The sequence below is a fragment of the Jaculus jaculus genome, chromosome 9 (assembly GCF_020740685.1).
Source record: "Jaculus jaculus isolate mJacJac1 chromosome 9, mJacJac1.mat.Y.cur, whole genome shotgun sequence".
Lineage (NCBI taxonomy): Eukaryota > Metazoa > Chordata > Mammalia > Rodentia > Dipodidae > Jaculus > Jaculus jaculus.
Genome location: NC_059110.1, coordinates 122,914,410 through 123,053,568, shown reverse-complemented (window position 1 = coordinate 123,053,568; position 139,159 = coordinate 122,914,410). Strand labels below are relative to the sequence as shown.

The window sequence follows — 139,159 nt, the reverse complement described above, 5'->3', positions numbered from 1 at the left end:
CTTGTGTAGGTCATGGGAACAGAGGCAGAGGGGCCTCCTGACTGTAGTTGGGATCACCTTCAAAGTGAGTCACAGCTGGCCATGGACATATACCTGTGTTCTGCATGGAGCTAATATCTGAAGCTAGAAGGGTTTCAAGAAATGCTTCTCACACTTTAATGGACAAACTGCCATGGACTTTGTTTAAATTTATATTTATTTATTTATTTATTTATTTTGAAGTAGTGTCTCGTTCTAGCCCAGGCTGGCCTGGAAATTCACTATGGAGTCTCAGGGTGGCCTCGAACTCACAGAGATCCTCCTACCTTTGCCTCCCGAGTGTTGGGATTAAAGGTGTGCACCACCACATCCAGCTAGATTGTTTTACTTAAGAGAGAGAAAGGCAGAGAGAGAGAATGGGTACATCAGGGCCTCTCTAGCCACTGCAAACAAACTCCAGATGCATGTGGCACCTTGTGCATCTGGCTTTACGTGGGAACTGGGGAACTAAACCCAGGTCCTTAAGGGCTGCAGGCAAACACCTTAACCACTGAGCCATCTCTCCAGCCCAAGACTGCATGTATGTGCTTCTAAGGAGTGACTGTGCTGTTGGTCACAGAACACACTGCCTATAGCAAGGCCTTAGAGAATATTCAATCCAGCCCCTATTTCCATGAGCCACAACATATACTGAGCCCTCACCAGAGATGGCATTACTATCTCAGTGGGCTGTGTCCTTTAATCCCCCCAACAACTGGGTGACAGAGAGGTACTTAAAGTTGAGGAAACTCTGGGACGTCAGTTCTGGGATGGCTGGGGTTTAAATCAGGCTATCTGGATTTCAGGCATGTATGCCATAAGCATCACTACATTTGCCTCTGTGGGCTGCAGATGTAGCTCAGAGGCAGCGCCCTGGCCTAGCATGCATCTGCCTGGGATTTGATCCCCAGCAGGACAGACAACAAAAATAACAGCAGGGCTGAAGAGATGGCTTAGCAGTTAAGGCGTGCCCTCCCTCTTTCAAATAAATTAATTTTTTAAAACCAAAAGAAATGGTATGGAGAGATGGCTTAAAGGTTATGCGCTTGCCTGCAAAGCCTAAGGACTCCAGTTTGAGGCTCAATTCTCCAGGACCCACATTAGCCAGATGCACAAGGGGGTGCACGCATCTGTAGTTCGTTTGCAGTGGCTGGAGGCCTTGGTGCGCCCATTCTCTCTCTCTCTGCTGCTCTCAAATAAATAAAAACAACAACAACAACAAAACAACTAAACAGCAACAACAAAAAATTGCCTCAGCCAGGTGTGCATTCAGGAGGCAGAGGTAGGAGGATCACCGTGAGTTCGAGGCCACCCTGAGACTACATAGTGAATTCCAGGTCAGTCCCGGCTAGAGTAAGACACTACCTCAAACCCTCCCCCCACCCAAAAAAGCCTCAGAGCTGAGTAGATGACTCAGTGGGTTGGAAATAAGCTGGTGGTACAAGTGTGAGGACCAGGGTTAGGATCCCCAGCACTCACCCTGTTGAGTGTGCATGGAGGAGACAGGGATTAGCGAGACTAGCTAAATGGATGGGCCTTGGGTTCAAGTGAGATCCTGCCTCAGAAAACAGAGAAGCGCTATCAAGGAAGACACTCAATATCAATCTCTGGCCTCCATATGCACAAACATGTGGACGTACACCTACACACGTGTGCCCACATGCATACACATACCACATGCAAAACAAAAAGCACACACGACCTCTACGAAGGCTTTTCAAGGGTTGGAGAGATGGCTTAGCGGTTAAGCGCTTGCCTGTGAAGCCTAAGGACCCCGGTTCGAGGCTCAATTCCCCAGGACCCATGTTAGCCAGATGCACAAGGGGGCACAAGTGTTTGGAGTTCGTTTCCAGTGGCTGGAGGCCCTGGAGCGCCCATCCTCTCTCTCTCTCTCTGCCTCTTTCTCTCTCTGTTTGTTGCTATCAAATAAATACATAAAAATAAAAAAAATTTTTTTTAAATAAAAAAAAAGGCTTTCCAAAAGGCTGTATGTTGGCCTGCTGAATGCCTGTAATCCGGGCACTCAGGAAGCTGAGGTAGGGAGGCAAGTTTGAGGTCTGGGCTACATAACAAGGCACTACCCCCTGCCCCACAAAAAATAAAAGAAATAAGAATAGGGGTACAAGCAGGGTGTGGTGGCGCACGCCTTTAATCCCAGCACTTGGGAGGCACAGGTATGAGGATCGTTGTAAATTCAAGCCTCCAGCCTGTGGAGACTGCATAGTGAATTCCAGGTCAGGATATAGTAAGGATATAGTAAGACCCTTCCTTGAAAAACCAAAACAGGGGCTGGAGAGATGGCTTGGCGGTTATGGCACTTGCCTGCGAAGCCTAAAGACGCAGGTTGGATTCCCCAGTACTCACAATAAGCTGGATGCTTAAGGTGACGTATGCGTCTAGAGTTCATCTGCAGTGGGCAGAACTGGCGCGCCCATTCTCTTCCTCCTTGCCCCCTTCTCTCTGTATATATGCCTCTCTCTTAACTCAAATAAACAAGTAAAATATTTTTAAAAAGAGCAAGGGTACGTTTCTTAACTCTGGCTCCCTGGATTGTCCTGCGAAGGCTTTTAATTTCTTTTAGTAAATGACTGCCAGGCACAGCACAGGTGCAAGGATCCAGTGAAGAGCAACACAGCAGGGTCCCTGTCCTCAGGGCACTTACTATCTGTGGGGAGGCTGGAAGACAGGCCAGTGTGGCCAGGGCTGCATGCAGAATATTTTAGGGGTACAGAGAGGCTCTCAGGTAAGGGTTTCAGCGGTAGTCATTTTAGGAGGAGGAAACCAAAAGATGTGAAACATCCTGATGGGACTGGACGGCAAGGGCGTGGGCAGGCCCTCGGGTCCCCGGGTCTGGGGGATGGACAGGTCAGCAGGTCTCTCCTCCCACAGCCCCTGGCACCTGTCTTCTGCGTGAAGTATTCCCGGTACGTGCGCCACCAGTGCGGGGCCCGCTCCTCCTGCTCCGCTCGTTGCCGGTAGCGGTCGAAGCTCCGGTACTTCTCCAGCCGCTCCAGGTTGCTCACGTCGATGTCCTGGTTGGGGAGGGGTCCCAGCGGCGGCGTCCGGCGGCTGAGGGCGGCTGCGGGCAGAGCAGGGGGCGTCACGCCGGCTCTAGCCAGGCCTCCCTCCCCCACCCCAGGAGCCCAAGAGCTCCTCGACTCCGCACCACACACCCGAGGTGCTGAAGCCCCGCCACGGCCGACTCGCGTACAGCGCGGCCCGCCACCCGGACGCCGCCATCTTGGCTCGGGTCGCCAGAGACACCGCTAGGACCCGGATGGAGTTGGCCAGAGCGATGCCTGGAGCGCCTTGCGTCACGCCCCGCCCCCGACACAGACCCCGCCCCCGGAAGTGCCCAATGGACGGCCGCGCAGGGCTGCGAGCTGCCACCAGGGGGAGACACCTACCCCCAGCGCCCGAGAACTGCTTATGGCGCAGGGATGGGAGGAAAGGGTTGTGCGCCCAGATTCTGGAGTCAGTGTCAATTTAAGTTCCAGTCTGTAATCATACCATTGCCCTTGTTCCCTCACTTGGGAATAAAGCAGGTAATAATAGTCCTTATGTGTTCAAAGGAGGGATCTGGGCTGCGGAGATGGCTCAGTGGTTAAAAGCATTTGCTTGCAAAGCCTAAGACCGAGGTAGGATCTTCCAGTAGCCACGGAAAGCCAGACTTACAAAGTGGTATATGGTTCTGCAGTTCATTTGCAGTAACAGGAGGCCCTAGCACGCTCTTACTCTAATAATTTTTTTAACTCTCTCTCAAAAAAAAAATAAATAAAAATTTACAAAATAAGGAGCCGAGAGCTGGGGGAATGGCTTAGCAAATGATTGAGATGGGGAGGGAATATGATGGAGAATCGAACTTTAAAGGGGAAAGTGGGGGGAGGAGGGAGGGCATTACCATGGGATTTTTTTATAATCATGGAAAATATTAATAAAAATTGAGAAAAAAAATGAAAAAAAAATTAAATTAAAAAAAAGGAGCCGGTTGTGGTGGTGCATGCTTTTAATCCCAGCACTTGGGAGGCAGAGGTAGGTAGATCGCGGTGGGTTCGAGACCACCCTGAGACTACATAGTGAATTCCAGGTCAGCCTGGACCTACTTCGAGAAATCGAAAACCAAAAATAAAATAAATATTAAAAAAAAAAAAGGCTGGAGAGATGGCTTAGCGGTTAAGGCATTTGCTTGCAAAGCTAAAGGACCCAGATTCAATTCCCTAGGTCCCACGTAAGCCACAGATGCACAAGGGGTCACATGCATCTGGAGTTTGCAGTGGCTGGAGGCCCTGGTGTGCCCATTCTTTCCCTCTCTCTCTCTGCCTCTTTCCTTCTCTCTCTCAAATAAATAAATAAAAATAAAAATAAAAAAAAATATTGTTTTAAAAGCAGGCTCGCCACACGTGGTGGTGCATGCCTTTACTCTCAGCACTCGGGAGGCAGAGGTAGGATGGCCATGAGTTCTAGGCCACCCTGAGACTACAGAGTGAATTCCAGGTCAGCCTGGGCTAGAATGAGACCCTATCTCCAAAAAAATAAAATAAAATAAAATAAAATAAAATAAAATAAAATAAAATAAAATAAAATAAAATAAAATAAAATAAAATAAAATAAAATAAAATAAAATAAAATAAAATAAAATAAAATAAAATAAAAAGCAGGCTTTGAGTTAGCATAAGGGATCAGGTTGAGACACACACAAGAGCTATCTCTATCAGGACTCAACACTATTCTTGTAACCCAATTCTAACAAAGTAAAACTTGCCAGCGCCCATGATCTGGACCCTCTTCTGCCCCAGCCTCAGCTCTTCTGCGTGGAACCAGGCTTCTAGCCACCAAAGCTTCTCTCCCTTCTTCCCCAGGTCACAGGGCCTTTGCCATGTCTTACTTATGCCTTTTCCTCCTCACTCATCTCTGTGGCCTGGCTGCTTCCCCCAACCAGCAGAGCGGTCCCTCCAGGAAGTCTTTCCTGACATCCCAAGCCAGAGCAGATGACAACTGCATCACCAACAGAAGGTTGACCCCTAGGGTCACACTGAAATGGAATGAGCTCTCTATATCCATCATGAAATGGCCACCCCTTCATTTTCATAGACAGCATCTAAACTGCTAAGGCTGTCAGCTATCTCTTCTAATTCACCCATCAGTCAGCGCCTGCTGTCAAAGTGTCAAGGTCACAGCCCAGTCTGCCCTGAAAGAGTGCTTATTGTATTAATTCCAGCTGCGCTCATAGGAATGGAAGGCTGTCCACAGATCATGGGTTTTTATGGTAGTCTCACCCGCTGGGTTTTCCTTTCTTTTCCTTTTCCCCCCCTTTTGTTTCTGAATGTCTCAAACCCTTGACCTTCTCCTTTATTGCTGAAGACACACAGGGCCTCCAGGCATCTGTGCAGAGGGTTGCCGGTCAAGCAGGGTGCTTTTTTTCATTATCCTTCTCTCTCTCTCTCTCTCTCTCTCTCTCTCTCTCTCTCTCTCTCTCTCTGGGATACCCTTCAGAGTAAGGTTTAGAGATGAAGCATTCCTTTAATCCCCATACTTGGGAGGCATAGGAAGGAGGATTGCCTTGAGTTCGAGGCCACTCTGAGACTATGTAGTGAATTTCAGGTCAGCCTGGTCTAGAGTGAGACGCTACATCAAAAAAAAAAAGGGGGGGGGGGACTGGAGAGATGGCTTAGCAGTTAAGGCGTTTTCCTGCAAAGCCAATAGATCCCAGTTCAATTCTCCAAGACCCACGTAAGCCAGATGAACAAGGGGGCGCATGCATCTGGAGTTCATTTGCAGTGGCTGGATGCCCTGGCACGTCCATTCTCTCTCTCTCTGCCTGTTTCTCTCTCTCAAATAAACAAATAAATATATTTAAAAACAAACAATTATGGTTCTTAACCTGGATCAGCTTGAGATGCCGACATACCTAATAGGCATCTCAAGGCCTAGGCAGCAGGGAGGGCAGGGCTTGAGGGAAGGGGGGAAACGCAAAACTGAACCCAAATGGAACTGGGACCATAGAATTCTATATCCTGGAAGAGAGACTAAAAGGTTAAAACCACAACAGGACCTTAGGGGGAGCATCTGAATCGAAGGGTCCTGGAAAGGGTGAGATGAAGCCTAACGTTAAATTTCTCCTGTTTCCTTTTTTTCTTTTCTTTTTCTATTTTCTTCCTTTTTCTTCTTTCTTCTCCCTTGGCACTGACCTGTAACTCCCAGTACCAGGATGCAGTTAACACCCAATATGAGCTATTGACCAGAGATACCTACAAGGTTTCCCAAAACAAGACAGACTTCTGTCAGAGTACTTGATTACCCACCAGAGTCTAATGTCAGATCCTATTGCTGAAGATACTATGTGCTGTCAGTATGAACATGGAGAGACCTGGCTGGAATCTGGAAGACAGCCAGTCCCAACAGATAGCCTGTCTAGTGCCAGAAGATGCTACCTGAGCTACTGGGGGAAAGTGGTCAACATCTGTCTGAGCAACTCGAGGCCTAAGCTGCTCAGAAGCAAACAACCTGACATGATGCTCACACAAGTGCAATAGTGGCACACAGCTATGGTGGGTAACCAACTGCTCTTGGATTGGCTAACAGATCCACTCAGTGGAAAGGAACCCATATGTGGAACTGGGAAACAAGTTAGAATCATATCCAGGTAATGATTTTGCCAAGCTCCCACTAGTGTTGGGCCACAAGAGGGTCCATACCCATTAAATTCTCTCTAAACTAGTAATGATTATCCCATCTAACCTGTGCTGACTTCATTCTCTGTTGGAGAATCTGCTTCTTTTTCAGACGGGAGTGGAATCTGAGGAGAGAAATGACCCAACGCACTTCCGCCCAGCCCCAGCTGAAACCACAGAGAAATGAGCAAGAGTGCTAATTTCTCAGTGAACCTAACATCAGCACAAGGGTGAAGGAGATAGACACTAATGACACTCAACTACCAAACCAGAGATCTTGAAGCTCCTAAAAGCCCATCATTGGAAATAGACTTAAAACGAACCCAACATGGCTCAGGAGATTTTTGCGGAAGAGAGAGCAGAACTATTGTTAGAGCTACAAGTTGGGACACCACGCAGAGACATTTCCTCTTCCCCATAATTGCCAGCTGCCCCCACAATCCCTATGGGGAATGACCTGCATCCCCAATGAGGAGGGGCCCTTTGGAAAAGGGGAAGAGATGAAAGGATGGTACCAACATGTGCTATTTACATATTAAGTATGTCCATAACTAATAAAAACAAACAAAAAGAGTAAGGCTTGGACTGGGGAGATGGTTCAGTGGCTAAAGGCACTTGCTTGCAAAGCCTGCCAGCCCAGGTTCACTTCTCCTAGACTCACGTAAAGCCAGGTGCAGGCTTGGCTCCACAGAAGCCTGGTCCTGGACACTTTGGGATGTTTGTGTTGTGTGTGGTGTCTGTACATGTGTGTGGAAGCCTAGAATGTTACCTCAGGCAGAGTGTCCACCTGTGTTATTGAGGCAGGGCCTTACTTTTGTCCAGACTGACTTGGAACTTACTCTGTGTGGCTTTGAACTCATAGCAATCCTCTTACCTCTGCCTCCCAACTACTGAGATTAAAGGTGTGTGTCACTGCGCCTGGCTGGCCTGTCTCTTTTTAAGACAGAGCATGCACCATTTTGTGCTTCTAGCTTTATGTGGGCATTGGGGAATTGAACCCAAGCCAACAGGATATGCAAGCCAGCATCCTTTAACTGTTGAGCCATTGCCCCAGCTGTTTTGTTTTGAGACAGGGTTTCATTCTATATTCAATGCCTGCCTGGCCTGGCCTGGCCTGGAACACATACTGTAGCCCCGGCTGGTCTCAAACTCATAGCAACTCTTTCTCAAGGTTTCTAAGTGCAGGGATTACACCACAGGTGTGAGCCACCACGCCTGGCCAGAGCAAATGTTTTCTAACAAATAAAGACAAACTCCAATGGACACTGGCAGCTTCTAAGGACCCGACCATTAGGAACGCAGCAGTTTACGGGTTGTGAGAGCAACCTGATGAAAGAACATTTGCCCCATGTATGTGAGGCCTTAACTTTGATCCCCAGAACCAAAAAAGAACAAACTCCAAAGAGTGTAGCAGTTTAATGAGTCCAAGATCAGAGCCGAAAATTGTTGGCAAATAAGTTAGATTCCTCTGAGAGCTGTTCTGAGAAGCAGAGACAGAATCTGTGTCATGTCTACCCCATGTGACACTTTCCTCTGCCACCTGCTGTGGGTGGGATCTTCTGCTGATGGAAGGTAAGGACTTGTTCCTGGACAGACTTCATGAGGAGCAACCACAATTCATTAGTAAGTCCTTCTGTCCTGGGTCACTTCTCCTGATGCCCTGCCAGAGGGCCATGACACACTGCCTACATATGGAGAATGGCAAAGACACAGGGAGCAGTAACAGCCTGGGCATAAGGTCTTCCACGGCTCACTGATGCTACCTTCCTCCCCTCAGGGGCAGAGGCTCTGGCTGTCTTTCCTGTCCCACCATAACCCACACACAGCTCCCTACTTCTGCCTCTGGTGGGGAATTAGATGGGAAGGAAGACATTGGAAAGACCAGTGTCCACAATAATAGCTGATTGCCGGGCAGTGCTGAGAATGAGGAGGGGGTGTGTAAACCAGTTCTGAGGGTGGGGCTGAGGCACTGGCTGAATCTCAGAGCACATCAAGGGAAAGACTGTGGCTCACATGACAAATTCTCTTGCCAGACCTCCCACTCACTCAGCTAGGAGGCACTTCTCCATGTCCCCATGTGAGAGGGGACTTCTCAAGCAGGGAACATAGAAGGCTGCTCATGGCCTCCCAACCACCTCCCACACTAAGATAAACCCCTGCCTCAGAAGTCCAGGCACAAAGATCCCGAGGGGCTGCCTGCAGACGGATGGGGACATGGGCTGGAGGGCTCATGATGGGATCAGAAATGGGTCGTCAGTGGTGAGAGGCCCTTGGCATCATCACTCCCTGAGGAAGAACACCTGCTGCCTCTCAGCTGCAGGCCATAGCGACTGGGAAGAATACGCTGGTATTCTGCCCACATGAAGAGCTGTAGTCAGGCCTCAGGCAGTGGCCACCTTCCCATGCACCCCCTCCATGATGCTGGCAGCTAGGGCAATGGGGAGTGCTCCAGGGCCTGGATACTTCTCTGAGGAGGCGGTAGGCCTTCTAGGCAGAATGGGATGGCATATTGTAGGAAGCTTTCTTCAGGGTCTCCAGGAAGTACTGTTCATTCTCCAAGAAGTCCCGGTCCTGTGAGGCAAATTCATGAGCGCTCGTGCTTCTGTAGACTGACAGGCGCTCTGGGTACTGATGGGCTAGCCTTCACTAGTGGAGCCCTCCCCCCTTACTCCCTGGCAGAGGAGGACATGGTAGCACAGCCATGGAGTGAGATAGTTCATGAGAGGATTTGATAGCTTTGGATCCATTATTTTATTTTATTTTTTAAATATTTTTTGTTCATTTTTTATTTATTTATTTGAGAGTGAGAGACACAGAGAGAAAGACAGATAAGAGGGAGAGAGAGAGAATGGGCGCATCAGGGCCTCCAGCCACTGCAAACAAACTCCAGACGCATGCGCCCCCTTGTGCATCTGGCTAATGTGGGACCTGGGGAACCGAGCCTTGAACCGGGGTCCTTAGGCTTCACAGGCAAGCGCTTAACCGCTAAACCATCTCTCCAGCCCTTTATTTTTTTTAATTAAAAAAAATTCACCCGGGCATGGTGGCGTACGCCTTTAACCCCAGTACTCAGGAGGCAGAGGTAGGAGAATTGCCATGAGTTCAAGGCCACCCTGAGTCTACGTAGTGAATTTCAGGTCAGCTTGGGTTACAGTGAGACCCTACCTCGAAAAAAACAAACAAACAAACAAACAAACTAGTGGTTCATGCTTTTAACTCCAGCACTTGGGAGGTAGAGGTAGGAGGATTGATGTGAGTGCAAGGCTAGCTTGAGACTACAGCATGAATTCCAGGTCAGCCTGAGATAGGGCAAGATCATATCTCAAAAAACAAAGTTGTAGGGGCAAGCAGTCTTCATTCTTATTTTTATTCTTTTCTTTTTTTAAATGTTTTTTTTTCTTTTATTGTTTGTTTTTTAATACTTATTTGAAAGGAGAGAGAGTGAGAGGAAGAGACAGAGAGAGAATGGGTGCACCAGGGCTTCTTGCCACCACAAATGAACTCCAGATGCATCTGCCACTTTGTATATCTGGCTTTTATGTGGGTACTAGGAAATCAAACCCAGGCTTTCAGGCTTTGCAAGCAAGTGCCTTTAGCTGCTGAATGATCTCTGCAGCCCCCCGCCCTTTTTTGGAGGCAGGGTCTCACTCTACCCCAGGCTGACCTTGAAATTCATTCTGTAGCACCTGACTGGCCTTGAACTCAAGGCGATCCTCCTACCTCTGCATTCCAAGTGCTAAGATTAAAGGCATGTGCTACTAGATCTGTTCTCTTTTTTCAGAGATAGAGTCTCACTCTAGCTCAGGCTGACCTGGAATGCACTATGGAGTCTCAGGGTGGCCAAACTCATGGCGATCTTCCTACCTCTGCCTCCTGAGTGCTGGGATTAAAGGTGTGTGCCACCACACCTGGATGGCCTCTTTTTTTTTTTTTAATATTTATTTTATTTTATTTGTCTTTATTTGAGAGAGAGAAAGACGGGAGAGAGACAGAGAGAGAGTATGGGCACGTCAGGGCCTCTATCCACTACAATCAAACTCCAGATGTAGACGCCAACTTGTGCATCTGTCTTATGCAGGTCCTGGGGAATCAAACTGAGGTCTTTTGGCTTTGTAGGCAAATGCCTTAACTGCTAAGCCATCTCTCCAGCCCATGGCCTCTTCTTTTTTAATTCTAACTTCATCTTGAAATTTCAAAACAAGTGTTTTTTACTTTTTATTTTTATTTATTTTTTTTTTTGAGGTAGGGTCTCACTCCAGCTCAGGCTGACCTGGAATTCACTATGTACTTTCAGAATGGCCTTGATCTCAGGGCAATCCTCTGCCTCTGCTTTCCCTGCTGGGATTAAAGGTGTACACCACCATGCCTGGCTCCAAAACCAATGACTTTTTTTGTTTGTTTGTTTTTGTTTTTCGAGGTAAGGTCTTGCTCTAGCCCAGGCTGACCTGGAATTCACTATGTAGTCTCAGGGTGGCCTTAAACTCACGGAGATCCTCCTATCCATGCCTCCCGAGTGCTGGGATTACAGGCATGCACCACCATGCCCAGCTCAATGATTATTTTTTTTTAAGTATTTTACTACAGGGCATTGTGGTGTATACCTTTAATCCCAGCACTTGGGAGGCAGAGGTAGGAGGATCGCTGAGAGTTCAAGGCCACCTCAAGAATGGGGGAGTGGGAGAGAGGTAGAGGTAGATAGAGAGAGAATGGGAATGGGCATGCCAGGGCCTCCAGTCATTGCAAACGAACTCCAGACCCATGCATCACCTTCTGTATCTGGCTTATGTGGGTACTGGGAATTGAACCTGGATCCTTAGGCTTTGCTAGCAAGTGCCTTTACCACTAAGCCATCTCTCCAGCCCCCAAGAATTTGTGTGTGTGTGTAACTGAGAATTGAACCCATGGCTCTGTACATGCTGGACAAGTGCTCTACCACTGAACTACATCCCCTCCCGAGTAGGGGCCTGCCTTCCCTGGGGCCAGCTGCGTGCTGCGTCTGGCCTGAGCACCAGGGAGGACTGGGCAGCGCGAGTCTCACGGACACTCACCTGCTGGGCCGTGTGCTTCAGCAGCAGCAGCTTGGCGAGGAAGGGCGCAGAGATGGAGGCAGCCTCTGTCTTGCTACACTGAGGAGGGCTGGTGGTGGGCACATGGAGGCCTGAGGAAAAAGCCAGGGTCTAAACTGTCAATGGGAAAACGGAGTGTCACAGCTTTTAAAGCCCCAGGATCTGTATCTGCCCCACCCATGGAGGGGTCTGGCCAAATGACCTATGGGCTCAGGCTCCTACTCTCGAGAACTTCTTGGGAGACACTCATGGGCAAGGGAACCTAACAAGCCCATTTCTAGGAATCTCTTCAAGGGAAACAGGCAAAGATGCCAAGATACAGGGATGACGGTGTCCACTTAGGTGCTGACAACAAACCCCACAGTATCTAACAGGCTAATGTTAATTACGGGTTAGAGTCATGAAATATTCAATCACTGACAAAAGCAGCTCCCTAACGTGTACAACCTAGTGAACAAAGATGCCTCCTCTATTTCTTACTGATTTCCCTGAAACTAACATGTATTATGTATGTTAAAAACAAATAAGAAGCCGAGTGTGGTGGCTCAGGCTTTTAATCCCAGTATTTGGAGGCAGAGGTAGGAGGATCATTGTGAGCTCAAGGCCACCTTGAGACTACATAGTGAATTCCAGGTCAGCCTGGGCTAGAGGGAGACACTACCCTGAAAAACCAAAAAGAAAAAAAAAATAATAATAAAATAAGAAAGGAAGGGGGCTGGAGGGATTGCTCAGAGGTTAAGGCACTTGCCTACAAAGCCTAAGGACTCAGGTTTGATTCCCCAGCACCCACATAAGCCAGGGTGGTGCATGTGTCTGGAGTTTGTTTGCAATGGCTAGAGGCCCTGGAGTACCTATTCTCTCTCTATCTGCTTTTTTCTCTCAAATAAATAAATAATTAAAAAAATAAACAATAACAGCAAAAAATAAGGGTTGGCACAGTGGTGCATGCCTTTAAATCCCAGGACTTGGGAGACAGAGGTAGGAGGATTGCCATGAGTTCGAGGCCACCCTGAGACTATACAGTGAATTCCAGGTCAACCTGGGCTAGAGCGAAACCCTACCTCGAAAAATCAAAACAAACAAAAAACGACAACAACAACAAAAATAAAGGCTGGAGTGATGGCTCAGTGGTTAAGGTGCTTGCCTGCAAAGTCTAACAACCCAAGTTCAATTTCCCAGTACCCACATAAAGCTAAATACACAAAGTGTGCATGCATCTGGAGCTCTTCTGCAATGGCTGGAGGTCCTGGCGTACCCATTCTCTCTTGCTCTCTCTCTCTCTCTTCTTGTAAATAAATAAAATATTAAAAAAAAGAATAAGATAGCCAGGTATGGTGGTGCAAGCGTTTTATCCCAGCACTCGGGAGGCAGAGCTGGGACGATCACTGTGAGATGGAGGCTAGCCTAGGACTACAGAGTGAGTTCTAGGTCAGCCTGGGCTGGAGGGAGACCCTGTTTTGAATTTTTATTTATTTATTTATTTATTTACTTGAGAGTGACAGACACAGAGAGAAAGACAGATAGAGGGAGAGAGAGAATGGGCGCGCCAGGGCCTCCAGCCTCTGCAAACGAACTCCAGATGCGTGCGCCCCCTCGTGCATCTGGCTAACGTGGGACCTGGGGAACCGAGCCTCGAACCGGGGTCCTTAGGCTTCACAGGAAAGCGCTTAACCGCTAAGCCATCTCTCCAGCCCTTCTTTGAATTTTTATTTATTTGAGAGTGACAGACACAGATAGAAAGACAGATAGAGGGAGAGAGAATGGGCAGAGACCCTGTTTTGAAACGAACAACGACAACAAACAAATAAGATGACAGGAAACCCCCTTTCACTGGATACGGTGGCCTGTGCCTGTAGTCCCGGTAGTCAGGAAGCTGAGGCAGGGGGATCTGAGTTTGATGCCAGCCTGGGCTACACAGCAAAACCCTGTCAGAAAACAATACAAAACAAACCCAAACCAACAGCTGGACCCAGCCCCTAACTGTAGCAGCTGGGAGCGTTCTGCTGGCTGGTGCTCCTACTCCAGCCTGGCTCAGGTGTGTCCCACTCTCCTGCAGCTGCTTACCATCCATGTTGGAGGCTGTCAGGCCCTGAGCTTTGAAGAGCTTCCCTGGAAAGGTAGAAGGCAAGTCCTGCCGCACCCGGTCCAGTTCCAGTCTCTGCTGAGCCAGGCTCAGGTGCTCCTGTCCCCAAGCCCGAGAGAGGGACTCATTAGGGACGGCAGGTTGCTGGGCTGGGGTCCAGGAGAGTGGGGAGCGAGAGCCTTGCCTGGTGCATGTGCTGCTCCTGCTGCCGCAGCCACTCCTGCTGCCGCTGCACCGCCTGCAGCCGGTCCTGCTGCTTGGCCTGCAGCTGCTGGGCCTCCCGCAGCGCCTGCTCACCTTCCTCGTACTTCTCGGAGGCCACCTGCAGGACAAGCTGCTGGGTCAGGGCTGGCTACAGTCTAATGGCAGCCCAAACTGCACACCTGTTCAAACTCACCTTGCTCATGTGTTCTACCTCCTGGACACGGGTCTGGAGGCGCATGGCAGCGTTGTGGACCCTGTCCTTCTCCAGCCGCAGTTCCCGCCACTCCCGCTCCACAGCCTCCTTCTCAGCAGCCAACTTCTCTTCTCTGTTCCGGAGTTCACGGGCTCTGACTGTCAGCTCCGCCTGCTCCTGGAGAAAGCAGGACCTTTGCTGCAGTCACCTCGAGAGCTACACCAGACTGTGTGCATCCTGAGGACTCCTCTGTCCACTTGGCTCTGGAAGGGGGCAGTAGAGGCAGGAGCTTCTAGGAAGGGCCAGAGAGGCCTGGAGCCAAGCTTGGGTTGCTCCCACACAAAACTGTAGCAGGTACCTTTCCTCATTTCTGAAATATGTCACAGGGACCCAAGAGCAAATAAGAAAAATATACATAATATGCCTGAAAATGCAATGAATGGTCTGGAGAGATGGCTCAGCAGTAAAGGGCACTTGATCTCAAAGCCTGGAAGCCTGATTCCCCAGTGCCCATGTAGAGCCAGATGCACAAAGTGGCGTATGCATCTGGGGTTCGCTTGCATGCAGTGGCAGGAGGCCCTGGTGCACCCATACTCACTCTCTCTCTCTTCTGTCTCTTTCTCTCGGTTTCTCTCAAATAAGTAAACACATAAACAAACATTGTCTTAAAAAATGCAAGGAAGCCCAGTGTGGTGGCCATGCCTTTAATCCCAGCACTTGGGAGCTAGAGGTAAGGATTACCATGAGTTCGAGGCCACCCTGAGACTGCATAGTTAATTCTAGGTCAGCCCGGGACAGAGTGAGACCCTACCTTGAAAAACCAAAAAAAAAAAAAAAAAAAAAAAAAGCAAGGAAACTATTGTGACGAGGTGACTGCTTTAATTCCTGCAGACTTGCTAATGTCAGTGCATGACAAGGAGGGACGGGCCCACTCTGGCCCTGTGCTGTTCCAGAGGTTCTGCCACCTACCTTGGCCAGGCTGAGGAGGGTGCCCTCTCGCTGTGCGTCTGCCTGCAGCGCCCGCTCCACCTCGCGCTCAGCCCGCTCCTTACTCAGCTTCTGCTGCGTGAAATACTCCGCCCACTCGGCTGCCAGGCGCCGCCGCTCTTCCCCACACTTGTGCATGACCGACTTCTGCTCCTCCAGCAAGGCACTCTGTGTGGGGAAGTGACCCACGCTGTGAGTGTCCCTGGGCATAATGGTGGCGTCGGCAGCTGCAAGTGGTGCTGGACTCACCTTGGCCCTCTCCAGCTCCTCCCGCTCCATGGAGATTTGCTGGACCATGACCTTCCTCTGCTCCTCCAGACTGTTCTGTGCAGACTCAGCCTTCGCCTTCTCAGCAATCACTCGCCAGCGTTCCTGCAGGGCCCGGAGCAGGGCTGAAGGCTTGCTCACCCCCGAGCAGGCCAGGTTGCTCTCGAGGAACTGAAAACCTATTGGTATCTCCCATGCCAAGGCACAAATGCCTCCTGCCCAAAGAGGTGCAAAGTGACGGGTGCCTGGAAGGCACTGCCCAGTTTTATGCAGTGCTAGGATCAGAACTTGGACTTTGTGCACGCTAGGCAAGGGTTCTACCAAGCGAGCTACATTTCCAAGCCCTCAATCCCTCAGTGAATATGCTGTTGTAATGCAGTACAAAAGAAATAGTCTAGGCTGGCCTTGAACGTGTAATCTTCCTGTCTCAGCCTCCTAAATGCAGGGATTATAAGTATATATCACCACACTTGGAAAATTTATTTTTCTTCAAAAACTAAAGCTTGCTCTTATCTATATGAATGACGTGTAGGAAGCCCAAACATATTTGTCACAGCTTGTGAAAATGACTTTCAGTAGGCAACAGTATGTATCCCAATGCCACAGATATCAGCTGATGTGACAGACCTGAGCGACAGGAGGAAAGAAGGAAGGCTCTCTGATAGCAGGGGTTAGACTGCAGAGGGTGGCTCTGGGGCTGGTATCTGAAGACAGAGCAGGAAGAGGCAGCAGAACCCTGCAGAGCCCTGGGGACTGGCCGGGTGAGGGAGGCCTGATCTCACACAGGCAGTGCCCTCGGGGACAGAGGCCCTGTACAGACTCACCTGTTCCAGGAGCCGGCTCTGCTCATTCAGGCGCATCTCCATCTTCCCGATGACCTCCTGGAGCCGGCCACGCTCCTCCTCCATGTCCCGCTGTTGCCGGACTAGGCGGTCCTGCAATGCTAGGAGCAACCCACCCAGTCCTCACGGTTTGTCCTCCTTCTCACCAAGGGGCCCAGGTTACAGAGGGGACTACCTCGCAACTGCTCATCTTGCTGCCGGATCCCCAGCTCCCGCTCCTGTGTGGTGGTGAGGTGCGAGGCCTCTACTCGGGAGGACAGCGCGCTCAGGCTGCTGGAGAACTTCTCCATCTGCTCAATAATGCCGTTCAGTGACCTGCAGGGTGACCAGGACATTTAGTTCTGGGGACACTGAGGCCCAGACGCTTTGGCGGGCAAGTGCTGGGCAGCACACGTACCGAGTGTGGGACGTGGCACTGGTGACAGCATTGATCTCTTGGTCCTTCAGCAACTTCAGCCTCTGTAGCTGCTCCTCATGGTCCTTGCGCATCTCCAGGATGGATGCCCTGAGGAGGTGGCAGCAGAGACAAGGAAGGCCAAGGGCAAAATGAACAGGACCATACAGGCAGACGGCACTGGAGATATATTTTATTTTTTCGAAGTGAGGTCTCATTCTAGCCCAGGCTGACCTGGAATGTACTACATAGTCTCAGGCTGGTCTCCAACTCACAGCAATCCTCCTACCTCTGCCTCTTGAGTGTTGTGTGTGCCACCATTCCCCCCGCCTTCTAAGTTTTCGAGACAGGGTCTCTTGCTGGGATTATAAGGTGTTGCTGCTGCCTCCATGCCTGCCTTTTTTCTTCTTCTTCTTTCTTTTTTTAAAAAAATATTTTCATTTTGGGCTGGAGAGATGGCGTAGCGGTTAAGCGCTTGCCTGTGAAGCCTAAGGACCCCGGTTCGAGGCTCGGTTCCCCAGGTCCCAAGTTAGCCAGATACACAAGGGGGCGCACGCGTCTGGAGTTCGTTTGCAGAGGCTGGAAGCCCTGGCGCGCCCATTCTCTCTCTCTCCCTCTATCTGTCTTTCTCTCTGTGTCTGTCGCTCTCAAATAAATAAATTTAAAAAAAATTAAAAAAAAATTTTCATTTATCTAATTATTTGACAGAGAAAGAGGCAGATAGAGAGACAGAGAAAATGGGCACACCAGGGCCTCCAGCCACTGCAAATGAACTCCAGACGCATATGCCCCCTTGTGCATTTGGCTTACGTGGGTTCTGGGGAATTGATCCTGGGTCCTTTGGCTTTGCAGACAAATGCTTTAACTGCTAAGCCATCCCTCCAGCCCCATTCTTCTTCTTCTTTTTTTTTTTTTTTTCCCGAGGTAGGGTTTCATTCTAGGCCAGGCTGACCTGGAACTCACTCTGTAGTTCTAGGCTGGCTTTGAACTCATAATGATCCTACTACCACTGACTCCGCGTGCTAAGATTAAAGGCATGCTCTACTACGTCTGGAAAAAATGAATTTGTGGGCTAGAGAGGTGGTTAAGATGCTTGCCTGAGAAGCCTAAGGATCCAGGTTTGACTCACCAGAACCCACATAAGCCAGATGCACATGGTGGTTCATGTATCTGGAGTTTGTTTGCAGTGGCTAGAGGCCCTGGCATGCCCATTCTCTCTCTCTTTCAAATAAATAAAAATAAAATATTAAAAAAATAAACTTGCCAGGCATGGTGGTGCATGTCTTTAATTCCAGCACTTGGGAGGCAGAGGTAAGAGGATCACCATGAGTTTGAGGCCACCCTGAGACTACATAGTGAATTCCAGGTCAGTCTGAACTACAGTGAAACCCCACCTCGAAAAACCAACCAACCAACCAAACAAACAAACAAAAACCTTGATGCACCCATTCTCTATCTGCCTCCCTCCTCAAATAAATAAATTAAATATTTGAGCCAGATATGGTGGTGCACACCTTTAATCCCAGTACTTGGGAGGCAGGGGTAGGAGGATCGCCATGAGTTCAATGCCACCCTGAGACTACACAGTGAATTCCAGGTCAGCCTGGGCTTGAGCGAGACTCTACCTTGAAAAACCAAATAAATTAAAAAAAAAATTAAATTAAAAAAAATAATAATAAACTTAAAAATGAATTTGTATTTTTTTATTGCTATTTGTTAAAGGCTGACATGGAACTCATTCTGTAGTCCTAGGCTGGCCTTGAATTCATTGCAATCCTTCTACCTCTGCCTCCCTAGTGCTGGCTAGTGCTGGGATTAAAGGCCTATGCCACCATGTTCAGCACATGCCTGGCTTTGTAACATGGGTGCTGGGGATCCAAACTCAGGACTTCATGCTTGCACGACAATTATGCACTGAGCCATCTCTCCAGCCCTTATAGCTCTTGAGTCTTCTCCTCCCTCTCCTCTTCTCTGCCCCATCGGTGATTCCATGCCACATGTAATCAACATTCCTCCTATGATTCAGGACAGGACTCTTTTTGTTGTTTGTTTTTGAGGGAGTTTTTCACTGTAGCAAAAACTTACATGGAATTCACTATGTGGTCTCAGGTTTGCATCAAACTCACAGAGATCCTCCTACCTCTGCCTCCCCAGTGCTGGGATTAAAGTGTGTGCCACCATGCCCGGATATGATTCAGCAAAGGATTCTTTACACAGAACAGAAAACTGTGCATAACCTTTTGTACTGGCCCATGTGGGCAGTCTTAGCCAGGCTGTTCTGCCCTTGCAACTTGTAAATCCCTTAGGTACCTTTTCTTAATTTTACTCTCATCTAGAAAGACAACCAAGCTGGGTGTGGTGGTGCACACCTTTAATCCCAGCATCCAGGAGGCAGAGGTAGGAGGATCTCTGTGAGTTCGAGGCCACCCTGAGACTACATAGTGAATTCCAGGTCAGCCTGGACTAGAATGAACCCCTACCTTGAAAACCTAAAAACAACCAGATCAGCCCAGTAGGTCCAGCGAACACTGGCTAGCAGGTGAGTGAGTACATTAGCCTGCACAGAGATAGGCCCTTCATGCCACTATGCCTTGCCTGAACAGCAAGAGTCACCTAGGGTCTTATGCATGACTCCTCCAACCCCCTGTCTCAGCAGAGTGCATGGTACAACACCTATTGGAAGGGGTGGGTCTCACCTAGGTGGGCTGAAGGAAAGTGAGAGTCCCTAGGCAACGACTACAGACCACATTGCCCTCTAGCCAGTTCTCATAAACAAACTCACTCCCCATCCCTCTCTCCCTGCTCTTTTTTCTTTTAATATTTAAAAATTTTATTTATTTGAGAGAGAGTGGGAGAGAAAGAGGCAGATAGAGGAAGAATGGGTGTTCTAAGGCCTCCTGCAACTGCAAACAAACGCCAGATGCATGCACCACCTTGTGCCTCTGGCTTTACACAGGTACTAGGGAATTGAACCTGGGCCCTTTGGCTGTGCCAGCAAGTGCATTAACTGCTGAGCCATCTTTTTCCCTGCTTATTTGGTTTTTAAAAATATTTTATTAATTCATTTATGTATTTTGAGAGAAAGAAAAGGAGACAGAGAGTCCAAGGCCTCTAGCCACTGCAGACAGCATGCACCACCTTGTGCATCTGGGTTATGTGAGTTCTGGGGAATTGAACCTGGGTACTTAGGCTTCACAGGCAAGTGCCTTAATGGCTAAGCCATCTCTCTAGCCCTCCAGCCCTCTTTTAATATTTTATTTATTTACAAGCAGAGAAAGAGACAGAATGGGTACACTAAGGTCACTTGCCAATGCAAATGAACTCCAGATGTAAGTGCCACTTTGTGCATATGGCTTTAATGGGTACTAGGGAATTGAATGCAGGAGAGCAGGCTTTGCAAGCAAGTACCTTAACCACTGAGCCATCTCTCTAGCCCCGCCCCTGCTTCTTGTCCTTACTGCTGCAACTCCTGAAGCCGTGCCACCTCCTGGTCCTTCTCCTGTGCAGCCATTGCCAGGCGCCGCTGGTGCTGGGCTATGAGCTCCACTCGGGCCTGCTCAGCCTCGCGGCAGTGTGACAGGTACTGAGCGGACAGCGCCTCCTTCTCTTTCTGGAGCTGTTCCTCTCGCTGTTGGTATGAAGTTTCTAGCACTTTCATGCTGTTTCTGCCAACAGAATGCCCATTTAATGGGCCCCACTGGGCACACCGGCATGCTCTTCGGGTTCAGTGAGGAGATCAAGCCAGAGCTGAGACTGGACCCAAGGTGGTGGGCTGTGGGCAGGAGGAGCCAGTGGGTACCTGTGTGCATTTTCAATGAGCTCCAGGTCTGCCTGGTGCCGCTGCTGTAAACTCTCCAGCAGCAGCTTGTGCTGGGTCCGCTCTAGATCCAGCTTCCGCACCTAGGAACCAGCACAACCAGGACAGCAGGGTGCCTCAGTATCCGTGCTTCACACTGCTTTGTGCCTCCTGCCCCTCCTCCCTCCAGGCAGAGCCTCCCATCTCCACTTGCCCTGCATTCCTCACCTGGGCCTCCAGCTCCGATAGCCTCATCTGGCTCCGCAGCAGCTCAGCCTGGAGCTGGGCGTTGCTACTTTGAAGCTGTTCCTGGGTTACCTGGAGCTGCTTCTGGTATCCTGCCCCTGGCAGTGCACTTGGCATCAGGTCCTCGGGGCGCAGGGGCTGTGGGTGAAGATGAGAGCTGTTGTTCTGAGAGGGCCAGGCTCCAGCTGAGATCTGTCACCTCCTAGCCCTCTGTTTACTGGGTCTCCTGGCTGTGTCCATCGCCTGTGGTTAGAGGAGGGACAAGACCAGAACAGCAGCAGCAGAACAAGGCCCTGGAGAGTCTTGGGAACTGAACAAAGAAGGCAGCAGCATTCCCTTCAACTCTCTAGGCCAGGGAGCGCCCTCCCTTCCCCAGACATCATCTGCCCTAGCTGGGAGACATCTCAGCTTCTGAGATCCCTTCAACTGTGACAAAGCTTCCAACACTGACCCTTTATGTACGCTGGAGGCCCACATGTTGACAGTGATGTGTTTCCAATGAGCTGTCCCTCCACCCGGTTTCTTCCCAGGGACATGCTCTGGCCACCTCCATGGCCCAAGTGTTAAGATGCAATTGTCCCAGCTGGTGTGGTGGGAGGCAAGGACAGAGGAAGTTTTCTATGTGGCATCAATGCCACTGTTTTCTTTGCAACTTTTTTCTTTATTTTTCCTACTCTTTTTTAAAAAAATATTTATTTATTTGGCAGAGAAAGAGAGAGAAAGAGAGAATGGGCACATGCCAGGGCCTTCAGCCACTGCAAACAAACTCCAGACACATGCGTCCCCTTGTGCATCTGGCTAACATGGTTCCTGGGGAATTGAACCTGGGTCCTTTGGCTTTGCAGGCAATGCCTTAACCCCTAAGCCATCCCTCCAGCCCTTTCCTACCCTTTTTGAGACAGATTCTCACTCTGTAGCTCTGTAGCCCAGGCTGGCCTTGTCCCTCAGCTACTGAGGGCTGGAATCACAGACAAGAGCCACTAGCGCCTAGCTGTTCTGTTGTCTGTTTCTGACAAGGTCACATTCTTGCTTTTGTTTTTTGTTTTTTGTTTTTTTTTCTTTGTTTCACCCTTTTCTTGCTTTGGCAGTACTGGGGATTAAATCAAGGGCCAGGCAAGCTCTCTACTACTGAGCCACATCCTTCACATTCCCTCTTTAGCCCAGGTTAGCCTGGAACTCACTATGCATCCCAGGCTAGCCTTAACTTGGTGGCAATCTTCCTGCCCCACTTCCCAAATACTAGGAGTGCAGGCATGTGCCACCACTGTGCCAGGTTGGACTGAGGCTTTGTCAATGCAGTATCTGCTGTCCTGTCTGGCTACCACCTCCAGATCGCTGTTGCTGCTGGCAGCCACACCAACTCCACCTGGAGTAATGAGGCTGAATGTTCAGGGAGGTGCCGACAGTGGACACCCGCATGAGTGGGTGATGTCACACTGGATATGTCTAATAAAATCTTCTCAGAGCCAGGCGTGGTGGTGCACACCTTTAATCCCAGCACTCCGGGAGGCAGAGGTAGGAGGATCACCATGAGTTCAAGGCCACCCTGAGACTACATGGTGAGTTCCAGGTCAGCCTGGGCTAGAGTGAAACCCTACCTCAAAAAATCAGAGGGGGAGGAGAATCTTCTCAGTATGCTATCAGGACCAGCTCCTGGAGCTGTCTCTGAGCAGGGGAGAATCGCTCTCTAGGTCCAAGATCTAAGCCTGTTTGCCTACTGTCCCTACCTGGACAGGCGCACAGAGACCCATGGATTCCTGGGCACGTGAGACACAAATCGCAGGCTCTGAAAAGTTGACAGCAGCGACATGAGTATGAGTAGGTGGCCCAGAGGAGCACAGTGCCCTGGGCCTGGGTGTGTCTTGAAGAGTTGCTTGTCTCTCATTTTCCAGGAGCCCCAGAGGAGCTCACAGGAACTGCTCCTCACCCAAGGTTAAACCCGAAACAAAACAGAAAACGAACCAACGCTGGAGAAGTCACCAGAGGCTATTCCCCTCTTTGGGTCACCTGCAGGGAGAGCAGAAGAGGCCTGACTCCAACTCATGGGCAACCTGGGGACACAGGGAGGGAGCAAGTTGAGTGGCCTTCTGTGCAGGTCAAAGAAGAGAAGGAGAGGCATGGCATTGGAAGTAAAGGAAAACGTGGGGTCCCGATAACTGGGTGGAAAGGACGGGGGCCCGTAGTTAACCAGGAGCGAAGGACCTGGCTGTGCTGGCGGCTGGGAGAGGAGATGAGATGTAGCCTCTGACATCAGTGAATCGGGCACTGAAAATACCAAAGAGCCAGTTGGCTAACTGGGGTCCAAACATGGATGTCTACTGGTTGTCCTTGTCTAGGGAAGGAGGCCCAGGTCAGCCCTACCGCCTCTCCCACCCTCAGTCCTGATTTGGGACGTACCCTGTGGTGCCCTTCCTGGTAGCTGGTATCTCTCGTGTGGGTGCTCTCCAGGCTTCGCCAGCAGTGGCCTGCTCAAGGACGTGAGTGCTAGCAGCGGGCTGGCTGAGGAAAGGCCACGTGAACGGTGACGGTACAGCAGGCCCATGGTAAGCAGGGCAAAGGGTCCCCGACAAGCTCCCAGCATGAAGAGGGTGGCATTCCTCGGCCCTTCCCCTGCTCCTGTCCCCATCTGAGGACTCTCCTCCCCAGGCCAGGCTCGGAGAGCTGCTTTTCACCTTGGCGTTCTCTAGTAGTGTTCAGTAACGGCACGGGGCGCAAGCTCAGCCTTACATTACAGGACTTCTCAGCGCCCCTCCCGCTCTAGGATGGCCGCCCTGGCACCGTCTCTTGTCTGGTACGGCCCTTCCTCTTTGGAGTTAGTGAGGAAGTAGTGTTTTTCTCTATTTGGGCCTCGCCTTTCCCTTTGGCCTCATGTCAGTCGAAACTGAAAACTGTCCTATCACATCAACTCCAGGACGTGGGGTGTCCCTGGGTTCTTACCAAATGCCCCCATTTGGCTCTGTCTTCAGGGCATCTTACCACTTACTCTGGCTTGGCCTTACCAACCCTTTTGCCTTCATGCCTTGCTATCCAGTCCCACTGGACTGCCTCCCTGTTTTCTCAAATAACCAAGAGGACACAGGAAATTCAAAGCAAACATACTTTAGCCAAGATAGCTAGGGCCAAATAATGTGCACAGTGGGTTTCTGTACCAGTCTGATGGTGCTATGGGCAAGGCCTCTGCTCAGAGGCAGAGGACAGAGGATCCCACCAGCTCAGGCACCCCCTGTTTTCTCCTGCCCCAGCCAGTCAGCACCTGGCCATGGCATTTAGGGCGAGTGTCAACAGCTCCAAGGTTCTCATATTTGACCCGGGCAGAGCCAGTAGCTCTCTGTGTTGTGCCCAGGAGAAAGAGAAGCAAAGCTGACAGTCAGTATTAGTGCCCCAGCAGCAACCCCAACAGAAGGGAGACAGGTAAGACAAGCAAAGCTGGCCCCTGAGGCTCTGTCCAGTCCTCCCTACCAAACATGACAGCCCACACCCATACCTGCCAGGAGACGGACGGTCCAATGTCCCCACTGAGTTTGGGCCCAAAGAGGGTACCGCACGTTCCTCTCTGGCCAGACCCTGGGACTTCTTCTGAGACAAGACATGGCTCAGCCAATCACCTTCTTCTCCTTTTGTCTCCTCAGATGTGGTCAGCATGGGGGCCTGGCTGGCTTTGGCAGGGGGGCCTGCATCCTTGGCTGGAGGCTTTGCTGCTGAGGTAGAGTGTGGGCCTGGGGCAGAGTGCTGGCTCGCAGGAGGAGGCAGGGAGGGTGTAGTGATGGCTGAGCCTTCCTGTTGGACCTCTTTCTTGGGAGAGGGAGGCAGCAGGTCCAGGTCATCATCCTTGAGGCCCAACCAGTCAGCTCCTCCTTTCTTGGGATTGATGGGGCTGGAAGATACTGGAGGGTTCTGTTTGGAGCTGAGTTCTCCTTTGGGGTCAGGACCACCTTCTCCCAAGAACCTGCTTCAAGACAGCGTTGGGCAAGAAAGGCATCTCATTTCAACAGTGTCTCACCAACCTTTCCCTCTGCTTCTGGGGGGAATATAAGGCCCATAGCAAGCTGGGCACGGGGGCCTGTGCCTCTAATCCCAGCATTTGGAAAGTAAGGTAGCAGGACAGTCCACAGTAGTGTTCCAGGAAGTGGGACGAAGCCACGAACGCTGCTGTGGGATGGGAGGGTCACGCTAGGCCCCAGTTGCTGCTCCTCAGGGAGGCCAAGTGACTGATCTCAGCCTTTCCTGACTTTGCTGGGCTTCAGTGGAGGTGGGCCCACCTTCTCCTCCTGAGGAGTGTAGGGGGTCAGGAGTAAAGTCTATCCCTTTGCCTAGACTGCTGGGAGCCTGCAGTCCGGGGTGTCCCTACCTCCAGGTGAGCTGGGAAGGGGAGCGGGGACAAGGCTGTCCCAGAAGCTGAGTTCCCTGCAGGTCCTGCTTACCTGACTGACTGCCGGCGGGACTGCCGGCCCTCAGAGGAAGCCATGGTGGGCTGGTACGCCCCAAAGGTGAGGATCTCATCATCCCAGGAATCCTCTTTGTCTGTAAGTGAAGGAGCTGTGTCCATGATCCACAGCAAGAGGAACCAAACTTTATTTTTTTCAAGGTAGGGTCTTGCTCTAGCCCCGACTGACATTAAATTCACTATGTAGTCTCAGGGTGGCCTTGAACACACAGTGATCTTCCTACCTCTGCCTCCTGAGTATTGGAATCAAAGGCGTGTGCCACCACGCCTGGCTTCAAACTCCTTTTTTTTTTTTAATCTTTTTTAAAAAATTATTTATTTGAGAGCGACAGAGAGAGAGAGAGAGAGAGAGAGAGAGAGAGAGAGAGAGAGGCAGATAGACAGATAGAGAATGGGCGTGCCAGGGCCACTAGCTACTGCAAAGGAACTCCAGACGCATGAGCACCCTGTGCATCTGGCTAATGTGTGTTCTGGGGAATCGAGCCTCGAACTGGGGTCCTTAAGGCAAGCACTTAAATGCTAAGCAATCTCTCCAGCCCCAAACTCTTTAAAAAAATTAAATTTATTTATTTATTTGCAAGCTGAGAGAGAGAATGGGTGCTTCAGGGCTTCTAGCCACTGCAAACAAACCCCAGATGCATGTGCTCCTTTGTACATCTGGCTTATGTGGGTATTGGGGAATTGAACTTGGGTCCTTTGGCTTTGCAGGCAAGTGCCTTAACCGCTAAGCCATCTCTCCAGCCCAATTGTTGTTTTTTTTTTTTTTACAGTGCTAGGTGTGGAACTCAGGACCTGGCACAGACAAGTGTTCTAGCACTCAGTTACACTGCCAGCCACAGAGCAGCTTTTTCAGCCTGTGAGCTGCTGCTTATCAGAGGGTGGGGAAGCCAATTTGTTGAGTGGCAACCATAAATCAAACAGCAGCTACATAAATCTGCAGGGTGCTGGACTGGCTATGTATGAGTTAGTTACCTTGTGAACTTGTCTTAGTTTCTGATGTGCTTAAGTAAGCCAGCTGAGGCGTTCATGCCTTTAATCTCAGCACTTGGGAGGAATGACATGAATTCAAGGCCAGCCCAGACTGCAGAGTGAGTTTCAGGCTAGCCTTGGCTATGTGTGATATTGTCTCCAAAAGCTCCACGAAAGGGAGGGGGCCTGGAGAGCTTGCGTAGCAGTTGAGTACTTCCTGTGTAAGAATGATGGCTGGAGGTGACCTGAGACGGCTGGGTTTGATTCCCCAGAACTAGCTGGGAAGGGCCATGCACATCTGTAACCCGGTCCTTTGTGGAGCAGAAACTGGGAATCACTGGGGCTTGTGAAAAGTTCCAGAATCAGTGAAAAGACCCCTCGTCAAGGAAACAAGTGGACGAGTAATGGAGGGGACATTGACATTCTCCTCTGATCTCCACATGTGTGCCCAGGTGAAGGGGCAGTGCACATCTGTACACATGAGCATACCATACACCACACACTGTGCCCTAAGTACTCCACACGCGCACACACAGAGCAGCCACCTCCTTCTCTCAGCAGCCACTTTGGGCAGCAATACAATCTCATCCTTCATCCCAACCCATCCAGTGGCTGCCTCACCCTCTGGCTTCTGGTACTTCTTATCCAGTTTGAACTCCCTCTGTTCCCCAGTGCCTGGGCGAGCCAAGAGTTTGGCGGATGTGCCTCGGCCTAGCAGTTCATCCAGCTTGGAGCGAGCAGGGAGGGGCCCGTCTCTGTGAGGTGCAACGCAGGGAGGGAGCGTGTGAGTACAAGGGTTCCCATGTTGTCCCCGCCTTTGAGTTTTTCCCTGGGCCAGAAGCAGCAGCCTGTCCAGGTACTTCCCTTCATAAGGATCCTTACTGGTCTGTGGACTTTTTCTTGTCTGCCTTGGGGCTGTCTTCAAAACCCAGGGTGGCCATGATGTCATCTGTATCATCAAACTGCAATTCTTCTTTCTTTCGGACGGGCGTGTCCCCAGGAGTTAGAGGAACAGAGGGACCTAAGACACAGAACCATGGCCCAAATACCCTCCACTGTGAGCAGGAAGGAAGGTTTCTAGCCCTAAAATTTGGGTGGACAGCAGGTATCACTTCTGTCTGGATTGCCCAGGAGCTCTGACTCCCCAACCCAACCACAGACCCACACATTCACCTCCTTTCTCTTGAAGCACGGTCGATCATCTCTTGATTCTGGACAGAAGACCTGGGGTCCCACCCTCCCGCATCTCTGATTCTCCACTACAAAGTTCAACAGACTCTCCCCAGGGCCAGGAACAAGCTGTCCACCCTACCTTGGCCTGGGCCCACGCTGGGGCTCTTGTTGGAGGCAGTTCTACTCTCTGTCACGGGTGGCTTCTTGGCAGGCTCTTCCTCCTCCTCATCAGAAAGAAGTCCTGCCAGTGGGTCTTCCATGTCTCATGACCAGAAAAGAAGGCAGGAGTCAGACTGTGGCACTTTGCTCAGGAAAAACAAGCCCCAAGCTAGGGCAGCTACTATTGTGCACAAAACAAGCTTTTGGGCTGGGAAGATGGCTTAGCAGTTAAGGCACTTGCATGTGAAGCCTAAGAACCCAGGTTTGATTCTCCAGGACCCACGTAAGTCAGATGCACAAGGTGGCACTTGTGTCTAGAGTTTGTGGTGGAGTGCAGTGGCTGGAGGCCCTGGTGCACCCAATCTCTCTATCTGCCTCTCTCTCAAAATAATAAATAAAATATGAAAAGAGCTTTTTTATTTTATTTATTTACTTTTAAAAATATTTTATTTTTAGGGCTGTAGAGATGGCTTAGTGGTTAAGCACTTTCCTGTGCAGCCTAAGGACCGTGGTTCAAGGCTCGATTCCCCAGGACCCACGTTAGTCAGATGCACAAGGGGGCGCTTGCGTCTGGAGTTCATTTGCAGTGGCTGAAGCCCTGGCACGCCCTCTGCCTCTTTCTCTGTCTGTGACTCTCAAATAAATTAAAAAAAAAAAAAAAAAAAAGCAGGGCGTGGTAGAGGTAGGAGGATCACTGTGAGTTCGAGGCCACCCTGAGACTACATAGTTAATTCCAGGTCAGCCTGGACCAGAGTGAGATCCTACCTCAAAGAATAAAAAATAAAAAAATAAAATAAAATACATACATTTTTATTTATTTATTTGAAAGAGGCAGAGAGAAAGACAGGGAAAGATGGAGAATAAGTGACCAGGGCTTCCAGCCACTGGAAGTGAGCTCCAGATGTCTGTGCCACCTTGTGCATCTGGCATACATAGGTCCTGGGGAATAGAACCTAGGTCCTTTGGCCCTGCAGGCAAACGCCTTAACTGCTAAGACATCTCTCCAGCCCTGTTTACTTATTTAAAAAAAAATGTTTATTTATTTATTTGAGAGAGAGAAGGAGGCAGAGAGAGAGAGAGAATGGGCACGCCAGGGCCTCCAGCTGCTGTCATATGTGCTACCTTGTGCATCTGGCTCATGTGGGTCCTGGGGAATCGAAACTGTATCCTTTGGCTTTGCAGACAAGCGCCTTAACTGCTAAGCCATCTCTCCAGCTCAAAATAAGCTTTTAAAAAGAATTATTTTTCTATTTATTTATTTGCAAGTACAAAGACAGAGAGAGAATATGGGCACACCAGGGCCTCTTGACACTGCAAACAAACTTCAGATGAATGCGCCACCTTCTGTATCTGGCTTTACATTGGTACTGGGAATGAACTTAGGTCATTAGACTTTGTAGGCAAGTGCTTTAACCACTTATCCATCTCTTCAGCCCCAACACAAGTTTCTTAGGGCTGGAGAGATGGCTCAATGGTTAAGATGCTTGCTTGCAATGCCTGACAGTCTAGGTTCAATTCCCCAGCACCCACATAATGCAAGAAGTACCAGGTGGCACTTTTTTTTTTTTTTTTTTTTGCAGTGGCAAGAGGCCTTGGTGTCATTCACCCTCTCTGTGTTTGCAAATAAATAATTTTTTCTTTAAAGCTGCAGCCAGGTATGGTGGCACATGCCTTTAATCCCAGCACTTGGGAGGCTGAGGTAGGAAGATTGCCCTGAAGAGTTTGAGGCCATCCTGAGACTATAGAATTCCAGGTTAGCCTGGGCTATAGAGAGACCCTATCTTGAAAAAGCAAAACAAAATAAACAAACCCAAGCTAGGCTGGAGAGATGGCTTAATGGTTAAGGCACTTGCCTACAAAGCCAAAGGACCCAGGTTTCATTCTCCAGGATCCACATAAGCCAGATGCACAAGGTGGCACATGCGTCTGAAGTTCATTTGCAGTGATGGAGGCCCTGGCACACTCATTTCCCCTCCCTCTAGCTGCCTCTTTCTCTCTCTCTCTCTCTCAATACATAAATAAATAGATAAACAAACAAGCAAACAAACAAGTTTTTTAACCTCCATAGGGTGGGGCTCATGGCAAGTGAGATTTGGACACAGAGGGGCTTAAGAAAGGGAAAAGAGAGTTAGGGAAACCCCAAAGCCTCTGATTGGTCACATGGGTTCCTGGAGATGTCCCTGTGACATCAGTGCATTCACAGAGGAAGAGGGACCTATTCCTACACTATGGAAAGCCTTCACTTTGCTCTTTTTTTTTTTTGAGGTAGGGTGTCACTGTAGCCCGGGCTGACCTGGAATTCACTAAGGAGTCTCAGGGTGGCCTCGAACTAATGGCAATCCTCCTACCTCTGCCTCCCTAGTGCTGGGATTAAAGGCGTGTGCCACCATGCCCAGCTAAGCCTTCACTTTGATATCTGGAGTCAGTCTTTGCAAATAAGTTCCCCAAATATCCTAGCTGATACAATGCAACTGGGAATCCCTGAGAAACCTAAATCAGCGCCACAGCTCCTCTGATGTACACATCAACCTAGACTCCAGCTGTCAGCAAGCATGATCGAGACCACTCTCAAGCCAAGTGTCCCCCAAGTGGGGCTGGGGACCCCGGGTACCTTCAAAGGAAAACCTCTTGTACTGACGCCCAAAGCGGCTGAGAGAAGGAGGTGGCTTCTTGTTGGGAATGGTGTCACCTACAGGGAGATCAGAGGTGGTGGTCATGGGCCTAGGTCTTTCCTGCCCAAGGTCCTCCTCCACACCTTAGTCTGGGGCTCCTGGGACAGGGAGTATGCCTTTCTGGTAAGCCAGGCTCTTGGCTGTGGACAAGCCATGACTAGATATGCTCCTGGCCACCAGGCTTTGGGAAAGAAATCATGGCAGGAAGAAGCCACTTCTACTTTGTATCATGAGTCATTCCAAACAGATGTAAACTATCTTCAAAGTTGTTTTTTTCCTAGTCTTGGAGATGAAACCCAAACTAGACAAGTACTCTATCACTGAGTTATAGTCCCCAGCCTAAAAAAAAAAATGTTCAGTGAGGTGGCGCACACCTTTAATCCCAGCACCTGGGAGGCAGAGGTAGGAGGATCTTCATGAGTTCGAGGCCACCTGAGACTACATAGTGAATTCCAGGTCAGCCTGAGCTATAGTGAGACCCTACCTCAAAAAAAAAAAAAAAAAAAAGAAAGAAAAGGAAAGAAAAAAAAAAGGGCTGGACAGACGGCTTAGCAGTTAAGGCGCTTGTCTGCAAAGCAAAAGGACCCAGGGTTGACTCCCCTGGACCCACATAAGCCAGATGTACAAGGAGGCACATGCATCTGGAGTTCATTTGTAGTGGCTGGGGGCACTGGTGTGCCCATTCTCTCGCTCTCTCCCTGCCTATTTCTCTCTCTCAAATAAATATATACAATAAAATACTTAAAAAAAAAAAGAAGAAGAAAAACTCCTTTAAAAGCTCCCCATGCTGGACTTACAGGGACTGGTAGAGCGCCCATACCCCTATCCTAAACGCACATCCAGAGATACAGTTAACCCTTGGGTTTTCCAACCCGCACAGAGCAAACTCACAGGCCGCTGAGCTATCTGCCACACACCTTTCTCACTGGCTGTTAATGTGCTAACAGGTCTGGGGTTGCCAGGTGCTTCTTTCTCAGAACCCTTGGAGGGTGGCTTGGACTTCTTCAGACCCAGGAACTCAGCATCCATGTGATCCAGATCCTAGAACAGCAGAAGGGTGGGGCCTGAAGCCTGGGAAGGTGCTGTGGTTGAGGCTTAGGGTTCCCCAACAGTCCCTAAGAAAAGGTTTAGCCCCAGAGAATTTGGAAGAGGGGTCTTGTGGTCAGTGGGTAGCTAGGGGTGCTCTAGAAAGGAACTATAGGATCCCCACCCGTCCTTTTTCTCTGCTCTGGTTCAAGATGTGACCATTTGCTCCAGTACATCAGCCACACTCAGAACAGGCCAAACCAATCTTCACCCCAACCTCATCTTGAACAATGAACCCTCAAATGTATGAACTAAATAAACTTATTCTCTTTATAAGTTTAGCTGCCTTTAGCATTTTACTGCAGTGATGCAAAGCTGACCAGTAGAACGGGGAGGACGACTTCCAGCTGAGGGAAGAAGTACCCAGGGGAATTAGGAAAGGAAATGGACCCAAAGGTAAGCAGAGTGGAGCAGGTGGGGGCTTGGCTGATGGTTCTGAAATGAAGAGTCAAGATCACCACAAAAAAAGTGATTCAGGCCAGGCATGGTGGCGCACGCCTTTAATCCCAGCACTTGGGAGGCAGAGGTAGGAGGATCTCTGAGTTCAAGACCACCCTGAGACTACATAGTGAATTCCAGGTCAGCCTGGGCTACAGTGAGACCCTGCCTTGAAAAATTAAAAAATAAAAATAAAAAAATAAAGTGATTCAGAGGACTTGAGAGTAATGCCGAAGGCCGTGGCCAGGGCCCTGGGGAGAAAAATGTCCAACTGAGGTTAAAGAAACAGAATGTTGGGCTGGAGAGATGGCTTAGCGGTTAAGCGCTTGCCTGTGAAGCCTAAGGACCATGGTTTGAGGCTCGATTCTCCAGGACCCACATTAGCCAGATGCACAAGGGGGCGTGTGCATCTGGAGTTCATTTACAGTGGCTGGAAGCCCTGGCACGCTCATTCTCTCTCTGTCTCTCTGCCTCTTTCTCTCTTTGTCTGTTGCTCTCAAATAAATGAATAAAAATAAATTACAAAGAAACAGAATCTGGAGCCAAGAAGGAAATGGACAATTCTTTAGAGTCCCCCAGGCTGGAACCAAGGGTTTAGCAGTGGCCTGAGGAACATGGATAAATGGGATAATTGGGTGTACTACCAGGGTCAGCTGGTATGGCTGCTAGCTCCAAAGGAAGAACCAGAAGTGGCCGAGGCCCAGGCCAAGCTACCCCTAGTTATCCCTGTGAGATTATGTTCTTACCCACTTTTCAGAATTTGTCATAAAATTCTAGTGCAAAGATTAGGTTTGGGCTTCCATCTGATGAGAAGGGACACCCACTTGTCAGGGGACAAGGAGAAAAATTTCAGGAAAAGATGTTGGAGGAGACACTATCCCTTTCTACCCGACTCCCCCCCCCCACCCCAGGTAGTGTTGGGATCCAGCTAGGTGAGTCACTGGGTGGTAGCTTGTCCTATTTCACATTAGGCCTGTAAAATAAACTTTCCAGTCTCCAGATATCCTTAAAACTAGTTTATGCCCAGGACAATAACTTGGGAAAGGGGATTTCCTTAAGGGCTAAATGAAGGGTTCAGAAACTCAAGCTGCAAAGGAGAAATTACAGGAGGAGTGAAGCCTTGACATGGACTATCTGGCCCCCCGCCCAGCCTCGAGTATTGAGAAACTGATTCACTACCTTCATTGTCTCCAGCAAGGCTTGTGGGTCTGCCTCTGAGATGTCGGAAATCTAAGCCCATAGAAGAGGAAGACACAGATTAAACAGGAGTTAGTCAAGGCCCCATGATACCTGGAGCTCCCAGCACCTTGTCAACTTGTTTTTGTGAGAGCAGTGGCTAGGCAGAGACAGAGCATGGACCATGGAGCATAAACAAGAGGGGCCCCTTGTCCCTACCTTGGGCTTAGCTCTAGGTCAAACCTGGCCAGATGGGGAGACCCACAAAGTATCGCCACTTTCTCTTCCTCCCGACAGTAGAGACCACTTCCTTCATCCCAGGATTCAAATCACACCACTTCTTAATCCTGTGACCAGACAGCCTGGACTTTCTCTATAGCAAGAGGTCTACTTTGACCCCACTATGCCATTGAGAGGAGATGGGTGCTGCTTTGGGTCCCTTCAACAGCCCTTGGTTATTGCTCTGCTACAAAGACCAAGCACAGGGGATGGGGAGATGGCTCAGCAGCTTGCTTGCAAAGTGTGGCAGCCTGGATTTGGTTCTGTAACGCCCATGTAAAGCCAGGCTCAAAGTGGCACAAGTGTCTGCATTTGTTTGCAACAGTAAGAGACCATGGCAATCCCTGCCTCAGTGAGTGCAACAAATGATTAAAAAATATTTTTGAAAATAGCCGCGGGCTGGAGGGATGGTTTAGTGGTTAAAGCACATGCCTGTGAAACCTAAGGATCCAGGTTTGATTCTTCAGGTCCCACCAAAGCCAGATTGCACGTGGTGGCGCATGCATTTGAAGTTCGTTTGTAGTGGCTAGAGGCCCTGGCATGCCCATTCTCTCTCTCTCTCTCTCTGTTTCTCTCCCTCTCTCTAATAAATAAATAAATAAAACTAAATCTTTAGGCTAGATGTGGTGGCTCACACCTTTAATCCCAGCACTTGGGAGGCAGAGGTAGGAGGATTGCTGTGAATTCAAGGCCACCCTGAGACTACAGAGTGAATTTCAGGTCAGCCTAGGCTAGAGTGAGATCCTACCTCAAAAAAACAAAAACAAAAACAAACAAACAAACAAAAAATCTTTAATTCCAAGTCAGCTAGAGGGAGACCCTACCTCAAAAGACCACAAAAAGGGCTGGAGAGATGACTTAGAGGCTATGGCACATGTCTGTGAAGTCTAAGGAATCATATTTGACTCTCCAGGTCCCATAGAAGCCAGACACATGGTGACACAAGCATGCAAGGTTGCGCGTGCGCACAAGAGGGCACACACAGGTCTGGACTTTGACTGCAGTGGCTGGAGGTCCTGGCACGCCAATCCGCTCTCTCATTCAATCTCTTTGTCACTCTCATGCATTAAAAAAAAAAAAGAAAGAAAGCGGGGTATGGTGGCACATGCCTTTAATCCCAGCACTCAGGAGGCAGAGGTAGGAGGATTGGCATGAGTTCAAGGCCACTCTGAGACTACATAGTGAATTCCAGGTCAGCCTGAGCTAGAGTGAGACCCTACCTTGAAACCTTAAAAAATCAGGGGGAAAAAAAGGAAAGGTCAGTCTGTTGGGCTGTCTTTTTTTTTTTTTTTTGTTGTTGTTCATTTGTCTAGGTCAGCTTGGTCTAGAGTGAGACCCTAGCTAAAAAAAAAAAAAAAAAAAATTACAGGCCATGCATTTGGGTGACTGTAATCCCTGAACTTGGGAGGGGCAGCTCAGGATCTTGAGTTCTAAGCTAGCCTGGGCTACAAAGAGACAAACTCTCAAATGAAACAGAACAAAACAATCCCCAGTGGACTTTGCAGGAACTTCTAATCCTTTCTGTGAGGAGCTACTTGACAACACCAGTCACTGTTCTGGGCGCAAGTACAGAGACTGAGGACTGGGGAATGGGCCAGGCTCACCTCAGCATCAGCTCCTGCCAGGTCTTCCACATTGTCTTTCAAGAGGGACCTGCAAAAAGGTGAAATCAACATGGACCCCTATGCCTACGTCACTAGACTTGGAGGTGCAACTCAGTGTTTGTATTCTTAGTATGTGCGAGGCCCTGGATTCAATCCTAGCACCATGAGATAGGGAGAGGAAGAGGAAGGGATGGAGGAAAGGAGGGAAGAAGAGAGAACTGAGTCTGGTGGTGCACGCTATAAACCTAGCACTTGGCAGAGGGAAGAAGAATTAGGAGTTTAAGATCATTCTCGAGGCCAGTCTGAACATCAGACCCTGTCTCAAAAACAAATAGATAAACAAACAACCTTGGAACTATTGGAGAGACTTCTCTAAGGGACAGAGATGCTTCGAGAACCTCACAGGCCACATAGTACAATGATTTTTTTTCTATTTTTTGAATTCACTATGTCATCTCAGGGTGGTCTCAAACTCATGACAATCCTCTTTCCTTTGCCTCCTGAGTGTTGAGATTAAAGGTGTGAGTTAACATGCCCAGCACACTTTTTTTTTTAAATGAGAGAGATTATTAGATTAAAGAGGAGAAAGTTCTGAGAGTTCCTACTCATGAGAAGGCAGGAGGGGGTAAATCCCCCTCCTTTTTAAATATTTTATTTTTATTTATTTAAGGGAAAGAGGCAGAGAGAGAAAGAGAGAGAGGGAGAGAGAGAATGGGCATGCCAGGGCCTCCAGCTGCTGCAAAGGTACTCCAGACGCATAAACCACCTTGTGCATCTGGCTTATGTGGGTCTTGAGGAATCAAACCTACATCATTTGGCTTTGCAGGCAAGAGCCTTAACTGCTAAGCCATCTCTCCAGCCCAACAAATATATTTAAAAAAAATTTTTTTCAGGCAAGCCCAACAGATTGGCCCTTTTCTTTCTTTCTTTTTTTAATGACCTTTTTCTTATATATGCAAGAGAATGAGTGTGAAAGAGACTGAGAAAACTGGTGTGCTAGGGCCTCAGCCACTGTTATCAAACTCCAGATATGGGTGCCCCCTTGTGTGCATGTGTGACCTTGCATGCTTATGTCACTGTGTGTCTGGCTTACATGGGATCTGGAGAGTTGAACATGAATCCTTAGGCTTCTCAGGCAAGCGCATTAATTGCTAAACCATCTCTCCAGCCATATATATATATATATATATATATATATATATATATACATATACATATACATATATATATATATATATATATATTTTTTTTTTTTTTTTTTTTGGTTTTTCGAGGTAGGGTCTCACTCTGGTCCAGGCTGACCTGGAATTAACTCTGTCATCTCAGGGTGGCCTTGAACTCATGGCAATCCTCCTACCTCTGCCTCCCGAGTGCTGGGATTAAAGGTGTGCACCACCACGCCGGCTCTTATATTTTTTTTTATTTATTTATTTTGGTTTTTCGAGGTAGGGTTTCACTCCAGACCAGGCTGACCTGGAATTCACTACATAGTCTCAGGGTGGCCTTGAACTCACAGCGACCCTCCTAGCTCTGCCTCCCAAGTACTGGGATTAAAGGCATGCACCACTATGCCTGGCTCCCAATAAATATATATTTTTAAAGTTAAATTGTTAAAGCTAGGCATTCTGGTACATGACTGTAATCCCTGTATTCATGATCCAATTTGAGGCCAGCTCTAGAGAAATGAAGGTAGGCAGGTGGACCATCACCTTTATTGTTCATCTATGAAGAGACCAAACAAACTTGAAACACAGTGAGGCCAGTCCTCTTTCCACTCTCCAGGTCGCTTGGATGACTGGAGCATAGGGGAGCGGTGCAAGTTCATGATGGTTACTGTGGGCACTGGCCAGTGGGAAGCGAGGTGAAGGAGCAGAGTGAGGGACTGGCATTGCCACTGCACTTACTTTGCTCTAGCCTTGGAAGAGAGCCATTGAGATGCGCCTCCTGTGCTGGCACGTGAGGCTGGTCCAACAGGCTTCTCAGGGAATGTTGCTAGAACAAAGGAAAATGAAAAGTTGCCATTCAGCTACAGAGTAGTGGAGATGGAGGATGGTGAGTCCTCCCTCCACCCCACAGTCTCCCTGACACTCCCACAGAAACACGGTGTGTTGGCACCTCAGACAGGTCCCAGTATTATACCCTGACAAACCTGAACGGAAAGAGGATGCACTTCCAAGAAGGAAGTCAACCCAGATGCCAATGAGTTTCAAATGAGGAGTTCAACCCAATCCACTCGCCCACAGTGCATGGAAAGGCCAAGACACAATGGCTTTCACACAGCCCAGGCTGTGGGCGGAGCTTGTGCTTGGGAGGGTTCTCTGGGCTATACCTGGTGAGCTGTGCGCATTCTGCAAGCCCTGTCCCTCAGTCCAGCAACACGGACATGAAGAAGGGGCTAGCTGGTGGAATGATTCATGCCTACAATCCCAGCACTAGGAAGGATGAGGCAGAAGACTTCTATGAATTTGAGGCCAAGTTATAGAGTGATACCCTGTCTCAAAAAGCATTAAGAAGTGTGGGGCTGAGCGGGGTGTGGCAGCGCACGCCTTTAATCCCAGCATGTGGGAGGCAGAGATAGGAGGATTGCTGTGAGTTTGAGGCCAGCCTGGGACTACAGAGTGAGTGCCAGGTCAGCCTGGACTAGAGAGAGACTCTATCTCAGGGGAAAAAATAAGAGGTGGATGGTGTTCCTAAAAATGACATCTGAGGTTGTCATCTGGCCTCCACACTCACACACCTGCACACACACCTGTACATATATATATATATGCACACATACATACTAACCACATACACACAGGAAAGCCAAAAAACAATGGGCCCAAAAGGGGCTTGGGAGGAGCACTTACTATCGCTCCCCAGGAGGTCACCAAGGACATCGTCAATGGAGTCTGGAACAGAAAAGAGCTATCAGCCTTCAGAAAGGAAGAAGTATGGCGCTTCAAGCTGACAGTCTTGAGACACCCTCTAGTTCTCAGATCATGGGTCTTAGGGTCACCTCTGCCTTCCCTAGCCATGGGATGGTGTCCAGCTCTGGCTACAAGTTACTGTCTTGATCAAACATCCCAGGCAGATATTTAAAGTCGCTTTTGCAAAGAATAATGAAAACTGTCGGTATAACTTCCTTTCTCTCCGAGTCTCCATGGCACACTAACCATCTCTCAGTCTTCCAGACTCCGAAGAGCCAGTGAGTTCTTCGGGAGAAGCGTGCAAATGTGCGCAAGCCCGACTCATGCGAGCAGTCTCCTTGTAGCCCTCCCCTCCCTCTAAGGCCCTCCAGAACCCAGGATGTACCCTTCCCTGGCCACTTTCTGATGGAGACATGGGGAAGGGGGAACCTAAGTAGGAATATGGAATTAGTTCTCCAACCCAGTTTACCTGCCTTTATCCCCCTTAATTCCAACCACATTTTCCTGAATACAGAGCTCAGTGAGAAGGATATTTTCCCCTAAAACTTATTTTTTTATTTTTGTTTTTTAAAATATTTTATTTTTATTTATTTATTTGACAGAGAACGAGGGAGAGAGAGAGAGGGAGAGACAGAGAGAAGGGGTGCACCAGGGCCTCTGCAAACGAAGCCACTGCAAACAAACTCCAGATATGTGCACCCCCTTGTGTATCTGGCTAATGTGGGTCCTGGGGAATTGAACCTGGGTCCTTTGGCTTTGCAGGCAAACACCTTAACTGCTAAGCCATCCTTCCAGCTCTTATTTTTGGTTTTTTAAGATATATTTTATTTTATTTATTAGACAGAAAGAGATTTGGGATTTGGAGAATTGAATCTGAGTCCTTAGGTTTTGCAGGCAAGCACCTTAACAGCTAAGCCATCGCTCCAGAATTTTTTTTTTTTTTTAGGTAGGGTCTCACTCTAGCCCAGGCTGACTTGGAATTCACTGTATCGTCTCAGGCTGGCCTTGAACTCACATCTATCTTCCTATTTATGCCTTCCAAGCACCACCATGCCCTGCTTTTTAAAAAATTTTTTTTTGAAGCAGTGTCTCACTCTAGCCTAGGCTGACTTAGAGCTCACTCTGTATAACCTTGAATTTACGACAATCCTCCTACCTCAGACTCCCAAGCACTGGTACTAAAGTCATGTAACACTACACCTGGCTTCAACTTACCTTTTTTCTTTTTTTTTCTTTGAGGCAGGGTCTCACTCTAGCTCATGCTGACCTGGAATTCACTCTGGATTCTCAGGGGGGCCTCAAGCTCATAGTGATCCTCCTACCTCTGCCTCCTGAGTGCTGGGATTAAAGGTGTGTGCCACCATGCCAAGCTACTGTGCTACTTAAAAAAAATTTTTTTTGTTCATTTTTATTTATTTATTTAAGAGTGACAGAAAGAGGCAGATAGAGAGTGAGAGAGAGAGAGAGAGAGAGAGAGAGAGAGAGAGAGAGAGAGAGAGAGAGGGAGAGAGGGAGGGAGAGAATGGGCGTGCCAAGGCTTCCAGCCACTACAAACAAACTCCAGTCGCATGCACCCCCTTGTGCATCTGGCTAGCATGGGTCCTGGAGAATTGAGCCTAGAACCGGGGTCCTTTGGCTTCACAGGCAAGTGCTTAACCACTAAGCCGTCTCTCCAGCCCTGTGCTACTTGTTTCTATGTAGGTGCTGGGAAATGGAACCTGGGGTTTGCAAGCAAGTGCCTTTACCCAAGGAACTATCTTCCCAGGCCCTCTTTTCTCTCTCCTTCCTTTCCTTCCCTTCCTTGTGTTTTTTGAGACTTTGAGACAAGCGTCTCAGGCTGGCCTGGACATTGAGGCAATTCTCAAGACTCAACTCCTGAGTGTGGGGATTACAGGCATAAGCCAGCACACCCAACCTAAAACCTCATTTATTTTTTTCTGACTTGTTGAGGACCAAAGAGGTAGCATGAGCAGAAAGAGGTCTCAGGTAAGGACAGCTGCCTGAGGCCTTGTGGGAGAAGCAAGCCTCTCACCGCTGTTTAAACACAGGCAAGGGGCTGGGGAGATGACTCACTCACTATGCAACTCTGAGTACCTAACTGTAGCAGGCTCAAGGACTGACCCAAAAGTTGTCCTCTGACCTCCACATGCATACAGTGGCACATGTAGGTCCACAGTTACACACACACACACACACATACACACACACTAAATAAACGAGTAAAAATAATAATAATAATAATAATAAAGCCAGGTGTGGTGGCATACATCTTTAATCCCAGCACTCAAGAAGTAGAGGTAAGAGGATCACTGTGAGGTCGATGCCAGCCTGGGACTACAGAGTGAGTTCCAGGTCAGCCTGGGCTAGAATGAGACCTTACAACAACAACAACAAAATTAACCAAGCAAAACATAGACATATTTGAATTATGTGAAGAAGAAAAAATATATTTGCCTCAAGGGTATGTTCCATATCTCCACTTACCTTTCAATCCCTTCTTGGCTTTGGGTGCCTAAAGTTGGAAAAGAGAATCATATTTATAAAGTCCAACAGTGATCCAAATGGATTAAGGACCTTAACATCAGACCTGAAACTCTGAAACTACTAGAGGAAAAAGTAGGGGAAACCCTTCAACATATTGGTCTTGGCAAAGACTTTCTGAATACAACCCCAATTGCTCAGGCAATAAAACCACAGGTTAATCACTGGGACCTCATGAAATTACAAAGATTTTGCACTGCAAAGGACACAGTGAAAAAAGCAAAGAGGCAACCTACAGAATTGGAAAAATTCTTCGCCAGCTATATATCTGATAGAGGATTAATATCTAGGATATATAAAGAACTCAAAAAGTTAAATAATAAGGAATCAAACAAGCCAATCAAAAAATGGGCTTTGGAGCTAAATAGAGCATTCTCAAAGGAAGAAATACGAATGGCATATAAGCATCTAAAAAAAAGCTCTATGTCACTAGTCATCAGGGAAATGCAGATGAAAACTACATTGAGATTCCATCTCACTCCTGTCAGACTGGCCACCATCATGAAAACAAATAATCATAAATGTTGGCGGGGATGTGGAAAAAGAGGAATCCTTCTACACTGCTGGTGGGAATACAATCTGGTCCAGTCATTGTGGAAATCAGTGTGGAGGTTCCTAAAACAGCTAAAGATTGATCTACCATATGACCCAGCTATAGCACTCCTAGGCATATTTCCAAAGGACTCATCTCATTTCCTTAGAAGTACGTGCTCAACCATGTTTATTGCTGCTCAATTTATAATAGCTGGGAAATGGAACCAGCCTGGATGTCCCTCAACTGATGAGTGGATAATGAAGATGTGGCACATTTATACAATGGAGTTCTACTCAGCGGTAAAGAAAAATGAAGTTACGAAATTTGCAGAAAAATGGATGGATCTGGAAAGTATTATACTAAGTGAGGTAACCCAGGCCCAGAAAGCCAAGTGCTACATGTTCTCCCTCATATGTGGATCCTGGCTACAGATGATTGGGCTTCTGCGTGAGAAGGAAAATACTTAGTAGCAGAGGCCAGTAATTTAAAAAGGAGACATAAAGGGAAGAGAAAGGAAGGGAGGAGGGTACTTAATAGATTGATATTGTATATATGTAAGTACAATGATTGAGATGGGGAGGTAATAAGATGGAGAATGGAATTTCAAAGGGGAAAGTGTGTGGGGGGAGGAAGGATATTACCATGGGATATTTTTTTTATAATCATGGAAAATGTTAATAAAAATTAAATAAGTAAAATAAAATAAATCAAACAGTGAACATATGTTGAAACTGGCCACAAAGAATGAATGTTTTTGTCTTTTATGAGGTTACCAGAGGAGAACGCCATCAGCATTTGCAGACATTAAGTTCTGTTTGCTTTCTCACAGCTGAGAATAAACTTACTCAGAGCATGGAAACAGCCCTCACTAATCCAGTCATGCCAAGGAGGGGACAGAAGTTTCTCCTCTTCCCTGATCTCTATACATCATGCGCAACTCTTGCCCCAACCACGCTCCGTAAGACTAGAAATACTTTTGTCTGCTCTGTGTCTGAACCCTAGTGATGGCTGTTTAAAACCCCTCCTGCTGACACTGAGAGGTCCAGAATAAACCTTGCTCATTGCTTAAGTTTGTTTTCAATGCTACCTCCCATCACTGCTCTCCAGGGACCATATCCTGGTCCTTGCCACCCAAGACTATTCCATGCAGTCAAGAAGTTCAGGGCCGGGGGTGGGGAGGGGTGGAGGATGGTTCCCACATGGGGCTCTGCAGCCTACCATCTTGAGCTCTGCAGACTTCTTGCAGCTCCTTCACAGCATTCTCCAGCTCACTTGAATTCTTATCCATAGCAGGCTCATCTGCCCTAATATAGAAATTGAAAGTGGCTGCTTAAAAATGATGTGGCATGGGCTGGAGGGTTGGCTTAGTGGTTAAGGTGCTTGCCTGCAAAGGCTAATGACCCAAGTTCGATTCCCCAGTACCCATGTACAGCCAGATGCACAAAGTGATGCATGCATCTGGAGTTTGTTTGCTGTGGCTGGAGGCCCTGGTGTGCCCATTCTGTCTTTCTTCTATCTCTTTCTGCTTGCAAGTAAATAACTTTTTGAAAAAAAGGAAGATCATGACATCAAAATAAAAGAGAGACTGATTGAGAGGGAGAGGGGATATGATGGAGAATGGAGTTTCAAAGGGGAAAGAGGGGGAGAGAGGGAATTACAGTGGGATATTGTTTACAATTATGGAAGTTGTCAATAAAAAAAGAAAAAATAGGGATTGAAGAGATGGCTTAGTGGTTAAGCTATTTGCCTGCAAAGCCAAAGGATCCCGGTTTGATTCCCCAGGACCCACGTAAGCCATATGCACAAGAAGGCACATGCATCTGGAGTTCCTTTACAGTGACTGAAGGCTCTGGTGTGCCCATTCTCTCTCTCTGCCTCTTTCTCTGTATCAAATAAATAAATAAATAATATTTTTAAAAAAGAAAAATAGGGCTGGAGAGATGGCTTAGTGGTTAAGGTGTCTGCCTGCAAAGCCAGAGGATCCCAGTTTGACTCTCTGGGAGCCACATAAGCCAGATGCACAAGGGGTGCATGCATCTGGAGTTCATTTGCAGTGGCAGGAGGCCCTGGAGCGCACATTCTCTCCCTCTCTTTCTGCCTCTTTCTCTCAAATAAATAAATAAAAATAATTTTAAAAAAGAAAAAATAATAAGAAAAAAAAGTAGAAGGAGGAAAGAAAGTTTTGGTATTGGTGATTCATACTTATACTACCAGCCCTTGGAAGGCTGAAGCAGGAGGATTACCATGAGTTTGAGGCCAGCCTTGGTCACATAGTAAGTTCCTGGGCCCAAAGTAAGCCTCTGGGGAGAGAGAGAGAGAAAGAGAGAGAGAGGGAGAGAGAGAGAGAGAGAATATGATGTGTTAGTAATGAGGGATGAGGAGAGGTGAAATTTCTTATGAAGTGGATAATTCACATGAGAAATGAGAACGGGCTCTGTTTTGCTTATTGGGGTTTCCTTGGCTTGGAAAATACTTGAAGAAAGAGAGGTGTGGCAAGGAACCATTTGGAAAGGTAATAGGTGCTTGGCACTGTGGTCAAAACCCCTTCCCAGCCACCACTCCGGGCCGCTTTTGGAGGCAGCATTCCGTACACAAAGGGCAAGCATGAGCTCTGTTACTCTTTGACATTGCTTTCACTGGCGGTGCAAAACTTACCTTCACACTGGCTGTGCGTAACTCACTCCTCTGAGAACAGAATTCCGCAGAGTCCTCTCCCCTTCCCCCCTCCTCCACTTAGCCACAACCCACCTTCGCTTGCCCGGGAAGGAAGGAGTCAGAGGCGCTCATCCGTCTCCCTGCGGTGGCCTGCCCTGCTACTGTAAGAATGCAAAGTGTGTCTGGGATGGCAGACCGAGAGGAATGTTTGTGTCTCTCTTCTGTAGTGGCAACGTTAGCGACCCACAAGGTCAAACGCGTTTTGGTCCTTAACCTACAACAAGGAACGTCTGCCGTCTCCTATGCACCCAGTCCCCAGCCTCCCAGACGGGCGGGGATGCTTTTTTAGGGGCGACTTGTAAAAGACAAAGTGTCCCGGAGTAACGTCGCGTCCCCGCATCTACTCATCCCACGTCATGCCAGCGGGCATCTTTTAAATCGCGAGCCCGCCCCTCGGCCAGAGGCCTTCTCCCACAGTGTCCCTTCAGGCCAAAGGCTCGGTACCCCTCCAGGATCCATCCCCCGCGCGCTCATCCCGTCTCAGGCCAAGCGCACCGCTGATCCGCCTGGCCCCTGAGATCCCTGTTTTGGGGTGTCCCTTCCGAGGCGCGGCCTCGGAGAACCTAACCCATTCCTTCCACACCCAGTTCTGCCAGGCCTACCACCTCGTCGGCCTCGATGCCCACCTCGCTGTTGCTAGCCTCCTGCAGAAGGCGACGTGAAGCATCCTGGGAGCTGTAGTCCGAAGTTCGCTCACAGGCGGACCGAACGGAGAGAGGCTCTGAGGAGAACTACATTTCCCAGAGGTCCTTGCGTTGGGCACCTCCAGGCGGGGCATCTGTTGGCTGCTCTGCGCGTTGCTGGGAGCCGGGTCAACGCCTCCGCCGCCGCGCGCTGGTTCCCAAAGGCTCTTCTGCAGAACATCCACGCACTGTGGCGGGAGGGACTAATTTCCTCGCGTCCTGGGCACTCAGTGGTGACTGTGACATTCCTGGTCAATGATCACATCAAAGCTGCGCTGCCAGAAAAGCCGACATCCTAAGTCAATGCGGGCATATAGCTGAGCGTGCCACGCCTGCGGTCGCAGCAAGGCTGAGGCTGGAAAAATTGACGCGTAGGCCAAGAAGTGTCTCATCGCGAGTTCGAGGTAGGGTCTCCCTGTAGCCCAGGCTGACCTGGAATTCATTATGTATTCTCAGGGTGGCCTCGAACTTACGGCAATCCTCCTATCTCTGCCTCCCGAGTGCTGGGATTAACGCCACCACGCCCGGCTTTAGGTGTACTTATTTCTCTATTTATTTGAGAGGGAGAGAGAGAAGGGGAGAAAGAGAATGGGCGTGACAGGGCATACAGCCACTGCAAACGAACTCCAGACACTTGCACCACCTTGTGCATCTGGTTTACGTGGGTCCTGGGGTATCAAACCTGGGTCCTTAGGCTTTGCAGGCAAGCGTCTTAACCACTAAGCCATCTCTCTAGCCCTTTGGGTGTACTATTTTATAGATATTTATGTGATTTGAAAATTATTTATTTATTTATTATGGGGGAATGGGTGTACCAGGGCCTTCAGCCACTGCAAACAAACTGCAGATGTGTATCTGGCTTATGTGGGTCCTGAGGAATCCAACCTGGGTCCTTTGGCTTTGCAGGCTAACGCCTTAACCACTAAACCATCTCTCCAGCCCCTTTTTATGGATCTTTTTTTATGGGTCACAAAGGATGGTACTGGTCTGACTTATTTGAGGCCAAGGAGAGCAGGCAGGTCAGGCACGTCTAGGACTTGCAAGCTCTGGCCCTGTACTCCTACTTCCAAAGGATGGTCTACTAGGGCAAGGTAGTAATGCATGCTGAACTGCGCTGCCAGGGAGGAACTAAAGGAAACAAGTTACCTGGTTATGTCCATGACAATCAGACATTAAAAGTTTGCCAACTAGAAGTCAGCAGTTAATATTGAGGAAGATCACATTTGGCACCTTTAAAAAATATTTGAAAGTCAACAGTATCATGCCAAAATAATTTAGCTCGACAATACTTTTACGTAGTCAATTTCATAGATGTAAATAATGTATTTTTATCACATTCATTCCCATTATCCTCTCTTATCCCTCTTCCACCCCCCCTTTTTTTTAATTTGCAAGCAGAGATAGAAGACAGACAGAGAATGGGCCTCCAGCCACTGCAAATGAACTCCAGATGCATGTGCCACTTTGTGCATCTGACTTTTATGTGGGTACTGGGAATTGAAATCATGTTATTAGCCTTTGCAGGCAAGTGCCTTAACCATTAAGCAATCTCTCCACCCCCATTTTGGTTTTGTAATGAACATTTAAAAACTATTTTTCAGGGGTGAGGGAGGGTATTACCATGGGATATTTTTTATAATCATGGAAGATGTTAATAAAAATTTGAAAAGAGGGGTGGAGAGATGGCTTAGTGGTTAAGCGCTTGCCTGTGAAGCCTAAGGACCCCGGTTTGAGGCTCGATTCCCCAGGACCCACGTTAGCCAGATGCACAAGGGGGCGCATGCGTCTGGAGTTCATTTGCAGTGGCTGGAGGCCCTGGAGCGCCCATTCTCTCTCTCTCTGCCACTTTCTGTCTGTCACTATCAAATAAATACATAAAAAAAAAACAAAAAAATTTGAAAAAATTTGAAAAGAAAAAGAATCAAACAGCTTGTGGCCTGTCCAGAAATAAGAACTGTTATTTTTTTTTCCCATTTATTTATTTGCAAACAGAAAGGAGACAAAATAGGCACACCAGGGTCTTCAGACGCTGCAAATGAACTTGACACATGTGCCACTGTGCATCTGGCCATATGTGGGTACTGGGGATTTGAACTCTGGTTGTTAGGTTTTGCAGGCATGCAAATGAGGCACTGAACCATTCCTCCATCCCTGAACATTATTATTATAAACAGTATTTTTTATTTTTATTTATTTGAGAGAAAAGAAGAGGCAGAGAGGGAGAAAAAGAGAATGGGCACACCAGGGCCTTCAACTGCTGCAAATGAACTCCAGATGCCAGGCTGACCTGTACTTCACTATGTAGTCTCAGGGTGGCCTTGAACTCATGGCGATCCTCCTACCTCTGCTTTCTGAGTGCTGGGATCAAAGGCGTGCATCACCATGACCGGCTAGAGTTCTTAAAATTACTCTCAATTCTTATATTCCCTAGACTCATTTAAATTTAACCCAATTTTGTTGTTGTTTTTTGTTTCTTTTGTTTTTTTGAGTTAGGGTTTCACTCTAGCCCAGGCTGACCTGGAATTCACTATATAGTCTCAGGGTAGCCTCAAACTCATGGCAATCCTCCTACCTCTGCCTCCCGAGTGCTGGGATTAAAGGCATGTGCCACTAGCTATTTTTTAAACAAATAAATTTAACCTTTTAAATTTGGGTTAAATTAGTTAGGCGTGGTGGCACATGCCTTTAATCCCAGCACTCGGGAGGCAGAGGTAGGAGGATCACTGTGAGCTTGAGGCCAGCCTGAGACTTCATAGGAAATTCTAGGTCAGTGTGAGCTAGAATAAAACCCTACCTCAAATAACAACAATAACAATTATTTATATATATATATATTATATATATATATATATATATATATATATATATATATATAAAATATATATATTTGATAGAGAGAGGGAAAGAGAGAGAATGGGCATGCCAGGGCCTCCTACCGCAGCAAACTCCAGACGCATGTACCACTTTGTACATCTAGCTTTTCATGGGTACTGGGGAACTGAACCTGGGCCATCAGGCTTTGCAAACAAGTGCCTTTAGTCAGTGAGCCATCTCTCCAGTCCCTAAAAGGTTAAGCTTAAAGCAAAATCAAACCAATCCAAATCACCCCAGAATCTAGGAATTTGCAACCACTAATAAATAGTTTGTACCTAAAAATAAGGTTTCCTATATTTTTCTGTTTACCATCATGGGTCTCAGGAGTATGTGTTGAAAAAAGTGGTCATGGGTCTCAGGAGTATGTGTTGAAAAAAGTGGTTAAGTATGGACGGCTAAGAGTAAAACTCCAACAGTATTTTATTTTATTTTTATTTTTATTTTAAATTTTTATTAGCATTTTCCATGATCCAACAGTATTTTAAAATATAATGTCATTTTCATCATTCACAGTGTAACAGTACAGGAATGGAATAAATAGCCACCTTCTTTGCATTACTTCCTGAAAACAGTCAAAACCTTTAAGAATCAACACATCTTAAGTCTCTGAATAATGAATTTCAAAGTATAGCCTCTCTCCAGTTGTAGCAGCTACTGTATGAAGATAGCCTATAGCCCTAGAGTATCCTCTCTCTCTACATATGTGTAGCCAGGATAATTACAGGCATGATGGTGCACATGTGTCATTCCGAGATTATCTGTGGCAGAGTTCTTGGCCAACCTGGGTAACAGGAGACCCTACAAAAAAAAAAAAAAAAAAAAAAAAAGCCAAAATCAAGTGTGGTAGCACATCCTTTAATCCCAGCACTTGAGGGGCAGAAGTAGGAGGATCATCATGAGTTTGGAATTCATGGTCAGCCTGGACTACAGCGAGATTCTATCTCAAAAAAATCAAAACAAAATGGGGCTGGAGAGATGGCTTAGTGGTTAAGGTGCTTTCCTGCGAAGCCTAAGAACTCATATTCGAATCTCCAAGTCCCACATAAGCCAGATGCACAGGTGGCACAATGTCACACATATGCACAAGGGGGCTCATGCATCTGGAGTTTGTTTGTAGTGGCTGAAGGCCCTCGCCTGCTCATTCTATCACTCAAATAAATTTAAAAACAAGCTGTGTGTGGTGGCACATGCCTTTAATCCCAGCACTCAGGAGGCAGAAATAGGAGGATCACTGTGAGTTTGAGGCCACCCTGAGGATACACACTAGGCTAGAGTGAGACCCTACCTTGAAAAACCAAGTAATAATAATAAAAACAAAACAATACTATAAAAGGGGGTTGGGTGTGGTGTGTCACCACACCTGGCCTTATTTATTTGCGAGATAGAGATTGGGCACGCCAGGGCTTCCAGCCACTGCAAACAAATTCCAGAAGCATGTGCCACTTTATGTATCTGGCTTTATGTTGGATACTGGAGAACTGAACCAGGGTAATTAGGCTTTGCAGGCAAGCACCTTAACTGCTGAGCCATCTCTCCAGTCCCCCTTTTTTTGAGAGAGGAAGAGAGAGGAGATACAATAAGTATGGGTGTGCCAGGGTCTCTTCCTGCTGCCAATGAAATCCAGATAAAGTCACCACTTTGCGTGTTTGGCTTTATATGGGTACTGGAAATTAAACCCAGGACAGCAGGCATTGCAAACAAGTGCCTTTAACTGCTGAGCCATTTCCCCAGCTCAAATTCTTTTTTTTCAAATATTTTATTTTTATTTACTTATTTGACAGAGAAAGAGGGAGAGAGAGAGAATTAGAATGGGCACACCAGGGCCTCCAGCCACTGCAAACGAACTCCAGACACATGCGCCCCCTTGTGCATCTGGCTAATGTGGGTCCTGGGGAATTGAACCTGGGTTCTTTGGCTTTGCAGGCAAACAACTTAACTGCTAAGCCATCCATCCAGCCCCTCAGATTCTTTATAAATTTTTGTTTTGTTTTGTTTTGTTTTTTTGAGGTAGGGTCCTACTCTAGTCTAGGCTGACCTGGAATTCAGTATGTAGTCTCAGGGTGGCCTTGAACTCACAGAGGTCCTCCTACCTCTACCTCCCAAGTGCTGGGATTAAAGGCATGTGCCACCACACCCAGCTATATTTTAAATTTTTGTGTGTGTATGCATGGCATTCTGTGTATGCATGGAGGTCAAAGAACAACTTTCAGGTCTGTTTGTGCTGTCAGGTTGTGTGTGCGTGTGTGTGTTTCATGGTAGGGTCTCACTCTAGCTCAGCCTGACTTGGAACTCATGGCAATCCTCCTATCTCTGCCACCTGAGTGCTAGGATTAAAGATATGAGCCATGCCCAGCCAGTTTGTTTGTTTTGTTTTGAGGTAAGGTCTCACTCCAGCCCAGGCTGACCTAGAACAGAAGACTGCCACAGCTTTTAATTTTTTTTTTGGGGGGGTTGGTGGTTTGAGGTAGAGTCTTGCTGTAGCCCAGGCTGACCTGCAATTCACTATGTAGTCTCAGGGTGGCCGCGAATTCACAGTAATTCTCCTACTTCTGCCTCCCAAGTGCTGGGATTAAAGGTATACATCCTTTTTTATTAAACTGACTTATTTTATTTTATTTTTTTGGTTTTTCGAGGTAGGGGCTCACTCTAGCCCAGGCTGACCTGGAATTCACTATGGAGCCTCAGGGTAGCCTTGAACTCACGTCAATTCTACCTCTGCCTCCCAAGTGCTGGGATTAAAGGTGTGCGCCACCACACCCAGCTTTAAACTGACTTTTTAAATATTTTTATTTGAGAGAGAGAATGAATGAGTATGGGTGCATCACAGTCTCCTGCCATTGTAAATGAACTCCAGCTGCATGCGGCAAACATTTTATTCATGGAGCCATTTCCTTAGCCCCAAATGTTAGATTTGAAAAATAAACTCAAATGTTGGATCCACGGTGACTCTAGAATTATGACTAACAACTTCTTCAATCTTGCATATTAGACCCCAGACCCATGCAGCTGAATTAGATGAGTTAGTTCAAACACGATCAGATACTGCCTACAAGTATTCATCTATGAAGACAGTAAACACAAATTTAGAAATAAGTCGACATTAACAGTTCAATATTCAGTCATTTGAATTTATTATTTTCCAGAATATGAACTATCAGTAGAACCCAAATGAATGACACAATGCTAATTTTAACATAATTATCAATTAGTTGTCCCAGAGGAAAGGTTAAGGCTTGTGTATACAGATTTTTTGTTTTGTTTTTAGAGGTAGGGTCTTGCTCTAGCCCAGGCTTGACCTGGAATTCACTATGCAGTCACAGGGCGGCCTTGCAGCAATCCTCCTACCTCTGCCCCTCAAATGCTGGGATTAAAGGCGTGTGACACCACGCCCGGCTTGTCTGCAGATGTTTTGCTGCAGCCTAAAGTCTGTTACTAACAACTCCCTGGAATAGATTTTATGTCAGGTCCCAAGACAGAAACTATTTCCATTGAATTTTATTCTATTCTCAGAAGTGATTTCTGTAACAAACTGATTTCATGAGGCAGACGTTATAAACAATTAACAGGTTAAAAACAAACTGGTATGTTTTTTTACAGTGATTTAAACAAAGTAATTAAGAGTTACATATTAGTCAGGCATGATGGCATACATCTATAATCCCAGAATTTAGGAAGCTGAGGATCAAGAGTTCAAAGTCATTCTGGGCTACATAGTAAGTTCCAGACTAACCTGGGCTACATTATGAAACCATGTCTCAAAAAAAAAAAACAAAAAAAAAAACAAAAAACAACCCACCCAAACAAGGTTTATTTTCAAACTTTAAACATAGAATTATGTGTAAATTAGACGGAAAAGACCATTTAGCAATGCAGGTAAAGCTAATACAGACAACAGTAAGAAACCAAATCTATGCAACTGCCACTTGTCCTCCAGTCATGGCTTCAATGATTACATTTTCTGAACCAAAAATCAGAACACATGGGTATCAAGGGTTTTTGTGCACTCTGGGTATAAGAGGTGATCTGAGCAATGTTTTTACCTTTTTAATGCCCAATACTTTGGCAGTCACCAAGCATCTTAATGGCATATGCCAAGATGACAAGAGTATTTAGAACCTAGATTGTCTCAAGAAATCTACTTACTATGACCACAAAGACAGGAGAGTCATGCTGAGGGCTCCCTATACTTATTCTAAAAGAACCGTTACTATCTTTCCCCCTTGCCTCAGGAGATCAAACAGCACCAACTGAGGTCCAGCTATGGCCCAAAGCCACATGCAGATGCTAAGCTTAACTATGTATGCAGGTGGAGACAACAGGAGCCCCCGTGCTAGTGACAGCTTAGAAATCCTGAAAGTGGGTAATTAGTCCTTATCCTGCAGGATGTGTGAGCTGAAGGTGTCCATTGGTGGCAAAATGCTCATATGAAGGTTAGTCAGGAGTTACTCAGGGGCACGCAGGAAGAAAACATGCCAAGCATGCACATTCACATTTGGGTTTCTATGAATGTATTGCCCTCAACCCTTCATCAAGCCTACTTTCTAACCAGGTCCCATGTTACAGTGGCAGGTCATTTAGCAAAATACTTTTGTTTAAAAATACGTACGCCAAAAATGAGAGAAAAAATAAAAACACATAGCCAGTGATTAGCAATTTAAATGTGAACATAAGTACTTAATTATTAAATTCTGTTAATTATCAAGGGTCATGGCCTACTGGGATTAGCAGCATCACAAATGAAGTTATACTGCAGCTCTGAAGTTTTTTTTCTGAATGCTTAACAAGTCTATTGCAGTGTTAATTGCACTTGAAACACATTGATTTCTTTTCATTTAATCTCTGAGATCTGTTCTTTTTCATTTGTAAAAAGAGAATAAGGGTCAATCCATCATTTTGCATTATAGCTCTATGAATATGATAAAGATCCCACGTAGATGTGTGCATTGGACAACAAAGTTTCTGCTGTTCTCTGAAGTAAATTAAACTTGTCCCTGTGACACTTCAGAGCTTGGACTGCAGTGGCTTCAGGTGCTTGTGGAAAGATTCGTGGACCTTTAGGAAAAGGACAGAATAAATAGCAGTGAACAGCTTGCCTTGTAAAAATAGTACACTTTTGTTTTTCAAAGTAGGGTTCCACTCTAGCCCAGGCTGACCTGGAATTCACTGTGTAATCTCCAGGTGGCCTCGAACTCATGGTGATCCTCCTACCTCTGCCTCTACTGTGCTGGGACTATAGGTGTGCACTACCACGCCCAGCTTCTGGGGCTTTTTTCTTTTCTTCTTAGGTAGGATCTAGCTCTAGCCCAGGCTGACCTGGAATTCACTTGGCAGTCTCAGGGTGGCCTTGAGCTCATGGCGATCCTCCTACCTCTGCTTCCCAAGTGCTGGGATTAAAAGTGTGTGCCACCACACCTGGCTTCCTTTTTTTTTTTTTTTTTTTTAAGGGTATTTTATTTATTTATTTGAAAGAAAGAGGCAAGAGGCAGAGAGAAAGAGAGACAGGGAGGGAGGGAGGGAAGGGGAATGGGCACACCAGGGCCTCTAACCCTACCTCGAAAAACCACACACACACACACACACACACACACACAACCAAGGGCTAGAGAAATAGCTCAGCAGTTAAAGCCGCTTGTTTGCAAAGCCTAACAGCCTAGATTTGATTCCCCAGTACCCACATAAAAATGTAAAGCCAGGTGCACAAAGTGGCATATGTCTGGAGTTCATTTCCAGTGAGTGGCTGGAGGCCCTGGTGTTCCCACACTCACTTTCTCTCTTAAATAAATAAATAATAGACAATTAAATTAATAAATAAAATATTTTTAAAAATCAAAACCAAGTGTGGTATGGTGGTGCATACCTTTAATTCCAGCATCTGGTCTGAGGCCAACCTGGGACTATAGGGTGAGTTCCAGGTCAGCCTTGGCTAGAGTGAGACCCTACCTCGAACACCCCCCCCTCCACCCCATGCCAACAACAACAACAAAAAATCAAAACCAAAATCAAACCACACAAACAAACAAATAACTAAATGAAAAAGTAAAAGAAAAAACTGAATGGGGAAATCTAGTCACTGTGTTTTATGCTAGTTTATTGCAAGTTTGTTTATAAGTGGTACTGGTTTTAAGGTGGTTTTTTATGAATGAAAGTGAAATGTCTATGCCTACTAGGACATTTTTCCAGATAACCCCTAGACAGTGGGAGATGGAGAATGGGAAAGAGGTGAAGGGTTCAGATGCAACACAGTGCCAAGATCTGAGAGTGGAAGCTGAGCTTGAGAACCTAGAAGTGTATCAGGATATCTATTTTTGCGTATGTTAGAAGATGGTTAGGTGTTAAATATTTAAGGAACCTGAAACTGTTTACCACAGGAACAGCCAGCTCATTTCTGACCCTGTTACAAAAATGAAGTCATTGTCAGTAGCAGGTGTGGCACTTCCAGAGCTCTTACAAAGCTGCTTTCCAGCAGCTTTTCCGAACTGGGGGTGGGGTGTGGTGTGCTTGATTGCATGTGGAAGGCTCTGGGTTCCAGCACCAGCATCAAAAGAATTAAACAAAAACTTGAGAAGGTGGAAAGGTTCATTTTTACCTCTGTTTTGTTCAGTGGGGATTTCTTGGCCCACTCAAACAAGTTTTCATATACATTCCCATCATAGCGGCCAAGAACAGAGCCAAGTGTCAGATCCTTAAAGTCAAAGGCGTCAACCAAGGCAACAGCATTGGGGCGGATCACAGCTAGCAGTTCCAGTATGCGCTGGTTCACCTGCATCATCTGAGCACCTGTCATGATGTTCCCCTAAGAGAAACCCATAAATAAATTAATTAAAATATGCAGAGATGATATTTATACACAGAAACTACTAACAATTATTTTCTTTTAAGATTTTTTGAGAGAGGAGAGAATAGGTGCGCCAGGGCATCTTGCTGCTGCAAATGAACTTGAGATGCCTGTGTCACTTTGTGCATCTGGCCTTATGTGGGCACCTGGGCCATCAGGCTTTGCAAACAAAGTGCCCTTGAGCCATCTCTTTAGCCTGACAATTACTTTCTTTCCTTTTTAAAATATATTTTATTTATTTGACAGAAAGAGGGAGAGAGAGGGAAAGAGAGAATGGGCATACCCATTGCAAATGAACCCCAGATGCATGTGCCCCCTTGTGCATCTGGCTTATGTGGGTCCATCTCACCAGCCCCAATTACTTTATTTAAATTTTTTGTTTTTAGTTGGGCGTGATGGCACACACCTTTAATCCCAGCATGCGGGTAGGAGGGCAGCAGAAGTAGAAGGATTGCCATGAGTTCAAGGCCACCCTGAAACTACATAGTGAATTCCAGGTCAGCCTGGGCTAGAGCGAGACCCTACCTCCAAAAATAAAAAACAAAAACAAAATTTATTTATTCATTAGAGAGAAAGACAATGAATAAGAGTGGGGTACACCAGGGTTCTAGCCACTGCAAACCAACTCCAGACACGTGTCACCATGTGCAGCTGGCTTACATGGGCACTGGGGAATCAAACCTTGGTCCTTAGGCTTTGCAGGCAAGCACCTTAACCACTAAGCCAAGCACCTTAACCACTTCAGCACCTGACAATTACTTACTTTCTTTTTCTTTTTTAAATATATTTTATTTATTTATTTGAGAGAAAGAGGCAGAGAGAGAGAGAGAGAGATAGAGAGAATGGGTGCAGCAGGGCCCTCAGCTGCTGCAAATGAACTCCAGACACATGTGCCCCCTTGTGCATCTGGCTAATGTGGGTCCTAGAGAATCAAACCAGGATCCTTTGGCTTTGCAGGCAAATGTGTTAATCGCTAAGCCATCTCTCCAGCCCTATTTTCTTAACAACAAAAAAGATTTGGTTTAGAAAATACTGACCTCAAGGAAATCTCCTGCTTTCTGGCTGATTCCATACAAAGTATATAAGAAACACAAATTTCTTAAGACAGCTTGGACTGCTTTATCTTGAATTTTGGATACTTTTTCAAGAAAGAGTTTTACTACCACAAAATAGCAGTGAGCCTAGAGAGGGAGAAAACAGTACAGTGTGGGAATCTTTGACAAGACAAGTGTGGTCATTCATGCTTAACTCCAATGTATGGGGGGTGAAGTAGGAGGGCTGCCGTAAGTTCAAGGTCTGCTTGGGGTACATACATAGTGAGTCAGTCCTAGGTCTCACAAACAAAAGAAAACAAAGGGAACACCACCTCAATGGGCAGGGCACTAAGGAACGGGGCAGTGGGAAGGGAGGAGGGAACTCCCCGTCACCAACCTCACTTGCTCGAACAAGGTCCACAGAGGCTAGGTTCCAGGCTACCTCCTTGCTCTTCCTGCGACTCTGTTCAGCCTGAAGGTTTTTTGCAGCAATTTCTACTAATCTATTAAAAAGAAAAGACAGCAAAGTAAAGATCTGAGGAAATGTGTCATAGTTCCTATGTCTTTCTTGCTAACCCTCAGACCCCACAGCTGGGCCTTCACCCTGAGGACACACTCACCTGGCTGCACGGCGCTTATATGCTTCAGTCAGGCTGTCCAGGCTGTTGATGTCCACCATAGTTTGCCAGACAGCCACCTGCTGTGGCTGGATGCGCTGACTGGGGAGGTCATTCAAGTAGGACACCATGCCACACACCAACTTCCCCGAGTGTACCTGGTCATAGCTTTTCATCAAAAACCTAAAACCACCAGTACAGGTCTTTTTAGTAACTCTACTCCTGAAATAACTTTATGCCACATTATAGACATTTCTTACTAGTATGAATGCAAGATAAACATACTGAGTCAGAGCTGGAGGGATGGCTTAGCAGTTAAGGCATTTGCCTGCAAAGCCAAAGGACTCAGGTTTGATTCCCAAGGACCCACGCAAGCCAGATGCACAAGGTGGCGCATGCATCCGGAGTTTGTTTGCTGTGGCTGGAGGCCCTGGTGCGCCCATTCTCTCTTTCTCTTTCACTGTCAAATAAATAAATACATAAAAATAAAATATTAAAAAAAAGAGTCAGGCTAGGTGTGGTGGCACATGTCTTTAATACCAGCATTCAATAGGCAGAGGTAGGAGGATTGCCATGAGTTCAATGCCACCCTGAGACTATGGTCAGTCTGCACTAGAGAAAGACACTACCTCGAAAAACAAAACAAAACAAAAAAACCAAAACACCTGAGGCAGGATGTAAGTGAAACTGCTGTGCTATTCAGGAACCCCCCCCCCCACACACACACAAACACATGGGGCAAGCAGAGCTTATTTGGAAGTTCTAGCAGAGAAGCACAGTTACTCATACACCCTTGACTGGTCCTTCTCTACTTGGGGAAGATTCAGGTGTACAAATAGATGTGAAGAGGAGAAAGCATGGCCAGTGCATCCTGTGAAAAGGACTGCAGACAACAGGACACCATGGGTGAGATGCTCACCTGGCCATCTGTAGCATCATGACAGTGTTTTCTCCCTCGAAGGTGCAGGCAGGGGTGAAAGTGACATAAATGTTTGGAATACCACTGCTATGGGAATAGCCATGCCCACCACAAGCCATCCGACATTCTTCAATACCAGCGTTTACTATCCAGGTGGTGAAAGCCTTTACCCCGGCGGTGAGGGCATGAAGCTAGGGAACAAGCACAGGCCATAAGGACATTTGCGTGGGATTCACCTTCTAAGAAGAAAACATTCACCCTTCTTTTTTTAAAATTTTTTTGTTATTTTTATTTATTTATTTGAGAGCGACAGAGAGAGAAAAAGGTGGAGAAAGAGTGAATAGGCACACCAGGGCCTCCAGCCACTGCAAACGAACTCCAGATGCATGTGCCATCTTGTCTGGGGATTGGAGCTTTGAACCAGGGTCCTTAGTCTTCACAGGCAAGCGCTTAACCGCCAAGCCATCTCTCTAGCCCTATTCACACTCTTCTAACAGCACTGAGCACCCTTACACCAGCTACCTGCATGTCACCTGACAGGTCTGAGTTAGTAACACTCTCACACTACCTTCTAAGCTGCTCAAACTGGTAAAACAGTCACCTCTTTTGCTGTCTCTTTGGATAACTAATGATCCAGATGACTGGATAGTTATGATACTTAACACTTCAAATCTACCTAAGTGAAAGTCATTTCTTCATATCGGACCCACTTTCAATCAGAAAATCTCCTCCATTTTCTATCTACTCCTTTCTCTCAAATAGATAAAAATTAAAAAAAGAAAATGACTTTTGGGCTGGAGAGGTGGCTTAGTGGTTAAGGTACTTTGCCTGTGAAGCCTAAGGACCCAGGCTTGATTCCTCAGGACCCATATAACCCAAATACACAAGGTAGCACATGTATCTGGAGTTTGTCTGCAGTGGCTAGAGGCCCTGGTATGCCCATTCTCTCTCTCTCGCAAATAAATGAAGTAAAATGTCCTAAGATTATAGTTTCCTCTGGGTATTTCCTAACAGGCAAACATGAAACACTGTGTGCCCACTAACAAAGAACAAGCCCGTACCTCAGGCAGCTCACTCAGGTCTCCTCGGTTAATGTCCTCATTAACTCGGTAATACGTCTCTTTCATGTATTTTCCCACAAAGTGGAAGGCATAGGCTGTGGCCAGGAGTGGGAAGAGTTTATATTGCTGGGTTTGAAAATCCAAAATTTGTGGTTCTGGTTCACTAAATTACACAGAAGAAAGAAAAAATTATAAGTAAATGTTTATATAGAACTTGCTATAAGCTGTGTTCTGTTCTAAGTACTCTGACATATTAACTTATAAACTTATATAACTTTACAAAGACCGTGTAAGATGGCTACTATTACTAGTCTCATTTTACGTATAGGAAACTGAGAAGACTTGATCTGAGGTCACACAGGTGAAAGTGGAAGTTCCTTAATTTATATTTATGTTTTCTGGCTACATACAAATGACTGAGCCCTTACCCACTCCATCCCCATCCATCCATCTATCGCCATAAGTTGAAAGTCTTCTAGCTTCCTATATGTCCTAGTCTTTCTAGTATTACTAAGGGAACCATATCTCATAGCAACACAAAATATCAAAGCTAGTTAACCCCACAAGAAGAAGAGGCTATAAAGATGCCTAATATACCTCAGGGCTCAATAAACTATTTTGACCACAATCTTGGAGATGACCCAAAACATTTAAGAGTCAAATATCTTAAAATGTATGGATCAGCTGGGTATGGTGGGGTACACCTTTTTCAGTGAGTTCAAGGCCACCCACCCTGACATTACATAGTAAATTCCAGGTCAGCCTGGGCTAGTGTGAGACTTTACCTCAAAAAACCAAAATATCAAAACAAAAAATAAAGGACATATATTCATACATACATTTTTGGGGGGAGGCTTTGAGGTAGGGTCTCGCTCTAGTCCAGGCTGACCTACATATATTGGCTATCTAGCCCCAGGCTGGCCTCAAACTCATGGCAATCCTCCTACCCCTGCCTCCCAAATGCTGGGATTAAAGGATCTATAGTTTGTAAGAAAATTAAAGTTTTTTTAAAAAAATATTTATTTACAACCAGAGAGCAAGAGAGAAGGGGCGGGGGGATGGACACTCCAGGGCCTCTAACTGCTGTAAACCAACTCCAGATGTATGTGTTACTTTGTGCATCTGGTTTTACATGGGTACCAGGGAATTGAACCCCAGTTGTTAGGCTTTGCAGACAAGTGCCTTAACCACTGAACAATCTTTCCAGCCTGCTTTTTTTTTTTTTGGAGGTAGGGTTTCATTCTAGCCCCAGCTGCTCTCAAACCCACACTGATCTTCCTACCTCAGCCTTCAAAGTGCCAGGACCAAAAGCATGTGTAAATGCCTTGCTCAAGGGGATTAAGTTTAATGCTACTTTTATCACACAATTTATAGCTATTGGCACTATTTTACTACATAATTTTCAGATATCCTTCATATATATATATTTTTTTTTTTCTTTTTTTTTGGTAGGTTACTAACAACAGGTCAGTGGAAGAATACTTGCCTAGCAACACTGAGATTCAGGGCTAGATCCCATGCCCTATAGGCCTTGTGTGGGGGCAAGAGTATAGGAGTAAACTGATGATTTTCATCTTTCCTCTTAGTAAAGGAAGACTAGATACTAAACAGTAAAACCCAGTTCACAGCCACCCTAGGAAACTTCCTATGGGCATACTCTCTATCCACATCAAGGAATCCTGATTTGGAACTGGTCAAAGCCAGACCTTCAGCATTGAGCCCACCTCAGACCCCATGCTCACCCTGGCTTGATTTCAGACTGGCGCCTCACAGCGCTGTATCGGATGGCAATGGTGCATGCCTTGGACAAAGAGCGAGCCGCTTCTCCCACAAGGTAGGACCTGACAAACACCATGGTCCCATAGGTCAGCTTGTTATTCAGGGGTTTCACATATGTGCCATCAGGCTTCACCTGGAAGAGCAACACAGGCCTGGTACTTCTTTCTGTGAACTTACAATTTTCTTGTAGGGTCTCTGGGTACTTGTCTGAGATGCTCAGTTCTATTCCCTACCCTGCTGACATACTCAATCAGAAAAGCTAACTTTTTTTTTTTTTGAGGTAGGGTCTCCCCTACCCAAAATTCCAGCCCAAGCTGGCCTGGAATTCACTGTGTAGTCTCAGCCTGGCATTGAACTCATAGCGGTCCTCCTACCTCTGTCTCCCTAGTGCTGGGATTAAAGGCGTGCGCCACCACGCCCAGCTCCTATTCTTTATTTTTTTTTTAATTGTTAATTGATGAAAAGTTTATTATTTATTTATTCAATTCTGAATCACCCTTTTTTGTGAGAACACTAAAATCTCAAATTAAAACCAGTTTGTACATGTGTTTCTGTTTGAGCCTTGTAGCATAGTACTTAATTCTTTGGTTAGTCTTCAATTACTCATTAAAAAAAAATAAAGGAAAGGAAGGTGTTAAGAAAAACCCACAGCTAATTATGGCTGGGGATGTAGCTCAGTTGGTAGACTGTTCTCTAGCATGCATGCATTCCTGGTTGGGTTCGATCTCTAGCACCACATAAGACCATAATCTAGGTAGGGGCTGGAGTGATAGCTCAGTGTGTAAAGACACTTGCTGGCAAAGCCTGATGGCCCGGGGTTCAGTTCTCCAGTACCATGTAAAGTCAGATGTACAAAGTGGTTTGTGCATCTGGAGTTTACTTGCGGTGGCAACAGGCCCTAGTGCACCTATTTTCTCTCTCTCATTCACATTCTCTCTTTGTCTCCTTACAAATAAATAAGTAAATAACAATTAATTTAAAAAACAAACAAAAACCCTAGAAACTGAGCATGGTAGCACATTCCTATAATTCTAGCACTTGAGAGGTAGAGGAAGGAGATCAGAGGTTCAAGGTCATCCTCAGCTTCATAACAAGTTTGAGGCATGCCTCATACAATAAGAACTTAGCTCAAAAAAAAAAACCAAAAAAAAACAAAAGGAGGTAATGTCGGGTATGGTGGCTTATGCCTTTAATCCCAGACTGAGGTAGGAGGATTTTGGTGAGTTCAAGGTCAGCCTGGGCTATTCTTTATTTTTAAAAAATATTTTATTTGCTGGGGGTGGTGGTGTACACCTTTAATCCCAGTATTCAGGAGGCAGAGGTAGGAAGATCACCGTGAGTTTGAGGCCACCCTGAAACTACATAGTGAATTCCACATCAGCCTGGACTAGTGCGAAACCCTACCTCGAAAAACCTATATATACATATGTATATATATAGATGTATGTATGTATGTATGTATGTAAAATAAATATTTATTTATTAGAGAGAAAGGGAAAGAAAGAATGGGAAAGCCAGATCCTCCAACCACTGCAAACAAACTCTAGATGAATGCCCCTTAACTGCTAAGCAATCTCTCCAGCCCTTATTTTTTAAATTTATTTTTATTTTTTAGTTTTTCGAGGTAGGGTCTTGGTGTAGCCCAGGCTGACCTGGAATTCACTATGTTGTCTCAGGGTGGCCTCAAACTCATGGTGATCCTCCTACCTCTGCCTTTGGAATGCTGGGATTAAAGGCGTGCACCACTACACCCAGTTTTTATTTTTAGTTTTTTCCAAGTAGGGTCTTACTCTAGCCTAGCCTGACCTGGAACTAACTTACTGTAGTTCCAGGCTGGCCTTGAAACCACAGCAATCCTACCATGGCCTCTCAAGTGCTGGGATTAAAGGCATGCACACCGCGCCTGGCTTACTTCACTTCAACTCCACTAATGGCTCCTCAATTTGCTATCACAGTAAAGGCGGTGGTTCCCTAAGTAGAAGTAAGATGCCTTCTGTGCACAGACTCCTCTAGGACACAGATCCAATCACAACGCTCACAATGGCACCTTCCTGGGGCCTGGTGTGGAGGTATATGCTTGTAATTCCAACACTCGGCAGACACTTGGAACAGGAAGACTGTTTTTAGCCTTGGCTACACAGTGAGTTCAAGGCCAGCTTGGGGTGCCCAGCAAAGCAATGTTTTTGAAAAACTCAAAAAAAAAAAAAGAATAAATTAAAAATATACCTGAGGGTGGGGCTAGAGAGATAGCTTAGCGATTAAGCGCTTGCCTGTGAAGCCTAAAGACCCCCAGTTCAAGGTTAGATTCCCTAGGATCCACGTTAGCCAGATGCATGGGGGTCGGGATGGGGGGGAGGACATGCATCTGGAGTTTGTTTGCAGCGGCTGGAGGCCCTGGCACGCCCATTCTCTATCTATCTGCCTCTTTCTCTGTCTGTTGCTCTCAAATAAATAGAAATAAAAATCAAAAAAATTATAAATATATATATACATACATACATACACCTTGGGGCTGGAGAGATGGTTTAGCTGTTAAGGTGCTTGCCTGCAAACCCAAAGGACCCCAGTTTGATTTCCCTGGGACCCATGTAAGCCAGATACACAAGGTGGGTCATGTATCTGGAGTTCATTTGCAGTGACTATGGGCCCTGGTGTGCCCATTCTCTCTTCTTCCCTTCTTCCCTCTCTTTCTCAAATAAATAAATATTAAAAATAACTGGTCGTGGTGGCACACGCCTTTAATCCCAGCACGTGGGAGGCAGAGGTAGGAGGACTGCTGTGAGTTCGAGGCCACCCTGAGATTACATAGTAAATTCCAGGTCAGTAAGACTCTACCTCAAAAAGCAAAGCAAAACAAAACAAACAACAACAAAAAAACGTATTTATATATACCTGGGCATATTTCATCAGCATGTTTTCTCTGGGAATACGATAATTGTCCATTTTCAGGAAGCCATTATCCATTTCTTCATAACCAAATTTGGGACCAATGTCCCCAACAGTAATACCTATCACAGACATTAGGAAAGACAGCTGTGTTTATGCTTAAATTGATGTCCTTCATTTCTGTGGTGTGTGTCTTGTGTTGTGTTTAAATTTTACCTTGGCATTAGATGAACAATTCTTACCTGGCAAGGGCTTGTGAGTCCCAAATTCACGAATAGGTACAATGAAGGCGTGCAGACCATAGTTCTTTCCCTGAGTGATGAGCTGGGCGAGAACTATCGCATGATTGGAAGTCTTCCCGACTGCACCATCAAGAAGAATGGGAGAGAAGTAAGAGGATCATTATGAGTTCAAGACCAGCCAGGGACTAAAGAGTCAGTTCTAGGTTCACCTGGCCTACAGCAAGACCCTATCTCAGAAAAAAAAAAGTTGTAAGGTTAAAGAAATGGGAAATGGTGACTACAAACTGGGCGTGGTGGCACATGCCTTTAATCCCAGCACTTGGGAGGCAGAGGTAGGAGGATCCTGTGAATTTGAGGCCACCCTGAGACCACATAGTAAATTCTAGGTCAGCCTGTGCTAGAGTGAGACCCTACCTCAAAAAAAAAAAAAAAAAGAAAAGAAAAAAAAAAGAAAGAAAGAAAAGAAATAGTGACTACAGTAGTACATGGGAATTTAAAAAAAAAATATTTGAGAGAGAGACAGACGACACAGAGAACAGGTGTGCGCCAGGGCCTCTAGCCATTACAGACGAACTCCATGTGACACCCTGTGCATCTGGCTTTATATGGGTACTGGGAAGTCGAACCTGGGTCCTTTGGCTTAGCAGGCAAGCACCTTAACCACTAAGCCATCTCTAGCCCATATGGGAATGTTTTGATGAAAAACTAAGAAGTGACTGGCTAATCTATTAAAGGTTCTTGTTTACAAAGCCTGTCAACCCAGGTTCAATTCCCTAGTACCCAGGAAAAGCCAGGTGCACAAAGTGGCACATGTACCTGGAATTTGTTTGCAGTGGCAAAGGCCCTGGTATATCCATTCCCTCTTTCATTCTCTCTCTCTGCTCTTGCAAATAAATGATAATTAAAACTATCTCAAAAGAAAAACAAAGTGATAACAGAAATGCACAGGAGGCACAGGAGTGATTAGATGAAAAAGTAAGAAAGCCGTGTGAAAGAGCACTGTTGCTATGCTCTTTATGTGTAAGTACATACAACATGTACCTTAACATGTAGGGCTCCTTTCTTGTTTCAAAATGGTATTCTCACATAATATCTGCATTTTAAGTATAACCTCATAAGAAATCTTCAAAACAGGGCTGGAGAGATGGCTTAGCAGTTAAGGCGCTTGCCTGCAAAGCCAAAGGACCTCGGTTTGATTCCCCAGGATCCACATAAGCCAGAAACACAAAGTGGCACATGCACCTGGAGTTCGTTTGCAGTGGCTGGAGGTCCTGACACACCCATTCTTTCTTTCTTTCTCTCTCTCTCTCTCTCACACACACACACTGCCTCTTTCCCTCTCTCAAATAAATTTAAAAAAATATTAAAAAAGCCAGGCATGGTGATGCACACCTTTAGTCCCAGCACTTTGGGAGGCAGAGGAAGGAGGATCACTATGCGTTCTCGAGGCCAGTCTGGCACTACAGAGTGAGTTCCAGGTCAGCCTAGGATAGAGGGAGATCCTACCTCAAAATAAAAATGAAAAGAAAACAGGCTGAGGAGATGGCTCAGCAGTTAGAAGTGCTTACTTGTAAAACCTGATGGCCTAGTCTGATTTCCCAAACCCATGGGGTTTGCCTGCAGTGGAAAAGAAGCCCTGGTATGTCCATATTCACTCACTCATTACCTCACACATTCTCTCTCTTTTTTAACGGAATAAAAAAAAATTATTTTAATCCAATAAATGTTAAAAAGTTTACTTACGCCCACCAGGCCACCACTTAATGGAGGTCACAGTAGGACTGTTGATGATGAACTCTTGGGTTTTAGGGTCATATGTGGCAGTAGTTTCCAAGCCTCGGAGGTGAGTTCCTAAGAAAAGAAAATTTCCTGCCTAGTTTTTTAAGTTCAAGCATTTCAAAGGAAACCAAAATCTAATGACACATTTGCAGATGAGCTATACATGGTTGGTAATCAAGGTACTCAATTTCCTATGCTACTGGAAGTTTCCCATAAACTGAAAACAAAGGGCCATGCATTTTTCATTTCTACAGCTGACCCAGTGAATTTGTAATAATCATTTAGGTCAGCAATGGCAACTTGGAATTGTATTTTCCTAAGATCATGACTCAGAAGTTACTGTCCATCAAAACCATCTGGAAGTTTCAAGTGCCAATTTCAAATCAGATGATGGTGTTCACCACAAAATTCAACAACTTGGAGTTCTGTTAGTGATAAGAATAAGGTAAAACATGGTAGGAAGAGACTTTAGCTGGATATCTTGCAAATTTATTTAAGAATGACTGCTAAAAATTAACAATTTGAAAAAGGCTTAATCATTATGAAGAAAAAAATGAGTTCTTGTAATTTTTCCAGAGGTCTAATAATGTCCATGTTCCAGTGAAGCTTTCCAAAGGCAGGCCTGGCTTAGTCCTGCCTGGCTCAGGAGTGAGATGACAAGCTTCTCCCAGTACCATGTATTTCCTGGAGCTAGGTGGAGACACCTGCTTAAGTCCTAGTACAGTTATACAATTCTTTCGTAAATTAATAGAAAAATGTTCTTGGTGACATTCTAACAAGAATATACTGAAGTAAATGCTGATGACCTTTCGCCAAGTGATTCTGATACCACTAACCTTCACTGAGTACTCCTAAAACATCTAGAAACTTCCAAGTGGAGTACCAAAAATGGACAGTGTATGTGTATGACCACAGCCTCCTGAGTGGGAGTCAAGAAACCAGGAATTTGGTAAATTCCTTTCAAAGAAGCTTTTGCAGGGCCAAAAAAAGAAAAAGCACATTAAACATAACTGGTTAAGAACACAATGTTTCCAAATGCGCAGTGGAACTGAAGAGCACCCCACCTTGCATCAGGTGGAAAGCGTGTAGAACAGAGGCCAGCACTAATGGGTACCTATACAGAATTAAAGAGCAGGAACGTGTGCCCACTACTACTCCTGGGTCCTCAAAGCAGGAAAAAAGCAGGCAGAGAGTCTGAGGATTGCTCAGTGGTTACAGATGCTTGCTTATAAAGAAAGCCTTGTTGGCCTAGGTTTAATTCCCCAGCTACCCATGTAAAAGCTGGATGCAAAAACTGGTGCAAGCATCTGACACTCCATTTGCAGTGGCAAGAACCCTGGCATGCATGCATGTACACACATACACACACGGAGAGATAAATAATTAACAATATTTTTTACAAAACAGGCAGAAGTAAATGGATGGTACACAGGCATCAGTTCAGAACAGATGATACAAGGACTACCACTCCAGCACATCTATGTTCATGAGGGCAGATAAAGGTGGCAGAGAAAAGAAAGGTACTAGAGTCTGAAACCAGCTGCCAAGAAATACAGCCAAGCCACCTTCAGAATGCTTCTACATTTACTGCATGAAGGTTCAGATCGCTTCAAGGCATAAAATGCAGCACATTCTGATTACAAGAAGCTACCCGTGTCCTTCAAGCATGTCAAAGAGCACACATACCATTGCTGTGTATTTCTTCTGACACTGGCCAAGCACAGTGGGAAGCCAGCAGATCAGACAAGAACATATGAGGTAGATGGGCTCAGCATCTATGAATACAACTTTGACACCACTCAACTAACCTTGAAAATCTACTTGTTGGCTGGGCGTGGTGGTGCACGCCTTTAATCTCAGCACTTGGGAGACAGTGGTAGGAGGATCACCATGAGTTTGAGGCCACCTTGAGACTACATAGTGAATTCCAGGTCAGCCTGAGCTAGAGTGAAACCCTACTGCAAAACAAAAACAAATCTATTTGTTAATAAGGCCTGACAGGTCAGGCTTGACCTGTTGAAGGATTATGAACATCATGGTGATTCCCCCTCACCACTTGACTTGTTAGTAAGGCCTGCCTGTGTGCCTGATCTTCTGGAAGAAGAGCATACACAGAACAACTGTAGCAAATCACTGTGGTCACAACATCATTTGTGACTCCCACTCTCCACGTCTATGTCCCTTGTGCTGCGATCTGCACAAGGTGCTCATGAAATAGACAAGTAACCTGACACGCTGTCACTAACACGTGATGAGCACTCCATACATGTCCAGCTGGCAGGGGCCCACCCACCCACAAGGTAGACTGAATACACTGTACCATGACCCATCTCTGTCTGGGCATAAGTGCCAGTGATCTCCAAATTCCAGGCCGGCATGAAGAAGCGCTCCTGCTGCTCTGCGGTGGCCTGGTGAAGCAAGGTGGGCAGGAACATGCCCAAGTGAAGATCCAAAGGTTCAGGCCGCCCTCGGTGCACAAAGCTTCCGAGCAACACCCAGGGCAGGCATTGGAGAGAAGTGTCATCAGGTGGGAGAGAATCAGCAAGGTCAACAGACAGAGCAGAGGAAGGAGAAAAAAAAACACCTTGTTAAGTACGAATCAGTTATGTGCAGTCCATGAGGATGGGAGCACTGTTCCTTTCCATGTTACTTTATTATCCACAGCAACCTCACCTTCCTTACACTGGCAGGGTGAGGTAGGGACCAGCTACCGGGCTGCAAGGCCCGAGCCCATGCAGCACAAATCAAGGTGTACAAGGCAGGACACTGGCTGGAACCTAAAAAACCCAAGTGATACCTTTGAAAAGGCTGCAGAGAATGGAGCACCGAAGGGGAGCCAAGCGCTACTCAGATGGAAAGGAAACGAGAACACAGCAGTTCTCTTGAGTGACAATAGGAAACTCTGCATAAGGGTCTTCCTCCATGCAAATTTGGTAATGCTGCTAGACTGGAATAGTTTGTGTGTCCACATTAGTGCAGCTGGCTTCTACTCCTCACAGCATGGTCATTTCACTCAAGGTTATCATGCCAAGTGTCCCTTCAGGCTGGACTGAAACAAAGTAATACAGAAACTGACAGTGCTCTTCATCCTAGAACTTCAGAAATTAAGAAGATGTGCAATTTCTAGAGAAGGCCATAATAATTACAAATTACAGATTTGTGCATAACAAATTATTATTCGATTTAATAATCTTAGAAGTGAGCCTAAACAACCTTTCAGCTTTTCAACCTCTCAGACTGTTTATGATGTCTAAAGCAGGAAGCCGAGTGCTGGCAAGGGCAGCTTGCAGCTCTCCAATCAGGTGCTAAGCCTGTGGTTACCAAGCGCACAGCCGCAGCCAATCCCTCAGCTTACACAGAAGGGGAGGCTGAGATGGCGTGGGTGCCCTGCTATGCCAAAACAACGGCAAACAAAATGGCACAGTGGCGCATGCCTTTAATCCAGCACTCGGGGACGCAGAGGTAGGAGGATCATCGTGAGTTTGAGGTTACCCTGAGACTACACAGTGAATTCCAGGCTGGCCTGAGCTAGAATGAGACCCTACCTCGAAAAATAAATAAAATAAAATAAAATAAAATAAAATAAAATAAAATAAAATAAAATAAAATAAAATATAATGGCAAACAAGGACCAGGACCTTGTCACCTAACCCTGTCTTTCAGTTGGGGAACTAATTACACACAGGCAACACGGGCTGAGAGCAAGCCTTTTTAAAACCCCAGGGCTGGGCTGGAGAGATGGCTTAGCGGTTAAATGCTTGCCTGTGAAGCCTAAGGACCCCAGTTCGAGGCTCGGTTCCCCAGGTCCACGTTAGCCAGATGCCCAAGGGGGCGCACACATCTGGAGTTCGTTTGCAGAGGCTGGAAGCCCTGGCGCGCCCATTCTCTCTCTCTCCCTCTATCTGTCCTTCTCTCTGTGTCTGTTGCTCTCAAATTAAAAAAAACAAACAAACCAGGGCTGTCCTTGGAAGCATCAGTGGAAATCCACAAGACCTTACCACTGGCAAAAAGCAGGTGAAGGGCTCATAGCCCCCTGACACTACTTTGTAATTTCCTATGGGTACACAATCATTTCAAACAAAAGTTTTAATTTAGAAATCTATTTGTAGGATCTGGCCACCATGCTGCACACCTGCAACTGGAAGATGAGGCAGGAGGATTTGAAGTTCAAGACCAGTCTGGATACAGGGGCGCCTATGCACGTGCATGCACGCACGCACGCACATACATACACACACACACACACACACACACACAAAACCACCAACCCAACAAACTAAACAAAACACATTCATGATATGGTGCCCTTTTCACTCATGAACAGGAATGTCAGCTCCTTCAGCTTTTAAAAGACTGGGGCTGAGGTTCAATCCCCCAGGACCCACGTTAGCCAGATGCACAAGGGGGCGCACTGGAGTTCGTTTGCAGTGGCTGGAGGCCCTGGCGTGCCCATTCTCTCTCTCTCTCTCCCTTCCGCCCTCCCTCAAACACACAGCAATTCTCCTACCTCTGCCTCCCAAGTGCTGAGATTAAATGTGTGCCACCACACCTAGCGCTTTTATTTTTTAATTTTACTTGGGTTATTTTTGTTATTTTCTTTAAACCCAGGGCCTCATGTACAAGTTTGAGGTTTTATTTGGTTTTGGTGCACAGAATTGTGATGAATCCCAAGGGGAAGTGTTCTCATAGAGATACTGCCCCTAGCCCCAGCCTTTCTTTAAATATTTATTTATTTATGTTTATTATTTAGTTGACAGAGTTCAAGGCCAGCCTGAGACTATATATTGAATTCCAGGTCAGCTTGGGATACAGAAAGACCGTGCCTTGAAAAAAACATAAAATAAACAAAAAAATGTACGATGCTTGTGTTATATCTCAGAGGATTTAGCCTACTCAAGGCCCTTGTTTTATTTTTTTGAGGTAGGGTTCCATAAAATACTCTTAGCCAGGTGTGGTGACACACGCATTTAATCCCAGCAGTCTGGAGGCAGAGGTAGGAGAGTCACTGTGAGTTGAGGCCACTCTGAGACTACATAGTGAATTTCAGGTTAGCATGAGCTAGAGTGAGACCCTACCTTGAAAAACCAAAACAAAAAAACTCTTAACAAGGCAGGGTGACCCCTATAATCAGAGACTGTTTTGAGATCAAAGAATATTTGGACAGAAAAATATCTCTTGCAAATAAAATAAGGATTATTCATACAAGTGGATGCAATTTTGAAATATTACCAGAAAGTGACAGCATGCTTTACTTAAAAAGTATTTGTTGTGAAAAGCTGATCATAATGATTATATCTTACTTTTAAGTAATTTATTGTACAATCATAAAGTACCAGCATTAAATTTGGCAAAGTACTAAAGTTAGTTCATTTGAAAGCATACCATTGAAAGGGTCTCCCCAGTTTCTCTTTCCGTAAGCTACAAGGCTGGACAGGCTAGCAACTAACACCAGGGGAAAATGATTTATTAACAACATATGAGGAAGGAAAATAGGTAATACATCTCTGTGCACAGCACCATTATAACCCTAGGAACCAACAACAAAACACCAGAAATAAATGCCATTTTTTACATGTAGATTTTTGGTTTTGTGGTGTTGGGGATTGAACCTGGAGCCTTGAGCTCTCTAGGAGAGAGCACTTTGCCACTGAGCCACATTCCCAGTTAAACCATCAATGAACTGAGAAATGCTGTTGACTAGCAGGAAAAAAGTTAATTATATTCCCACCAATTCAGATCAATCACATAGAAACCTCAGTAGGTTAAAGATAATTTACAGAAACAAAATACTTCTAATTTGTTTTGTAATTCAGCCCAGGAATTAAAGATTTAGAAAATCTGTCTCAAACAGATACCCCTGCCCAACAACAACAAAAAGTCAACTGAGGACATGGCCCAGTGGAAGAGCACTTGCATAACATGCACAGAGCTCTGGGTTCAATCCCTAGTACCACAGAATGTGTGATAAATAAATATTTGAAACAAATTCTGTAAAACACTCATCTCCGAGAATGATAGTCTAGGGCTTTAACCCAAATACTATTGGAATTGGAGCTTTTTAAAACAGGGATTCATGTGGCCCAGGACGGCTTTGAACTTGTCATATAGAGGAGGCTGGCCCTTGAACTTCTGATCCTCCTGCTGCTACATCCTAAGAGCTTGGATAACAAGCATGTGCCACCATACCTGGATTATAAGCCCAGAGAAGGAAAAGAATATTTTTAAAGCCGGGCACAGTGGCACACACCTTTCATCCCAGCACCCGGGAGGCAGATGCAGGAGGATTGCCATGAGATCTAGGCCACCCTAAGACTACATAGTGAATTCCAGGTCAGCTTGGGCTAGAGTGAGACCCTACCTCGAAAAACCAATAAATAAATAAATACTTTATATAAGTGTATGTTTGAAGGTGGTGGAGACTGACTCTGAGCTTCCTGCAGGCTAGCCAACTGCTGTACCACAAAAGTACACCCCTAGCTCAAAACTATAGGACTTTAAATTTATTTGTTTGAGAGAAAAAGGGAGACAGAGATTAAAAGTCGGTTTGTGAGGGCTTCTTGCCCTCACAAGCAAACTCCAGACACATGTCCCACTCTGTGCATCTGGCTTTATGTGGGTGCTGGGTAACTAAACCCGGGCCAGCAGGCTTTCCAAGCAAGTTCCTTTAATCACTGGGCCATCTCCCCAGTCCCAAGATACAGCTAGTCCTTCCTTCCTTCCTTCCCTCCCTCCCTCCCTCCCTCCCTCCCTCCCTCCCTCCCTCCCTCCCTTCCTTCCTTCCTTCCTTCCTCTCTCCCTCCCTCCCTTCCTCTCTTTCTTTCATTCATTTATAATTTATTATTCATTTTATTTACTTGAGAGGAGAAAATGAAAAATGGGCACATCAGGGCCTCTGGTCATTGCAAATGAATTCCAGATGCATGCATCACCTTGTGCATCTGGCTTTATGTGGGTACTGGGGAATCAAACCTGGGACCTTCGGCTTTTGCCAGCAATGCCAAAATATGGTTCTTAGAAGTTTATATTTGGGCTGGGAAGATGGCTCAGCAATTAGAGGTGCTTGCTTACAAAGCCTGCCAGCCCTGGTTTGACTCTCTGGTACCCATGTAAAGCCAGATGCACAAAGTTATACAAATGTCTGGAGTTCATTTTCAGCAGCAAGAGGTCTTGGCATGCTTACATACTCTCTCTCCCTCAAGTACATAATAACATTTTAATATTTTAACTTTGTTTTTGAGGAGACAATGGGGACACCAGAACCTCTTGCCACAGTATATGAACTCCCAGATGCATATGCTGCTCCATGCATCTGGATTTACATAGGCACTGGGGAATTAAACCTAGACTGGCAGGCTTACAAGCAAGTGCCATAAACCACTAAGCTACCTTCCCAGCCCTAAATAAAAATATTATAAGAGGGCTGGAGAGAAGGCTTAGCAGTTAAGGTGCTTGCCTGCAAAGCCTAAGGACTTGCTGAGCTCGCCATGCCATGTCCCACATAAGCCAGACACAGAGTGACATAAGGTGCAAGGTCACACACCTGCACAAAGGGGTGCAAGCATCTGGAGTTCAACTGTAGTGGATGGAAGCCCTGGTGTACCAATTTTCTCTCTCTCTTTCATTAGAAAAAGGCAGTCTGTTTGGGACAATGGAACACTCAGGAGCCATAGATTGTTGCTAGAAAAATTTCAGTGCCAAGGATGGGATACCTTCCAGTGTTGGTCAGGGAGGTCCCTGATGCCCCCAAAACACTATAGGCCATTGCCAAGGCCCTTGGTTTCCCACCAGAAATAGATGGCGAGCCCCTATTGCGGAAGACTCCGCATACTTGGGCTGCAAGGCCACTGAGAAAACTTGCTGGAACTGAGCTGATAACCTCCTCCATTTAGACCAGCTGACAGAAAGGTGATAAAAGCCATTCTGCATGCAGTTCAATGGGAGAGAGAAAACACCAATGAAGATACTCAACAGTGGACACTACATGCCTTATATTTGGCCAGCCAGGCCAAATGAGCCAAGGGGTGCAATAGTGGCACATGGTGGAAACCAACTGCCCTCTAATTGGACTGGAGGCCCACTCCATGGGAGGGAATAAATCCCTGATACTGAAAACTTAAGACAGGGGTAGTCATGAGCCCTAGGGGTGTAACATCTGCTGCTGTCTGGCTAAATGTATATACTATGCTTATCAAACTGCCCAGTAAGCACTTCTCTTAATGTTCATACCGTTACATTAATGCTACTCTCACTTTTGGTAAAGAATCTTCTCTTTTCAGATGGCAGTGACCTTGGGATGACTCAGAAGGCATCCTGGTGCTAGAAAGAAGTGACAGGAGTATTCAGCACTGCAATATCTCTATCACACCTTCCAAGGCTCAGGGTCTGTTGTGGAAGAGGTAGCGCAAAGAATGTAAGAGCCAAAGGAAGGGTAGGACTCCTTACAACATGATCGTCCAGACACAAAATGGCCTGGATATCCATGACCTCACAGTGCCTGACACTATCTACACAAGACCATCATAACAGGAGGAAAAGATCATGACATCAAAATAAAAGAGAGGCTGATTGAAAGGGGGAGGGAATGTGATGGAGAATGGAGTTTCAAAGAGGAAAGTAGGGGGATGGAGGGAATTACCATGGGATATTTTTTATAATCATAGAAGTTGTTAATTTTTTAAAAAAGGCAGTCTGTTGGGATGGCCTAAAGATAGATATATATATAAATAAATAAATAAATAAATAAATATATATATATATATATACACACACAAAATATAAGAAAAAATTTTATATTATTGGCAATAATGGTGAAGAGAGCTTTGGATGTGGCTCAGTAGCACAGCACTTGCCTAGCATATATGAGGCCTGGGTTTTATTCTAGTCTTGAAAAGGAAATAGTGGTGAGAAAATTAAGAATATCCCAAATATTCAGGAAGTATAGCTCATGGTAGTCCAACTGGAAGACCATGGTGGCGGGGAAAGAAGTATAAAAAACTATCTAGCATAGGTAAATGGCAATGAGGGAAAGATTAATGACTTAAAAATTGAGTTCACTACCTGTCTTTCAAATTTTGTAGGAAGAAAGGTACTTGTTGCAGTCAGGTTCACACTGCTGGCAGAAATCACCTGACCAAGGGCAGCTTGTAGAAAAAAAGAAAAAAAGGCTTGCAGTCTTGAGGGGAAGCTCCATGATGGTAGGAGAAAATGATGGCATGAGCAGAGGGTGTATATCACCCCTTGGCCAACATAAAGTGGACAATAGCAACAAGAGAATGTGCAAAGCACTGGCAAGGGGAAACTGCCTATAACGCCCATAAGCCCACCCCCAAAAATACTCTGCCTCCAGGAGTCATTAATTCCCAAATCTCCATCAGCTAGCATTCAGAACACTTAAGTTTATGGGGGAGACCTGAATCAAACCATCCCATTCTGCCCCTGGCCCCCATAAACTGATAACCATACATGATGCAAAATGCAATGCATTCACCCAACTTTAAAAGTCCCCCTAGTTTGCAATCAATCCCAATGATGTTCAAACATTCCCATAGTCTAAGGTCTTTTAACTGAGCCATAATACCAAAAAATTCCCCCCCCCGAAACCCATAATGGCACAGAATAAACACTCACACTGCAAAAGATGGCATTGGGCATAGCAAAGAAATAATCAGGCAATACAAGCTTTAAATAGGGCAAACATCAAACTCTGTAGCTCCAAGTCCAACAACTCTAGTCAATGACAAGTCTCCAAGTCTGACAATTCTAACCACTGACAATTCTCTGGAGTTCCAACTCCACCCCTCCAGCTAGGCTACTCACAATCCTGGAAAACTTCATCTGGGGCCAGCAGCTTTCCTTAGCAGCAATATTGTGGTCCCAGTATCTCCACTAGGTCTCCACTGCAACCCATGGTTCATCCTCACGGCTCCATTGGGTCTCCATGCAGGAATCCAGAAACCTGCTTCACACTGCTCATGGCTATTTCCAAAACACAAGACCACGCTGCAAGCTCAATGACTCTCTCTTTCCTGGATTTCTTATGTTCCATAATGCCAGGTGGGGTGCCAATTTGTTAATCCAGAAGGGAATAAATCAGACTTTGAAGAACAGGACACTCCTTGAGCACTTAGGTCCTTTTAAAAGACTGCATTCTTTCTGTTGTCCCAGTACAGGTCAGCTGGCCCACTCTCAATGGTTATAGTCTCTCAATTGCAGCTGAACAGGCAGCAGTTTTGGCCTAAAGATTTCTTTCTGTGCCATATCCTTCTGCTCACATCAGTCTGTTTCTACGCAAAGCAACCCTGCCCAAATTCTCAGGACACAATTATAACAGCAGGCCTCTCACACAAACTGCTTCTAGTCCAGTCCAAGCAAAGCTCTTTCTCACCCTCACAAGCCAAACCTCACAGCCCATAGTTCTTACTTGCATTCAGGTCTTTCAACTCTGACCAGAATAGTCCATCAGGCTGTGCTTACAGCACTGCAAGGCATCTCTTAGGCCAAGATTTCAAATCCTTCCACATTCCTCTTGAAAATCAGCTCCAAAAGGCCAAAGCCACACAGTTAGGTGTCTAGTAGCAAATGACACCACTCCTCGGTCCCAACATTAGTGTTGCAATCAGATTTGCATTACTGGCAGAAATCACCCGACGGAGATCAGCTTGTGGGAAAAAAACAAGGGGGTTATTTTGGCTTACAGACCTAAGAAGCTCCATGATGGCAGGGAAAACGACGACATGAGCAGAGGGTGGACAACACCCCCTGGCCAACATAAGGTAGACAACAGCAACAGGAGAGTGTGCCAAGCATTGGCGTGGGGAAACTGACTATAACACTCATAAGCCCACCCCCCAAAAAACACTGCCTCCAGGAGGCGTTAATTCCTAAATCTCCATCAGCTAGGAACTTAGCACTCAGAACACCTAAGTTTATGGGGGACACCTGAATCAAATCACCACAGTATTTTATTTCATGTTTAAGTATCAGTGAAAGGAATGTACAAAGATACTACGTCATCTTCTAAGATAGTAACTGTATCATATGAGCTCTATATTACTAAGCAAAAATACAGAAAAGTAGCATTAAACACAGTATGAAGAGTCCCTGTGAAGAGCAGGCCAGTCAGCCGCTCTGTGACGTAAAGAAGTGTGTGGCCAGAAGGGCTGAAGCGACGGCTTGGGGGATACAGAACTTGCCATACAAGAGTGAGCACCTGAGCTCGGATCCTGAGAACTGATACAAATACAGACAGCTGAAGTTGTTTTCTGACCTCCATGAATATGTGACACATGCCGTGACTCACATGCCTGCACACAGTACAAAAAGAAAAGGGAAAACAAAAAAATAGTGGCCACATTAAAACAGGACCAGTTCCTAATCTGTTCCTTCAACCCCAGGACCCCACAGCCTTCCCTGGCTTCTGTGAAAGACTCACAGACCCACAGAACAGTTATGTCAGGGTTTCCTGGTGTGTTTTTAGAGGAGGGAGATGCATGCTAGAGGGACTAGAGGGAAAAGGTGCAGCTGGTGTCAGACACTCTCTTTAGGTGACTGAATTGCCATTTTCTTAATGAGATTTTTTTTTAACCTATTATCATGACAGAAAGTAAACAAACTTGACTAGCTTCCATTCAAACAAGAACACCAGTAAGAACTACACCACTATGCTCTATAGTAAACTAGAAAGATCAAGACAAAATTGGCTCAAATATAAGAGAATATTCCAAATTAGATAAGAAACTATTTGGAAAAAACATTAACAATGAAAGGAGCAACTAGAATTCTGTTCTTAAACAGAACAAGTCCAAGTCTTTCCTTCATTTTTTTCTCTAAATTTTGGGACAAATATGTATTTGGGATGTATTTTATGAAGAGACAGAAGCATTAGGCTAAGGAGAGAGAGAACACTGTTATAGTCTTGGGACATTTCTGATCTTGTCTCCCAGGAAGGATGAATGATTATTAAGACATATAAGTTCCCCAGTGATGAACCCTAAAACAAAACAAAGGTTCTATACCATACAGCTATTTCAAGATGACAGAACAGCCAGGCATGATGGCATGCCTTTAATCCCAGCACTAAGGAGACTGAGGAAGGAGGATCTCCGTGAGTTCAAGGCCACCCTGAGACTACACAGTGAACTCTGGGTCAGCCTAGGCTAGAGTGAGACCCTACCTCAAAGGGAAAAAAAAAGACAAAACACAATGATTCTCACGCATAGGCACATGTAAACACACTCCAGGGAAGGAAGGCTGTGGCGAGAAAGGATGTTCTCTGTCCTCAGGAAACCTTTCATGAGGCTTGCAACTTCAGTACTGGCATCGTGAGACTAAAGTCTTGGTTGTCTGCAGCATAAGAGCATGTTCAGAGCCTGCAGCCCTGGGGACTATGAAACCCATATGCTTCTGCCTCCCAAGTGCCAGATTTCAGGTACATCCACCATACTTACTGTCCTTCTTTTTACACTCCTTCCATTTTGACAGAGATTCAAGGCTGAGTAACATCCAGACCCACTGAGTGTAGCAAACACTTGTAACCCCAGTAGCTGGGAGGCTGAGGCAGGAGGACTGCATGTTCAAGACCAGCCTTGGCTACAGAGTGTCCAGGTATAGCCTGGGCTATATAATAAGACTCAAAAAGGTAAGGCAAAACAAAACCTTAAAACACTCAAACCTGCAAATGGGCCTTGTCTAGGAAAATGATCTATTTCACATTAAGATGACAAACAAAACTTGCTCAAAGTATCCAGGCATACAGACCAATTTTACCAAGAGTTACAGGCAAGGAACAGTCCGAGGGTGGGGGAGATGCCACACAAGCATGAGGACCTGAGTTTGTGTCCCCAAACTCACATAAAGCCAGGCACTATAGCTCCTTATGCCTAGGAAAAGGGAGGTGAAACCTGGAGAACTGCTTGGACGCTCACCAGCCATTTAGCCTGGTGAATTCCACAGTGAACAATGAAAGCCCTTCCTCAAACAAGGCAGAAGTGAGGGCCAACACACAGAAATACCCTCTGACCTCCACACATGTACCATCTCAGACACCCACATGCAAACCATGTACACATACACCCTGCCCCCAAAAGAAGCCACAGATATGTATGAAGAGACTACTGGAGTAAGATGAAGAGAACAACAGGACTTGCTGGTGGGCAATGAAGGAAGAAGACATTTCCCTGCCTTCACCTTGCCCCATTAGAGTAGAGAGGTCTCCCAGATAGCACGGAAGTGTTATAACAATTCTCTGAGGATTTCCAGCAAGCTCTTAATTACAGACCAGCATAACGGGTACTTTGATGCTTGTAAACTCCATCTTTCAAAACTGCTCTGCACCTGTAAAAGGGTATATATGTGGCAATGGTAAAAGGCTTCAAGAAACAGCAGTGAAGGATGCACACAAGCCAGAGCCCTGGACTGATTTCTGGGGAAATGACCCAGGATAAAAAGAGAAGCTGGATTTCAAAGTAACAATTTAAAAATAAAATCCCAAACATATAGCAGCAGGAAAAAAAAAAATCAAATGGCAGGAATCTCTTTTCTTGAATTCCTGAGGTGGGTTAGGGTTACCCATGGACCCTCAGATGTGGACTAACCGTGGCCCATTTCCGTCTGGGCGTAGGTGCCAATTATCTGGAGTTCATTGGACGGGTGCAGCCATTTCTCTTGCTGAGCAGTGGTGCCCTGATTCAGCAAGGTAGGAATAAACATGGAGTAATGGAGGCCCACGGGTTCCACAAAATTGACCAACTGTAGTCTATAGGAGAGAAAAGAAAAGGGTCTCAGCCTTACTCTAGAAACTATATCTTGTCACCCATCCTGACAAACAACCTTGGCCCTGAGAATGAAGCCTGGAGAAGCAAACTCCCACTTCAAATCCATGAAGTGTGTGTTTTGTCATTTTCCTATCTAAAGCCAACAGCAGGATCCCTAATCACCTACCATCAGAATTCCTTTATATTTTCTCTGGTGCTGGGGATAAAACCCAGGACCTCACACATGCTAAGCATGGGTTCTATGACTCAGCCATATTTCCAGTCCCCAGAATTCCCTTGGAACTTCTACACTTCATCCCACACACTTGGTTTTGCTGGTAGTACAGGCTGGTTTGGCTAGGTGGATGTTTAGGTAAGTGTGAGTGGCTTTAGTGTTACTTTGCAGCTGTACCTGTTTTTAGATCAAAAAACTCCACAGGACCTGGAGGGATGGCTTAGTGGTTAAGGTGTTTGCCTGCAAAGCCAAAGGACCCAGGTTTGATTCCCCAGGACCCAAGTTAGCCAGATGCATAAGGGAGCACATGCATCTGGAGTTTGTTTGCAGTGGCTGAAGACCCTGGCGCACCCATTTTCTCTCTCTCTCTCCCTCTTTCTTTGTCAAATAAAAAAGTAAATAAAAATAAAATATTTTAAAAACTCCACAGAACACTTATGCATGGAGTTGTTAACAAAAACTATTAAGAATAATAATTTTGCTTGTTTTGCTTTTCTTTTCCTCTCTCTTTCTAGTTTTTTGAGGTAGGGTCTCACTCTGGCTCAGGCTGACCTAGAATTCACTATGTAGTCTCAAAGTGGCCTTGAACTCATGGCGATCCTCCTACCTCTGCTGGGATTAAAGGCCTGCACCACTATGCCCAGCTTTATTTTTCTTTCTTTATTTTATTTTATTTTTGTTATTTTTATTTATTTATTTGAAAGTGACAAACAGAGAGAGAAAGAGGCAGATGCAGAGTGAGAATGGGCACGCCAGGGCCTCCAAACACTGCAAACGAACTCCAGAAGCGTGCAACCCCTTGTGCATCTGGCTGACGTTGGGTCCTGGGGAATCAAGCCTCAAACCAGGGTCCTTAGGCTTCACAGGCAAGCGCTTAACCACTAAGCCATCTCTCCAGCCCCCCTTTTTGTTGTTGTTATTTTTTAGTTTTCTTTTTCGAGACCACTAACCCAGGCTGATCTGGAACTCGCTATGTAACCCAGGCTGGCCTCAGACTCCTGGCAATCTCTTCTGTCTCAGCCTCCAAAGTGCTACGATCACAGGTGTGATCATGCCCAGCACCAAGGAGACTTTGAACTACTACTTACTAGAGGATCCAAGCACACATTTGTATTTCAGGGCAGAATCACAGGATCTCTGAGTCCTCAAGGTTAGATGGGCAAGTTGGTAATGTGAGCAAGTTAAAAACTCCACTCCCGGGGCTGGAGAGATGGCGCAGCAGTTAAGGCACTTTCCTGAAAAGCCTAAGGATCCAGGTTTGACTCCCCAGTACCCATGTAAAGCCAGATGCACAAGGTAGCACATAGTATCTGGAGTTTGTTTGCTGTGGCTAGAGGGCTTGACAGGCTCAGTCTCTCATAAATAAAAATAATTTTTTAAAAATATATTTAAAAAAATAGTATCTATGAGGCTGGGCATGGCAGTGCATGACTTTAATCCCAGCACTTGGGAGGCAGAGGTAGGAGTACTGTTTTGAGTTCAAGGCCACCCTGAGATTACATAGTAATTCCAGGTCAACCTGGGCTAGAGTAAAACCTTGCCTCGAAAAACAAGACAAACAAACAAACAAACAAACAAACAAACAAACAAACAAACAAAGCATCTATGAAATAGTTGAAATACAAATTGCTCACATAGTCAGCCAGTGTTGGCCATGCTGCCCTATACATTTTCTAGGGGACTATTTTGCATTTTGACAGTGATGACTTCTCCAGTCATGTCTAGGAAGAGGCAACACCACCAGTTTACCTAGGGCTGAGAAAGAAGCAGAGGGTGGACCACAGAAGGAAGGAGTGGACCACCACTCCAAGGAGACCCAAAAACCATCCCACCAAGTTAAAAACTAAAATAAAATAAAAACAGGGTTGGAGAGATGACACATCAGTTAAGGGACTTACCTAAAATGCTGCAAAGCCTAATGACTTGGGTTTGATTCTCTAGTACCCATATAAACCAGGTGCACAAAGTGGTATATGCATCTGGAGTTTGTTTGCTGTGGCTAGAGGCCTGGTACTCCCATTCTCTCTCTCTCTCTCTCCCCCTTACAAATAAATAAATAAAATATATTTAAAAAAAAAAAAAACAACATCAGGGCTGGAGAGATGGCTTAGCTGGTAAGGCACTTGCCTGCAAAGCCTAAGGACCCAGGTTCGATTTTCCAGGTCCCACATAAGCCAGATGCACAAGGTGTTGTATGTATCTGGAGTTCATTTGCAGTGGCTAGATACCCTGACATGCCCATTCTCTTTCTTTCTCCCCCTCTCAAATAAAAATAAATTTAAAAAAAAATCAGGCCACGCATGGTGGCACATGCCTTTAATCCCAACACTTGGGGGGCAGATAGAAGGATAGCCATGAGTTGGAGGCCACCCTAAGACTACATAATGAATTCCAGGTCAGCCGGAGCTACAGTGAGACCCTAGCTCAAAAAACCAAAAGTAACATAAAATAACAAATAAATAAATAAATAATCACCAAATTGGGCATGATGGACACACACCTTTAATCCCAGCACTCAGGTGGCAGAGGTAGGAGGCTCATTACAAGTTCAAGGCTACCCTAAGACTACATAATAAATTCCAGGTCAGCCTGAGCTAGAGTGAGACTATACCTTGAAAAACAAACACAACAACAAAAAGCAGCAGCACAGCATACTTTCCTGTCTTATTTCCTAAACAAACAGTGCACAAGCGATCCTTTATGCTTTACAGAAATAATCCACTTTGAACAATTCTTCACGGATGCTTTCAGAAACTAATACTTCCAAATAACCAAAACAAACTCAAGGATCATTACAGATTGTATGAGGGGAGACTGTGCCTGAGGTCATATATAAAGTGAACACATCCTTTTCCTTAACATAAATGAAAAAATGTTTCCTTAGGGCAGAACCTTGTATGTCACTTGGGGATGTAGCTCATGAGAGTGCTTGCCTAGCATACACAAGACAGTCCGATCAGTTCCCAGCATGACAAAAAAGAAAAGAAAAGAAAAATAGAAAATTACTTTTTAGATGCTAGGAATAAGACTTGCTCAAATATACAAGAGATAACCAAGCCGGGTGTGGTAGTGCATGCCTTTAATCCCAGCGCTCAGGAGGCAGAGGTAGGAGGAGGGCTGTGAGTTTGAGGTCACCCTGAGACTACATAGTGAATTCCAAGTCAGCCTGCAAAACCCTACCTCAAAAACAAACAAACAAAAAAGGGCTAGCCAATATCTAAACAAACAAACAAACAGAGATAAGGGTCCAAATAATAAATAATGAAATGCCTCGTGGCCCTGATTTCTAACATCAATTGTTAATTTAAAACTGATGATGACAGGGGTTGGAGATTTGGCTTAGCAGTTAAGGCACTTGCCTACAAAGACAAAGGACCTCAGTTTGACTCCCCTGGACCCAAGTAAGCCAGATGCACAAGGGGGTGCATGCATCTGGAGTTTGTTTGCAGTGGCTGGAGGTCCTGGCATGCCTATTCTCTCTCTCTACCTGCCTATTTGTCTCTCTCTCGCTCTCTCTCTCTAATAAATAAATAAAAATATTTTAAAACTAATGAGCAGGCTGGAGAGATAGCTTAGTGGTTAAGGGGCTTGCCAGCAACGCCAATAGGACTCAGGTTCAATTCCCCAACATAAAGCCAGATGCACATGGTGCTGCAAGCATCATGGAGTTCATTTGCAGTGGCTAGAGGCCCTTTTGTACCCATACTCTTTCCCTCTCTCTCTCTCTCTCTCTGCCTCTTTCTCTCAAATAAATAAATAACAAAATTTTTTTAAATGATACAGGCTGGAGAGATGGCTTAGCAGTTTAGGCACTTGCCTGCGAAGTTTAAGGACCCGTGTTTGGCTCTCCAGATCTCACAAAAGCCAGATGCAGAAAGGTGAGGTAAGTGCAAGGTTTCATATGCCCACTAGGTGGCGCAAGCACCGGAGTTCAAGTGCATTGTCTGAGGGCTTGGCGTGCCAATTCTCTCTCTAGCTCTCTCTAAAATAAAATTGAAAAAAAATCTTAAAATAAATATCTGATGAGACCAGGGTGGCATGCATTTATAATCTCAGCACTAAGAAAGATACGGCAGGAAGATCTTGAGTTTGAAGACTGAGCTATACTCTGACTCAACTAGTAAATAGGGCTGGACAGTTAGCCTAGTGGTTAAGGAGCTTGCCTGCAAAGTCTAAGCACCCAGGTTTGATTCCCCAGTATGCACATAAACCAGATGCACAAGGTGGTACATGCATGTGGAGTTCGTTTGAAGTGGCTAGAGGCGATTGGCGCACCCATTCTCACTATCTGCCTCTTTCTCTCAAATAAATATTTAAAAATAAATAAACAAACAAACTAATAAATACTCAGGAAGGAAACTGGAGAGAGGAATATAACAGAAGAGGTGAGTGAGCTTCCAAGTACTTAGGTGACTGCCTTTTGCTGAAGCCTGCACCAAAGCCTGATGGGACTCAAGGGTCAAGTGGCACAGCATTCCAAGAACGCCTTTCTTATCTCACTGAAAGCAATGTGTAACACCACACTTCCCATTTCCTTACATGAGTATGTAAAGAGGAAAGGAACATGTAGGAGGTTCTAAGACATAAAAGCGGTAATTTAGGTGCTAAGGATTGTGAACACACAAGGAAGGCACTTATGTCACCATGGGGAAACTGAGAAGGCTGAGTAACTTCTTAAAGTACTCTCAATATTAGGAAATGTCCTTAGGAGGACTGGAGAGATGGCTCAGTGACTAAAGGCATTTGCTTGCAAAGCCACATGGCCTGAGTTAAATTTCCTAGTACCTACATAAAGCCAGACACACAAAGTGGCGCACATATCTGGAGTTCCTTGCAGTAGCTAGAGGCCCTGGCATGCCCATTTCCTCTCTCATTTCTCTTTTTCTCACTGCTTACAAATTTAAAAAAACCACATTTTTAAAAAGAAAAGAGTGCAGCTGAGTGTAGTGGCACATGTCTTTAATCCCAGTACTCAGGAGGCAGAAGTAGGAGGACTGCTGTGAGTTTGAGGCCAGCCTGGGACTACAGAGAATGAATAAAACCAAAATGCATTATATACCTGTGTGGAAATGTCACAATGAAAACTACTGCTATAGATAATTAATGTATGGTAATAAAAGCTTTCTTGGGCTGGAGAGATGGCTTAGCAGTTAAGGTGCTTGCCTGCCAAGCCTAAGAACGCCTGTTCAAAACTCCAGGTCCCAAGTATAGCCAGATGCAAGTGATGCAAGCATGCAATGTCGCACATGTGCACAAGGGGTCACACGTGTCTGGAGTTCTTTCACAGCAGCTGAAAGGCCCTGGCCCGCCCATTCTCTCTCTCAAAAAATAAAATAAAAAAAGCTTCCTGTAAAAAAAAACAAAACCAGCTGGACGTGGTGGCACACGCCTTTAATCCCAGCACTCAGGAGGTAGAGGTAGAAGGATTGCTGTGAGTTCAAGGCCACACTGAGATTACATAGTGAATTCCAAGTCAGCCTGAGCTAGAGTGAGACCCTACCTCAAAAACCCAAAACAAAACAAACAAAAAACCCTGAAATTGAAGCTGGGCGTGGTGGCACTGAAGAAGCTAACACACGAGGACTGCCATGATTCCAAACCAGATGGGGCTTATGGCAAGATCCTGCCTCAGAAAACAAAACAAAGTGCCTATACTTTAATCATGTTTCATTCATCCCTCCTGCAGATGTTTGTCAAAGAATTAGATTTAATTTACTGGGGGGAGGTAAGGTATTTTGGATTAATTTGAGAGCCTTGAGTACACAAAGTATATGTTGTACCACAGCTCCATCCTCACCCAGACCCAAGAAATCAGCTTTGAAAACCTGACACTAATAAAAACACAGATTGGGGCTGGAGGGATGGCTGAGCGAAAGGACCGAGGTTCAATTCACCAGGACCCACGTTAGCTAGATGCACAAGGGGGCACACACATCTGGAGTTTGTTTGCAGTGGCTGGAGGCTCTGGCACACCCATTCTCTCTCTCTCTCTCTCTCCCCCTCTTTCTCTGTCAAATAAAAAAAATTTTTTTTTTAAAACCAGATTGATTCTCATTAGAATTTCAAATTGCTCTTAAGAACACTTCATAGTTTTCTTCTCATAGAGAACAGTCCAGTGAAAAGAACAAGATGGGGCTGGAGAGATGGCTTGGCAGTTAAGGCAAAGCCCAAGGACCAGAGTTCAATTCCCCAGTACCCACATAATGTGAGATGTACTACAAGGTGGTGCATGGGTCTGAAATTTATTTGCAATGGCTAAAGGCCCTGCTGTGCCCATTCTCTCTTTATCTGCCTCTTTTTCTCTTATACATTATATTTATATAATTATTTTATTATAAATAAAATATTAAAAGAAAAAGTAACAAGGAGACCAGGAAGTCATTTCTATCCTCTAAGCAGGAAGTTATCACTGTCACAGGGATTAGAAGGGATAGTTATTTTCCTGCTCAGGTCAAGAAATCCAAAAAATATTTTACTAATATTCAGTTAATTTCAAACTAGACTCAACAGTTTTATTTGATGATAGAGGAGATAAGCATGGTAGTTCTGGCAGTAATCCCCAGCACTCTGGAGGGTGAGGCAGGAGGGTTCTCACAAGTCCAAGGCCAGCCTGGCCTACAGTGCTAGACCTCATCTCAAAAAGAAAAAGAGAAGAAAAAAGCTGGGTGTAGCGGGCACACCTTTAATCCCAGCCCTGTGGAGGCAGAGGTAGGGGGATCACTGTGAGTTTAAGGCCATCCTTAGACTACATAGTTAATTCCAGGCCAGTCTAGGCTAGAGCAAGACTCTACTTCCTCAGAAAAACAAACAAAAGGGTTGAGGAGATGGTACAGCACTTAAGGCAGTTGCCTGCAAAACCTAAAAACTCAGTTCAATTCTCCCGTATCCACATAAGCCAGATGCTCAAAGTGGCACATGCATATGGAGCTCATTTGCAGTGGTTACAGACCCTGATGTGCCCATTCTTATTCATTCTATTTTGAAATAAATAAATAAATATTTTACAAAAAGGAGCAGTAAATGCCTCAAATCCTCATAAATATCACTGTTTCATGCTGGAGAGATGGCTTAGCAACTTGCCTAAAAAGCCTAAGGACCCCGGTTTGAGGCTTGATTCCCCAGGACCCACGTAAGCCAGATACACAAGGTGGCACATGCATCTGGAGTTTGTTTGCAGTGGCTGGAGGCCCTGGCGTGCCCATTCTCTCTCTCCCTCCCTTCCTCCCTCCCTTTCTCTCTCTCCCTCTTTCTGTCACTCGCATATAAATAAATAAATAAATAATAAAAATGTTTTAAAAATATTTTTTAAAGAAGTGTCACTGTTTCATCAATTCTAGCACTCCTCCCTGCCATGTTAGCATTCAGGTAATCCAATGTGTCTCACAGTTAATGGTATTTTTTTCTTGGTGGTACATAAAAAAACATGAGTCACAAACAACAAGCTTCTCACACTGATGGAATTATAATCTGCTAGATGATGACTTGGTGACATATGCATCAGTCCCCTTCTTCAATTGATTTCACATATATCCTAGGAACACTGGAAGCGTGTCAAAGGGCATTAAAGCTTAAATTTATATTTTTTGAAAGGTGAGAGAACAGGGATGGGGGAAAGAATGGGTACACCAGGGCCTCTGGCCTCTGCAAACTCCAGATGCACATACCACCTTGTGCATCTGGCTTTTTGTAGGTACTGGGAAACTGAATCTGGAATCTGGACCGTTAGGCTTTACAAGATAGTGCCTTAACCACTGATCCATCTCTCCAGCCCTTAAGCGTATCTATAATATTTATGTGAAAAATGATGTGCAAAGTGACTGGCTGGCTGGTGTTCATGGTTCTTTAGCCTAATAAAGGACTTTGTTTTAGCTTTCTATGTGACTTCACTCAATTCTGTTAATGATAAACTATGACAGGTTATGAAATGATCTACTCCCAACCTGCTGTGTCTGCATTAAAAAAAAAAAAAAAAAAAAACAGATAAAAGCTGGGCATGGTGGCGCACTCCTTTAATCCCAGCACTCAGGAGGCAGAGGTAGGATCGCTCTGAGTTCGAGGCCACCCTGAAACTACATAATAAATTCCAGGACAGCCTGAGCTAGAGTGAAACCCTACCTCAAAAAATGATAGATTAAATAAATAAATAAATAAATAAAGCCGGACATGGTGGCACACACTTTTAATGCCAGCATTTGGAAGACAGAGGTAGGAGAATCACTGTGAGTTGAAGGCCAGCCTGAGACTACAGTCAATTCCGGGTCAGCCTGGGTTAGAGTGAGACCCTACCTCAAAAAAAAAAAAAAAAAAAAGACAGAGAGGTAGAGAATGGGCGGGCATCTTGACACTGCAAATGAATTCCAGATGCATGTGCCACTTTTTGCATCTGGCTTTACATTGGTATTGGGGAATTGAACCTAGGCTATTAGGCTTTGCAAGCAAGTGCCTTAACTGCTGAGCTATCTTTCCAGACTATTTTTATTTTTTTAATTTTATTTATTTGTTTATATTTGGCTTTTCGAGGTAGAGTCTCACTCTAGCCCAAGTTGACCTGGAATTCCACTCTGTAGTCTCAAGGTGGCCTTGAACTCACAGTAATCCTACTACCTCTGCCTGCCAAGGGCTGGGATTAAAGGCATGAGTCACCACACCCAGCTCAGACCTATTTAAAATTTTTTTTTTTCCGAGGTAGTGTCTCACTCTAGCCCAGGCTGACCTGAAATTCACTATGTAGTCTCAGGGTGGCCTCAAATTCATGGTGATCCTCCTACCTCTACCTCCCGAATGCTGGGATTAAAAGGCATGTGCCACCATGCCTGGCTATTTTTAAATTTTTAATTTTTTTCTTTATTAAGGTGTTGAGGATTTAACCCAGGGCTTCAAGTGTATTAGGTAAGCGCTTTAAGCTACACCTCTGGCCTAAATTGTTATTTTATTTGGTAGGTGCCAGGGACTGAACTCAGTGAACTGTGCATGCTAGGCCATGTCCCTACCATTGAGCTACATCTCTAGGCCCCAAATTTTATCTTTAATGATGAGCATGTTGGAGTTCCTCTAAATGTAGATCTCTAAAGCAGGAGATGCCCAGGAATGCAGCGGAAGAGATGCCACAGAACCTTGTACTAGAATATTTATTAAGGCTAAAGGGGAAAAGTTCCTACTTCTATCCAGTTGAAAACTGAAGTAACAGAAATGAGTGGCCCTACTCTTCCAGCAGTAGGACCAGCACACATTCTCTGCACAACACAGACATAATGAACACCATCACGAGATGCAACAATGCTGGATTCCCAGAGTTCTCAGAATATTTTGTCATTCTGAAGTTTGATGTTTGTTTGTTTGTTGAGTAACGCTTCCATCATTTTAAACTTGAGGCCCACACTATTAAATAAAAATATAATCTCCTATTGCTCCAAAATACTTAAAACATCTGATCTTTCATCTGAAAATTCCAAATCCAGAAAATCAGCAGACTATGTTTTTCCCCTTCAGTGCTGAAAATCGATCCCAGGGCCTTGCTAAGCAAGCTCTCTACCACTGAACCACACCCCTGGCAGTCAGACTCCTTACAAAACACAAGCTCCTTTTACATGTAAACCACACTGAAATGCCTGAAACAGAGTTTTCTAAGTAAGATTCTTGAGCCTGAGTTTTTGTGAATGAAACTCCAGCACTTCCCTCCATTAGCATTCTGTAAATAAGCCATCCCATTAACACACATGCAAAGACAATCACATTGTTTTCCACGTATAAAACGTTAAAAATGAACCTGAGAATTTGGGCCTTTAAACACACACGATTACAAAAGAGCTCCAGGGAGGGCAGCTGTGACGTCTGGGCTTACACTACTTATACTACGCTAAGGCATACCTACTTTTTAAACCACATGATTTCATCAGGGTCCGAGATGCCAAAGTCTCTCATCTTCTTCACCATGGTGGCACTCTTCTTGACAGCCACTTCGTAACGCTGGCTGCGAGTAAGGAAGTTATAATCCTCATGCTGGAAATCTGGGTCGTTGAGAATCAAGTTTTCTGCAAGGGAATTAAAGGACATCAAGAGAAACAGACTTCACCCTCCTTGAATCACACCCCTTGCCGCGGGGACGCCCGTCGAAGTCGGGGTGCGGATGGGGTCCTCCTAAGCCTCGTCACTGCGACCCGGGACTCCCCGTCCCGTAGAGAAGAGGCTTGGCCCTCCGCCCTCCTCACCGATCTCTCGGCGACGCCGGGTGTTCTCGGGGCTGCCATCCAAGATATGTGTGATCAACTCCGGGTTGAACGTGGCGGAGGCCCGCTCCTTGCGCAGGTCGGGGTTCATGGTGTCTGCTAGTGTCAGCGGCGGAGGAAGGAGCGGCAGAGGCGGTGGCGACAGGTGTCCGTAGCTCCACAGCGACCCCGGGCCCTAAGAGCAGTCCCGGGACAGCGCGAGTCCCCGCCCCGCCGGCTCGGGCACGCCCCTTCCCCGGCCCCAGCCCCGCGTGACCGGCCGCAGTGCAGGCTGACGCGGAGGCGGCGTCTGCGCCGGGACCTCCCGTCGGACCAGCGAATCCCGGGCTCCGGGCCGGGGGAGTTCCCCGAGCGGCTCGTCGCCAAGTAGGGCCAGGTAAAAAGTGAAGAAATCGCCGGGATCCGGAGGGAGTGGGCGCTTCCGGGACTTCGCCTCTGTAGGTTCACGTGATCTCGCCGGGCGGAAGGAAGGAACGTGAAACCTTAGCGACGGGTACCACGGGGTTGGCTGGAAGCCTGGGAGGGGGCGGGGCAACGAGGTTGTGGCGGGGACTGCGCCTGCGCCCCGGAGCTCGCATGTCTTAAAGCTTCCGGGCCCACTGCCTAAACCTTCCCTCGAGATGAGTGGAACGCTGTGTTTCAAAGGTCCGTGTTTGAAAAGGCTATTGCCCTTGCAGAATTACGGAGGAGAGCGGTAGGATTTCCTGTCCTCCCAATCTGGGGCAAAAGGGACTAGTGAAAAGGTCTTATTGAGGTGAAAGTTCATTACTGTCTGTTAAAATATTGATGACTTTCCTGTGAAGGTTTGGATCTGGGATTGCAAAACTTCACCTTGTGTACGGAGTGGCCATCATTTAGAGCGAAACAGATGGAAGTGTTTCCTCTCAGCCTTGGAAGCGCAGACTTTCTCCTCCTTAAGCTAGCAGCTCCTAGAAGTCTTGGAATCCAGGTTTGGTTTGCGTTAACATCGTCATCAAGGCTGTAAATATTGACATGCCTGAAAACCTTAGTGTAGGAGGATTTATGAAATTCTTGAAGTTAGGCGTGATGGCGCACGCCTTTAGTCCCAGCACTCGGGAGGCAGAAGTAGGAGGATCGCCATGAGTTCGAGGCCATCCTGATGAAACTACATAGTGAATTCCAGGTCAGCCTCGGCTAGAGCGAGACCCTACCTCGAAAAAACAAAACAACAACAAAATTAAATATAAATATATATATACATATAGTTCCATTCCCCAGTATCCACGTAGAGCCAGATGCATAAAATAACACATGTATCAGGCTGGTTGGGGATGGTGCGTGAAGAAGGAGTTAAGGGGACAGATTCGATACAAATTTGAGGTAAAGCTGACAGATACTTGGGGTGGGTTGGATGAGGCCATGAGAGAAAGGCATCTAGAAAGATCTTAGGTTTGAGCAGATGGAACACTGGTGCTGTCAGGGACCATGAAGAGCAGAGTATAGAGGTGGGGTTTTTATTGTTGTGTTTTTTGTTCTGTTTTGCTTTTTGAGGTTGGGTCTTGCTCTACCCCAGGCTGACCTGGAATTCACCGTGTAGTCTTCTCAGGGTGGCCTCGAACTCATGGCGATCCTCCTATCTCTGTGTCCTGATTGAGAGAGCATGAAAGAGGAAGATAAAGAGAACGGGTGTGCCAGGGCCTGTAGCCTATGCAAACAAACTCCAGATGCATGTCCTATCCTGTGCATCTGGTTTACATGGGTACTGGGAAATTGAACCTGGGTTCTTAGGCTACAAAGACAAGTGCTTTAACCCATAAACCATCTCTCTGGCCTCTGAGGTGGGTTTTTTGTTTGGTTTGGTTTGGTTTAGAGACAGGAGCTTACTATAGCCCAGGCTGGCCTGAAACTATATTGTAGCTCAGCCTAGTCTCAATTTATGATCCTCTTTGTCTCATCCTCCCAAGTGCTGGGATTACAGGAGGGCAACCCAGTCTTACTTCACCTTCTGAATTCTGAGAATAGACAAGGGACCTTTTACCCAGGTTCACTAGTTAACATTTTGCCATGGTTGCTTATTTGTCTTCCACAGGTCATCTCTGTTTACTGGTTTTCTGTTCTAGAACTTTTTTTTTTTTTTTTTTTTGCAGAGAAAGAGTAGGAGAAAGAGAATGGGAGCACCTGGGCCTCCAGCCACTGCAAACGAAGTCCAGATGCGTGCACCTCCTTGTGCATCTGGCTAATGTGGGTCCTGGAGAATCTAACCTGGGTCCTTTGGCTTTGCAGGAAAGTGCCTTAAGTGCTAAAGCAACCCTCCAACCCTGTTTTAGAACTTTTGAAAAATCGCAGAAGTCATTCACTTACAAATGCTTATGTCCTAAAAATAAGGACATTTACTGAACAATTATTAGTTAACATAATTAACAATGATGCAATTCTTCTATCTAATCTACAGTTATTTTATTAGTTATTTTATAATTATTCAATCCTTTACCAAAATTTGTTCTGTTAGTCTGAAATTTTTTTTGTCTTAATTTGACATCATAAGTGACATTATATTGGTTTCCTAGGGCTTAAACAATAAAAATGTACTTCTTCCGGAAGCCAGAAATCTGAAGTCAAGATGTCCACAGAGCTGGGTATGGTAATATACACTATAAATCCAAGCACTTGAGAGGCTGAGAGATAGGAAGATGGGAATTTGAGGCCAGTGTGGATAGCCTTGGGGGGGAAAGATGTAGGAGCTGAAGAGATGACTCAGTGGTTAAAGGTGCTTGCTTGCAAAGCCTGATGGCCTATGTTCAGTGTCCCAGTACCTATGTAAAGTCAGATGCACAAAGTGGTGCTGCTTCTGTAGCTTGTTTGCAGGAGCCAGAGGCCCTTGTGTGCCCAATCTCCCTCCCTCTCCCTCTCCCTCCTTCCCTCCCTCTCTCTCTCTCTCTCTCTCTCTCTCTCTTTCTCCCTCTCCCTCTCCCTCCCTTTCCTTCTCCCTCTCACTCTCCCTCTCCCTCTCCCTCTCTTTCTCTCTCTCTCTCTCTCTCTCTTTCTCTCTCTCTCATTCTCACTCTCTCTCCCCACCTGGCAAATAAATAATAAATTTAAAATCTGAGGCAGTGTCTCACTGCAGCCCACTGTAGTATAGGAGCTCTCTCTGTAGTTCCAGGGTGGCTTCAAATTCATGGTGTTCATATTACCTCTGCCTCCTAAATGAACTGGCTTAAGATACATATATTTTTAAAGTCCATGTGAGCTGGGCATGGTGGCACATGCCTTTAATCCCAGCACTCAAGAGGCAGAGGTAGGAGGATCACCATGAGTTCAAGGCCACCCTGAGACTACATAGTGAATTCCAGGTCAGCCTGAGCTAGTGTGAACCTCTACCTCAGAAAACCAAAAAATAAAATACAATCATGTGGGCTGGGGAGATGACTCAGTCGTTAAGGCACTAGCTTGTAATGCATGACAGCTCAGGTTTGATTCCCTAGCATCCACCTAAAATCAGATGCACAAAGTGGCACATACATCTGGAGTTTGTAATGGCTAGAGGCCCCTGGCACGCCCATTCTCTCTCTCTCTCTCTCTCTCTCTCTGTTTGCAAATAAATAAATAACTTTAAAAAATGTATGTGTCTCAGTAAATAAGGTGGAGAGTGATTGAGGAAGACGCAAAGTCAATATCTACATGCACACACACACGTGCACCCACACACATGCAAAACAATATACATGCACATACCACACACACACTAAACAAGTAAATGTTGTTTTTTTTTTTTTTTGAGGTAATATCTCTAGCCCAAGCTGACCTGGAATTCACTTTGTAGTCTCAGAGTGGCCTCAAACTCATGGCAATCCTCCTACCTCTGCCTCCCAAGTGCTGGGACTAAAGATGTGCGCCACCACGCCTGGCATGCAAATGGGATTCTAAAAATATATATATATTTTTGTTGTTGTTGTTTTTCAAGGTAGAGTCTCACTCTAGCTCAGGCTGACCTGGAATTAACTATGTAGTCTCAGGGTGGCCTCAAACTCATGGCGATCCTCCTACCTCTGCCTCCCGAGTGCTGGGATTAAAGGCGTGCGCCACCACGCCCGGCTAAAAATATTTTTTTAATTATTATACTTATTGAGGGAAGTACAGAGCCAAGGAAAGATACCCATGTGACTAGAGATCCCACGTGGAGGGCCTGGAAAACCATGGAGAGAAAAGAAAGCTCAAAAAGCTGCCTTGTGGGAAGCTGGAGGGGTAAAGGAACCCATGTAGAGAGTAAGGGCTAGGGGTGGAGCAGGGGATGTTTTCTCGAGGTAGGATTTCACTCTAGCCCAGACTGACCTGGATCTGACTCTGTAGTCCCAGACTGTCCTTGAACTCACAGTGATCCTCCTACCTCTTTGTACAGTACTGGAATTAAAAGTGTGTGCCACCATGTCTGGCTAAAAATAAATACATATTTTTTAAACTTTATTTTTATTTAGTTATTTGATTTTTGTTTTTCGAGGTAGGGTCTCACTTTAGCTCAGGCTGACCTGGAATTCTCTATGTAGTCTCAGGGTGGCCTCGAACTCATGGTGATCCTCCTACCTCTGCCTCCTGAGTGCTGGGATTAAAGGCATGCACCACCATGCTCGGCCTTATTTAGTTACTTGAGAGAGAGAGGGAGAGAAAGAATGGGTGTGCCAGGGCCTTCAGCTTGAGGTCTTTTGGCTATGCAGGCAAACGCCTTAACTGCTAAGCCATCTCTCCAGCCCCCAAAATAAATATTTATATTTGTTTATAAGCAGAGAGAGAGAAAAGGGCACAACAGGGCTTCTTGCCACTGCATATGAACTGTCCAACTGTGTGTATCTGGCTTTATGTGGGTACTGGGGAATTGCACCCAGACTAGCAGACTTTGCAAGCATGCCCCATTAACTGCTGAGCTATCTCCCCATCCCCAGACAAACATGATTTTTTTGTTTGTTTGTTTGTTTAGTTTTCCGAGGTAGGGTCTCACTCTGGTCCAGGCTGACCTGGAACTAACTATGTAGTCTCAGGGTGGCCTTGAACTCTTGGCAATCCTACCTCTGCCTCCCGAGGGCTGGGATTAAAGGCATGAGCCACCACGCCCGGCTACAAACATGATTTTAAGCTTTCAGCTTTTTGCTGTATTGGATGGGATTGTCCTCCATGACCCCAACTGAGGACCACAACTTTTTCTTTTTCTTTAGCTTCTCTGTCAAGCCACTATTAGGGGCTGCCTTACTTGGGGTGATAGAGACGGCCCTGCTCCCTGGCCACAGTGACGCGCTGCATATCTCCCCAGCGGGGATGGGTTATAGCTGAGCCGGGGCCAGGGCTGCACAGTTGCCCTGAACTGCACAGGCCAAACCTGGTCTTGGCTCGCTGCCTGGAAATGGCAGTGGCACATTGCCCCATGTACTCCCTAGTGACCTCTTTAGTAGAAATCAGTAAAACCAGTGGTGCCCAGGTCTAGGTTGTGCTAGCCTTCTGAAGCAGTGCTGGGTCATCGGTGTTCCACAGAGGTCCTCATCATCACGTCCTGTTCTTTTCTTCCACGCCTGGCTTGTCTTTTTTTTTTTTTTTTTAATTCTTTTACTTATTTGTAAGCAGAAAAAGAATGAGAGAATGGGCATGCCAGCGCTTCTTGCTACTACAAATGAACTCCATATGCATGTGCCACTTTATGCATATGGATTTACGTGGGTGCTGGGGAATCAAACCTAAGCTTTGCAAATGAGTTCCTTTTACCACTGAGCCATCTCCCTAGCCTTTTTCAATTCATTTTATTTTTCAGGGTAGGGTCTCACTCTAGTCCAGACTGACCTGTAGTGTATTCTGTAATCTCAGGTTGGCCTCAAACTCACAGTGATCCTCCTACCTCTGCCTACTGAGTGCTGGGATTGAAGGCATGTGCTACCACACTGGACTTAGAGCAAACCTTTTTTTTTTTTTTTTTTTTTTTGAGATAGGGTCTTGCTGTAGCTCAGGCTGACCTGGAATTCACTATATCTCAGGCTGGGCATCATGCCTGGTGAGGAAACCTTTTCTAAGGCTCCTTCAGCCTACCAGTTAGAATGGACAATGCCTGTCTCCAGAGTGGGCTTCAGGCCACCTGAATGGCCCTCAGTCAGTTCTCTGGATATACTAGTAACTGCTCCTTTCCAGACGTGTGCTTTATAGGATAGGTGGAGAACGAAATGGGAGTGGGAACAGTACCTCTCTAAATAGCCAATATGTATATCTGTGTTGATATGTAATATGTGCATATGTAATGCGCATGCACACACACACACACACACATATATTAACCTGTGAATTCATAAACTATCAAACAGTGGTAAGTTTCGTAACCCTCCCTACTAGAATGTGTCTTTCACATGTTGCTGGTCTCATGCATGTTGTGGCCTATCTTCTTTTTTTATCAGAAATCTTCATAACTCCATCTCAATTATTCTGTTACTGGAAACCTTGATGCTGCCCAAACCTGGGACCTATTACTTCCCCTGGGAGGTGACTGCTGGCCAAGTGCCTGACGGGGGCACGCTGCGAACATTTGGCAAGTAAGAATGGTTGTTTTGTTCATGTGCCAGGAAATGGTTAAATATCTCCTCTTCAAAAAGATTAAAATTTTTTTATTATTTTGTTTAATTATTGAAAATACTAAAAACTGGGCTGAGAGATGGCTTGGTGATTAAGGTACTTGCCTGCAAAGCCAAAGGACCCAGGTTCTATTCCCCAGGACCCACGTAAGCCAGATGCATAAGATGGCCCATGTGTCTGGAGTTCGTTTGCAGTGGCTGAAGGTCCTGATGTGCCCATGCACTCTCTGTCTCTATCTGCTTCTTTTTCTGTTTCCCTCTCTCTTTTGCTCTCTCAAATACATAAATAAAAATAGAAAAAAATAGCCGGGCATGATGGCACATGCCTTTAATCCCAGCACTCATGAGGCAGAGGTAGGAGGATTGCCATGAGTTCAAGGCCACCCCGAGACTATATAGTGATTTCCAGGTCAGCCTGGGCCAGAATGAGACCCTACCTCAAAAAAACAAAACAAAAAGTTAAAAAATTAAGCTACTAAAATTAATATGTATCCATTTTAAAAACTATTTATTTGAGAGAGAAAAAGGCAGAGAGAGAGAATGGGTGCACCAGGGCCTCCAGCCACTGCAAATGAACTCCAGATGCCTACGCCCCTTGCACATCTGGCTTCTATGGGTCCTAGAGAATCAAACCAGGGTCCTTTGGCTTTTCAGGCAAACGCCTTAACCGTTAAGCCATCTCTCCAGCCCTGTATCCATTTTTAAAATGCACATAACCTGGGGAGCTGGTGATATGGCTTAGTTGGTAAAGTGCTTGCTGAGAAAGTCTGAAGACCAGAGTTTGGAACTCCAGCGCTCATGTAAAGGCTAGGAGGATGTGGTGGCTCACCTGGAATCCCAGCACCCAGGTAGTGGAGTCAGGGGATCTCCAGGACAAGCGGGCTAGCTGCACTGGCTGAATTGATGAGCCCTAGGTTTAAGTGAGAGACCTTGTCTCACTAAATAAGGGGGAGTGGTGAGGGTGGTGAGGGAGATTGCTTAGTGGTTAAAAGAATGGACATGCCAGAGCCTCTAGCCACTGCAAATGAACTTCAGATGCGCGTGCCACTTTGTGCATCTGGCTTTATGTGGGTACTGGGGAATCAAACCCGGATTGTTAGGCTTTACAGGCAAGTACCCTAACTGCTAAGCCAAAGCCATCTCTCTAGCCTCATTCCTTCCTTCCTTCCTTCCTTTCTTTTTTTAAATATTTTACTTTTATTTATTTATTTGAGAGAAAAGTCAGATAAAGAGTGAGCATGCCAAGCCTTTGGCTGCTGCAAATGGACTCCAGGTACATATGTCACCTTCTGCATCTGGCTTATGTGAGTACTGTGGAATCAAACCTGGGTTCTTAGGCTTTAAAGGCAAGCACCTCAACTGCTAAGTTCTCTCTCCAGCCCCTTCCTTTCTTTTTCTTTTTTGTTTTTTGGTTTTTCGAGGTAGGGTCTCACACTAGCCCAGGCTGCTCTGGAATTCACTATGGAGTCTCAGGGTGGCCTCAAACTCATGGCAATCCTCCTATCTCTGCCTCCCGAGTGCTGGGATTAAAGGCATGCGCCACCATGCCCGGCACGTTTTTGTTTTTTTGAGGTAGGGTTTCACTCTAGCCCAGGCTGACCTGGAATTCACTATGTAGTTTCAGGGTGGCCTTGCACTCATGGCATTCCTCCTACCTCTGCATCCTGAGTGCTGGCATTAAAGGTGTGTGCTACCACGCCCAGCTCCCTTTCTTTCTTTTTAAGACAGGGTCTCATGTAGTCCATGTCAGCCTGAAACTCACTATGTAGTTGAAGGTGACCCTAACCCCTGACCCTCCTGCCTGTTCTGTAGCTCCTAAGCACTGAGATTGTAGGCGTGCATCACCACTCCTGGCCCTAATTGTACCTTTCTATGTCTAGATGTTTCCATGTCCAGATACTTCTTATTGTGTTCTAGTTGCCTAAGGATGTAGTACAGAAGCAGGTGGCATAGGATTATAGACTAGGGACAGTAGATTGTGCCATCTAACCTAACCTAAGCAACCCTCTAGGTTTATGTTGGCACACTGCAATGTTTGCAGAAATGATAAAACTGTCAACTCATTTCTGAGATTGTATACACTTATTGTTAATGATATATGATGATACCATAATTTAACCATTTCTCTACTGATTTTTTTTTTTTTTTTTTTTTGGTGTATGTGTGGTTTTTCGAGATAGGGTTTCACTCTAGCCTAGGCTGACCTGGAATTCACTCTGTAGTCTTGAGGTGGCCTGGAACTCGGTGATCCTCCTACCTCTGCCTCCTGAATGCTGGGATTAAAGGCGTGCGCCACTACACCCAGCTTCTTTAACTTAAAATTTTTTTTTTCTTTTACTTATTTATGAGAGGGACAGAGAGAGAGTAAGAGAGAAAGAATGGGTGCACCAGATCCTCTAGCCACTGCAAACAAACTCCAGATGCATGTATCACCATGTGTATCTGGCTTATGTGGGACCTGGAGAATTGAACCTGAGTCCTTAGGCTTCCCAGGCAAACTTTTTTTTTTAATATTTTTTGTTCATTTTTATTTATTTATTTGAGAGTGACAGAGAGAGAGAGGGAGAGACACAGATAGAGAGAGAATGAGCGCACCAGGGCTTCCAGCCACTGCAAACGAACTCCAGATGTGTGCGCCCCCTTGTGCATCTGGCTAACGTGGGTCCTGGGGAATCAAGCCTCAAACCGGGGTCCTTAGGCTTCACAGGCAAGTGCTTAACCGCTAAGCCATCTCTCCAGCCCCCAGGCAAACTTTTTAGCCACTAAGCCATCTCTCTCTTTCTTTCTTTTCTTTTTTTTATATTAGGTAGCATCTCACTTTAGTCCGGGCTGACCTGGAACTCACTATGTAGCTCCAGGCTGGTCTTAAATTCATGCTGATCCTCCTATCTCTGCCTCCCAAGTGCTGGGATTAAAGTCGTGGGCTACCACGCCTGGACACCCTCTTCAATTTTTTGTTTTAAATTTTATTTATTTATTTATTTGAGAGCGACAGACACAGAGAGAAAGACAGATAGAGGGAGAGAGAGAGAATGGGCACGCCAGGGCTTCCAACCTCTGCAAACGAACTCCAGATGCGTGCGCCCCCTTGTGCATCTGGCTAACGTGGGACCTGGGGAACCGAGCCTTGAACAGGGGTCCTTAGGCTTCACAGGCAAGCGCTTAACCGCTAAGCCATCTCTCCAGCCCCCCTCTTCAATTTTGATGTCAAGTTTGTTTGCCCTGGTCCATGACAACACTTCTCAAACCTTTTGAGCTTGGTGGTCCCATCTGTGAATAGAAATTACCACCCTTTCTCTGCCTTCCAGGTTGTGCCTCTACGACATGGCATGCTCCCGAGTGACCTTGACAGCTGAGCACACTTCGGGTAAGCACCAGGTGTTGGTCTGCACCAAGCTGGTGGAGCCGTTCCAGGCCCAGGTGGGCTCCCTGTACATGGTCCTTGGGGAGCTGGAGCATGAGGAGGGTAAGCTGCGTCTCCCAACCCTACTTCTCTGTGGGCTCTGAGCTGGGCCGTCTTCTGGGTCATTCAAGAATGAGGCAGAGGGGCTGGAGAGATGGCTTAGCGGTTAAGCGCTTGCCTGTGAAGCCTAAGGACCCCGGTTTGAGGCTTGGTTCCCCAGGTCCCACGTTAGCCAGATGCACAAGGGGGCGCACGCGTCTGGAGTTCGTTTGCAGAGGCTGGAGGCCCTGGCGCGCCCATTCTCTCTCTCTCCCTCTATCTGTCTTTCTCTCTGTGTCTGTCGCTCTCAAATAAATAAATTAATAAAAAAAAAAATTAAAAAAAAAAAAAAGAATGAGGCAGAGGTCTGGCTGTGACCTGGTGGGAGGTGTCACTGAGGTTAACATGGCTTCCACATCAGTCATGTGCTTCGAGGACTCTTGGGAAACATACATGATTGGATTCAGAATGGACTGGCCATTCTGGTGCTGAGTCATGATGGCCATGATGGGGAAGTGAGAAAAAGATAAATCACAAATTTCAGATGGCTTATGATATGTCCTAGCCTTATGTATGGTCATTTGCTTAAATCTGTTTCAAATCTGTCCACTAGCCTTTAAGACTTATCATTATCATTATCATTATTATTAAGAGTTATTATTATCTGGGGGGTTGAGGTAGGCTTTCACTCTAGCTCAGGCTGACCTGGAATTCACTATGTAGAATGAAGGTGGCCTCAAACTCACAGTGATCCTCCTACCCCTGCCTCCCGAGTGCTGGGATCAAGGGCATTCACTACCATACCTGGCTAAGAATTGTTATTGAAAGGTATGTATTTATTCTCACCTTTCTTTTTTTGGAGTGCTTCCTGTTTTCCCTTTACTCTCTTTAAATATTTTTATTTATTTGTATTTTATTTGAGCAAAAGAGAGAAAGAAGTAGATAGAAAAAGAGAGAATGGACACGCCAGGGCCTCCAGCCACTGCACAACCAGCCTTCAGACACATGTGCCATTTAGTGCACTTGGCTTATGTGGGTACTGGGGAAATCTGGTTCTCAAGCTTTGCAGGCAAGTGCCTTAACTGCTAAGCCATCTCTCCAGCACCCCCCCCCCTTTACTCTCTTGCATTAACTGTTATTTGAGTATAGTTTATTTTTTCCTGTTTGCTCATATGTGTGCTCTCCTTTTCTTTAGTGTGAAGTATCCCTTCAAGTATTTCCTGTAGAGCTGGCTTAGTTGTCAAATATTCCTTTAGCCTATTTCTGTTATGAGATGTCCTTATTTCTCCATCAGTTTGGATGGATAACTTTGCTGTAAAAAATATTCTTGGTTGACAGTTGTTATCTTTCAGAACTTGAAAAACATCATTACAAACCCTTCTGGCTTTCAAAATTTGTGTTCGTAATCTACTGTTATCCTACTGGGCTTGCCTTTATAGGTTACTTGCTTTTTGTCTTTAACTGCTTTCAATATATTTTCTTTGGTTTGCATGTTTAGTAGTTTAATTATAATATGGTGAGGAGAGATTCTTTCCAGGTTTTGCTATTTGGTGTTCCAAAAGTTTCCTGTACTTGCATTGGCATCTCTTTCCCAATTTGGGGGAAATTTTTTTCTATGATTTTGTTGAAAACATCTACTATGCCTTTGGACTGAAATTCTTCTCCTTCTACTATACCCTGAATTTTTTTTTTTTTTTTTTTTGAGGTGGGGTCTCACTCTGGCCCAGGCTGACCTGGAATTAACTATGTAGTCTCAGGGTGGCCTTAAACTCACAGCGATCCTCCTACCTCTGCCTCCAGAGTGCTGGGATTAAAGGCGTGCACCACCATGCCCGGCAACCCTAAATTCTTATGTTTGATCTTTTCATAGTCTCCCAAATATCTTGAAATTCCCTTTCATGTCTTCCTATTAGCTTGTCTTTCTCTTTGTTGGACTTTATTAGATCTGCCACCTGGTCTTCTAGTTTAGATAATTCTGTTCTCTCCTTCATCCATTCTATTGGTGAGACTTCTACAGAGTTTTTTATTTGACTTTCTGTTTTTCTTTTTTAAAATATTTTATTTTTATTTACTTGAGAGAGAGAAAGAGGCAGAGAGAGAATGGGCACACCAGGGCCTCCAGTCACTGCAAACGAACTCCAGATACATGTGCCACCTTGTGCATCTGGCTGACGTGGGTCCTAGGGAATCAAACCTGGGTCCTTTGGCTTTGCAGACAAGCACTTTAACCGCCAAGCCATCTCTCCAGCCCATACTGTGTTTTTCATTACTAGTAGGTCTTACTGGTTTTTATTTAGTATATCTATTTCCTTACTCACATCTTGTATTGACCTCCTTGTTTCATTAAGCTGCTTTCCTGTGTTCTCCTTTAGTTTGTTTTCTTCTTTGATTCCTTTGAAATTAGTTATAATCATTCTTTTGAAATCTTTCTCAGATACTTCATCTAAATTAACCTCACTAGAGGTCATTCTGATGGCTTTGTCATTTTTGGTGGTCCCAGGTGTGTTCTCCTTCAGCATCTGCTCACCTGGTCCCTGCTGTCTTTTCCTTTAGCTTTCCTCACCTTGTGAGGAGGTTGGTGTGAGTGGAAAATATTTATGCCTGGTTTCTGCTCCCGCAGCTCTGCACTGGCAGCTGGGCAGGTGCACGGATCAGGGATTTTGGCAGGAATCTGGCCGGTTTCCTACTTGCCAAAAACTTGAGCCTCTCCTGCTTTTCTGCTGGGGTTGAAAGCTCCTTATACACATACACTTTTTGGTAGAAGAGTGTGTTTTTCTGCATTTTTCCCTCCCTAGGCTGCTTTGGCGTGGCTGCTATGCTGCCATCTTATCCAGAAGCCCTCCCCCCCCATATGCTTCTTTCTCTCTGAAATTAATTAATTAATTATTTTTTTTAAAGAGGGGGAGCTGAGATGGACAAAGTGACACATGTGGGCTGAAGAGATGACTTAGCGGTTAAGGCACTTGCCTGCAAAGCCAAAGGGAGTCAGGTTCAATTCCCCATTACTCACATAAAGTCAGATGCACCAGGGAGTGCATGAGTCTGGAGTTTGTTTGCAGTGGCAGGAGGCCCTAGCATGGCCATTCTCTGTCTCTACCTGCCTCTCTTTCTCTATCTCTCTCTCAAGTAAATGATTAACTAAATAAAAGTGACACATGTGTCTGGAGTTCTTTTGCAGCAGGTGGAGGCTCTGGTGTGGCCAATCTCTCTATCTCTCTGCTTGAAAATAAGTAAATAAATAAACTTAAAGCCCAGCTGAGATGGTGGTGACCCAGCAGTCCCAAGGTCATAGGTCCTGATAGAGCCAAAGGAGGCTGCAGTGGAAGGAAGAGTGAAAGGGCAGGAAGAAACTGAGGACAAAGTTTTTACCCCAGAGGTGGGTGATTCTGGAAAGACCAAGTCCAATGTGCCAAGGGAGAGGGTGTGGGAGGAGGAAATAGAGCAGAGGTGAACTGTGGTACAGCACATTAACAGCAGCAAGAGGGAGGTGGAGGCAGGTGTGCACTGACAAACCTGGGCAGCAGGAGGATCCTAGGCTCACCTCCTGGCTTGCAGGGTGCGTGGTGGAAGAGCCTGAGTCATGGCCAGTGGGAGGACCTGCTGGCCTGGGCAACGGCCAGGTTCTAGGAAGTCCCAGAGAGAATGCAAAGGTAGACCAAGGGTGCTGCAAGAGGGAAACACAAATATGCCAGAGAACACACAGGAAGGTTGCAGGTTGCTACACTAGTCAGGAGAAGGACAACAGGACAAGTAGGATTTGGGGTGACAGCTCAAAGGCAGCACTGATCTAGAAAAAGTAACCCCCATTAAGAAATAACAAATGGGAAGCTGGGCGTGATGCCACACACCTTTAGTCCCAGCACTCAGGAGGCAGAGGTAGGAGGATCGCCATGAGTTCAAGGCCACCATGAGATGACAGAGTTAATTCCAGGTCAGCCTGCACCAGAGTGAGTGCTACCTTGAAAAACCAAAAAAAAAAAAGAAAGAAAAAAGAAATAACAAATGGGGCTGGAGAGATGGCTTAGCAGTTAAGGCATTTGCCTGCAAAGCCAAAGGACCCCAGTTCAATTCTCCAGGACCCACTTAAGCTACATGCACAGCAAGGCACATGCATCTGGAGTTCGTTTACAGTGGCTGAAGGCCCTGGCGTGCCCATTCTCTCCCTCTCTTTCTCTCTGCCTCTTTCCCTGTATCAAATAAATAAGTAAAATATATTAAAAAAATAAATACAAAATTAGGGCTGGTAAAATGGCCTAGCGGTTAAGGTGTTTGCCTGCGAAGGCTGAGGACCCCAGTTCAATTCCTCAGGACCCATGTAAGCCAGATGCACAGGGGGTGCATGGTGGAGTTCACTAGCAGTGGCTAAAGGCCCTGGTGCACCATTGTTTCTTTCTCTCCATCTGCCTGTCTCTCAAATAAAATAAATTAATTAAATAATTTTTTTTAAAAAGCCGGGCGTGGTGGCACATGCCTTTAATCCCAGCACTTGGGAGGTAGAGGTAGTAGGATCGCTGTGAGTTTGAGGCCACCCTGAGATTACATAGTGAAAATTCCAGGTCAGCCTGAGCTACAGTGAGACCCTACCTTGAAAAACCAAGCAACCAACCAACCAACCAAACAAACAAACAAACAAACAAAAAAATCCCACACAAAAGCAAAAGAAAAACAAGTGCAAGTCCTAGCATCCCATGCACAATGGTATGGTATGACCTCTCCCCTCCCTCCCCAGGTAAGGTCTTACTCTAGCCCTAGAATTCACTATGTAGTCTCCAGGTGACCTTGAAGTCATGGTGATCCTCCAACCTCTGCCTCCCAAGTGCTGAGATTAAAGACATGTGCCACCACACCCAGCTCCCTTTTTGGTTATTTTGAGGTAGGGTCTCACTCTAGCTGAAACCAACTGGGAATTCACGATGTAGTTTCAGGATGGCCTTGAATTGACAGCAATCGACCTACCTCTGCCTCTGTCTCCCAAGTGCTGGGATTAAAGGCATGAGCCACCATACCCTGCTATGTCCTTGTTTTAAATTTACTTATTTTTCAGTGCTGGGGATTCAGCCTGCATACTAGGCCAGTGCTCTACCAGGGAGCAACACCCCTAGTCACTATTTATTTATTTATTTTGGATTTTTTTGAGGTAGGGTCTCAGTCTAGCTCAGGCTGACTCATGTAGTCTCATGTTGGCTTTGAACTCACAGTGATCCTCCCACCTCTGCTGCCTCCAAAATGCTGGGATGAAAGACACACACACAACACACACACGAGCCAGGTGTAATGTCACACACTTTTGATCCCAGCACTTGGCACTTGGGAGGCTGAGGTAGGAGGACCACCATAAATTCTTAAATTCGAGGCCAACCTGTGCTACAGAGTGAGTTCTAGGTCAGTCTGGGCTAAAGTGAGACCCAGGCTCAAAAAAATAACAAACAAAAAAACAGTAACATGACGGTCATGGTGGTGCACACCTTTAGTCCCAGCACTTGGGAGGCAGAGGTAGGAGGATCGCCATGAGTTTGATGCCACCCTGAGACTACATAGTGAATTCCAGGTCAGCCTGGGTTAGAGTGAAACCCTACCTTGAAATAAAAACAAACAAACAAAATCCTCAGGACTAAGCAAGTTGGGGAAGCATCCAGAAGCACCAATGTAATGTGTTGCCAACACTCTGGGTCAGTCACTGCTAATGCCTTGGGGTTTGTGTCTTTCAGATGGAGGTTTCTTGGTGAAGGCCCGTGTGCTGACCTGTGTGGAGGGGATGAATCTGTCCTTGCTAGAACGAGCCGTCTTGGAGCAGAGGCTGTACCTGCAGGAGAGCGACGCCAGCCAATTGGAAACACCAGCCCCTAGATAGTTCCCTAGCTGCTCCTGAGGGCAAGGCCTCCCGAGCCATTACAGGCTACAGGTGCTCCCCGTGAGAGACAGCCTTTGTCTGGGGCCAGAAAGAAGAGAAGCAAAGGGCTTCTTCCTCAGACTTTGGAAGTGTCCCAGAAGTCAGAACCCAGAGAGGAGGCATCAACATCTGGCACCCCAAGCCTGACGTGGTGGCATATGGAGGCAGAGGCAGAGGGATCAGGAGTTCAAGACCAGCTTTGGCTACATAGCATGTTTGAGGCCAACCTTGGTTGTATGAGACCCTCATGTAAAAAAAAAAAAAAAAAAAAAAAAAAACCACGACCCCCAATCCCTCAAAAGGCTGTGGACTTCGGGGTCCTGGGGCTGAGCCTTGGGCGGTGCTTGGGGCGTTCGGAATGTGTTGGTGAATAAAAAGCTCACACCAGAGGCGGGTCTTGCCAGTGCACACGTGGTGCCGCGCTGGGGGCGGCCGGCAGGGGGCGCCCCGGAGCAGACAGCCTGCCCGCGGGAAAGGCTGCAGCCGCTGAGGGGCTCTGGTGACGTCTGGGCTGGCGGGCTGAGGGGCGGATATTGGGGCTCTGAGGCAGAGTTTGGGGGCGGCCCGGGACTCAGGGATGCCACCCTTTCTGAAAGCCCGTCCTCAGAGGAGGCCAGTCGTCGACAAGCTGAGGCCCTGGGTCCTGACTGCAGCTTAGAGCGGGGCCGGGGCTTCAGAGGCGACCTCCGCCTTGCGCTGTCGCCCACCCCTGGGCAACTTCTCTGGGTACTCTCGTGTTCTCCAGAGCCTGCGCTTATCTGAGCTGAGGCAGGGGAAGGAAGTTTGGGCTTTCCTGCACTCCGTAGCCAGGCAGAGGCGAAGAGACCTGGGCTGGGCTGGGCGAGGGCAGCCCCCAGCTCTGAGGCGACCTCCCGCGGAGAATGGGTTTCAGGAAGGCGCCAGGGTGGGCACTTTGTGTAGGCTGGTGCGGGTTTTGAACTCCTGGGCGCTGTTTGTTTCCTAGACAGCTCTGCAGACATGAATGTGTTCCAGAAGGTAGAGAAGATTGGAGAAGGCACCTATGGGGTGGTATATAAGGCCAAGAACAAGGAGACTGGGCAGTTTGTGGCCCTCAAGAAGATCAGGCTAGATTTGTGAGTTGGGGCAGTCAGGGTGGCCCCGCTTCTCCTCGGGGACATCCCAAAGTCCGCCCTCAACCTCTGGGGTGGCCACAGAGGTGCAGCCCCTACCCCACCCCTTGCCCCTCCTTCCTGTTCCCTGACCAGCCTTATCCTGTGGCTCTTGGAGGGTGTGTCTTGTAGCACTTTCAGGTCAGCCTGGGCTGGAGTGAAACCCTGACTGGGGAAATCCACCCCCCCCCAAAAAAAAGAAAAAAGGCGGCCGTGGTGGCACACACCTTTAATCCCAGCACTTAGAGGCAGAGGTAGGAGGATCACTCTGAGTTCAAGGCCAGGAGTGCCATGAGTTAGTTAGACTGCATACTGAATTCCAGGTCAGCCCAAGCTAGAATGAGACCTACCTCAAAAATTATAAATAAATAAACACAAAAAAAGAAAGAAGGTTCAGGGTTGCAGGTACCGACACTGACCATTTGGAAGATAAAAGGAGGGTGGTTTTTCCCTTGGTTGGCAGAAAATGTGTACAACATGCAGACATTTAGAACAATCTGACTTCTGGAATGCTGGATTTCTCATTACAGAAATTATTTTGCAACTGCCAACATATTTTCTACAGCTAATATTTTTAAAATAATTTTTTGTTTATTTATTTATTTGAGAGCGACAAACAGACATAAAGAGGCAGATATGTATAGATAGAGAATGGGCACGCCAGGGCCTCCAGCTACTGCAAATGAACTCCAGATGCATGCACCTCCTTGTGCATCTGGCTTACATGGGTCCTAGGGAATCAAGCCTGGAACCGGGGTCCTTAGGCTTCACAGGCAAGCGCTTAACTGCTAAGCCATTTCTCCAGGACACTATAGCTAATATTTTAATAGCAAACAAAATCATAGCATACATGCAGTTTTAGAGCAATGGACTTTTAAGTTTTAATATATTTTACTTATTTATTTGAGAGAGAGAATGGGCACACCAGGGCCTCCAGCCACTGCAAACAAAACTCCAGATGCATATGCCCCCTTGTGCATCTGCCTTATGTGGGTTCTGGAGAATCCAACCAGGATCCTTTGGCTTTGTAGGCAAACGCCTTAAATGCTAAGCCATCTCTGCAGACCCAAAATGCATGATTTTTGTTAAAAGGAAAAAAGCTTTTTTTAAAAAAAGGAACAAAGAAAGGACAACCCCCCACCTGCCAGGCCACCTGGTCCCCATGACAATTCCCTATTTTCCTACAGGGATAATGAGGGGGTCCCTAGCACTGCCATCAGGGAGATATCCTTGCTCAAAGAACTAGAGCACCCCAACATTGTCAGGTGAGCTGGGGAAGGAAATGGAGGAGCTGGGACCCTGACTCCCATGGCCCCCTGACTAGCATCTCCCTGCCAGGCTGCTGGACGTGGTGCATAGAGAGAAGACGCTGTACCTGGTGTTTGAGTTCCTCAGCCAGGACCTGAAGAAGTACATGGAGTCCACGCCAGACTCGGCGCTCCCTCTGCACTTAGTCAAGGTACCCAGAGAAGCCCCCTGGCCAAGGTGACACCCTCTCACTGTCCCGACAGCAGCTTCCTGCTCCATGGCGCCTTCTTGTTTTCACAGAGCTACCTCTTCCAGCTGCTGCAGGGGGTGAATTTCTGCCACATTCATCGGGTCATCCACCGAGACCTAAAACCTCAGAATCTGCTCATCAATGAGTTTGGAGCCATCAAGCTGGCTGACTTTGGACTGGCTCGTGCTTTCGGGGTGCCCCTGCGCACCTACACCCATGAGGCATTACAGGACAATGGGGAGAGACAGGCAAAGGTTATCACCGATACATTCGGTCACCCTAAATGATGCTTTCCTTGCCCCCATAGGTGGTGACATTGTGGTACCGTGCCCCAGAGATCCTCCTGGGAAGCAAGTTGTACTCGACAGCCGTGGACGTCTGGAGCATTGGTTGCATCTTTGCAGAGATGGTAATGGGAGCAAAGTGAGCTGAGGGTATACCTCAGTGGTTGAGTGCTTGCCTAAGCATATGCAAGACCCTGGGTTCAACACCCAGCACCACAGCACAAACAACCAGTGACAAGCTTTGAGCTAGGTGTGGTTGCATACTCCTGTCATCCCAGCATATGGGAAGCCAAGTCAGGAGGCTCTTGAGTTCAAGGCCAGTCTGGGCTACATAGAAAACATTGTCTCAAAAAACAACAAGGGAAGCCGGGCATGGTGGCCCACGCCTTTAATCCCAGCACTCGGGAGGCAGAGGTACGAGGATCACCGTGATTTCAAGGCCACCCTGAGACTACATAGTGAACTCCAGGTCAGCCTGGACTAGAGTGAGACCCTACCTCAAAAAACCACAAACAACAAAAGTGAAAAGTAATCGAGGAAGACACCTGATATCAACGTATGGCCTCTACACATGTTCACACACACACACGGAAAAAAAAACAACACTAAGGGTTGGGAATGTAGCTCGGTGGTAAAGCATTTGCTTTTCACGCACAAGACTCTAGATTTCTCAGCACTGAAACAGAGAGAAGACTAAGGCTTCAAGTTAAAAGCCATCCTGGGCCATAAACCAGGTACCAAGCCAGCATGGGATGCCCCGACCAGCCGACGATGGGATACATAGCAAGACCTTGTCTTAAGAGACAGGCAGGCATGGTTCCAGGGACATTATAAGCGGGGCCCTCCTGTTAAAAAAAGAAAAAGTAAATAAGTAATATAAAATATACACACGCATGTATATGTGTTTTTTATTTTTATTTTTATTTGGTTTTTCAAAGTAGGGTCTCACTCTAGTCCTGGGTGACCTGGAATTCACTCTGTATTCTCAGGGTGGCCTTGACTTCATGGTGATCCTCCTACCTCTGCCTCCTGAGTGCTGGGATTAAAGGCGTGTGCCCAGGTTGGCCTTGGACTCATGGTGATCCTCCTACCTCAGTGCTGGAATTAAAGGCATGTGCCACCATGCCCTGCTAGTTAATACTTCTTAGATGAGGATTGAGGGGTGTCTGGGCCTGGCTGGGGAAGCCAGCCTTATCCTTGGAAATAATTCTTTTTTTTTTTTTTTTTTTTCTGAGGTAGGGTCTCACTGTAGCCTAGGCTGATCTGGAATTCATTATGTAGTCTCAGGGTGGCCTTGAACTCACGGTGATCCTCCTACCTCTGCCTCCTGAGTGCTGGGATTAAAGGAGTATGCCACCACACCAAGTCTGAACATAGAATTCTTAGCACAGCCCTAGGACAGATATCTTGAAGATCTACTCATCTTGGGTCTGGCCACTTATTTGGTGTTGGATTCTGCCTGACAGTGTCATACAGAAAACACACTTTCTCTTCTTCCCTGTCCCAGGTGACTGGCAAAGCCCTGTTTCCTGGTGACTCAGAAATTGACCAGCTCTTTCAGATCTTTCGCATCCTGGGGACTCCCAGTGAGGCCACATGGCCAGGAGTCACCCAGCTGCCTGACTATAAGAGCAGCTTCCCCAAGTGGACCAGGAGGGACCTGGAGGAAACTATACCCAATCTGGAGCCAGAGGGCAAGGACCTGCTCATGGTATGTGCAGGTGGGCAAGCTAGCATCTCATTTCGAGCAGCTGTACCAGAGTGTCCCCTCTGCCAGCCAGCCTCTTAGTCACTCTCATGCTCAGTCCAAGCTGGCCTCCTTCTTGACCTTTGTGTATGCATTGATTACTCATCAGGAAGCCTATCTCCTGATAAGTTCAGTGTTCATCTTCCCCTTTAAAGTTTCTGTCATCTGGTTTGCTCTCTGTGTGTGTGTGTGTGTGTGTGTTTGCAGTAGGATCTCGATCTAGCCCAAGCTGACCTTGAATTCACTGTGTTGTCTCAGGGTGGCCTTGAACTCAATGATGATTCTCCTACCTTAGCCTCCCAAGGCCTGGGATTAAAGGCACGAGCCACCTGGTTAGCTTTGTTTTGAGGTCATGACATTTGTTCCTGTGTTCTATTTGCCTTGTGTTTCTGATTTGTCTTCCTTTCTTACCCCATGTAAATGAAAAGTTTCCTTAGGCAGAGGCCATGCCACCTCCTGCCATTGTGTCTGTCCCCATAATCTCTTCCTTGGAAATGAACCTGCACACAGGCAGGGCCAGCAGGTCTGAACAGGCTGTTCCCTGATCTCTGGGTTTGTACCACCCTGTGGCATTGTGTTGACCTTTGAGCTGCCAAGTAGGCCTTAAGCAGAGCCATTCCTACTTGTCCACAATCCTGGAAGCATACCTGTTGGTGTCTTTACCCTGCTGTTGGGTCAGGGTCAGGAAAGGCAGGATTTCTATCTTCAGGCTATGTTGCTATCTCTCCAGAAAAGAAACAGAGAGAGAAAGAGAGAGAGAGAGAGACTGATCAACCCAGAGCCTGCCTTTCCATAGTTTCTCATGGCAGTGGATGCTTCCTCATTCTGCCTAGGTTTAGGAACCTGAGGGCAGACAACTAGACAGGCCTGGCCTCTGGTGATGTAGCTCTTTCTCCACTTTGTTGAATACCCCTGCCCCATCCCAAGTGCACTTCCTGGACAGGTTTGGGATCTGTTTTTTGTCACAAGAGATGTCTGTTCTTGACCAGAAGCAGGTGGAACCTGGAGTCTTCAGCTAGGAAGGGGACTAACTAGGCTTCAGGTACCAGAAAGAGGCCTGGATGAATCACAGGACTAGAAATAGACCTGCCACTTTAGCCCCAGACTTGGAGTGTGGCTTGAAAGCTTGGGAGGTAGTGGCTTCACACAGTTCTGGGTTCAAAGGTCACCTCTGGGGTCTGGGCCTTCCCACCAGGACCTGAGAAGGAGTTTCTCTCCACCTTATGTATGCCCAGGTCTGATCTCTATCCTTTCTTCTCAGAAACTCCTGCAGTACGACCCAAACCAGCGGATCTCAGCCAAGACCGCCCTGGCCCATCCCTACTTCACTGAGCTCTCCCCAGGCCCCAACCATTGTGTGCTGGGCCGTCTCTGGCACTGAGAAAAAGCTGTGTGAGAGGCCCCCCACCAATGCCTCCCCACCCACTTCCTGAGAGAGTGGCTCAGAAGTTTTGCATCAGCCATCAGAGAAGGCTGTTTGGGTTACTCCTAGCAAGTTCCTGTGTTGTTTGTTGGGTTTAATGGTACAGTTGCTTCATGTGTGGGAGTTGGGAGTCCCTTAGTCCCCCAACACTAGAATGACAGGTGACAAGTTAATTGAGAGAAGGAAGGCTGCTCCTGCTGCTGGTGAGGTTCTCAGGAGCCCTTGTCTGTACTGCTGTAGCTACAGACCCAGGCTCCATGGAGAGGGTGCCCCCTGCTGGCCTTTTATTTTTGTTTTTTCAAGGTAGTCTGCCCTAGCCCAGGCTAATCTGGAATTTGTAGAACTCACAGAGATCCTCCTACCTCTGCCTCCCCAGTGCTGGGGTTAAAGGCATGCACTGCCAGGCCTGGCTTTGCTGGTCTTTTTTTTTTCAAGGTAGGATCCCACTGTAGCTCAGGCTGACCTGGAATTTACTATGTAGTCTCAGGGTGGCCTTGAACCCATGGCAATCCTCCTACCTCTGCCTCCAGAATGCTGGGATTAAAAGCATGTGCCAAAAAAAAAATAAATAAAAAAAGGAAAAGAAAGTATTTTTTTTTTAAAGCCGGGCGTGGTGGCTCACTCCTTTAATCCCAGCACTCGGGAGGCAGAGGTAGGAGTGTCACTATGAGTTCAAGGCCACCTTGAGACTACATAGTAAATTCCAGGTCAGCCTGAGCTAAAGTGGGACCCTACCTTGAAAAACTAAAAAAAAAAAAAAAAAAAAAAAAAAAGCCGGGCATGGTGGCGCACGCCTTTAATCCCAGCACTCGGGAAGCAGAGGTAGTAGGATTGCTGTGAGTTCGAGGCCACCCTGAGAATACAGAGTTAATTCCAGGTCAGCCTGGGCTAGAGTGAGACCCCACCTGAAAAACAAAAAAATAAATAAAATAAATAATTTAAAAAAGGCATGTGCCACCACACCCGGCTTTAAAATAATTATTTTTTCCTTTGGTACAGTTGGCTTTTTTGTTATTGTTTTTGTGTTTTAAATCCTTTTTGTTTTGTTTCCTTTGTGAGAAGGGTTGAGTTCCAATTTCGAATCCCAAGTTACACAGGAGGTGGGTGAGGGAGCAGGAGGGGCAGTTTCCTCATCCCAGGAATTGTCAGAGCACCTGCAAGCATTCTAAGTCATGGTTATGTTATCAGAAATATGCTGTTGGTTTGCTTGACAAATGGGAAATAAACATGACTTTTTCCTCAGTTTTCTGGTCTTGTGCTTAGGGAAGACACAAGGACTTGTCAACAAAGGGAGATTGACAGTCCTGGCCCAGACTGAGAAGGTGAGGAAGCTGGTTGGGGATGGTGGACAGCTGGACTCTTCCATGGACTCTTTTTTGCTTTGTTTTTTCGAGATAGGGTCTCACTCCAGCCCAGGCTGTCCTGGAATTCAGTATGTAGTCTCAGGTGAACTCAGTGATCCTCCTGCTTCAGCCTCCCACGCACCACCATGCCTGGCTCCATGGTCTTTTTAAAAAAATTATTTTTATTTATCTGACAGAGAAAGAGGGAGACAGAGAGAGAGAATGGACATGCCAGGGCCTCAGCCACTGAAAACAAACTCCAGATGTGTGCATCCCCTTGTGCATCTGGCTAATGTGAGTCCTGGGGAATTGAACCTGGGTCTTTGGCTTTGTAGGCAAACACCTTAACCGCTAAGCCATCCCCCCAGTTTTTTTTTCCTTTTCTTTCTTTTTTTTTTTTAGACTAGTCAAGTGCAGTAGTGAGAAGGGGGGAAAGTATAGAACAAGGAGTTCAATCTGTAACTGACTGTGAACAATCAATTGAGATAACTCACTACCTTTGGTCCAGCCCACCCACCCCCCATTTTCTTGAGGCAAGCCCAATGGATTAGCTTTTTTGTTTACATGTGTGCACGTGCATGTACACGAGAGTTGGCACACCAAGGCATTCAGCCACTGCAGTTGAACTCCAGACACATGTGGCACCTTGTGTGCATGTGTGACCTTGGGTGCTTGTGTCACTTTGTGCGTCTGGCTTACATGGGACTTGGAGAGTGGAACATGGGTCTTAGGCTTTGCAGGCAAGTGCCTTAACTGCTAAGCCATCTCTCCAGCACACCCTCCCTTTAAAAAATTTTTTTTATTTATTTCAGACAGACAGACAAGCAAGGCATGGTAGCACATGCCTTTAATCCTAGCACTTGGGAAGCAGAGGTAGGAGGATCACTGTGAAGTCAAGGCCAGCCTAGGACTAGACTGAGACCCTGCTTTGAAATCCCTCCCCACAAAAAGAGAAAGACAGAAAGAGTGAGTATAGGTGAGCCAGGGAATCCTCTCACTGCAAATGAATTCCAGACACATGCACCACTTTTTGTATCTAGCTGTTTTCTTTAAATAACATGAGTTAATTTTATTTATTTATTTGAGAGAGAGACACACAGAGAGAGGTAGATAGAAAGAATGGGCACATCAGGGCCTCCAGCCCTTGCAAACGAACTCCAGAAGCATGCACCACCTTGTGTATCTGGCTTATGTGGGTCCTGGGGAGCAGAACCTGGGGCTTTGGCTTTGTAGGCAAATGCCTTAACTATTAAGCCGTCTCTCCAGCTCTGTATGTAGCTTTCTGTAGGAACTAGGGAATCAAATCCAGCCCATCAGGCTTTGCAGGCAGGTACCTTTAACCACTGAGCAATCTCCCCAGTCCCTGGTCTCTTTTCTATGACTTACCACATCCCTATCCTAAATCTAAACAACCACCATCACTTCTCAGGAAGCAAATTATGCACATCCACCCCTACTTGGGGAAGTTTCCAAGCAATGCTGTCCCTATGCGCAACCTCCAGACACACTGATTGTGCGTCCTCAAATGTGGGCGAGACAAGGTACTGGGAGGATCTGTTTATTGGAAGTATGGGGCGGGATGGGTAGTGGTTGAGGAGGGAGCCCAACACCATAAATGTTTGAGAGTAAGACAGTGATGGATGGACAGAGGAAAGACTCTCTGGGATCATGATGCTCCCGGGTGAGGAGGGGTGCTCAGCCCCTAGCGCACGCAGGAGCGCGGCAGGGTGGGAGAGGCCGCCCGATAGCAGCGGTACCCTTCCAGCACGGCTGGGAGGAGCAGCAGGCCGCTCAGGGGGTCTTTGCGGCAGCGTCCCATCGCCTCTTTGTAGCTCAGGCGTTCTTTGGAGATGGGGTCTGTTAGGTCCTTCTCATAGCTAGACTCATCTTGCAGGAGCTGGCCCAGGTCTTCACTGATCATGCCTGAGAGCACAGCCTGAGGGACGGGGATGCGTCCCGTCCTCTTGGGGTCAATGAGCCCCCCAGTAAGGTGCTGCGCCAGCAGGTGTGGAAATACACTCTCCTGGGGCATCCAGCCCTTTTGGATGGCCTCCCCCACTGACAGTCTCTTCTTGGTGACTGGGTCCTCGATGCCAGTGAAGGCCTTCTGAGCATTGAGTAGCCGTTGAGTGGAGGTGTTCTCAATGAGTCCCCTCTCCACAGCCTTGTGCACAGAGTACCGCTCTCGGCTGAGGAGGTCCACAATGCCCCCTGTGGCTGCCTGGGCTTCCAGCAGCTTCTGCCCCGTGATGGGGTCCAGCATGTTCTTGGCCACAGCCGTCTTGATGCTGCACTTGTTGTCTGTGGTTGTGTCGTAAACCCCAGCGATGGGGAAGCTGTCATCCGTAAGCCCAAGAGACAGGCCTGGGGAGAAGAAACTGGCGCTCTGGGCAGCTGGGGAGCAGAGTGGAGACTTGGAGATGATGGAGCCGATGGAGAGTGTGGAGCAGGGTTTGGTCTCCCCTGCCACGAGCAGGGCGAACTCAGAGATGGGGAGGCGGCCATCCTTGTAGAGGTGGTACTCCTCCTTGGAGATGCGGCGGCAGCGGAGGGCGGCCTCAATGGAGTACTGCTTCCCGCTCTTGCGGTCCAGGAGTACGGACTCCTCTCCACCGGGGCCCAAGGTGGTGACCTCCTCCCAGTCACACTCAAGCTCCTGCAGCTGGAGGTACTGACCTCTGTCAATGATTCCCCTTTTATAGGCCTCATAAGGGGACATGTCGTTTCCAGTCTCGGGTTCCAAGATGCAGATCTTGGTGGACAGGTTGGTCTCCCGGGTCTGGGTCTCCTGGCAGAGCTCCTCTCGGCTCACTCTAGTATGCAGGTCCCTGAGGGTCCTCTCCTTCTCATAGATCTGGTCCTTCTCATGGATAATGGCTGCCTCAAGCTTGGAGAGCACCTGGCTCCGCTGGGCTGCCTTCTGCCGCTCGCTCTCGGTCCTGCGGCTGAGCAGCTTCCCCTCCTCCTGCAGCTGCAGCACTCTCTGCTGCTTGTGACGCTCCAGCTCCCGCAGCTCCTGCTGCAGCTGCCCGCGCTCCTGGCTCGCCTGGTCGCGGGCCTTTTGCAGATCGGCCTCCTCGCGGGACCAGGTCCTCTTCAGTGCCTCAGCCCTGTCGATGCGCTCCCGTAGGCGCCGCACATCCTCCTCCCGGCCCTGGCGGGCTGCTCGCTCCCGGTGAAGGGTCTCCCATAGCCGGGCTCGCTCACCCTCTAGCACTGGGTCCTTCTCCACCCTGATCACTTCCTTGTAGATGGTCTTCTCCTGCGGCCTGCTTTTCTCCAAGAGCTCGATCTGAACCTGCATGTTCTTGCACTCGCGGTGCAACTTCATCACCTGGGTCTTCTCCTCATCCACGTCTCGCCGCAGGGCTTCGGTGGACCTCTCTACATCCGGGTCTTTCTCCAGCCTGACCACTTCCTCCATGATGATCTTCTCTTGTGCGGCAGGAGGCCGCTTCTCCAGCTCCTGGATCTTCAGGGTCAGTTGCCGCAGCTCCTTCTCCACGGCCAGCTTCCTGCCGCGGTCCTCAGGGAAGTTGAGCAGGCCCTCCTTCTCCTCCACGCTGCCTTGGAGCTGCTGCACCTCGCGCTCCAGCTGCCTCCGGCGGCCCACCTCCTCGTCCAGGCTGCGGCTCAACCGACTGTGGTCCTCACGCAGCCTCAAGTCCTTCTGCATGACCACCACCTCCTGCACCACCACCTTCTCCTCAGGCCGCCTCCTCTCCAGCAGCAGATACTTGTTCTGAAGCTCGTAGACCACATCCTCGGCAGCCCGCCTCTTCTGGGCAGCCTCCCGCACCTCCTGGCGCAGCCTCTCGGCCTCTTTCTCCAGCACCGGGTCCTTCTCGTGGCGCACCACTTCCTTGCTCACCATCTTGGTCTCCACCTTGGACCGCTCCCGCTTCCACTCGTCCCGCTCCCCACGCAGCCGGATGAGCTGTTCTTGGCAGCGCCCGTTGGCATTGACCAGCTCATTGAGCTGGGCCTTGAGGCGGTCGATCTCCCGCAACACCTCCGGGCTCTTCTCGTGCCTCACCACCTCCTCAATCACCTCCTTGTACTCCACTGTGGGCTTCTGGGCGCGCAGGAGCTCTAGCTCGGGCAGCAGCCTCTCCACCTCTTGCTCCGCTTCGCTCCTCTTGCCCGCCGTCTCCTGCAGCTGCGCCCGCAGCCGCGTGATCTCCCGCTCCGTCTCCGGGTCAACCTGGAAGATCTCGTGGACTCGCTCCTGGAGCTGCACCTTGGGCTTCTGCTTCTCAACCACACTGTACTTGCCCTGCAGGTCTCTCAGCTCCCTGGCGAGAGTGGCATTCTTGTTCCGTTCCTCCTCCAGGAGGCTCCTCAGCCTGGAGGCCTCTTTGAGAAGGCTGGGGTCCTGCTCCACTTTCTTCACCTCCTTCACGATGACCTTGGGCTCCACCGAGCTGATCACCTGCTCTAGGTCTTGGATACGAACCTGCAGCTTGGCCACTGTCTCCTCGGCCTGCTTCCTCCGAGCAGCATCCTCCTCGATCTGCAGCCTCAGAGCCTGGGCTGCCTTCACCATTTCCAGGTCTTTCTCTACCTTGACCACTTCTTTCACCATGACCTTCTCTTTCACATTCACCTCCTTCTGCTCCAGGGCCAGCAGCTCATTCTTCAGCTCCTCCAGCTGGGCTGAGAAGACGGTGTCCTCCCCACGCAGCCGCTGCATCTCGCTGCGCAGCTGTACCGCCTGGCTGTCCAGGCTAGGGTCCCTCTCAATTTGGGTGACCTCCTTGGTCAGCAGATGAGGCTGCGTGGTCCTTCTCTTGCCCTCCAGTTGAACGACCTTCTGGGCCAAGGCCTCCAGCTCCGCCTGCAGGCCGGCCCGCCTCTTGCCCTCCTCCTCCACCTGGGATGATAGCCGGGCCACACTGCTCTCCAGCTGGGGCTCGCGATAGAACTCCATGACTTCCTTCTCCTCCAGCCTCTCCACGGGCTGCTGGGTCCTCAGCTGCAGCAGCTGCTGTCTTTGTTTCTCCAGCTCATGCTGCACCTGGGCCACCCGCTTCCTTTCCTCTTCCAGCTGGTTCCTCAGGACCTCGGACTCCCTCCCAGTTTGGACTGGGCTTTCAGACCCCTGCTTTGCATCATGGGTCACGTGGGTGTCCTCATTGAGCTCCTTCTGCAGAATGAGAGGAAAAAGGGGGAGTGCCCGGATAAGAAAAGATTGAAACCCTATTTTCCTTTTTCTTTTTTTTTTAGTTAGGGTCTCACTCTATCCCAGGCTGACCTGGAATTCACTATGTAGTCTCAGGGTGGCCTCAAACTCACAGCAATCCTTCTACCTCTGCCTCCCGATAGCTGGGATTAAAGGTGTGTGCCACCATGTCTGGCCGGTGCCGGGTTTTTCTACTCCACCACTGAAATCGGAGACCCTTCCCTATTTCCTGAGACTTCCTGATAGATCATGGGCAGTGGAGCGGAAGAACCTGGATACAGGATTTTACGAATGCCATTTCCGTTAGGATGCAAGGCAAGGTTCAGGCCTGTTCTGTAATATACAGTGCACACAGGACCCTCCTAAGCCTTGCCAACTCTTGGCAGAGGCTGAATTTGGCTGGAGGTGAGGAAAGTTAGCCAATACCCAGGAGCCATGGAAAGCTCCTGCCCTCCATCCTCCCAGCAGTGGAAGTCTAAGTCGCCTGTCGCCTATGGTCCTATGGATGAGGACCGCGGAGATTTTCTCTGCTTTTTGAGGTTAGAGGACCTGTCCCCATCAGAAGAGACTGCCTCAGTGCTCAGTCATGACTGAAGTGAGGAACTTTTCCAGAGCCTGCCTGGGACAGGCATCAGTCTGTAACTACCTCTGGGGAGAGCCCCAGTGTCTAAGACTGCCCAGGGGCTACAAATTTTGCAGGGGAGATGGGACGACATCTAAGTCAACACCTGGTCAGGTTGGCTGGCATGGGAACAATGGGGCATCCTTTCTGTACCTTCTCCAGCATCTTTCTGGCAAACTCCAGCTGGTACAGTTGCTGCTGGTGGGCAGCTGCCACCTCAGTGAAAGCCTTGGTTAGATGGTTCTCCTAAAGATGACAAGAGGAAGGGAGAGAGAATAGAGTCAGCTACTGCCCGAGAACCTGAAAAGCTCCCAATACTAAGGGCCTGCCGTACCTGGGCCTGGATGCTCTCCTGCAGGGAAATCCCTCGGTGTCTTTTGGGAGCTGACACTGCCAGGGTGGGTTCCAGGGAGCAACGGTAGGTATCCACTTGCATCTCATAGTCCTGAGCAGAGAGAACAGTCAGTGGTGGAGACCGAGTGTGAGGAAACAGGGACAGCTGAGGGATTAAGGAGGACAGGCCGAAGTCAAAGTGCTTACCTGGAGAGCTGCCTGAAGGTCCTGGGAGAGACGGGACACCATGGCCCTGTCCCGCTCTCGGCCCTGGATCTCTTGTATCAGCCTCTGCCATGGAGAAAGCAAGGGTCACAGGGGCCAGGAAACATCCCTCTCCTCTAGCCAGCGTCTCCAGGGCCACAGGCAGCCAGCATGCTCAGAAGCAGAGGGGACAAGAAGGGCTGCTGAGACATGGGGAGCCCCTGCCTTCCCTAACACCATTTTCTCTCTCCTCCATCTCCTTGGTAGATACTTAAAAAAATATATTTACTTTATTTACTTATTTGTTAAGCTTTTTGTTTTTGAGGTAGGGTCTCTCTCTAGCCCAGGCTGACCTGGAACTCACTATGTAGTCTCAGGGTGTCCTTGAACTCATGGTGATCCTCCCACCTCTGTCTCCTGAGTGCTGGGATTAAAGGCATGTGCCACCACACCCGGCAAGATTTATTTTTATTTGGGCTGGAGAGATGGCTTAGCAGTTAAGGCACTTGCCTGCAAAGTCAAAGGACCCAGGTTTGACTCCTCAGGACCCATGTAAGCCAGTTGCACATGGTGGTGCATATGTCTGGAGTTCACTTGCAGCAGCTGAAGTCCCTGGTGCACCCATTCTCTCTCTCTCTCTCTCTCTCTCTCTGCCTCTTTCTCTCAAACAAATATAATAAAATTTAAAAAAATTAAAAAATCCCAAAATTATTTTTATTTATTTATTAGAGACAGAAAGAGGGAAATGGAGAGAGAGAATGGGCACACCAGGGCCTCTAGACACTGCAAAGGAAGTCGAGAAGCATGCACCATGTGCACCATGTGGAACATGGAGAATCGAACCTGGGTCTTTAGGCTTCGCAGGCATGCACCTTAACCACTAAGCCATCTTTCCAGCCCTTGCGAGAGACTTGTTATCCTGCCGGGTGGCCCTTGGAATTCTGTTTTGGCAGCAGAATCCCAGAGGGCTCAGAGCACAGATCTGCTGGAGAGGGAGAGACAGAGAGCGCACCAGGGCCTCTTGCTGCTACAGATATACTCCAGACACATGTGCCACTTTTTTGTGCATCTGGTTTACTGGGGAATCAAACCCGGACCATTAGGCTTTGCCAGCAAGTGCCTTTAACCACTGCACTGTCTCCCTCCCTTCTTGCTATAAGCACACTGGGGTCACAGCCACCACTGCTACCATCATCCTTCAGCCACATCATTCTTGACTCTGGCTGCCCCATTTGATTCACTTATCACCGTGATGCACTCAACCCCAACCATTACCGGTAACAATTCAAACTGATATGTTCTGGCCCCTCTCTCACCTGGACCTTCTGTCCGGGCTCGTCAGGGACGTCTCCGTCTCCATCCTCACCTCTTAGCCATTCTCCACTGGGAGCCACAACCAACTTTCCAACCCCAATTTGGGGGTGGCGCCTCTCCCAGGACTTTCCAATGTTACAGCATCTAGCCCAGCTTCCTTTCTGTGTCTGAAGGGTCTAGATGATCTGCTTCTCTTTGGTTGCCCACTGTTCCCTTCTTTCCCTGGACTTCAGTCCCTCTGCATGGAACTTTTTTTTTTTTTTTTTTTTTTTTTTGATGTAGGGTCTCACTCAGTGTCAGGGTGGCCTTAAACTCATGGTGATCCTCCTACCTCTGCCTCCCAAGTGTGCCTTCAAGTCCGGATCTAAACAGGATTCTTGAAGTTTTTCTTAGAATTTGTGTGTGTGTGTGTGTGTGTGCGTGTGTGCATGTGGAGGTCAGAGGTCAACTGAGTATCTTCCTTCATCACTACCTTGGGAATCCAGGGTTCACTCCTTGAGCTACACTAGCTAGCCAGCAAGCCCTAGGGGTCCCCCCGTATCTATCTCTCCTGTGTTGGGATTATAGGTACTCACCACCACGCCTCTATTTATTTGAGAGACAGAAAGGTGGAGAGACAGAAAATCCAGCTGCTGCAAACAAACTCCAGATGCATGTGCCACCTTGTGCATCTGGCTTATGTGGAACTTGGATAATCAAATCTGGCTTCAAGGCAAGTGCCTTAACCATTAAGCCATCGCTCCAGCCCACACCTGACGTTTTTCCATCGGTGCCAAACTCAGGTCCTCATGCTGGCAAGGCAGGCTGTGCTGAGCCACCTCCCCAGCCCTCTTGGAGCACTTCTGAGCCTTAGCCACTAGGGGGCCACACGTACTCAAGCAGAGGTCCTCGCTGGGCAGGCAGCCAGGAAGGTGGGGATTACTAAAACCAGCTGGAGGCAGGGTCCTCACTTGCCCTCAAGTCTCCTGAAGCCCCACGTGGCTCTGACCTCTCACCTTCTGTGCTTGCAGCTTGTAGGCCACCTGGCTGGGCCCGTCGCTGGGCCGCACCTGGTTGTGGGGCAGCTGCTCCAGCCAGGAGCTCAGGTTGTCCCTGCGGTTCTTGAACTGTTGGAAGGTGAGGCTAGTGTCCTGCACAGTCTTCTCCCTGTAGGACAAGGCCCCAGAAGTGAGAGCTGTCTTCTGGGAACACTGAAGGTCTGGTGCATGCCTCGCCAGCCTGAGTGACTTGCCATGCAGGCCTCCTACTTTCAGACCCTAGGTGGAGCTGGGGATTCACAGATAGAATGCCCAATTCTTGCCCGTGTTTTAGGGTGATAAATAGGGTTATTATCCATTCCAATTTTTTTTAGTTTGTTTTGTTTGTTTCTCAAGGCAGGGTCTCACTTTAGCTCAGGCTGAGCTGGAATTCATTCTAGTCTCAGGGTGGCCTTGAACTCACGGTAATCCTCCCACCTCTGCCTCCTGAGTGCTGGGATTAAAGGCGCGCGCCACCACGCCTGGTTTATCCATCCCATTTTAGAAGTGAGGGAAAGCCTCAGAGAGAAGTCACATCCCACTCACCGCAGGTCCAGCTGGTCTCCCACAGCATGGTAACGGTCGGTGAGGGCCCGCACCTGGCGCTGCTGGCGTGGCAGATCCTGGCAGTACTCCTGGAAGTTATTCTGCAAGGCGCTGCATGCATGCTCAGCGGCCTTCAGCTGCCGGTGCAGCCCCAGCACACAGGCCTGCTGATCCAGGAGCTCCCTCCGCTGGCGCTGCACAATGAGGGAACACAGCAGCGTCGCAGTGCGTGCTCGAGACTGGGCGAGACAGACGACCCCCCCCTCCACACACACACACCTGCTTCCTCCCACCAGGAAGCTCCCACGGCTCCTACCTGCAGCTCGCAGACCCTCTCCTGCAGTGCCCCTGACCCTTCAGGGATGGGGGTCTCCTGTGCTAGGGTGGACTCAAAGCCCCGGATGACCTTGTCTGCATCCTGGATCTGCTGTTCCAGGCCCAGGGCAGCCTTGGCTCTGTGACAAGGAAGCCACAATCAGATAGACACCTGGGCCTCATACTGTGACGCTCACTGCATGACCCTGTCCCCTGAGTGCTCACTTCTCCCCGTAGAGGGTGCACAGGATCTGCACGTCACTGTACTTGTTCTTGACATTGTTGAGGGCCACTGGCAGCTGCAGGGCAGCGGGGCCCACGGGCTTTGCAGACAGAAACGCCTCACACTCCTGCTGGGCCGCCTCCTTCTCAGCTCCCAGGCTCTGCAGGCGCTGTGCTGTTCCCTGGGGAAAGGATAGGGTCAAGGACCCAGAGGCCACCTCAGCCTGTGCCCACGTTGGCAGGAAGATGTGGAGGTTTAAGCTGGAGCTCAGGACTGGTCCTTCTAGTCCCCAGGTGGGTGGCTCAGGGCAGGCCAACCTTGCTGAACCCCCTCAAGTCTCTTCTTCCGCAGAATGACGGATGGGGGCTAGAAATGACCTTAGCAGCAAGAGCCAGGCACACAGTTTTCATTTTCACATCACTGTCCGGCTCACCTTCAGACCCTCAACCATTTGCTTCAGGACTGTGCAGGCAGAGCTGTGGCTCTGTTCACCTGGGCTTACTGGATTCTCTTTCTCATCAGTGATGAGCTCATCTGCTCCGTAAGACACACACTAGTTCTGATGCTGCACCATGGCTCAGGATATCCAGTTGGACTGGGCGTCTCATGACCCACTAACACCTCTGATACAGGTAGCGCTGTGGCATCAAAACCCAAAGACCACAGAGTATGGTGCCCCATGCCTATCATCCCAACACTGTGCAAGGCAGAGATAGGAGGACTGAGAGTTCAAAGCCAGCTTGAACTACATAACAAGACCCTACCTCATGACAAAGAACAACAACAACAAAAAAAACCCCAAGGTCGAGGTCTGGAGAGATGGCTCAGTAGTTAAGGTGCTTGCCTGCAAAGCCTAATGACCTAGGTTCAGTACAACCCAGGTTGGGTTCCCTAGCACCCAGGTGCACAAAGTGGTGTGTGCATTTGGAGTTTGTTTGCAGTGGCTAGAGGCCCTAGCATGTCCAGTTTTGTTTTGTTTTCTCTCTCTGCTTGCATATTAATTAATTTAATTTAATTAAAAAACAAAACAAAACATCGGGAGTGGTGGCTCACACCTTTAATCCCAGCACTCAGGAGGATCACTGTGAGTTGGAGGCCACCCTGAGACTACATGGTGAATTCCAGATCAGCTTGGGCTAGAGGGAGACCTTACCTTGAAAAAAATAAAAGGGGCTGGAGAGATGGCTTGGCAGTTAAGGCATTTGTCTGCAAAGCCAAAGGATCTCAGTTCAATTCCCCAGGACCCATGTAAGCCAGATGCACAAGGGGGTGCATGCATCCATCTGGAGTTCATTTGCAGTGGCTGGAGGCCCTGGTGTGCCCATTCTTTCTCTCTCAAACATAAAAAATAAATAAAGTTAAAAATCAAGAAAAAAATAAGGTTGGGCTGGGAGATGGTTCAATGACTAAAGGTGCTTGCTTGCAAACAAACAAAAAACACCAAGGCCTGCTTGGGCTAGATAGATGACTCAGTGGTTAAATGCACTTGCTTGCAAAGCCTGACAGTCTGGGTTCAATTCCTTAGTACCCACAAAAAGCCAGATGCACAAAGTAGCACATGCATCTAGAGTTCATTTGCAGTGGCACAAAACCCTGGTGCCCCCATTTCCTTTCATTCTCTTTTTCTCTGCTACCAAATAAATTAATTTAAAAAAAATACGGAGCTGGAGAGATGGCTTAGCGGTTAAGCACTTGCCTGTGAAGCCTAAGGACCCTGGTTCGAGGCTCGATTCCCCAGGACCCACGTAAGCCAGATGCACAAAGGGCACACATGTCTGGAGTTCGTTTGTAGTGGCTGGAGGCCCTGACACACCCATTCTCTCTTTTATCTATCTGCCTCTTTCTCTCTCTGTCTGACACTCTCAAATAAATAGATAGAATATTAAAAAAAATATTTTGGACAGACATCCTGCATCTGCCCACTTGCCTTACACAAGTACCCTGTCTGAGACCCCCCAATGAGCACCCAGCTTGCTGTTGGCCACCTGCAGCACCTACCTCCCCGTGGGAAGCCCCCCCATCGCCCCAGCCCAGCCGACCTGCTGCTTCCCACCATCCCCACTGCGTGGCAGTAAGAGCAGGTTGCACAACAGTCTCAACAACATGGTTCACATTTTTTAAAACCATTTAAAACCAAACACAAATGGTACACTGTATTTGAACAGAAACCGGTTTGGAAAGATAGAGTGGTGCCCTTGGGTGCGGAGAAGGACAGCTTCCACTCAGAGCACTCTCAGTGGTGAGTTTCTCATGAAACATGGCCTTTTTTGACAACATTTACACAATCCAGAAAGGCTCCTCCTAAAGCAAGGGGAAAAATCAACTCCTAAGGTTTATCCCAGGTTCCCATGCTGTTCTTGAAGCTTAACTAGAAAAACTCCCAGGTGTAGCCTAACTGAGCTGGGTGTCACTTCAGGCATAAGGAACCCAAAGCCCAAAGAGGTTAAATGACTAACCTAAGGTGACAGTACAAGAGCCTAGATAAGAACCCTCTTTTCTGAGGTACTTTTTAATTTTTTAAAATATTTTTATTTATTTATTTGACAGAGAAAGAGGGAGAGAGAGTGAGAGAAAGGGCACTCCAGGGCCTCCGGCCACTGCAAATGAACTCCAGATGCGTGTGCCCCCTTGTGCATCTGGCTTACGTGGGTCCTGGGGAATTGAACCTGGGTCCTTGGTCCTGGCAGGCAAACGCCTTAACCGCTAAGTCATCCAGCCCATACTTTTTATTTTATTTTATGTTTTGTTTTTGTTTTTCAAGTTAGTGTCTCGCTCTAACCCAGGCTAACCTGGAATTCACTATGTAGTTTCAGGGTGGCCTCGAACTCAGTGATCCTCTGCCTCCCAAGTGTTGGGATTAAAGGTGTACACCACTACACTGGGCTAAACCCTCTTTTCTGAACTTTGGACTGTCTACTCTCCTCCTCCTGGGCCCCAAGTGTGTGCACCCTTAGGGCAGGGCCCCTTCTTATTCTGCAGCCTAATGGCTGTCCACCCACCTTGTGTCCACGGGTGCGGCTCTCCAGGTCCTCTAGCAGAGCAGAGCGGTTGAGGGGAGTCCGGGCCCAGGTCAGCACCTGCTTCTCTATCTGCCCCAGTTCCCCATCCAGCTGAGTCATCTGTGTCAGCAGCTTCTGGGCCTGTGGGTCTGCTGGGGCCGAGTCAGCTGGAGCTAGAGACAGACATCATGTTGGTCTGGGGTAGGCCCTCCCTGGGTGACCACAGGTAGGGGTGCTGGGAGATTGGCTGGGCCTAACCAAGCAAAGGACAGGTCCAAGGACTTGCCATCCCTGGAGATGAAGTCCCCAGAGAGGGCATTCTTAATTTAGGCTCACCCTCTACCCATCCCAGCCCGACACCCCCGTCCTCGGCAAGCCTCTGGTACCCTGCTGGCCAGGCTGTAAGGACTCTGCAGCAACAGCCTTCAGGTGGCTGTGGACTGCTGGAAGTTTCTGTTTCAGGGTCTGCAGCTCCAACGCCAGGCTGGAAAGGGAGATCAGAAAAAGGGTGGCACCCCCTTTCTCGCTCCTCCCGGACCAAACACTCGCTGCTTCAGAAGACAGCACTGGGGGCAGTTGGCTTTGGTGCCTGTGGGTATCCTGGCCTGACCCACCTGGAGGCCCTGGCCACAGCTTCAGGATCTGGAGCTGGGATGTAGAAGCAGACGGCCGGGGCACTCTTGGGGTCCTCTCCAGGGCCCTGCACCACCCAGGTGTGTGGGTCGGCGTTGTCCATCAGTCTGTACTGCTCTCCCCGAAGCAGCTGCACCTGGGGGACAGATGGGGAGGGGCTCATGTAGGATCCAGGGTAGGGGACGAGGAGACAGCTAGGAGTTGGGTGACAGGAATGGGTGAGGGCAGCAGCAGCAACTGGGGCCCAAGTAGGGATATGTGGGACTAGAGTAGAGATGGGGCGGATCAGAGATAGGAAGAGTTTTTTGGGGGGGTGCAGGGTCAGGGGAAGGAGTGAGGCATGGGAAGGGGCAAGGTGAGGTGGGTTAGAATGGGACAGAAGTTGTCTGGGGCCAGGTCAGGGTTGCCTAGGAGGACAGGGGTCTGGAGTAGGCGAGGCCAGGCGGGTAGAACTTATACCTCTCCCGAGTCCCAGTCGCAGATGCTGTCCACGAGCAGAGGCTGTTCAGGCGGGTTCCTGCGCAGTGGCAGAGGGGCCACCTCCCGGCTTTGTCGTTGCAGGTCCCCGATGGCCTTCTCAGCCATAGCCAGCTGCTTCTCCTCTGCCTGCGGGGAGCCCCAGACAGCAGAGGCTCAGGGCAGGGGTGCTGGAGGCCGCTGGCCCCATTTCTACCTTCCTGGAGGGTCAGGGTCTGGCCTTCATCAGGTAGAGTTCTAAGACAGGCTCATGGGGGTGGGGAGCACGGGGAGTGCAGGCTGGCACTCCACAGGCTGCCACAGTGGGACCGGGCAGCTCCCCCAGGTGGCTCTTGTCACACTACAAGTGGGTACTCTGAAGGGCAGGGAGGCCAGGAGCTGGCTAGTAAGTAGGCAGTCTATTCTCACTAGCGGAACTCCTTTTCTCTCTTTATTTTTTATTTCATTTATTTATTTTAAAAAACTTTTATTTTAATTTATTTAGCTGAGAGAGAGAGAGAGAGAGAGAGAGAGAAGCAGAGATGAGAGAGAGAATAAGTGCGCCAGGGCCTCTAGCCACTGCAAACAAACTCCAGACGCATGTGCCCCCCTTTTGCATCTGGCTTACGTGAGTCCTGGAGAGTCGAACTGAGATCCTTTGGCTTTGCAGGCAAATGCGTTAACCGCTAAGCCATCTCTCCAGCCCGCTCTCTCTTTTAAAATATGAGATGGGGCTGGAGAGATGGCTTAGCGGTTAAGCTCTTGCCTGTGAAGCCTAAGGACCCTGGTTCGAGGTTCGATTCCCCACGCACACGCGTCTGGAGTTCATTTGCAGTGGCTGGTAGCCCTGGCGTGCCCATTCTCTCTCTCGCTCTCTGCCTCTTTCTCTCTCTTTCTGTCACTCTCAAATAAATAAATAAAAATAAACAAAAAAATTTAAAAATTATAAAATAAAACATGAAATGGTTCATGAATTTGCATGTCATCCTTGCGCAGGGGTCATGCTAATCTCTGTATCATTCCAATTTTAGTATATGTGCTGCCGAAGCGAGCACAGAACTCCTTCTCTTATCCCCCAGGTGGGTGCTTGGAGCTGAACTGAGAACCTGGGTGGGGAGAAGTGAGGCCCAGGAAGAGTGGGCTCAACTCCCAGGAGCAGGATCCAGATGTCCTGGTGGGGTTGTCTCACCTCCAGCTGTCTCAGCAGCTCCATGGCGGATCCCCCAGCGGCAGGGCCATACTTGGTGTCCAAGCTGGAGCCAAGCTTCTTCAGGGTCTGGCTGACCGAGTCAACCTCTTCCTGGAACTAAGGTCAATGGGTGGTCAAGGGCAGAGCTGGGGGCAACTTGCTGCCCATTGAGCCTGCAAACCAGCTGGACACAAGATGGACTAAACCCATACCAGGCTAAATCTAAGACAGCTAACCTGTTAAACATAAACCAGGTCAAATCTCCATCAGCAAAATAAAAGGGAACTACATCCCAGGCAGTGGAAACTTTTAAAAGGGGCATTTTTTGTTCACTGAAAATGATTTTCCTCGTTTGTTTGTTTTTTTCCCGAGGTAGCTCAGGCTGACCTGGAATTCACTATGTAGTCTCAGGCTGGCCTCAAACTCATGGTGATCCTCCTACCTCTGCCTCCCGAGTGCTGGGATTAAAGGCGTGTGCCACCATGCCTGGTCCTGGTTTTGGTTTTTTGAGGTAGGGGTCTCACTCTAGCCCAGGCTGACCTGGAATTCACTATATAGTCTCAGGCTGGCCTTGAACTCATGGCAATTCTCCTACTTCTGCATCCTGGGTGCTGGGATTAAAGATGTGCACCACCACACCCAGCCTTGTTTTATTGAAGCAGAATCTCACACTAGCACAGGCTGACCTAGAATTCACTATGTAGTCTCAGGTTGGCCTCAAACTCACAGTGATCCTCCTACCTCTGCCACCTGAGTGCTGGGATTAAAGGTGTGCATCACCATGCCTGGCCCTTTCCCTTTCTTTTTTTCTTCAAAATTTTTATTAACAACTTCCATGATTATAAAAAATACCCCATGGTAATACCCTCCCTCCTCCCACTTTCCCCTTTGACCTTTCCCTTTCTTAATGTTTTGTTTTCTTTTTCTGCTTGTTTTAATTTTTATTATTTATTTGTTTGCAAGCATAGTGAGCTAGAGAGAAGAGAGACAGAGAGAATGGTCACATCAGGGACTCCAGCCACTGCAAATGAACTCCAGATGCTTGGCACCACTTTGTGCATCTGGCTTTATGTGGATACTGGGGAATCAAACCTGGGTCATTAGACATTGTAGGCAAACACTTTAACTACAGAGTCAACCTCCCTAATTATTTTTCTTTTGATTTTTTCAGGTAGGGTCTCTCAAGCCCAGGCTGATCTGGAACTCACTATGTAGTCTCTGGGTGGCCTCAAACTCATGGCAATCCTCCTATCTCTGCCTCTCGCCTAGCTGGTTTTCTTTTATTTATTTTAATTTAATTTTATTTGAGAGAGACAAACAGGCAGAGAGAGAGAGATCGAGAATGGGCACATCAGGGCTTCCAGTCACTGCAAACAAACTCCAGATGCATGCACCCCCTTATGCATCTGGCTTCTGTGGGTCCTGGGGAAATTGAGCCAAGGTCCTTTGGCTTTGCAGGCAAGCTCCTTAACCACTAAGCCACCTCTTCAGCCCTGATTGTTTGTTTGACATAAGATCTTCACTTTCCAAATGCTAGGATTACAAGTGTGTGCCGGTATACCAATCTCAATGTGTGTGTGTGTGCGTGTGTGTGTGTGTGTGTGTGTGTTTGTACAGAATGTGTGTGGTGTGCGATGTGCTGTGCATTATGTGTGGAGGCTAGAAGAGGACTTTAAGTGCCCTTCTCTATGGCTTATCTGAGTACTTCCTGGAGACAGGGGACTCTCCTTCCACCCAGAGCTGCAGCAGAACAGTGAGCCCCACATTTTAGACATGCGTGGCCATGCCAAGCTTTGATTTTTTTCCTTTGAGGTAGGCCCAACAGACTGCCCTCCCCCCAATTTTTATGCAAAAGAGCAGGAGAGAGTGAGAATTGACGTGCCAGGGCCTCCAACCACTGCACTCGAACTCCAGACACGTGCACCACCTTGTGCGTATGTGAGACCTTGTGCGCTTGCGTCACCTTGTGCGTCTGGCTTACAAGGGATCTGGAGAGTAGAACATGGGTCCTTAGGCTTCGCAGGCAAGCACCTTAACCGTTAAGCCATCTCTCCAGCCCACCTACTTTTTTTTCTTCTTCTTTTTTTTTTTAATGTAGGTTCTGGGAAGTTGAACTTGGGAGGTTTCAGGCACTTCCAGGCCTTCATGCTTAAGCAGCAAGCACTCTTAACCACTGAGCCATCTCCCCAGCCCTTTCCAATCTAAATTAAAAGTATGTATATCTACTTAGGGCTGGAGAGCTGGCTTAGTGGTTAAGGCACTTACCTGTGAAGTCTAAGGACCCAGGTTCGATTCTCCAGTACCCACATAAGCCAGATGCACAAAGTAGTGCATGTATCTGGAGTTCATTAACAGTGGCTAGAGGCCCGGGCACACCCATTCTCTCTCGGCTGCTGCTGCCTTCTGTCTCTTTCTCTTTCAAATAAATAATTTTTTTTTAATTTAAAAACAGAATTCTTAAGGGCTGGAGATGCAGCTCAGTTGGAAGAGTGCTTGTCCAGCATGCACACCCTGAGTTCTATCCGAGCACCAAGGGGCAAACCAGACCTGTAATCTCCCCACTGGAGAGTCAGAAGTTCAGCTATAGAGTGAGTTCAGGCTACATGAGACCCTGTTTCCAAAGGCGGGAAAAATCAGGCTGGGGAGATAACTTAGTGGTTATAGGCACTGGCTTGCTTGCAAAGCGAACCTGCAAGGGTTCTAATCCCCAGTCCCAACATAAAGCCAGATGCACAAAGTGACACTTGTCTGGAGTTTGCTGTAGTGGCAAGAGGCCTTGGCTCAGCCTATTCTTCCTCTCTCTCACTCTTATTTGTTTTTTCTAGGTAGGGTCTCACTCTAGCCCAGGCTAACTTGGAATTCACTATGTAGTCTCAGGACGGCCTTGAACTGATCCTCCTACCTCTCTCTGCCTCCTGGGATTAAAGGCATGCGCCACCACGCCCAGCCCTATTCTCGCTTAAGTAAACAAAAATATATTTTTTATTTTTTTTCATTACCCCCAAGGGACAAAAATCCCCCCTAGTGAAATGCTGAGAATGTCTTTATCCCTCTGGTTCCTAGTCACAATGACAAGTCTGGGGTCTTTTTTAGAGGTCCCTGCCTCTCGCGATGGCGTGGGTCCTGCGTGGTCCTCCGGCGGGGCGCTGTGCACCCCACGCGGGGCTTACCAGCCCAGTTCCCCGGCCGCAGCTCACCCTGCGGTAGTCCTCCACGTGCTGCAGCTGGCTCTCCTGGCAGATGCACAGATTCAGGAAGTTCTGCCATTCTGTCTTCAGGGCCTCCTGGTGGACCTGCGGAACCCGACAGTGGGAGTTCAGCCTATGCCTCGCCCACCAGCCCTGCATCCCGCCGACAGCGGGGGTGGAGGGGGAACGGGTCTGGCTGCGGGCGGGGCCTCCGCACCTGGATGGGCCCGACGGCGGGGTGCCCGAGCTCCACCATGCGCTCCGCGTCATCCTCCAGCTGGTTGACGCTCTGCTCCTGGCCCAGCAGCTCGTGCTCCTTGAAGTGCTGGGGACATGCAGCGTGGGGGTGGTGGTGGTGAAGGGGGGAATCGGTGAGCCCCGGGTTGGCCCTGGCCATCCCCACCGCCCCGGCCTGTCCCCGCCCACCTCGTACTCCCGCCGCACTCCCGCGGGGTCGGCCATGAGGTCGCTCCAGTCCTGTCGCACGATGCGGCTCTGCTGCTCCGCCAGGGCGCCCAGCTGCCGCGTGCAGGCCTGCAGGTGCGTGTACAGACTGCCCAGGCTCTGCCGGCGCCACGAAGCAGCCTTCTGTGCTCAGGAGAGAAAGCGGTGGCGAGAGGTGCCATCGGTGCACCCAGACAACAGTGGCCCCATCAAGGGTGCAAGCACCCAGACCCAGTCCTCCGTCCCCTCCCTCCAGCAAGGCCTGAGTCCTGCTCACCAGTAGGTCCCTGTATTGGTTCCGGATAGTGGCAGCGTCCTAACTCGTCCAAGGAGAGAAACAGGGCCAGTGAGACGCAGGGTGCAGGGAGACGGTACCCAGTACATGGGCTGTACCACTCTCCCCCCACAAGGTTAACAGATCTAGCCCCGCTGTCAAGGGAGAAAGTAGGGGACTGGGGCGGGCCAGGGATGCACCCACCGGTCCCACTAGGGTCCGCAGCTGCTGGCCGTAGGCCTCGATCTCCTTCTGCAGAATGTTGTGCTCTGCGACCTGCTGTTCCAGCTCTGGCATGCCAGGTCCATACTGGCCCTCACTGACCAGCTTCTGTAGAAGAGCAGACCCCTCAGTCTGGCCAGCAAGGGTCCCGAGCCCTCCCCTCGACCGTAGAAACAGTCGTTTTGTGGAGGAATGGTTGTTGCGCCCCCTAGAGGACATGCCATTCTCCCGTGGCCATCAGAATCATAGTCCAATTTCCATTGGTTCCCAGCTTTCCTTCCTGTTCCCGCTGCCTGAACATACACAGCCAGTTCCAGGATCCTCAGCACACCATGTTATAACCAGGCCCTTTCCCGCTGCCCTTTGTGGTCATCAGTACACCCCAGCTACTGTAGCATCAAACACAACAGTGTCTTTTGACCTGATTGTGCCCACCATCCAGAAACCCCACTTCCTGTTGAACCCCCATCCTCCTAGCAAGAGTTTTTGCTTTTTTTTTTTTTTTTTTTGGTATGTCCTCACACTTCACTTTGATCCAGCTAAGCCCTCCCACCTCCACATGCCTCCTCCTGCAGGAAACTTTTCCTAACTGCACTGTCCGCTCTGCTGGCCCTCCTCCTGGACCCATGAGCTAGCTCCAGGTTCAAAGTCAAGCCCCCATACAGGTTCCTCTGTTTTGCTCTCTGACTGCATTAGGTATGACTCTGAGCTCCTCAAGGGTGTATTGATGGACAGGTGCCTCTAACCTGTTTCTGCTCCAGCACACGGGCCCAGTCCACCCGGGGCCCCACGTCAGCGGGCAGTACCATCTTCTCATACAGGGCGCGGTACTCAGCGCACTCCTGGGTCACCCGCTCGTGTAGTTGCTTGATGCTGCCAAGGAGGGGGCCAGAAGGTCAGGGCTGGGCTAGACTTTCTCAGGACCCCCAGCCCCGCTTTGGTCATGAGCCCCACCCCACTCACTCCTTCTCGATCTCCTCCGCCTGTGGGTGCTTGAGCCGCCGGGCCTTGTCCACATCCAGAAAGAGATCTTTTAACAGGATCTCGGCTTCCTTCAGGTTGCGACCCGTCTCCTGCTGGTGCTGCAGCGTCTGGTTCTGTTCACTGTTCTGCCGGTCCTGAGGTGGGACGCAGAGGCTTGCAAGGGCCCAGTGCCCACACTAACCTATTCCTGCTAGATTGTACTCCAGCCCTGGGACCCTGGCTGCATCGTCCCATATTGAGGCCCACCAAGCTGAGGACCAGAGCTCTCGTGGGGCAGATGGCCAAGACACAAACCTGGGCCCTTCTCTGACTTCCACAGTAGCCCAGAAGAGAGGCTGAGCCCTCCCTGCCACTGTGCTTGAGGCAGGGCCAGTGGAGGACCAGGAAGTCTACCTTTCTTCACCACCACAGCGGGCATGACTCTGGGCCTCCCGGCCTCACCTGTTGCAACTTCTTCTGGGTCTCCAGAATGTCCCTCTCCACCTGGTCAGCATTGGCTTGCATGCGTGAAATGAGCAGGGCCAGCTCCTGGGTGGCAGCCCTGGTGGGTGATAGGGGACAGAGGGCAGCATGAGACCAAGACCCTCTGAGCCTGCCAAGTGAAGTTGCCTGCACCCCCACCGCCATGGTCCATGGCCCGGGGCACTTGGCAAAGCTCAGCCTTCCAGGTGGTTTCCTGCATGGTGGTTCAGGTGGGGAGAGTCCAGGGGGGCGGTGCTGAGGAGCAAGTGGACCTCAAGCAGCGCACACACAGCCTTAGCCAACTGGCCTGGCTCAGACTTCCCCACCCAGACCAACCACCTGCCCACTTCCTGGAAGTGGTGAGTAGGTGGCTCAGGGAGAAAGTGAGTTACCTGAGCGGTCTGGCTGGCCCCAGGAGGGGTGACTGATTAGGCTAGCTGGAAGTAAGGGACTGATGACTTTGTGTTCCTCACTCCCACCCTTCTCCTCTAGCCACAAGGGCTTTGCCAGCGTATAGACTTAAGCAACCATCTAAAGGAGCCAGTGCTGGGCAGGGAGAGGCCAAGAGATGGCCAGGGTACCCCAGTATGCTCCCTCCAGATTCAAGGAAGCAGAGCCCAGACTGGGACCTGGCATGCTCTGTCACAGTGCCAGGAAGCCTGCTGCAAAGCCCCAGGGTTCTTTTCCATGCATTCCATCCAGCACGCTCTACAGTCCTGCACATCTCCTACCGCGGGCTGGCACTCTGAGGTCAGAGTCAAGCAGATCTGAAAAAGGGCAAAGTGGTCCAAACCTCATGGGTTTGGACCTCCTGTGGGAGTGATTGGGGAGGGGAAGCTTCCACTGATGCACTTTGAACTTTGACCCCTGAAGCAGAGGGGCAGTGCTCCACGCAGACAGGGTGATCTAAAAGAACTCCATGAGGCCACCCTGAGACTACATAGTGAATTCCAGGTCAGCCTGAGCTAGAGCGAGACCCTACCTCAAAAAAACCAAAAAAAAATGTAAAAATAAATAAATAAATAAATAAATAAATAAAAGTACACTGTGATCACAGTGACCTGGGTTTGGTCCTTTTTTAAAATTATTTAGTTATTTATTTGAGAAGTGACAGACACAGACAGAAAGACAGATAGAGGGAGAGAGAGAGAATGGGCGCGCCAGGGCTTCCAGCCTCTGCAAACGAACTCCAGACGCGTGCGCCCCCTTGTGCATCTGGCTAACGTGGGACCTGGGGAACTGAGCCTCGAACCGGGGTCCTTAGGCTTCACAGGCAAGCGCTTAACTGCTAAGCCATCTCTCCAGCCCCCCCCCTTTTTTTTAAATCATTTCTATTTGGATAGTAGCCACTGGCTGGCCTTGAACTCCTATCTCCCCTTCCTGGAGTCCTGGGATAGATTGAAGATATATTTAATCACACCCAGTATTACTCGTTAAAAATTATTTATTAAAAAAAATTATTTATTTATTTTTTTGCTTGTTCATTTTGCTGTTTGAGACAGTTGCTTACTCTGTAGCCCAGGCTGGCCTCAAACTGACAGCAGTTCTCTTGCCTCAGCCCCCCAAATCTGAAATCATACGTGTGAGTCTCCATGCCTGGCTACAGTGGAGTTTTAATATCTTTCACACAGGCTTTTTTATTATTGTATTTGTTTTGTTTTTGTTTTTGTTTTTCAAGGCAGGATTTTGCTCTAGCTTGGGCTGACCTGAAATTAACTATGCAGTCTTAGGATGGCCTCAAAGTCACCGCAATCATCCTACCTCTGCCTCTTGAGAGCTGGGATTAAAGGCGTGCGCCACCACGCCCGGCTCGCACAGGGTTATTGGAAGCATTGAAAGAACCCATTAGACCACCAGTGCAGAGCCATACACAGACTTGGCACCATACATGATGATTTTCATTGCTCTAGTGTGAGCACCTAGAAGGTGGGGACCTCACCATTCTGTATATAGGGGCATCCACAGAGCTTCTGGCACCGGGTACAGACAGGTGCTCAGTAAAGATGAGCTGAAGGAGGGGATGGCTCTTGCCCAGCAGAGCTGCTCCCTCCACGAGCTGCACACTCCACCCTGGGCTGGGCTCAGCGCCCCAGGGGGACAGGTCACTCCAGTGAATCTTAACCACTGTCATTCCTGTCTGCCCAGATGCCCAGCCTCTAGGTTGGCGCCTTGATTCCTATCCTGCTAATGGGTACCCCCTGAACCTTAGTCTTTCATCTGCTCTTATCTTGCCACCTCTGCATCCCGACACCTGGCTCCAGGCAGGCTGCCACCTCCTCCTACAGAGGGGCTGAAGCCAGTGAACGGTGAACGCAGCCATCTGAAGAGAGCTGTTGAGCTGAGGGAGGCCCCGCTTTCCCTCCCCCCATATGAAAAAGATCCCCTGAACTCCCCCCCCCAGGATTAAAAGTGTGCACCACCATGCCCAGTCCTAGACCCCCCTTAACTTTTTAAGGAGACATGGGAGGTCTGGAGTGAGAACTTGGGGCACACAGAAATCCTGTCCTTGCTCCTCTTGGTCCTTCTGCCCAGGTTCCAAGACTCATCCAAGGCGAGAGGAACCTCAGAGCAGAGCGGCAGTCAGGGAACGGGGCTGGGCTATTCCCAGTCACCCAGGCCAGCGGCCCTCCTGCAGTGCAGTCTCTGCGGGTGTCCCCTGGACCTCCCCTGGAGCATGTATGTGGGCAGCCGCAAACCATCCCCTCTTTCCCGCCAGGACTGGCGTTCTCCCTGGACCAGCATCTCTCGAGGGAGGAGAGAGTCCACCCCTGGGCCCTTGGCCTCCCCGGGACACCAAATGCCGGCATTGGACTTCCAGCTGCTGCCACCAGGTAGCTGGAACCCCTGGACCCTGCGCCACCCTGACCCCAGCTTCCCTGCCCCTGTCCCCCGCTCGCTCACCGGCTGTGCTTGCTGGGAGAGCCCTTCGGGGACCCCTTGGCTGGGGAGCCTTTGGGGGACCCCTTCCCCTGGGAGCCCTTGCTCAGCCCCTTGAACATGGTGGTGCAACAGGTGCTGGCTCGGGCTGGGGAGGAGGGCGGGCGGGCGGCGGGCGTCCTCGCAGGCTACCAGCCGGGCTGTGGCGGGGTGCAGCGGCGGCCAGGGAAGGAAGTTTCTGGGAGACCCCTCCCTGTAGGTGCGGCCGCCCTGCCCGGCCCGGCCCGCGCATGCCCTGGCGCCCGCAGCCCGCTCCGGCACAACCAGTCTGGGAGGAGAGGGCAGAGCCCGGGCGGGGCGCGCGCCACTCCCACGGCGTTACACCCACTCGCTCGGAAGGGAGCGCGCGGTCTCACCCAGATGGGGAAACGGCGAGGCGCACGCAGGTCGGAGGCACCCAAGCAGGTCCAGGCACCCCTGCTAAGAGGCCGCGGCCCTACAGCCAGGCTTTGCCAACACCTGCAGCCCTCAGAGGCCCGCTATCAGCCAGGCCCCCACCCATGGCTCGGTCGGCCAGGAGAGGTGGGGCAGCCAGGGCCTGCCTGCCAGTCTGCTCTCCCACAGGGGCAGCTGGTACAGTCAACAGAGGCAACAGAATTTGGTTTGGCCTTTTTTTTTTTTGGTTGTTGTTGTTGTTTTGAGACAGTCCAAGCTGGCCTTGAATTTGAGGTAATCTTTCTTCACCCTCCCAAATGCTATGATTACAGGCCTGAGCCACCACGCCTAGCTGGCACCTAACATTTCATTTTTTTAAATATATATTTTACTTATTCATGTATTAGAGAGAGAATGGGCGCACCAGGGCCTCTAACCACTGCAAATGAACTCCATGTGCATCTGGATTTTTTGTGAGTACTAGGGAATCAAACCTCTGTCCTTAGGCTTTGCAGGCAAGGGCCTTTTTTGTTTTTTTTTGAGGTAGGGTCTCACTCTAGCCTAGACTGACCTGAAATTCAGGATGTAGTCTCAGGGTGGCCTTGAACTCATGGCAATCCTCCTAACTGCCTCCAGAGTGCTGGGATTAAAGACATGAGCCACTATGCCTGGCTTAGGGATTTTTTTTTTTTTTTTTTGAGGGGATAGGGCCATCTTAACCACTAATGGATCTTTTCAGCCCCTGACATTTTATTTTATTCTTTAATTAATTAATTAATTTATGAAAGATGTGGAGAGGGAGACAATATGGGTGCAACAGAACCTCCTGACACTGCAAATGAACTCCAGACACAGGTGTACTTTGTGCATTTAGCTTTACGTGGGTACTGGGGAATTGAACCTAGGCTGGCCAGCATCTTTGATCACTGAGCCATCTCTTCAGCCCCGCACCTGACATTTTCTTTTCTTTTTTAATTTTTTTTTTTACTCATTTTTATTTATTTATTTGAGAGTGACAGAGAGAGAGAGAAAGGGAGAGAGAGGATGGGAGCGCCAGGGTTTCCAGCCACTGCAAATGAACTCCAGACGCGTGTGCGTCCCCTTGTGCATCTGGCTAACATGGGTCCTGGGGAATCTAGCCTTGAACTGGGATCCTTAGGCTTCACAGGCAAGCGCTTAACCACCAAGCCATCTCTCCAGCCCGCACCTGACATTTTCAAAAGTAGGTGTGGACCAGGGAGATGGTACAAACACCTGCTGCACAAATGTGACACTCTGAGCTTGGATCCCCAGAACCTCTGTAAGTCAGATAGCTCAAGTGTCTGTGATGTCAGTGGTCTGAACTGGGATGGGAGGTAGAGACAGGAGAATCCCTGCGCCTGTTGGGCCTGCTGCCCTAGCATACCCAGCAGTGAGAAGCAAAGTGCCTTAGAGAAGGTGAAGGCAAGGGGGGGGACACCCAGATTTGTCCTTTTATGTTTGCTTGTTTTCTGAGGTAAAGTCTCACTCTACCCAGGCTGATCTGGAATTCACCATGAAGTCTCAGGGTGGCTTCAAGCTCACAATGACCCTCCCACCTCTGCCTCCTGAGTGCTGAGATTAAAGGGGTACACCAACCACACCCTGCCCCCAAGTTTGTCCTTTGACTTCCACACATGGGCTATGGCATGCATATCTAGAACTCGTTCATGAACACACAGACACACGGCACACAAACACAGAAGTAAGTGCTACCCACCTGGCTCCCTAGGACTCCACCAGGGGTCCCATGCACCCCAGCTCTGTCACTGTGGTTGGCTGGGTGTCACCACCTGTCCATGGCTCAGAGCTGGATGCATTGGAACATGTATCACTGGGGTTGTGTCAGAAGGATCTCAGGCCACCCTCGGCACACCCCCCTCACACACCACCAGAGCTGGCTAGGCCCTGGCTCCAGCAGAGCCCTCTGAACACCCATGGTGCCCTGGTAACCTCCTCTGCCTTGTTTTCCTGGTGTAAGAGCCACCTGGTGGATTCTACCAAATCTGGCTGTGTTGTCAACAAACATACTGGTTTAGTGGTCTTTCCCTCCTATCAAGAGCCAAGGATGAGGTTGGAGAGATGGCACAGCTGTTAAAGGGGCTTGCTTTCAAAGCCAGAAAGCCTAGGTTTGAGTTCCTAGTACCCACAGAAAGCCAGATGCACAAAGTGTTGCATGTGTTTGGAGTTTGTTTGCAGTGGCAAGAGGCTCTGGTATGCCCATTCTCTTCTCTCTCTTTCCTTGCACACACACACACACACACACACACACATATATATATATATTTTTTTGTTTTGTTTTAAACATATAAATTGTGGCTGGGGGGGTGGATGGAGAGATGCTCATTAGCAGTTAAGGCATTTGCCTGCAAAGCCAAAGGACCTCAGTTGGATTTCCCAGGACCCACATAAGTCAGATGCATGCATCTGGAGTTCATTTGCAGTGGCTGGAGGCCCTGGTGCACCCATTCCCTCTCTTCCTGTCTCTGCCTCTTTCTCTCTCTCTCTCTCAAATAAATAAATAAAAATAAAGTTTAAAACTTGTTTAAAAACTTTTGGCTGGATGTGGTGGCTCACACCTTTAACCCCAGCACTTGGGAGGCTAAGGTAAGGTCACTGTGAGTTTGAGGCCAGCCTGAGACTATATAGTGAATTCTGTGAGTCAGCCTGGCTCCCCTCCCTCATTCTAAGGCCCTGCTCAAGAACCTTCCATGGATGGGCTGTGGCTCTTTTGGAAGCCTTCTGAGAACTTTACATTTGGGTTGGAGGAGGATCAAGGGGAAGGGACACAGTCACACAGGTTTGGAGCTTGGATAACCTAGCAGGCCTGGACAAGGACAGAACATAGGGAGGCTTTCCCAGCAGACAAGAAACCAGGAACCAAGAGTGGGCCTTGGCCACAGGCCCTACCCAGTGGAACAAAAGAGGCTCCATGTCATGGACAAGCCATTGAACTTGGTCCTGGAGAGAGGATTCGGAAGTCCCTCATTCCAGAGGAAAGAGGCTGACAGGGCAGTAGAGGTGGGGAGGACCACATGCCAGACCAAGCAGCCACAAGAAACACGGTGGCCTGCATGTCCACTATTGCACCAAAGATGCAGGCTACTAGGCCTCCATCCCAGCCACTCTCCACTTGAGTCCTGGTGATAATTTCCTCATAACCACATATGCAATCAATTATTCTCAGAAGGGGAGGGACAGTTAAGTGATGGTAAGCCAGCCCTTACCATAGGCGTCTCTTCTCAGGCCCACACCCACACAACCACTTTCTTTGACCTTTGAGAGGAGTCCCTCCCTAGAAGACGGTGCTCCCAGAGGTAGGGCAAGGAGACAGGAGGTTCCTAGACTCTAGCCAGCCTGGACCACTGAGTTTCACTCTTCTGCAGAAGCCCTCCAGGCAATGAATTAGCATTTGAGCAAGGATGGTGAGTGTAAGGGTTAACTCACCTCAAGAAAAACAAGAACCAAGTTCCTCACATGACTGTCTAATGCCCTAGTAAATCAACTAGCTGCCAGGCCAG

General features: G+C 47.7%; 6 protein-coding genes and 1 non-coding gene across 30 annotated transcripts in view; 2 read left to right on the top strand and 5 right to left on the bottom strand.

The window, feature by feature from the left end:
* Window positions 1-3,278, bottom strand: part of Mrpl38 (mitochondrial ribosomal protein L38) — a 7,190-nt gene extending 3,912 nt beyond the window's left edge. For both annotated transcript variants that reach the window (XM_045158630.1, XM_004655197.2), the window contains exons 1-2: window positions 3,192-3,278; window positions 2,918-3,097 (exon numbers count right to left, since the gene is read on the bottom strand). In XM_045158630.1, coding sequence (XP_045014565.1) covers window positions 2,918-3,097; window positions 3,192-3,258 — 247 coding nt within the window. In that variant the 5' untranslated portion in view covers window positions 3,259-3,278. The remainder of the gene's footprint in view (window positions 1-2,917; window positions 3,098-3,191) is intronic.
* Window positions 3,279-8,090: 4,812 nt separating this feature from the next.
* Fbf1 (Fas binding factor 1) lies at window positions 8,091-44,221 on the bottom strand. 13 transcript variants are annotated; one of them, XM_045158455.1, is made up of 31 exons: window positions 44,094-44,221; window positions 43,501-43,681; window positions 41,971-42,056; window positions 40,161-40,188; window positions 37,617-37,658; window positions 36,672-36,759; window positions 34,768-34,816; window positions 32,888-32,938; window positions 31,102-31,225; window positions 30,124-30,201; window positions 27,493-27,615; window positions 27,063-27,201; window positions 26,802-26,935; window positions 25,189-25,288; window positions 24,252-24,716; window positions 23,165-23,266; window positions 22,730-22,818; window positions 22,495-22,553; window positions 20,750-20,905; window positions 20,525-20,625; window positions 20,184-20,390; window positions 16,729-16,836; window positions 16,507-16,646; window positions 16,314-16,432; window positions 15,472-15,594; window positions 15,205-15,390; window positions 14,236-14,412; window positions 14,023-14,160; window positions 13,820-13,937; window positions 11,738-11,847; window positions 8,091-9,260 (listed from the first exon to the last, which is right to left on the bottom strand). In XM_045158455.1, exons 3-31 carry the CDS (start codon window positions 41,971-41,973, stop codon window positions 9,177-9,179), a joined length of 3,441 nt encoding a protein of 1,146 aa, XP_045014390.1. In that variant the 5' UTR covers window positions 41,974-42,056; window positions 43,501-43,681; window positions 44,094-44,221; the 3' UTR covers window positions 8,091-9,176. The 13 variants fall into 13 exon arrangements, with proteins under 13 accessions (XP_045014390.1, XP_045014389.1, XP_045014393.1 ...); XM_045158454.1 differs by having other exon boundaries at window positions 43,501-43,568; window positions 44,094-44,148; XM_045158458.1 differs by having other exon boundaries at window positions 43,501-43,565; window positions 44,094-44,109.
* Window positions 44,222-50,138: 5,917 nt separating this feature from the next.
* On the bottom strand, window positions 50,139-88,611 carry Acox1 (acyl-CoA oxidase 1). Of its 2 annotated transcripts, none has more exons than XM_004655198.3 (14): window positions 88,371-88,611; window positions 88,034-88,193; window positions 77,769-77,929; window positions 64,141-64,248; window positions 62,398-62,517; window positions 62,162-62,277; window positions 59,233-59,402; window positions 57,491-57,653; window positions 56,430-56,620; window positions 55,514-55,693; window positions 55,291-55,396; window positions 54,897-55,040; window positions 53,611-53,817; window positions 50,139-52,076 (listed from the first exon to the last, which is right to left on the bottom strand). In XM_004655198.3, exons 1-14 carry the CDS (start codon window positions 88,477-88,479, stop codon window positions 52,026-52,028), a joined length of 1,986 nt encoding a protein of 661 aa, XP_004655255.1. In that variant the 5' UTR covers window positions 88,480-88,611; the 3' UTR covers window positions 50,139-52,025. The 2 variants fall into 2 exon arrangements, with proteins under 2 accessions (XP_004655255.1, XP_004655256.1); XM_004655199.2 differs by lacking the exon at window positions 77,769-77,929 and adding an exon at window positions 66,497-66,657.
* Window positions 88,612-88,643: 32 nt separating this feature from the next.
* Window positions 88,644-104,666, top strand: Ten1 (TEN1 subunit of CST complex). Of its 7 annotated transcripts, XM_045158362.1 has the most exons (5): window positions 89,163-89,337; window positions 90,917-90,985; window positions 94,772-94,906; window positions 98,254-98,411; window positions 104,096-104,666. In XM_045158362.1, exons 3-5 carry the CDS (start codon window positions 94,818-94,820, stop codon window positions 104,236-104,238), a joined length of 390 nt encoding a protein of 129 aa, XP_045014297.1. In that variant the 5' UTR covers window positions 89,163-89,337; window positions 90,917-90,985; window positions 94,772-94,817; the 3' UTR covers window positions 104,239-104,666. The 7 variants fall into 7 exon arrangements, with proteins under 7 accessions (XP_045014296.1, XP_045014299.1, XP_045014298.1 ...); XM_045158361.1 differs by lacking the exons at window positions 89,163-89,337; window positions 90,917-90,985 and adding an exon at window positions 88,644-88,764; XM_045158364.1 differs by lacking the exons at window positions 89,163-89,337; window positions 90,917-90,985 and adding an exon at window positions 88,775-88,881.
* A 60-nt stretch (window positions 104,667-104,726) lies between these two features.
* On the top strand, window positions 104,727-110,711 carry Cdk3 (cyclin dependent kinase 3). Of its 4 annotated transcripts, XM_004655689.2 has the most exons (8): window positions 104,727-104,776; window positions 105,242-105,371; window positions 106,595-106,672; window positions 106,746-106,866; window positions 106,956-107,126; window positions 107,213-107,314; window positions 108,697-108,900; window positions 110,198-110,711. In XM_004655689.2, exons 2-8 carry the CDS (start codon window positions 105,256-105,258, stop codon window positions 110,315-110,317), a joined length of 912 nt encoding a protein of 303 aa, XP_004655746.1. In that variant the 5' UTR covers window positions 104,727-104,776; window positions 105,242-105,255; the 3' UTR covers window positions 110,318-110,711. The 4 variants fall into 4 exon arrangements, with proteins under 4 accessions (XP_004655746.1, XP_045015018.1, XP_045015016.1 ...); XM_045159083.1 differs by lacking the exons at window positions 104,727-104,776; window positions 105,242-105,371 and adding an exon at window positions 105,094-105,181; XM_045159081.1 differs by lacking the exon at window positions 104,727-104,776 and having other exon boundaries at window positions 105,123-105,371; window positions 108,697-108,910.
* Window positions 110,712-112,972: 2,261 nt separating this feature from the next.
* Window positions 112,973-135,321, bottom strand: Evpl (envoplakin). Its single transcript, XM_004655200.2, has 22 exons — window positions 135,210-135,321; window positions 132,288-132,387; window positions 131,826-131,980; window positions 131,609-131,735; window positions 130,845-130,970; window positions 130,644-130,682; window positions 130,349-130,510; window positions 130,140-130,247; window positions 129,932-130,027; window positions 126,735-126,851; window positions 125,549-125,695; window positions 125,071-125,225; window positions 124,843-124,940; window positions 124,457-124,629; window positions 121,460-121,638; window positions 121,236-121,374; window positions 120,920-121,113; window positions 120,353-120,503; window positions 118,047-118,130; window positions 117,841-117,951; window positions 117,660-117,752; window positions 112,973-116,848 (listed from the first exon to the last, which is right to left on the bottom strand). Exons 1-22 carry the CDS (start codon window positions 135,305-135,307, stop codon window positions 113,405-113,407), a joined length of 6,096 nt encoding a protein of 2,031 aa, XP_004655257.2. The 5' UTR covers window positions 135,308-135,321; the 3' UTR covers window positions 112,973-113,404.
* On the bottom strand, window positions 126,497-126,600 carry LOC123463745. Its single transcript, XR_006639132.1, has one exon. It is a non-coding gene; the product is annotated as a U6 spliceosomal RNA (small nuclear RNA).
* Window positions 135,322-139,159: the final 3,838 nt, after the last annotated feature.

Coding starts and splice junctions, on each gene's coding strand:
- Evpl (XM_004655200.2), bottom strand. CDS start 135,307: ATGTTCAAGGGGCTGAGCAAGGGCTCCCAGGGGAAGGGGTCCCCCAAA. Junction 117,952..118,046: donor ACCTTCAGGCAGCTCTCCAG/GTAAGCACTTTG, acceptor CTCTCTGCTCAG/GACTATGAGATGCAAGTGGA. Junction 116,849..117,659: donor CCAGAAAGATGCTGGAGAAG/GTACAGAAAGGA, acceptor CTCATTCTGCAG/AAGGAGCTCAATGAGGACAC.
- Fbf1 (XM_045158455.1), bottom strand. Junction 22,554..22,729: donor TGGTGACTTCTCCAGCGTTG/GTTCGTTTTCTG, acceptor TCAACTTTTCAG/AGCCTGCGATTTGTGTCTCA. Junction 15,391..15,471: donor AGGAGCTGGAGAGGGCCAAG/GTGAGTCCAGCA, acceptor TTCCCCACACAG/AGTGCCTTGCTGGAGGAGCA.
- Ten1 (XM_045158361.1), top strand. CDS start 94,818: ATGCTGCCCAAACCTGGGACCTATTACTTCCCCTGGGAGGTGACTGCT. Junction 94,907..98,253: donor ACGCTGCGAACATTTGGCAA/GTAAGAATGGTT, acceptor TCTGCCTTCCAG/GTTGTGCCTCTACGACATGG. Junction 98,412..104,095: donor GGAGCTGGAGCATGAGGAGG/GTAAGCTGCGTC, acceptor TGTGTCTTTCAG/ATGGAGGTTTCTTGGTGAAG.
- Cdk3 (XM_004655689.2), top strand. CDS start 105,256: ATGAATGTGTTCCAGAAGGTAGAGAAGATTGGAGAAGGCACCTATGGG. Junction 106,867..106,955: donor TCCCTCTGCACTTAGTCAAG/GTACCCAGAGAA, acceptor TTGTTTTCACAG/AGCTACCTCTTCCAGCTGCT. Junction 107,127..107,212: donor TGCGCACCTACACCCATGAG/GCATTACAGGAC, acceptor TTGCCCCCATAG/GTGGTGACATTGTGGTACCG.
- Acox1 (XM_004655198.3), bottom strand. CDS start 88,479: ATGAACCCCGACCTGCGCAAGGAGCGGGCCTCCGCCACGTTCAACCCG. Junction 62,278..62,397: donor GACTCACAAGCCCTTGCCAG/GTAAGAATTGTT, acceptor TGTCTGTGATAG/GTATTACTGTTGGGGACATT. Junction 55,397..55,513: donor TATAAGCGCCGTGCAGCCAG/GTGAGTGTGTCC, acceptor TCTTTTTAATAG/ATTAGTAGAAATTGCTGCAA.